General features: G+C 36.7%; 1 protein-coding gene and 2 pseudogenes across 5 annotated transcripts; 2 read left to right on the forward strand and 1 right to left on the reverse strand.

The window, feature by feature from the left end:
- Positions 1-23475: 23475 nt before the first annotated feature.
- APOOL (apolipoprotein O like) lies at positions 23476-108917 on the forward strand. Of its 5 annotated transcripts, none has more exons than XM_058714666.1 (9): positions 23476-23579; positions 34776-34880; positions 63875-63994; positions 65552-65606; positions 67081-67179; positions 78370-78461; positions 81694-81807; positions 82015-82132; positions 107396-108917. In XM_058714666.1, the coding sequence occupies exons 1-9, from the start codon at positions 23565-23567 to the stop codon at positions 107428-107430; spliced, it is 753 nt and encodes a 250-aa protein (XP_058570649.1). In that variant the 5' UTR covers positions 23476-23564; the 3' UTR covers positions 107431-108917. The 5 variants fall into 5 exon arrangements, with proteins under 5 accessions (XP_058570649.1, XP_058570646.1, XP_058570645.1 ...); XM_058714663.1 differs by lacking the exon at positions 107396-108917 and adding an exon at positions 95000-97029; XM_058714662.1 differs by lacking the exon at positions 107396-108917 and adding an exon at positions 96480-97029.
- LOC131503168 (vacuolar protein sorting-associated protein 72 homolog) lies at positions 44494-45490 on the reverse strand (annotated as a pseudogene).
- Positions 67364-67479, forward strand: LOC131503276 (U6 spliceosomal RNA; annotated as a pseudogene).
- Positions 108918-144179: the final 35262 nt, after the last annotated feature.

Consider the following 144179-nt stretch of genomic DNA (forward strand, 5'->3'; position numbering starts at 1 on the left):
GTTTATCTTTTTTCCTATGACATTGGTGGAAACACTAATAGGATTATGTAGATTAAGATATTTTCTGAGCATAATTATGTCATCTGCAAATATAGACATTGTTATTTCCACCTTGGAAATCTGTATGTTTTTATTCCATTTTCATACCTCGTTGTTCTGGTTAAAATGTCCAGAGTTAATTTGAATAGTGATGAGAGAGAGAACATGTTTAGCATTTTCCAAATTTTAGTGGGGAATCATTCAATCCTACATCATTAAGCATAATGTTTGCTGTAAATATTTTTCGCACATGCCTCTTATATAATTATATAGTTTTTTAGCTTCCTAATATATGGTCTACTTCATTGATTTTTAAATATTGAACTGGCCTTACATGTCTGGAATAGGCCCCATGGTTTATTTGCCATGGTATATAAGGTTTTAGTATATCAGAGCACTGATTCTATTTGCTAATATATTGTCCAATATTTTGGCACCTGTGTATATTAGGAATATTTGTGTGTAGTTTTATTCTTTGTACTTGCTTTGTCTAAATTGTATATCAGAGTAATATTTGCTTTATAGACTAAATTTAGAAGTGTTGCCTTACATTCTATTTTTTGAAAACATTGTGTAGAGCTGGTATTAATTCCTCTTTAAATGTTTGGTAGAATTTGCCAGTGAAACAATTTGAGACTAACATTATTTTTTTGTGAATTTTTAAATTACAAATTAAAAATTTCTTAATGGGTACAGAACTATTCAAATTACCTACTTTATTTTCAGTGATCTGTGGTATTTTGTGCTTTTTCATAAATTAGTGTGCTTCATCTAAGTTGTCAGGTTTATGTGTATAGAGTTGTTCATATTTCTTTCTATACTCTAGTGCTTCCAACTGTTTTGCAGTATATCTGATTTGCCATGTTATCTCCTGCTACTGAATACATGTACATGCTATTTCCTCCATCTTAAACGTTTCATTTATCCACCTACTTATCAACCCATCCATTTTCTTTACCTATTTTGCCTCCAATTTTCCTTCACCTTCAGATCCATTACTTCAAGGGTGCAGCTTCTCTGGTCTCATTACTTCTGATATATATATATATATATATATATATATATATATATATATACACAATTGTAGGTCAGGTTTACTGTTATATATTTTTATAGAACAGAGTAACTTTTCTTTACAGTGCTCATCTCAGTTTGTAATTACACAGATTTATATATATATAGTTAAAAAATAAATATGTTTCACTGAGTACCTTACACAAGTAATGAAACAATGACTATATTCTTCCAAGCCTTTGTATTACTATATTTAATGAAGTATGTAATAAAAAGTAAATGATAACTGGCTAATCATATAAAGTAAATGTAATTTAAATGAAACAGTAACCATTTTATCACTCTGATTTCTGATTATTGTGTCATGTAACATTTCACATTCCTTATCTGGATGCATGCCTTAAATGAAAAAACACATTTTCTTTGGTAAACTTGTTTTTAGGAGTTGCAAATTTTCAGTAATTTACAAAAAAGTAATTTACAAAAACAAGACAGTTCTGATTTATTTGAGTTCCTCCTGGATGTGAACTGAGTCTAGACAACTTAGCCAATGACAACTTTGTCATTCACTAACAAAATTTCAAATGTATTTTTAGATTGGTTTATTGTTGCTAAATTCAGTTAAAATCACTGTATAATGAATATAAGTGAATGTCTCTATGTAGCCCAGATTTACAAATGTTTTCCAGCAGCTGAAAATAACCTAAATCCTACTTTTGAAAGCAAGATCAAGTTCCTTATACCTAAAAAATAAACATATAGAGAGTTAGAAAGAGTAAACCTATAAAGGAACATTCAGGCTAGTTTCAATATTAATATATTTTCCTTACAATTAACTATCAATATTTCTTTTTTAAGCTGGCTGCTTGTCACACTCATCTTCCTAAAGAATCACTAAGAGGAAATGCCTCTATTTATGTATTAAGACTGAATCTTTTAACATAATATCAATATACTTAGTATATTGCTTGTTCAATGGGTAACCAATAAAGAGTGTCTATTTTGCAAAATATTTAGGGTATTTTATCTTCGGTGGACATTTGGCTTGTAACATACACTCTTAATGGTATCTACCACGTCAAATTCCTATTAAATACAGAGCTTGTTCTTGATTCCAATGAGAATGAAACAATGTAAATTTGGACATGTTGAATATAAAATAGCAGAATTAGGAAAATATTTCAATAGCTAAACATGAACTAAAAGAGGGAATTTAAAACACTAGTAATCTTGATGTCTAAGTCTGGGTCAAATATAAAAAGCATCAAAGTGTTACAAAATGAAAATAACATTTTGTCAAATTGCTACAACCTTCAATACCATTGTCTGATTCCTTCAAAATTAATCTCCAACCTATAAGCTACATATTGGCTGAAGGGAATCATCAGTAAGTTTTTATTATATATATTTTAATTATTTAAGGTTTATTTTTGAGAAAGAGCATGAGCGGGGCAGAGGCAGAGGGAAAGGGAGACACAGAATCAGAAGCAGACTCCAGGCTCTGAGCTCTCAACACAGAGCCCAATGTGGGGCTTGAACTCACAGACCGCGAGATCATGACCTGAGCCAAAGTTGGACACTTAAACATCTGAGCCACCCAAGTGCCCCTATTATATTTTAAAATAGACACATAAATGTTGTAAAATAGACACATAAATGTTGATACTACTGAGTATGAGAGATTAGGAGCCTATGTTTACAAGGACAGAGGTATTCAGATCTAGAAATCTCTGTAAACTCTGTACACTGCTAAAATATTGTACGGTTTGTTTACTAACTCTACCTGCCCCAAATAGTATACAAAATTAGTATCCAGAATATATTCACAAATAATACTATGCCCATTTGTTTTCAGGATTATGAGAAGTTTGTTTAACGAATGATCATTTGAATTTTGATCTATGGTTACTACTTTTTTTTTCTTTTATATTTATCTTTATTGGAGTTTATTACTCTCTGACATACTGGTGGTTTCCTTTTTTTTTCATTATATGAAATTTATTGTCAAATTGGTTTCCATACAACACCCAGTGGTCATCCCAAAAGGTGCCCTACTCAATACCCATCACCCACTGTCCCCTCACACCCACACCCCATCAACCCTCAGTTTGTTCTCAGTTTTTAAGAGTCTCTTATGCTTTGGCTGTCTCCCACTCTAACCTCTTTTATTTTTTCCCTTCCCCACCCCCCTGGGTTTCTGTTAAGTTTATCAGGATCCATGTAAGAGTGAAAACATATGGTATCTGTCTTTCTCTGTATGGCTTATTTCACTTAGCATCACACTCTCCAGTTCCATCCACGTTGCTACAAAGGGCCATATTTCATTCATTCTTTCTCATTCCCACATAGTACTCCATTGTGTATATAAACCACAATTTTTTTATCCATTCATCAGTTGATGGACATTTAGGCTCTTTCCATAATTTGGCTATGTTGAGACTGCTGCTATAAACATTTGGGTACAAGTGCCCCTATGCATCAGTACTCCTGTATCCCTTGGGTAAATTCCTAGCAGTGGTATTGCTGGGTCATAGGGTAGGACTATTTTTAATTTTCTGAGGAAACTCCACACTGTTTTCCAGAGTGGCTGCACCAGTTTGCATTCCCACCAACAGTGCAAGAGGGTTCCCCTTTCTCTACATCCTCTCCAGCATCTATAGTCTCCTGATATGTTCATTTTGGCCACTCTGACTGGCGTGAGGTGATATCTGAGTTTGGTTTTGATTTGTTTTTCCCTGATGAGGAGCAACGTTGAGCATATTTTCATGTGCCTGTTGGCCATCCGGATGTCTTCTTTAGAGAAGTGTCTATTCATGTTTTCTGCCCATTTCTTCACTGGGTTATTTGTTTTTTGGCTGTGGAGTTTGGTGAGCTCTTTATATGTTTTGGATACTAGCCCTTTGTCTGATATGTCATTTGCAAATATCTTTTCCCATTCCGTTGGTTGCCTTTTAGTTTTATTGGTTGTTTCCTTTGCTGTGCAGAAGATTTTATCTTCATAAGGTCCCAGTAGTTCATTTTTGCTTTTAATCCTCTTGCCTTTGGGGGTGTGTCAAGTAAGAAATTGCTGCAGCTGAGGTCAGAGAAGTCTTTTCCTGCTTTCTCTAGGGTTTCTCTTTTTCTAGGGTTTTGATGGTTTCCTGTCTCACATTCAGGTCCTTTATCCATTTTGAGTTTATTTTTGTGAATGGTGTGAGAAAGTGGTCTAGTTTCAACCTTCTGCATGTTGCTGTCCAGTTCTCCCAGCACCATTTGTTAGAGAGACTGTCTTTTTTCCATTGGATGTACTTTCCTGCTTTGTCAAAGATTAGTTGGCCATATGTTTGTGGGTCTAGTTCTGGGGTTTCTATTCTATTCCATTGGTCTATGTGTCTGTTTTTGTGCCAATACCATGCTGTCTTGATGATTACAGATTTGTAGTAGAGGCTAAAGTCTGGGATTGTGATGCCTCCTGCTTTGGTCTTCTTCTTCAATATTACTTTGGCTATTCGGGGACTTTTGTGGTTCCATATGAATTTTAGGATGGCTTGTTCTAGTTTCGAGAAGAATGCTGCTGCAATTTTGATTGGGATTGTATTGAAAGTGTAGATAGCTTTGGGTAGTATTGACATTTTGACAATATTTATTCTTCCAATCCATGAGCAGGGAATGTCTTTCCATTTCTTTATATCTTCTTCAGTTACCTTCATAAGCTTTCTATAGTTTTCAGCATACAGATCTTTTACATCTTTGGTTAGATTTATTCCTAGGTATTTTATGCTTCTTGGTGCAATTGTGAATGCGATCAGTTTCTTCATTTGTCTTTCTGTTGCTTCATTGTTAGTGTATAAGAATGCAACTGATTTCTGTACATTGATTTTGTATCCTGCAACTTAGCTAAATTCATGTATCAGTTCTGGCAGACTTTTGGTGGAGTCTTTCAGATTTTCCATGTATAATATCATGTCATCTGCAAAAAGTGAAAGCTTACCTTCATCTTTGCCAATTTTGATGCCTTTGATTTCCTTTTGTTTTCTGATTGTTGATGCTAGAACTTCCAACACTATGTTAAACAACAGCGGTGAGAGTGGACATCCCTGTCGTGTTCCTGATTTCAGGGAAAAAGCTCTCAGTTTTTCCCAATTGAGAATGATGTTAGCTGTGGGCTTGTCATAAATGGCTTTTATGATCTTTAAGTATGTTCCAGACTTCATTCTATGAAGCCAGTATTACTTTGATTCTTAAACCAGACAGAGACCCAGTAAAAAAAGACAGCTACAGGCCAATATCCCTGATGGATATGGATTCAAAAATTCTCAATAAGATACTAACAAATCGAATTCAACAGCATATAAAAAGAATTATCCACCATTATCAAGTGGGATTCATTCCTGGGATGCAGGGCTGGTTCAACATTCACAAATCAATCAACGTGATACATCACATTAATAAGAGAAAAGATAAGAACGATATGATCCTGTCAATCGATGCAGAAAAGGCCTTTGACAAAATTCAGTATCCTTTCTTAATAAAAACCTTCAAGAAAGTCAGGATACAAGGAAAATACCTAAAGAATTGTGGTCTGAAAGTATGCATGGTATAATTTCAATTCTTGTATACTTATGAAGGGCTGTTTTGTGACCCACTATGTGATCTATCTTGGATAATGTTCCATGTGCACGTTAGAGGAAAGTATATCTGTTGCATTGGGATGTAGAGTTCTAAATATATCTGTCAAGTCCATCTGATCCAATGTATCATTCAGCGCCCTTGTTTCTTTATTGATCCTGTGTCTAGATGATCTATCCATTTCTGTAAGTGGAGTGTTAAAGTCCCCTGCAATGACCACATTCTAATCAATAAGGTTGCTTATGTTTGTGAGTAATTGTTTTACATATTTGGGGGCTCCTTTATTCGGCGCATAGATATTTATAATTGTTAGCTCATCCTGATGGGTAGACCCTGTAATTATTATATAATGCCCTTCTTCATCTCTTGTTACAGACTTTAATTTACAGTCTAGTTTGTCTGATATAAGTATGGCTACTCCAGGTTTCTTTTGACTTCCAGTGTCATGATAAATAGTTCTCCATCCCGTGACTCTCAATCTGAAGATGTCATCTGGTCTAAAATGAGTCTCTTGTAGACAGCAAATAGATGGGTCTTGGTTTTTTTATCCATTCTGATACCCTATGTCTTTTGGTTGGTGCATTTAGTCCATTTACATTCAGTGTTATAGAAAGACATGGGTTTAGAGTCATCGTGATGTCTGTAGGTTTCATGCTTGTAGCGATGTCTCTGGTACTTTGTCTCACAGGATCCCCCTTAGGATCTCTTGTAGGGCTGGTTTAGTGGTGACAAATTCCTTCAGTTTTTGTTTGTTTGGTAAGACCTTTATGTCTCCTTCTATTCTAAATGACAGACTTGCTGGATAAAGGATTCTCAGCTGCATATTTTTTTCTGTTCATCACATTGAAGATTTCCTGCCATTCCTTTCTGGCCTGCCAAGTTTCAGTAGACAGATCCGTCACGAGTCTTATAGATCTCCCTTTATATGTTAGAACACGTTTCTCCCTAGATGCTTTCAGATTTTTCTCTTTATCCTTGTATTATGCCAGAGTCACTATGATATGTCGTGCAGAAGATCGATTCAAGTTACGTCTGAAGGGAGTTCTCTGTGCCTCTTGGATTTCAATGCCTTCTTCCTTCCCCAGATCTGGGGAGTTCTCAGCTATTATTTCTTCAAGTACACCTTCAGCACCTTTCCCTCTCTCTTCCTCCTCTGGAATACCAAATATGTGTAGATTATTTCTCTTTAGTGCATCACTTAGTTCTCTAATTTTGCCCTCATAATCCTGGATTTTTTTATCTCTTTTTTCTCAGCTTTTTCTTTTTCCATAATTTTATCTTCTAGTTCACCTACTGTCTCCTCTGCCTCTTCAATCTGAGCCGTGGTCCTCTTCATTTTATTTTGCAGCTCATTAATAGCAATTTTTAGCTCCTCCTGGCTGTTCCTTAGTCCCTTGATCTCTGTAGCAATACACTCTCTGCTGTCCTTTATACTGTTTTCAAGCCCAGCAATTAATTTAATGACTATTATTCTAAATTCACTTTCTGTTATATTGTTTAAATCATTTTTGATCAGTTCGTTAGCTGTTGTTATTTTCTGGAGGTTTTTTTTAGGGGAATTCTTCCGTTTTGTCATTTTGGATAGTCCTCGGAGTGGTGCGGAACTGAGGGGCAGTTTCCCTGTGCTGTCTTGAATAACTTGCGTTGGTGGGCGGGGCCACAGTCAGACCTAATGTCTGCCCTTAGCCCACCACTGGGGCCACAGTCAGACTGGTGTGTGCCTTCTCTTTCCCTCTTCTAGGGGCAGGATTCACTGTGGGGTGGAGTGGCCCATCTGGGCTACTTGCACACTGCCAGGCTTGTGGTGCTGGGGATCTGGCGTATTAGCTGGGATGGATCCGCAAGGTGCACAGGGGCAGGAGGGCCAGGCTCAGCTCGCTTTTCCTTCGGAGATCCGCTTCAGGAGGGGCCCTGCTGCACCGTGAGCGAGTCAGACCTGCCAGAGGGATGGATCCGCAGAAGCACAGCACTGGGTGTTTGTGTGGTGCAAACACGTTCCCTGGCAGGAACTGGTTCCCTTTGGGATTTTGGCTGGGGGATGGGTGAGGGAGATGGCGCTGGAGAGCGCCTTGGTTCCCCACCAAGCTGAGTTCTGTTGTCCGGGGCTCAACAACTCTCCCTCCCGTTGTCTTCCAGCCCTCCTGCTCTCTGAGCACAGCTGTTAGCTTATAACCTTCCAGATGTTAAGTCCAGCTTGCTGTCCGAACACACTCCATCCAGCCCCTCCACTTTTGCAAGCCAGACTTGGGGGCTCTGCTTTGCCCACGGGCTGAGCCTCCACCCCGGCTCCCTCCCTCCAGTCCGTGTATGGCGCACTGCCTCTCTGCCCTTCCTACCCTCTTCTGTGGGCCTCTCCTCTGTGCTTGGCTCTGGAGACCCCGTTCTGCTAGCCTTCTGGTGGTTTTCGGGGTTATTTAGGCAGGTGTAGGTGCAATCTAAGTGATCAGAAGGTCGCGCAGTGAGCCCAGCGTCCTCCTACACTGCCATCTTTCCCAGGTCTCATGGTTACTACTTTTAATCTTGTATTTTTTCAGAGATGAGACTCGATTAGTTTCTACCTCAGAAAGAAAAAAATGGAGAAATAATGTGAGAAATTATGTATATATTTCAACTGAAAACACAAAAGAAACTACATTGAAGGAACAATTCATCTTGTGAAATAATTCTGTGATGTGCACTATGATATGCTGATTTTAGGTAAGTGATTATGAACAATGCTTTCTGAACTCGTTGCTGCAGTGGTTGTAGATCAGAGTTCTGTTTTTATATATGGTCTTATCCATAATTAGTCTGTACATATTCCAAATACCTCCCTTATTGGTTTATTATACCTACCTTCTGATTTCTAATTCAAAATTTATCCCTTTTGTTTGAGATTTGTTTTTCAAGTAAATGCAAAAATACAGACTAAATGGATGATTAGATTTCTGTAAGTTATACTTAATTAAAGTAAGACTATATCATGAATACTCTAAGAGTACATTAAGGGAGTGGGAAGATGATGTTTACCAAGGAGTCAATGTTCCAGTGTTTAAATCCTAAATATACCATCATCATTTCCAATTTTACCAATAAAGTGTACCTATCAGAAAAATTTATTTTTTAAAAAAAATTTCTTTAGTAACATTTTGATCTTTACTTTGGTGATTTCTAACGTTGTTTCACCAATTTTCAAATATCATCTAACAACTGACTCAAATTTTGCTTTCATTCACTTCTCTTATGAAAGAATTCTCATAAATAATTAATTAATGTTTTTGGATTCATTTCATACAAAAGACAAATATTAAACTCCATGAGTTTATTATTAGCTGAAATCTTTAGGTAATTCACTGTGTGTTTTTTTTTTAAGAAAGAGAGAGAAAAAGCATGAGCGGGGGAGAGGGGAGGGGGGAGAGGGACAGAGGGAGAGAAAGAGGGAGAGAGGGACAGAGAGAGAGAGAGAGAAAGAGAGAGAAAGAGAGAGAGAGAGAGAGAGAGAGAGAGAGAGAATCTTAAGCAGGCTCCACACCCAGCTCGAAGCCTGACACAGGGCTAAATCCCATGACCCAGGATCGTGACCTGAGCCGAAATCAAAAGTTGGGCACTCAACCCACTGAGCCACCCAGGCTCCCCTAGGTAATCCACTTTTTAAATTGAAAGAACATAGAATTAAAATAAATATAGTCACTTTCTATTCAATTGTTTTAGATGGATTTGAAGATCCATAAATCTTTTTTAGGACTTTCTATTCAATTGTTTTAGATGGATTTGGAGTTCCATAAATCTTTTTTTATGTTAACCTGTTCACTTTTACATCTCAAAAATGAAGAGGCTTAGGAAGTTAGGCCAAAAAGCCTAAGGAATAAATTCAGTCAGCACTTAGAGCAGCATTTCAAAATCCAGCAATGAAATTATAAACTTAAACAAAGACACAAAAAAATGGTGATGAGAAAATTGGGACAGCAGCAACCAAAAGAATGAACCTGGACCACTTTCTTACACCATAGACAGAAATAAATTCAAAATGGATGAAAGACCTAAATATAAGACAGGAAATCATTAAAATCCTAGAGGAGAGCACAGGTAGTAACCTCTTTGACATTGGCTGTAGCAGCTTATTAGATATGTCTCCTGAGGCAAGGGGAAAAAACCAAAAATAAACTATTTGGGCTTCATCAAGATAAAAAGCTTCTGCAAAGCAAAGGAAACAACAAAACTAAAAGGCAACTGACAGAATGGGAGAAGATATTTGCAAATGACAAATCTTACAAAGGGTTAATATCAAAAATATATAAAGAACTTATATAACTCAACTCAATACCAAAAAGCAAATAATGCAGTTAAAAAACAGGCAGAAGACATGAATAGACATTTTTCCAAAGAAGACATATACATGGCTAACGTAGACACGTGAAAAGATGCTCTACATCACTCATCATCAGGGAAATACAAATCAAAACTTCAATGAGATGTCACCTCACACCTGTCATAATGGCTAACAATAGCAACACAGGAAACAACAGGTGTTGGTGAGGATGCAGGAAAAGGGAACCCTTTATTGTGGTAGTTATATGATTTTTATGCTTTGCTTTGTTGATGTGGTGTATCTCGTTGATTGATTTGTGAATATTGAACCATTCTTGCATTCCCAGGCTAAATCTCACTTGATCATGGTGAGTGATCATTTTAATGTATTCTTGGATGCAGTTGGCTAATATTTTGTTGGGGAGTTTTGCATCGATGTTCATCAGGGTTATTGGCCTGTAGCGAGTGTGTGCATGTGTGTGTGTGTGTGTGTGTGTGTGTGTGTGTGTGGTGTCTTTGTTTGGTTTTTGGTTTTGGTATGAAAGAAATGTTGGCCTTGTAGTACTTGAAAGCTTTCCTTCCTCTTCTATTTTTTGGAATAGTTTGAGGACAATAGGTTTCAACTTCAAATGGTTTATAGAATTCATTTGTGAATCCATCTGGTCCTGAACTTCTATTATTTGGTCATTTCTTGATTACTGATTTAATTTTGTCATTAAGTAGTAGGTGTGTTCAGATTTTCTATTTCTTCCTTATTCAGTTTTGGAAGATTGTATGCTTCTAGGAATTTATCCATTTCTTCTACTTTGTGCAAGTTGTTGGTATATAATTTTGCATCATAGTATTCTCTTATGATCCTTTGTATTTTTGCGGTGGGGGTTGTTACTTCTCTTTAGTTTCTGATTTTGCTTATCAGAGCCTTTAACCTTTTTCTTGATGAGTTTGGCTAAGGGTTTATCAATTTTGTTTATCTTTTCAAAGAACATGCTCTTAGTTTCACTGATTTGTTTCTATTTTGCCTTTATGCCATCTATTTCTGTTTAGATCTTTATTATTTTCTTCCTTCTGCTCACCTTGGGCTTTATTTCTTCTCTTCTAGTTTTTGGTTTTGTTTTTGTTTTTTTTTTTTTAGGTATAAGGCTAAATTGTTTATTTGATCTTTTTCTTGTTCCTTGAGATAGGTCTGTATTGCAATATATTTGCCTTTTAGAAATGGTTTTGTTGCATCCTAAAGATTTTGGACCATTGTGTTTCCATTTTCATTTTTTCTATGCATTTAAATTTTTTTTCTTTTATTGTTTTGTTGACTTATTAGTTGTTTAATATTATGTTATTTACCCTCCATGTGTTTGTGTTTTTTTCCAATTTTATTTTTCTTGTGGTAAATTTCCAGATTCATACCACTGTGGTCAGAAAAGGTGCATGGTGGGGCGCCTGGGTGGCTCAGTCGGTTGAGCGCCGACTTCGGCTCAGGTCACGATCTTGCGGTCCGTGAGTTCGAGCCCCGCATCAGGCCCCTGTGCTGACAGCTCAGAGCCCGGAGCCTGTTTCAATTCTGTGTCTCCCTCTCTCTGACCCTCCCCATTCATGCTCTGTCTCTCTCTGTCTCAAAAATAAATAAACGTTAAAAAAAAATTTTTAAAAGAAAAGGTGCATGGTATGATTTTAATCTTAGTTTACTGAGGCTTGTTTTGTTGCCTAGCATGTGATCTATTCTGGATAATGTGTTCCATGTGCACTTGAAAAGAATTTGTATATTGTCCTTTTTGATGGAATGTTCTGAATATATCTACTATATCCATCTGATTGAGTGTGCCATTCAATGACATCGTTTCTTTATTAATTTTTTGCCTAGGTGATCTATTGATTGATGTAAGTGGGATGTTAAAGTTCCCTACTATTCTATTGCCATAAATTTCTCTCTTTATGTTCTTTAATATTTGTTTTATGTAATTAAGTGCTCCAGTGTTGGGTGTGTAGATATTTACAATTGTTATATCTTCTTGTTGGATTGATCCTTTTACCATTATGTGCTGTCTTTTTTTGTCTTTTGTTACAGTATTTGTTTTACAGTCTATTTTGTCTGATATAAGTATTGCTACTCCAGTTTTTTTTTTTTTGCTTCTGTTTGCATGGTAAATGTTTTTTTATCCCTTCACATTCAGTCTGTATGTGTCTTTAGGTATGAAGTGTTTTGTAGGCAGCACATAAACGGATCTCAGGGGTTTTTGTTTGTCTGTTTTTTAATGCATTCTGCCATCCTATGTCTTTTGATTAGAGTATTTAGGCCTTTTACATTCAAAGCAATTAATGATAGATATGCACTTATTACTATTTTGTTACCTGTTTTCTGGTTGTTTTTGTAGTTCTTGTAGTTTATAATTTTATAGTTATTTTGTGATTTTTATTCCTTTCTTCTTCTCTTGCTCTCCTTTTTTGTGAACATTATGTTTGGCTTCCTTTCTCTTTATTTTCTGGGTATCTATTGTAAGTTTTGAGTTTGTGGTTATCATGAGGTTCTTAACATCCTAAGTATATAGCAGTTTATATTAAATTGATGGTCATTTAAGTTCAAGAACATTCTAAAATAAGAATTTTTTATTGTTTTTTCTCCTTCCTCCATGTTTTATGTATATGCTGTCATATTTCACATCTTTATATTCATAATTTTATTATGTATAATCATGTCCATTTCTTTTTTACTGAAAGAAGTTTCTTTACTGTTTCTTGTAATGCTGGTTTAGTGGTGATAAACTCCTTTAATATGTTTGGGAAACTCTCCTTCAAATCTGAATGATAACCTGCTGGGTAGAATATTCTTTTTTGTAGATTTTTTTTTGTTTTAGTACTTTGACTATATCATGGCACTCCCTTCTGGCTTGCAAGATTTCTGCTGAAAAATCAGGTGATAGCCTTATAAGTTTTCCCTTGTAGGTAACTTTTTGCTTCTCTCTTGCTGTTTAAAAAAATGTATGTTTATTTTTGAGACAGAGTGACAGACAGAGCATGAGTGGGGAAGGTGCAAAGAGAGAGGGAAACACAGAATAGAGAGCAGGCTCCAGGCTTTGAGCTGTCAGCACAGAGCCCAATGTGGGACTCAAACTCACGAACTGTGAGATCATGACCTGAGCCAAAGTCAGAGGCTTAACTGACTGAGCCACCTAGGCACCCCTCCTGTTGTTTTTACAATTCTCTCTTTATCTTTAATCTTTGACATTTATTTATTTATTTATTTATTTATTAATTAAAATTTTTAAATATTTATTTATTTTTTGTGAGAGAGAGAGAGAGAGACAGAACAAGAGTGGGGGAAGGGTAGGGAGATAGGGAGACACAGAATCGGAAACAAGTTCCAGGCTCTGAGTGGTTAGCACAGAGCCTGATGCGGGGCTTGAACTCATGAACCACAATATCATGAACTGAGCCAAAGTCGGTTGCTCAACCAACTGAGCCACCCAGATGCCCCTATTTATTTATTTTTTAAGTAGGCCTCAAGGCTAGCACAGGACTTGCACTCATGATCATGAAATCAAGACTTGATCTGATATCAAGAGTTGGGCACTTAACCAACTTAGCCACCCAGGTGCCTCTAACCTTTTACATTTTAAGTTTTATGTGTCATGGTGTGGCCCTTCCAGGATTCATCGTTTTGATAACTGTCTGCCCTTCTTGGACCTGGATGTCTATTTCCTTCCCAAGACTATGGTAGTTTTTATTTATTATTTCTTTAAATTAATTTCCTGCCCCTTTCTCTCTCTTTCGTCTTTTTCTGGGACCCCTCTAATGCAAATGTTTGTTCACTTGATCTTGTTCAAGAGACCCTTTAACCTATTTTCATTTTTTTTCTCTTTATGCTGTTCAGCTTGGGTGATTTCCATTACCCTGTCTTCTAGATCACTGATATGCTCTTCTGCATCTTCTAGTCTACTCTGTATTCCCTCTAGTGTGTTTTGTATTTCGGTTCTTGTACTCTTCAACTCTCTTTGGTTCTTTATTATATTTCCTGTCTCTTTATTGAAGGTTTCACTGAGTTTTTCCATTCTTCTCTTTAGCCCAGTGAGCATTTTCACAATCGTTTCATTAAATTCTTTTTTTAATGTTTATTTATTTATTTTGAGAGAGAGAGCAGGGAAGGGGCAAAGAGAGAGTGAGAGAATCTCAAGCATACTCTGTGCTGTCAGCAGAGAGCCTGATGTGGGGCTTGATCTCATGAACTGTGAGATCATGACCTGAGATGAAATCAAGAGTCAGACATTAACCAACCGAGCCACCCTGGCACCCCTCATTACATTAAATTCTTAATCAGGCATATTGCTTATCTCCATTTCATTTAGCTGTTTTCTCAGGTTTAGTCTTGTTCTTTCTTTTGAGCGTATCCCTCTGTCTCCCCATCTTGCTTGACTTTCTGTGTTTGTTTCTGTGAATTAGGCAGAACAACTACTTCATACAAACTTGAAAAAAAGGTCTAATGTATGATCATCTATGTAGATTGTGTGTAGTTGATGACTTTTGCTAACTAACTAGAGCTGTGGCTGGTGTGGGCTGGGGTCCTGGGGCTTTCCACACAGTTGGCACACTGCCAGAATAGTTAAGCTGAGGTGGATGCAGACCACTGTGTTCTTGGGGTTCTATGTGTTGAGGGCACCATGGCAGGACAGCTGAAGCTGAAATGGGTGCTAGCTGGGGTTCCCTGGGGCACTCTGCGTGGGGAGTGCCTTGGTGGTACAACTTGAGCCTGAGGTATTATGCTAGCTGGAAGGTCTCTTGAGTTCTCTGTGTTGAGGGTGCCTTAGCAGGATAGCTGAAATTAAACAGGATGCAAGCCAGGGAGACCCCGGGCTCTACACACAGAGGGCACCTTGGCAGGATAGCTGAATCTGAAGGTATCCCAGGACTCTCTGCACATATGGTACCCAGAAGAAGTGGCTGCAGGGGAGGCATGGTACAGGCCAGGAGTTCCTATGGTGTTCCATGCAGATGGTACCCTGGCAGACTACTAAAGCTATAATGGGAGTGGACCAGGGTGGTCCCTGGTCTCTTCATGCTAAATGTACCCTATCAGGGCAGCTGAAGCTGAACTGGGTGCAAGCTTGTATGTCCCAAGGTGATCAGTTCAGTGGGTGCTCTGGCTGGGCAACTGAAGCCAAGATTGGTGTGGGAAGGTATGTTCTGGGGTGCTGTACACAGTGGGTGCTCTATTGGGGAAGCTGAAATTGATACAGCTTTGGGCCAGGGGTTCCCAGAATGCTCCACATAGGGGGCATCCTGGCAAGGAAGCTGGATTTGAAGCAGACATTAACCAAGTTTCCAGAGCACTCTGAACTCAGGTTTCCCTAGAAAGCCATCTGAAGACAAAGTGGTGTAGGCCTGGAGTGTTCCACAGTGCTTTGTGCCTGTGTCACCTTGGCACAAAAGCTGGAGCTGTAGTGAGCACTAATCAGTGGTGATCTAGTGTGCACCGCCCTGTGGCCACTTTGGTGGGGACAGCTGGGGCTGGTGTGGGCTATGGGCCTGGGGCTCACTGATGTGGCAGGTCAGTTAGGGTGTGCAGACTGTACACTGGTCCGCGCTTTCAAGGTTGGAGGAAGTGCACATCATGTCCATCAGTCCATCCCACCTACAGAGCATTCCAGTTGCTCACCCAGCCATTTGGTGAAGGTCTAATGCTGGCTGTTTTATATGCTAGCTGCTGTTTTAAGCTGCAGCTTTTTAAAGAAAAAAAATGGGGGAAAAAAAGAAAATAGAAAAAAGAATAGAAAAAAAATTTGAAAAGAAGAAAACATGCAATTTTTGTGTGTGTGTGTGTGTGTGTGTCCTGGAGTGACAAAGGCTGGTGTGGGTTTGCAGACCCAGTGATGGAATCCAGGACCTTGCTCTGGTCTATGCTTTTAAGGTGGTGAGGGAACACAAACCTGCAGCTTTTCAGACCCTATGATGCAGAGAGCATTCCCATGACTCTTCTGCCTTTTGGCAGAATCCCAGTGTTGTTTCTTTTATATGCTAGTTGCTCTTTTAAACCAAGGCTCCTTTTCTATTCTCAGTCCCTCAGTACTATCCTTCCCAACTGTAGTTCACAGAATCCAGGGTGGGAGATTCATTTGTTACCATGTTTCCTTCTCTCTTCCTGTTCTCTTTTGCTGTTCTGTCTTTTGTCATGTAGAAGTTGTTTAGTCTGCCTTCAGTTCTTCAGGCGGAGCTGTTCTATAAATAAGTGTAATTTGGTGTGTTTCATGGAGGAAGTGAGTTCAGGGTCTTCCTATGTCACCATCTTGGACCAGAATTCTCTACCACAGCTTTTTTTATCCATTAATCTATCAATGGACACAGGTTGCTTCCTGTGTATGTAATGCTCAGTAAGCAAGAAGGTTCTTATATCTTTTTTAGTGTTTTCATTTTCTTTAGGTAAATACCCAGTAGTGGAATTATTGGATCATGTGATATTTGTATTTTTAATTTTTGAGGAAACTCCACACTGTTTTCTACAGTGCTGCACCAGTTTGTATTCCCACCACCAGTGCATGAAAGTTTCTTTTTCTCCATATCTTCCTATCATTTGCTATTTTTGTGTTTTTGATTTTAGCCATTCTGACAGGTGTAAGGTGATCGCTCATTGTGGTATTGATTTGCATTTCTCTGATGATTAGTAATGTTGAGCATCTTTTCATGTCTATCCAAATCCTTTGCCTATTTTTTTATCTATTTCTTTTTATGATATTGAATTATACAAGTTATTTATATATTTTGGATATTAACCCCTTATTGGATATATCATTTACAGATATCTTCTCCAATTTACTAGGTTGTATTTTTATTTTGTTGATGGTTTCCTTTGCTGTACAAGTGCTGTGTATTTTGGTGTAGTCCCAATAGTTTATTTTTGCTTTTGTTTCCCTTGCCTCAGGAGAGAAATATCTAGAAAAAGGTTGCTAAGGCTCATATCAAAGAGAGTGCTGCTTATGTTTTGTATTAGGAGTTTTATAATTTTAAGTCTCACATGCATGTCTTTAGTCCATTTTGAGTTTATTTTTGTGTATGATATAAGAAAGTGGTCCAATTTTATTCATTTGCATGTAGCTGTCCAGTTTTCCCAGCACCATTTACTGAAGAAACTGTCTTATCCCCATTGTATAGTCTTGCCTATTTTGTCATGGATTAATTGACCACATAAATCTAGATATGTTTCTGGGTTTTCTATTCTGTTCTATTCATTTATGTGTCTATTTTTGTGCCAGTACCATATTATTTTTATTATTATAGATTTGTAATGAAAACTGAAATTGTAGTACCTCCAGCTTTGTTTTTCTTTCTCAAGATTTCTTTGGCTATTCAGGGACTTTTGTGGCTGCATACAAATTTTAGTATTAATTTTTCTAGTTCTGTGAAAAATGCTGTTGGTATTTTGATAAGGACTGTGTAAAATCTGTAGTTCGGTTTTGGCAGTATGGACATTTTAACAATATTAATTTTTCCAATCAATGAGCATGGAATATCTTTCCATTTGTTTGTTTTGTCTTCAATTTTTTCATCAATGTTTTATAGTTTTCAGAGTACATGTTTTTCACCTCCTTGGTTAAGTTGATTCTTAGATATTTATTATTTTTGGTGCAATTGGTTTCTTAATTTCTCTTCCTGCCACCTCATTATTAAACAACTCTGTGGAAACATATGGTGAAAAACTGTGGTTTCCTACTAACAACTATGAAAGTGAGTGAGCCATCTTGGAAGTGGATCCTCCGACCTCAAACCTTCTGATAACTGCAGTTCCAACCGACATCTTGAGAAGAAACTCATGAGAGACCTGGAGGCAGAATAACATAGATAAGCCATTTTTGAATTCCTGAGCCACAGAAACTGTGAAATAGTGTTTGTTTTTTGTACTCTTAAATTTGGTGTAAATTGTTATGTAGCCATACACAGCTAATATAGACACCAAGACATAGAGATATTGACAAAACCAAAGAAAAGGTGTGGTTCCAAGAGCTTAAAGGATACTAATTGTTTCAATTTAAAATTTCAGAGGTAAAGTGGTTCTCATAGTGATAACAAATTCAAGAAATGAATAGGCTTAAGTGAAATAAGATTAAAAGCCATTGGAGATGAGTACCTCATGTGTCCAAAAGAATATCGAAGTTACCTGGGATGATCAAATAGCATTAGATAAAAGCCTGTATAGAATCTTAACATGTTGGTGCTGGAAGTGACATAGCATTTAAGACTTTTTTTTTTAAAGACCAATATCTTATTTTCCTTCAAGCTGCTTTTCATTACACAGAGCAGCTTTTTGTGCCAAAGCAATCAGTAACAATTGGAAAATCTACAATAATAAATAAAAAAAAATAAACAGTATTTAAATTATTTCTCATAAAAAAGAAAATTGAAGCTTTTTACATATGATCTGGCTCCTGCCTGACTTCTACTTTCTGCCTCACTCATGATCCTCTAGTAAATTTGTTCCCACCTCATTATTTTCACATTTATTGTTCCTTTCACCTGAATACTCACATATTCACATAAGTGAACCCTCTTGTTACTCAAGTCTCAGCTTAAGGGTCTGCTCCTTGAAGAAGTATTCTTTTCCTCCCAATATAGAGTAACTACCACCCCAACCCTTTCATCCTTTATGGTATTTATCACTACTTGAAATGATCTTGTTTCTTTTTTTGTTTTCTTGGTAAAAATTTACACTTAAGCTCCAACAGACCAAGGGTTGTGTCCTCACGTCTGTTTTGTTCATTGTTTCCTATCCAGCAAATAGAACAAAACAGGCTGTGGAGCCCCATGGGCAGGAATGGGAGTAGTCAGACCTGACTGCAGGCAATAAGGAAATAGATTATCTATAGAGAATTTAAAGCCAGTAGTAATACAAAGCAAAATCATTCTTCTTTTTATTATTACCATGTTCTAGAATTTCTAAGCAATGTCATTAATAAAATACTCCTGCCTTAGAAAATCTTTTTTTTTTTTTTGGTCTAAGTTCTAAACAAATCTCTTGGTCACTGTTAAGTTTTAATAACATATATGTAGACTTCAAATTAGCAAATTTTGACAACTTATCCTTTAACCAACATTGTATTCTCCATGAAAGTTAATTTGGAGAATTCCCAGTTATACAGTGTCCAAAAACATGCTGACTGAGCTACACAAATTCTTTTAGATAACAGATTCACAAAGTTTCCAAACTGTTGGATCTCACTGTGCATGTTGTATCTCTATCCCCTGTGGTACTATATATCCTTGCATTTTAATAGCTTAGAAAGGAACAATGATAGCACAGAGATTGAAAAAACAGAGAAACAGAACCTGGATTTCTTCAATTCTGCCATTTTAGGTGACCACCTGGTGTTTGTATTTGTGTTTAAAATTTTAAACATGAAACAGAGTGCAAACTTTGTAATATTTGTTTGGAAAAGTGTAACTTTTAATTTATCATGAACTATTTTACTGAATTTGAATTTTTCTGATGTGAAACTTTAGATGAGTTATTAATCAGACAGAAAAAAATATGTACAAAGAGACAGAATTAGCCTTGAGCACTAAAAAACACCAAGTCTTAAACTGTTCTTTGAAAATTGGGTCACAGAAATTGAGAAGAAAGTAATTTTCTATGCAACAATAGAATGTAAGGAAATGGACATTACATAGAAAATGATAGGAGAAATGACAGAAGATGCTTATCTGACATTACCAGAAGAAACCAGAGGGCAGTATCTGAATGTCTTGATAGTTTGCAGAAAGCACTGGATACTTGTTCTCAAGCAGTGGGGATCCAATGATGTCAAAGTTCCTTCTCATTAGTACATTTTTCACTGATTTCTACAGAAGAAGAACTTCTGAAGTTTTTACCTACTAGTTAGAAATGTATAATTAATTTCCTGATGAAGATAATTTAGTTGAAACTTTCAACTGTAGAAAATTTGTATGCCTCTGGATTTGATACTTAAGAAACAAAGACATGGGTGGCATTGTAATTCATGGAACTTTGTGAAATAGGATTATTATAATTCTCTTTCAAACTTAAAATGTTAAGACTTTTCTTTTTTTTAACATTTATTTATTTATTTTTGAGAGAGAGAGAGAGAGAGAGAGAGCGCGAGAGAGCGAACTAGTATGCGTGAGCATGCCAGCTGGGGAGCATGCCAGCGGGGGAGGGGCAGAGAGGGAGGGGCAGAGAGGGAGGGGGACACAGACTCCAAATCAGGCTCCAGGCTCTGAGCTGTCAGCACAAAGCCCACACAGGGCTCAGGGCTGGAACTCACAAACTGTGAGATCATGACTTGAGCTGAAGTCAGAGGCTTAACCGACTGAGCCACCCAGACACCCCAAATTTAAGACTTTTCTTATTTGTGTATATGTTGCTTAATATTAAATAAACCTTACTAATAAAAATTAGTAGAAAAGTGTTCATCTTTCAACTATTAACAAAAATAGATCAAAAGTCTACTTATACCATCTACTGAATATTTAAATTTTTTCAATGTTTATTTATTTTTGTTTTTTAAAATTTTTTTTTTTTCAACATTTTTAATTTATTTTTGGGACAGAGAGAGACAGAGCATGAACGGGGGAGGGGCAGAGAGAGAGGGAGACACAGAATCAGAAACAGGCTCCAGGCTCCGAGCCATCAGCCCAGAGCCTGACGCGGGGCTCGAACTCACAGACCGCGAGATCGTGACCTGGCTGAAGTCGGACGCTTAACCGACTGCGCCACCCAGGCGCCCCAATGTTTATTTATTTTTGAGAGAGAGACGGAGTGAGGAGCAGAGAGAGAGGGAGACACAGAATCCGAAGCAGACTCCAGGCTCCGAGCTATCAGCACAGAGCCTGAAGCAGGGCTCGAACTCAGGGACTGCAAGATTATGACATGAGCTGAAGTCAGACGCTTACCGACTGAGAACCCAGGCGCCCCAAGAATATTTAGAAATATTAAATTTTGATGAAGTTATTGACAAATAGGCAGATGTTAAAGCTCAAAAGTAAAAGTTGTAATATTTTTTGTTTATTATGCAGCAGACCAATATCTAGGTTTAAGTTCTTTCTCCTTTAAAAAATACATTAAAAAATTAAAAAAAAATACTTTAATGCAATTAGAAAACATTGATCCATTACTTTTTTCAGTGTCTTTTCTGGCCTTTATTACAAGTTTCATTTCATCATCATTTATTTTTTTAATATTTATTTATTATTGAGTACAGTTGCACACCTTTAGGTGTACATTGTTATATACACCTAACATTGTTAGGTTATATACATTGTTACACTCACCACAAGTATAGTACCATCTGTCACCATAAATGGTGACTATTAAATGGCTATTACAATACAATGACTATATTCCCTATGCTGTACCTTTTATTATCCTTATTTATTCTATAACTGGAAGTCTGTATCTTTCACTCCCCTTCACTCATTTTGCCCATCCCCTACTCCCACCCTTCTGGCAACCATCAATTTGTTCTCTGTATTAATAGGTCTGGTTCTGCTTTTGTTTATTCGTTTCTTTTGTTATTTAAATTCCACATATAAGTGAAATAATATGGTATTTGTCTTTCTGTAACTGACTTATTTTAGCTAGCATAATACCCTCTAAATCCATTCATGTTGTTGCAAATGGCAATATCTCATCCTTTTTTATGGCTGAATAGCCAAGATATGAAAGGAACTTAAGTGTCCATTGGTAGATGATAAAGAAGATGTGGTATATATTATACAATAAAATATTATTCGGTCATCACTTTTTCTTAAAATAATTTTTTTATGTAGAAGAGGAAGCCATTAAAAAATGATCTGCTTAAGGTGTCAGGGTGCCTGGGTGGCTAAGTTGGTTGAGCGTCCAATTTTGGCTCAGGTCATGATCTCATGGTTCAGTTCATGGGTTCAGGCCCTGTGTCATGCTGTGTGCTGATGGCTGAGAGCCTGGAGCCTGCTTTTGATTCTGTGTCTCTCTCTGTCCCTCCCCCACTTGTGCTCTGTCTCTGTCAAAAATAAATAAACGTTAAAAAAATTTTAAAACTATGATCTGCTTACAGTGTCAAATATGTTAGGTATGTTACTGATGTCAGGCATATAGTTTGCACTTAAATATTTGTTGAATGAATAAATGAATTAATATTAGGTATGTTGATGGTCAGATTATGAGCATCTTCTTTCCTTAGAATCACTCACTGGAGGCCTAGGGAAGATCTTGCTCCTGTTGAATATGTTGCACCTATCCACAGCATATTATCGTTATAGCACCAAAATGATCCTTTCAAAATCTAACTTAGATCATGGCACATCTTTGCTCAAAACCCTCCATTGACTTCCCCTCCTAATCAGAATCCAATCCAAAGTCTGTGTGGTGGCACAAAAAGCCCCTACTTAGTGTGTTATTTCACTCCTTTTCAACTTATCACACCAGCCACACTGGCCTTTCTTCATTGTTGTTCTTTCTACATGAAACACTCTTCCCTAAATTCCTTCAGGACTTTTCTCAAATGTCACCTTGTCGGAAAGCCTTTCCCTAACCTATTTAAACAAGTGAATTCTCTCCTTATCCCCATATTATTTTATTTTCCTTCATAGCAGTTGGCACTTTGTAACATTTATTTGTCTTTTCCTCTTGGAAACATAAGCTGTTTTGTTCTGTATTTTGAACAAGTGCCTGGCATATAGTAGGCTCATAGTGACATAGTCTTAGAATGAAATAACTTGATCATGTATTGCAGAAGTAGCATGTTCTTTTTGTGACTGATAAAGGAAATTTTCAACTTTTCATGTGTTTGTGGGTCCTGCTGCTGGGCTCCCAGGAAAGTATTCTGTAACGTTTACGAAGGTCAAAATGACTCTGCAAACTTCAAAGCATGGACTCTATTTCTGCCCCAAGCACATATTGTACATATGCTTCGCTAAAAAAAAAAAAAAAAAATACAAAAACAAAAACAAAAAAAACAAAAAACCAAAAAGGAGCATTCCAAACATAAAGATAAGAAAAAGAAAGAAAATCTCCCTGGTTCCCAAAAGATTAGTCATGCAGACTTGCACATATCAACAACATAAGATAAAGTCTTTAACCTTCTGAAATGTCTTTCCTCAGGATGATTTGTAACTATGGAAAAAAATATATATATACCTGCATCAAAAGTTCCTTCCCCGGAGCATTCTCTTCTTTGTGAAGAGTGTGTATAAAGGCAGCTGTTTTAATTTGGGCTTGAATACAACTCTTTTCCTTTCTCTTTACATTTTTAAGAAAGGTTTGTTCGATTTGCCTGGACCTGACTTATAGATATAAAGGCACCTGGACTTGGGTTTTAGATCCTTATTTAGACAAATCACAGACGCCTGAAATAACGAAAATAGTACAAACTTCTGCACCCAGCCAAATAGCTTTCAACTGGACTATGGAGGATATTCTGAAAGGCTTTATCAAGGATAGAAACAGTCAATCACAACGATGAACGGTTTTACTGGAAGACAGCTGACCAATGGTAGCAGCTTCCTAGAGCCGCATTGGAGGGTAGAGAAAGGGCGGAACCAGTAGAAGAGACGTAACCAGGCGGGGCTCGTGAGGGGAGCAGAGTTGAATTGTTTTGTCCCTCTCCGCCCACCATATGAAAACTTAGACGGAGAAGGTCACAGATATGGCGGCTGTCAGGGTAAGTTAAAAAACAAACCCTTTTGTAGTTTCTGGGTGCAGATATAGCTTGCTAGTAACTATAGAAGGGATCCTCCTAACTTCAGAAGGGAGCACCACAGCAAGAGGTGGGGTGGAGGTGGGGTTGTGAGAAATTTGGCAAGGTCAGGGAGTCTTAAACGTTAGAAACCTCAAAACAGCTACCTCTCCCCCTTGGATTTCCTCAGTCTGTGATAGTACTCTTTTCTCAAACTCCCGCGGTTAGCTGTTTATACGACGACACAGTGAAAGCTGGGAAACGGCTGGGTGAAAAAGGCTGGCCTGGCCACAAGTTGCAGCAAACTGACTTGAACAGAAAGAGAAAAGAAATTCAAGGCATTCGACTGGGCGCACAGGGCGGGGTCTCATGACCCTTTGAAAGACTTTGTTTAAACATTTGGGGGTGAAAAAGATCAGAATGGAGACGTCTCAAAGTCTTTCTGCAGTGCGCGGTGTTTGTATTCACTGTTGTTCCTCTCCAGGTTTGAATAATAAACCTGTTTCTTTTGAGTTGTGTAGTGGGAAAAGGTGCTTTTACTTAGGAATCTTTGTACCGGAAGTGACTCAGCTGGCTGCTAGCTGCAGTTCCCTAATTAGGTTTCAATAACAGTAGTAGACAAATGTCTACAGGTAGGTATCTGTAGCGGGTTTTAAGTGTAAAATGCACTGTTTGCAGAAGATACCAATATGAATAACTCAGTTCAGCCAAAGTTTAAAGTGAGTCAGTATCCGTCTTGATTCATCTTCCATTTCAACATTTCTCGTTCTCATAATTTATCTAAATTATCACAACATCTTTCCAACTGGACTTGCTGTCTCTAGCCAAGCTGTCATGGAATCCATTTTCCCTGAACTGCCAGACTTATGCTAAAATGTAAATCTGATTATACTCCTTTACTACTTAAAAGCCTTTATTGGCATTCAGTCATCTGTCCTCTGGAGTCAGGTTAAGACTCCTATGTCTGGAACACCCAACCCTGCCTTGGCTTTCCAGCTTCATCTTTTGTCTCTCAGGAAATCTTGTTAACATCTGTACTCCAAGCCTTTTCTCCTGCTCTTTCTCTGGACCTGATGAGAACCATCTTCATCTAGTTAGTTCCTATTCATAGTCCATTCATTCATGTAACAGATATTTGTGTACTAGCTCCTCATATACTAATATGTTTTCCAAGATCCTGTTCCCGATTTTCCCAGTCTAATTTAAATAACTCGTCTTTGTGCTTCCAGAGGATCTTAAGCATACTGTTGCCTTATGACTTAACTGCACTTCAAATAATATACTATTTACTTGCCTGTTATGCCCTCCTATAAGATGCTTGAGGACAGTATTTATGATACTAATTTTTGTATCCCGAGTACTGGTAGGACTTACATTAGGTACTCAGTAAAATCTACAGGAATAAATAAATGCCAGGCAATGAAGTAGTGTACTCTGTGATTCAGAGCAAGGGAAATACCTTGCCTCAGGAGAAGTACAAAGTGATCTGAGGGTTCAAAAGACAGAGCCCAAACCTGGTTGAAAGTAATAAAGACTTCATGGAGGAGATGCAGAGACAGAGGAATGGTCAATGGTAAAAAGCAAACCAGCATAGTGTGTTATCACTGAAGCCTAGAGGAGGGAGTTGAACAGTCTTTTTGTTTGGCCATTAATAAGTCACTGGAAGCCACCATTTATTAAGTGGTTACTATAAGACCAGGCACCATGCTAAAATACTTTATGTATGTTATTTCACTTAACTCTCAGGTCAACTTTATGTTGTAGTTATGATCACCATTTTACAAATGAAAAACTAAGGTTGAGAGAACTCAAGTAAACTGCCCCAAATCATAATGCATTCTCTTTATGAAAGGGTGTTGATTTTGGCTCAGGTCATGATCTCATGGTCCTGAGATTGAGCCCCACGTTGGGCTCCATGCTGGGCATCGCGCTGGGCATGGAGCCTGCTTAAGATTCTCTCCCTCTTCCTCTGCTCCTCCCCCACTCGTGCCCACTCTCTCTCAAAAAAAAAAAAAAGAATCTTTATATTCCCAGCACTTAGTGTAATGCCATATATTTTCTGACCTTTAGATGCCCATTTAAGTCTCACCTCCTTCAGGCCAGTGGACTGATAACCTGTTTCCCTTGACAGTGTCAGTAGTCTCTAGCAAGTAGAATAGAAATTTGTTATGTTAGCAATAGCACTGCTAGGAATTTACCCAAGGGATACAGGAGTGCTGATGCATGGGGGCACTTGTACCCCAATGTTTATAGCAGCACTTTCAACAATAGCCAAATTATGGAAAGAGTCTAAATGTCCATCAACTGATGAATGGATAAAGAAGTTGTGGTTTATATATACAATGGAATACTACTTGGCAATGAGAAAGAATGAAATAAGGCCTTTTGTAGCAACGTGGATGGAACTGGAGAGTGTTCTGCTAAGTGAAATAAGTCATACAGAGAAAGACAGATACCATATGTTTTCACTCTTATGTGGATCCTGATAAACTTAACAGGAGACCATGGGGGAGGGGAAGGGAAAAAAAAGGGAGGCAAACCATAAGAGACTCTTAAAAACTGAGAATAAACTGAGGGTTGATGGGGGGTGGGAGGGAGGGGAAAGTGGGTGATGGGCATTGAGGAGGGCACCTGTTGGGATGAGCACTGGGTGTTGTATGGAAACCAATTTGACAATAAATTTCATATATTGAAAAAAATAAAATAAAATGACATTTTAAACACCCAGTGCTCATCCCAACAGGTGCCCTCCTCAATACCCATCACCCACCCTCCCCTCCCTCCCACCCCCCATCAACCCTCAGTTTGTTCTCAGTTTTTGAGTCTCTTATGGTTTGGCTCCTTCCCTCTCTAACCTTTTTTTTTTTTTTTTCCTTCCCCTCTCCCATGGTCTTCTGGCAAGTTTTTCAGGATCCACATAAGAGTGAGAACATATGGTATCTGTCTTTCTCTGGATGGCTTATTTCACTTAGCATCACACTCTCCAGTTCCATCCACTTTGCTACAAAGGGCCATATTTCGTTCTTTCTCATTGCCATGTAGTACTCCATTGTGTATATAAACAATAATTTCTTTATCCATTCATCAGTTGATGGACATTTCGGCTCTTTCCATAATTTGGCTATTGTTGAGAGTGCTGCTATAAACATTGGGGTACAAGTGCCCCCATGCATCAGCATTCCTGTATCCCTTAGGTAAATTCCTAGCAGTGCTATTGTTGGGTCATAGGGTAGATCTATTTTTAATTTTTTGAGGAACCCCCACACTGTTTTCCAGAGTGGCTGCACCAGTTTGCATTCCCACCAACAGTGTAAGAGGGTTCCCGTTTCTCCCGATTCTCGCCAGCATCTGTGGTCTCCTGATTTGTTCATTTTAGCCACTCTGACTGGCGTGAGGTGGTATCTGAGTGTGGTTTTGATTTGTGTTTCCCTGATGAGGAGCGATGTTGAGCATATTTTCATGTGCCTTGTGCCTGTTGGCCATCTGGATGTCTTCTTTAGAGAAGTGTCTATTCATGTTTTCTGCCCATTTCTTCACTGGATTATTTTTCAGGTGTGGAGTTTGGTGAGCTCTTTATAGGTTTTGGATACTAGCCCTTTTTCCGATATGTCATTTGCAAATACCTTTTCCCATTCCATTGGTTGCCTTTTAGTTTTGTTGATTGTTTCCTTTGCAGTGCAGAAGCTTTATATCTTCATGAGGTCCCAATAGTTCATTTTTGCTTTTAATTCCCTTGCCTTTGGGGATATGTCAAGTAAGAAATTGCTGCGCCTGAGGTCAGAGAGGTTTTTTCCTGCTTTCTCCTCTAGGGTTTTGATGGTTTCCTGTCTCACATTCCTGTCCTTATCCATAAAATGACATTTTTTTAAAGAAAAGAGAGAAACCAAAAAACAGACTCTTAACTATAGAGAACAAACAGAGGGTTACTAGAGAGGAGGTAGGTAGGTGGATGGGTGAAATAGTGTAGGAGATTAAGAGTTCGCTTGATGAGAACTGAGAAATGGAATTGTTGAATCACTATTCTGTACACTTGAGACTAATACAACACTGTTAACTACACTGGAGTTAAAATAACATTTTTTAAATTTTTATTTTCTAAGTAAGCTCTACACCAAGGTGGGACTTGAACTCACCACGCCAAGATCAAGAGTCGTTTGGCACCTGGGTGGCTCAGTCAGTTAAATATCTGATTTCAGCTCAGGTCATGATCTCACGGTTCTTGGGTTTGAGCCCCACGTTGGGCTCTGTGCTGACAGCTCGGAGCCTGGAGCCTGCTTCAGATTTTGTGTCTTCCTCTCTCTGTGCCCCACCCCTGCTCGTGCTCTGTCTCTTAAAAATAAATAATCGTTAAAAATTTAAAAAAAGATCAAGAGTTGCATGCTGTACCAACTGAGCTAGCCAGGCACCCCCTAAAATAACTTATTTAAATACAAAAATAAAATGGCATTTTTATCATTTTCAAATATCTTCTCCCATTCAGTAGGTTGCCTTTTTGTTTTGTTGATAGTTTCCTTCACTCTGCAAAAACTATTTATTTTGTTGTAGTCCCAATAGTGTAAATTTGCTTTTGTTTCCCTTGCCTAAGGAGGCATCTAGAAAAATGTTTCTATGGCCAGTGTCAAAGAAATTACCACCTATGTTTTCTTCTAGGACTTTTATGGTTTCCAGTCTCACATTTAGATCTTTTATCCATTTTAGTTTGTGTATCGTGTAAGAAACTGGTCCAGTTTCGTTGGTTCGCATGTTGCTGTCCAGTTTTCCCAGCACCTTTTGTTGAAGACACAGTCTTTTCCCCCTTGTGTATTCTTGCTTCCTTTGTCATAAATTAACTGACCATTAAAGTGTGGGTTTATTTCTGGACTCTGTGCCATTGTTCTGTTCTATTGATCTATGTGTCTTTTTTTGTGTGCCAGTACCCTAGTGACTTCTTCTAAACCTAATTACCTGTCAAAGGCCCCACCTTATAATACCATCACATTAGGGGGTTGAGGCTTGGGGGATACGATCCATAATACCTTGTCTATTTTTAAATTTAAAAATCTTAACATTGGTCAAGTTTGACGTCATTGGTAACAAATATATTTTCTTGCAGAATGTCCCCAACCCACTTATTTCACTTTGGGACTATGCTTGATCATCATGTGTCCCCATAGTGTTGTTAGACTAGAGCTAATAAAACTGCTGTACAAGTATTTTGTATATCATTTTAGATAAATGCTGGATGATAGTGGGTAACTATCATAGAAAGCAGCCTTATATTTATAGTACAAGTAGAAGGCTTCATTATTTTTCCCAGGTGGTACTTTTTTTGTTTTTAACAAAAATGTCAGTTCAGGGCTGGAGGAAAAATAAGCACATTCATGATTTGACAGTTTTCATGTCAAATAGCCAACATATAGTGTCTACTAGATTTTGGATTTATCTGTAGACTTTTGATGACCATTAATACATTAAACCATGTTAGTATTTCATCAGCCTTCTGTTTCATAGTGTAACAAATTTTAGATTAAAGACCTGTTTGATATGTAAAGCTGGCTTATTCTAACTTTAAAGCTATGGAATAATACATAATAATGTGTAAACAGAGAGGTTATCTTTAGCATGCTAATTGTTATCCACTGTTCTAAGTTTTACCATTTCAGAAATGCGGTGATGATTTGTAGGCCAAATGAAAATCTAAATGGATACAGATGATATGATTACTTCGTATTCTAGTCCTTGGATCTTACATTTTTCCAGATATAGGTTATTTTGACCTAATGTTCTACTATCATTGAATTATACTAAAAAGTGTAGTTTGTACAAGGCTGGGGAAAAGTAGCTACAACACTGCTAAGATTTAATCATTGTCTTCAACTAAGATGCAGTCTGTGGAGTTCAAAATAGAGTGACAAAACAGATATAATTAGAGGGTAGGAAAGACTGCATGAAGAGTGTCATAACAAGTAGTTTTTCAGAATGGCCAGGATTTTAGTAGAGAGGGTATTACTGGGGGTAACGACGTGGAGACTGGCACCAGTTGAGTTTAGCTGCATCAAAGAATTCTTGAAGTAGAGTAGTGAACAAACGCAAGGTATTCCTAGTACCTAGCATTGTTTTGAGTAATCTTAGTTTAAAGAATGGGAAAAATGTAAATAAAATATATATAAAAGGTTTGTTTTTATCATTTTGTGAGACTATTCTCTGATTTATAGATGTAGATTGTCTTTCAGAACCATTCTTATATAAGGATAAAATCACTCATTTTCAAATTTTCCTCTTACTTTCTTCAAAGTGTAATGCCATTATATTTCTCTGCAGTAGCATAAACAACATCCAGTTCTTTATTCTTCTGTCTTTAGGTCAGCATAAATTGATGGATATAGAGTAAAGAATGGTATGTTGAAAAGCAGAAACCATGTAAATAATTTAATTTATTGTCAAATAAATTTGACACTTAACATGGTGTAAGTTTAAGGTGTACAGCGTGTAACTTTGATATGTTTATATATTGTAATATGATTGTCATTGTAGTGATATTTATCATATTACATGATTATAGTACAATATTATCTGTGTTCATTGTACTGTGCATTCAATGTGTCACTACTTATTACAAGCTTGTAATACCCATCAGTCTTATCTACCCCCATCCCCTGGTTGCTGCCATTTTATTGTTTTTTACAGGTTTGACTTTTTAGATTCCATATATAAGTGATTTCACACAGTATTTGTCTTTCTCTGACTTACTTCATTTAGCATAATGTACTCAAGGTCCATCAGTGTTGTTAACGAATAGTCGGATATCATTCTTTTTCAGGGCTGAGTAATATTCTGTTGTGTATATGTACCACATCCTTTTTCATATGTTCATTTGTTGATGAAAATTTCAGTTGTTTCCATATCTTGGCAATTGTAAATAATGCTGCAGTGAACATGGGAGTGCATATATCTCATTGAAATCATAGTCTCTTTTTTTTGATAGAATCATAAGACAAACCGAATGTTGGAGCTCTAAGGCAGTGCTGTCTAATAAACTTTCCTTGATGATGGAAATGTTCTATCTCTGGGCAGTCCAGTATGGTAGTCACTAGAGTCCTGTGTATCTTTTGAGGCCTTGAAATGTGGCTAGGGGGATGGAGGAACTGACTTCTCAACTTTATTTAATTTTAATTAATGGAAATATAAATTTAAATAGCATATGTGGATAGTGGCTACCATATTGGACAGTACCGTTTTAAGGGTCCTAAGATTTTTTGCTTAAGGTCTATCATTTTACACATAAGGAGACTTTGAGAGTTAGCATGACTAGCCAGAGATTATGTAGTTGTTTAAGAACAGAGCTGGGATTAAACACAGGTATCCTGATGCCAAAGTTGGTGGTATTACTAGATACGGAAAACTTTTTTTGAAAATTTTAAGTTTTCAGTTGCTAATCAAATGGTATTACTTTTACTCCCTTTATTGTGTTTAGTTACAATTACCCATTTCTCTTTTCTGCTTCCTCTCCTTCACATATACCTACACTAGCTCCATCAAAAAAAAAAAAAGTCTTGGGGCGCCTGGGTGGCGCAGTCGGTTAAGCGTCCGACTTCAGCCAGGTCACGATCTCGCGGTCCGTGAGTTCGAGCCCCGCATCAGGCTCTGGGCTGATGGCTCGGAGCCTGGAGCCTGTTTCCGATTCTGTGTCTCCCTCTCTCTCTGCCCCTCCCCCGTTCATGCTCTGTCTCTCTCTGTCCCAAAAATAAATAAAAAACGTTGAAAAAAAAAAAAAGTCTTAGGATGAAGTTCTCAAATTAATTTATTTAACTAGGAAATAAGTTTTCGTTGTATGTGATTTTAAATGACTTCTGCTTCTAAATTTTTGAAATTCTCTTTGTGGTCTCCATACTCAAGATGTTCAGTGTGGGTAAAGTGATTCTGGTCATATAATCTAGAGTATCATTTTAATATAAGGTAATTATTTGTTCATAACTTTCCTTGTGTTTTTAAGAGAAACAAAGTGGCAATATCTTATCTGTAGTAAATTATACACTTGGATATTATCACTGAACTTAAGAGTTTTGCATTGTCAAAATTAGGAGGAACTTTGGATGTTTTATAGTGCAGCCTCCTGTCACACATGGGCAATCTGACACACAGTGAAGGGCAATTTACTTGTAAAAGATGTCATGGTGAATTATTAGTAGAGCCCAGACTAGAAGCTAGCTTTTCCAATTCAAAGCCTGGTGTTCTTTCCACTAAATCACTGTTGCCTCTCCGATCTTCATAAGTGAACAAATTAAACAGCACTGCAGTGTACAAAGTTCTATTAAGCTGCTGATGGCTGTCCTAAATTTTGATGACTAATCTCAACTTTTCCCAGCTCATGAAATGCTGGAAGTAGACACACCAAGTTCTTGAGCCAAATATTTAAAAGCATTTTACATTTGCAATATTACAAGCACAATTGAATTTTTTTACAAGTGTTGATTTGAACGTCTGTCTGTCTGGCGGTTTGCATGGGTTACTTGTTGCATAGTTATATTCTAATATTCCATTGTTTACTGAGGCTTGTACCCACCCCCACAGTTGTCAAAAATATGGTTATTTTTTCTTTTGAGTGAAGTGGAAAAGCATAGTCATTTTTTGAACTATATTGGTCAAAGGCCAAATGTTGCAGGTTGGAATGGTGTGAGGCTGAGATATAATGCGGTCAGACTGGTGACTGGAGGAATGAAAGGTAGTATTTTATTTCAGTTTCCTGCAGTAGTGCAACTCTTCTAGCTTGCCACAGCATTTGTTGACATGATTAGACTGACATTTAAAATGTACTGGTGATGCTTCAAAGGTGACAGATGGACAGCCATAAACTTATGAATTTCCCAGACCCATGTGTTTGATGTTTAAATTTGCATGTGTAACGGAGGGATCACCAATGTCAGGAAACTAATCTCAGCAACAAGTATATATTGTTCCTCTGTTCCCAAGGAGTAAAACAGTCTACTTGGGGAGAATATACTAACACCAGTGACTGTAATAAGAAGCTAAGGAAAATTTTTGGGAATAATGGGAAATAAGACTACCTGTATAGATTACAGATAGATTATGGAGAGCCTGGAAAATACAGAATGGTTTTAAACAGTGTGCTAGGCAAAAGGGGGACAGCTTATTTTCTTGAGCAGAGTAGTAGTAGTCTGACTGACAAAAGAATTACTGTGTATCTGTGCTGTACAGTACACTGTTGAGCATGTGAAATGGGGCTAATATGACTAAGGAAATAAATTTAACATTTTACTTACTTTATTTTAATTTAAATAACCACACGTAGCTAATAGTTAGCATATTGTGCAGCGTAACTCTAAGAGCTTAAGTAACTTGTCCAGATTTAGATAGATCCACAACTGGAATTCAAAACCAGGCCTGTGTAACTCCTAAGCTCATGTTTTTTCCATTTTACCACACTGCCTCATAAATAAAAGGTGGATTGACCCTACCCTACTGAGTAGAAAATGTAGTAAATGCAAATTTATGTAGGCATTTTTCAAGATATATTAACTTTTTAGGCCACTAGTTTAGGCCACTAGACTCTGGAGCACTAGATCATAAGTATCAAACAATATGAACATATTTTATAGTTTATATAAAATAGTTCTATGTTACTGTATTATGCAAAGTAAGATAAATACACTCTGAGAAGATTTGGGTATTGAAAAATATTTAGGTATTAACTTACTTCAAAAGTGGTGTTTTTTTTTTTTGTATCTAAGGAATAAGGTCTAACCAGGTGTTTTAAAATAGTTTTTAAGTGTAAGAATTGACATTCTTTAATCACTTCAGATATATTAACAAGATTTGTCAGGTGCATGGGAGAGAGTATCATTGATTACATCAGCTTTAATATTTTTTTTGCTGAAAAATGACACAGATATGATGTAGAAATCTTATTTCATTAGTGGATACCAAGTGTAAAAAAAATCAAAAGTAATGTCGTTTGGGAAGGCAGGCCTAGATAAATTATTCTGTGATGCTGGCATATGTACCAAAGGGAAGCTTGAAGGGAAAGTAACAGTGAACAAATTTTTATCAGTTTTGAGTCTTCATTTTACCCTGTGTTTCTGGAGTCTCAATATAAATCAGAGTTATGCCTGGCTCAAACAAGAAGTTGCCTAACTAGTTTCAGTAGCTTCCCTTATTCTGCTCAGAAAATATTGAAAACTGTGTTAGAAATGAAGTTTAGACACTATCACTGTTGTCAGAGAACATGTAAAATTCTTTGGCTAGTATTTGTTCCAGTCCTTGTACAGTTTCACTTGTGTGTAATCAAAAGAGACCTCTTTCCTCTGGATGTCCTTTGTCAATTTCATCAAACCTCCTTTCCTATGTAAAACTTTAACAGTATTTGTTCCCTGGAAAGCTTTTCATTTGGCCTTGAACACGTAATCTTTAGGAATTATTTTGATGCCTGAATGAACACTGGAGCACTTTGTTCTAAGAGCCAGTGATTTTCCTGCATTCTTATTTCAAATCAAGCTATATCTGAAACAGAGGTCACTTTTGGCTTTAGATTAAGCACGAGACAGAGAAAGAGCAATGTGTTGAGAAGTTAGGAAAAAGGATTTGTAATGGTAAGAAATTACTTTTATAAATAATATAAGTTGTATTTCAAGATACAGCTTGAATCACCTAGTACTCCTTATCACCCTAGTCTTTTACTTTCTCCATAGAATTTATCATTTTGTAATATATCATTTATTTATTGTGTTCATTGCCTGTTTGTGCTCCACTAGAATGTCAGCTCCATAAGAGCAAGAATCTTTGTTGTTGTTTTTTTTTTTTTTACTGATAATATCCTAAGCATGGAGGGTGTGGTCTGATAGTATTTCCTGAGCATGGTCTGACACTTACTTGTAGACTGAATGAATACCATGATCTTTTCTAATTCATCACTCAAATTTTGTATTCACTTCTTAATAATTATTTTATTGATATATTCTACATGAAGTACACAGTTAAAAAATTAATAAAAATAATATTTTACCATCTAGTATGGTAAGAGAATTTTAGGAATTATATTCTAAAAATGTATGAAGCAATTTGGAGTGCTTGAGTTTTTACTACTTCAAATGAAACCCATTAGTGTTCTAGGATACCAAATTTATCAGGAAATGGAAGATGAGGAGCTTTTCAATTAAAAATATGTTTTTGATATATCTTTCTCAGATGGGAAAACTGATAACCATACCTGCAGCTCTGATGTGTGCATCTATAAGTGTACATGCAGCCAAAGAAGAAGAATTGAAAAAGCAGCTAGTAAAACCAGAGCAGGTAATTTGCCTACAAAAGTTTGTGAATTTTGTATAACATAAATATGCAAAAGCCATGAGTGTTTTTTTTGAGTTATATCCATTCATCAAAAATATATCTTTAATGAACATGTTAAGCACGTTTTAGAAGTTGAAAGAGGGGCACCTAGGTGGCTTAGTCAGTTAAGCATCTGACTTTGGCTCAGGTCATGATTTTGCAATTCATGAGTTCAAGCCCCACATCGGGCTCTGTGCTGACAGCTTGGAGTCCGGAGCCTGCTTCAGATTCTGTGTCTCCCTCTCTCTCTTCCCTTTGCCTGCTGACTCTCTCTTTCTCTCTCTCTCTCTCTCTCTCTCTCTCTCTCTCTCTCTTTCTCTCTCAAAAATAAATATACATTAAAAATATAAAAAAGAAGTTGAAAGAAATAGTTATAGGGTGTATCAAAATAAATACTGTATTTATTATATTTAAATCAAACATCTAGGAGGAGATTCAGATAGTGGAGGAGTAGGGTGACCCAGGCTTGCCTTGTCCTTTGAAAACAGCTAGATAAATATCAAATCATTCTGATCACCCAAGAAATAGATTGGAGGCCTGAGCGAACAAACTGCACAACTAGAGATAAGAAAAACTGCCACATTATGGAAGGTAGGAATTGCAGAGAGTTGATTTGGAGGATAAAAGAGCTGTGGGCATTGAGGAGGGGAGGGAGCCCTGATCATGACAGAGGAGTGAGAATGAGAGAGAATGTGAAGAGAGAGAGTGACAGAGAGAGAAAGAGTGAAAACATGCACAAATGATTGCATGACAAAAACCTCTTGCCAAAACCCACTGACTTGGAAAAGGAGAGAGGCTAAATACCGTAAGTTTTTGTAAGCAATGGAGTGCAGAGTCTGACGTTTTGGAGGTCTGTCCCATTGCCAGTGTCCTCTGGTGGGCTTAGCAGTGCTCTGGTGGGGAAGGAGGGCAAAAAACCAGGAGCAGGAAGGGTGGCCTGAAGATCCCCAGGGTTGCACAAGGAGAAGCACTTCCCGGGGCGCCTGGGTGGCGCAGTCGGTTAAGCGTCCGACTTCAGCCAGGTCACGATCTCGCGGTCTGTGAGTTCGAGCCCCGCGTCAGGCTCTGGGCTGATGGCTCGGAGCCTGGAGCCTGTTTCCGATTCTGTGTCTCCCTCTCTCTCTGCCCCTCCCCCGTTCATGCTCTGTCTCTCTCTGTCCCAAAAATAAATAAAAAGCGTTGAAAAAAAAAATTTTTTTTTAAAAATTTAAAAAAAGGAGAAGCACTTCCCTTTCTTGTAGTGCATTTGGGAGAGGTGGCATGGCCTCTCCAGGGACAAAAGCCATGGCAGGCACCATTGAGTGTCCCCATTCACTAACATAGAAACAGGGATGCCAGGTGAGTGTGGCAAGCCTTTGTGTGGGCTTCTTGCTTCTCTTTACTATAAACTCAGAGCTGCTATGCAGTCATGTGACTGTTTTCTGGGACAAGCTGATGTCCTGCCACAGTGCAGTGAGACCCTCCCCCAGAGGATCTGCACAGGTCTGTGTCACTAGGATCTCTTGGATTTGGAGTTTTGAAAACCAGCTGCATGCCTGAGATAAAACACAGGAGTGCCGTGCCAGCTTGCAGGCAGACAGCTCAGATGCAGGCAGGGTGAAGGCAGTGATCTGAGAGAAGCCTGGAATACAGGAGTGGTGATCATTTCCTCTTCTCTGAGGGCTTCCTCAGAGGTAAGGAAAAAGTGCAGGTAAATCTCTCCTAGGACAAGTCTGCCTGAGAATCTGGGCCCCATCCCCATCCCCAGACAACCAGCACAAACCCCTTGTGTGTACCAAATCTAGTGATCATAAAGTGCTACAAAGCTTAAGCCCTAGGGGAAATAGGATCTAACTTCCTTTGCTTTTATTAATCTTTCTGTATGGGATACAGAATAATTTATTTTATTTATTTAAAAAAATTAATTTAATTTTATTATTTTACCTTTTTTGGATCTAGCTTCTTTTAACAAGCAGACCAAAACACACCTAGGACATAGCTTCTTTTTTTAAAAATTTTTTAACGTTTTAATTTATTTTTCAGAGACGTAGACAGAGCACGAGTGGGGGAGGGGCAGAGAGAGAGGGAGGCATGGAACCCAAAGCAGGCTCCAGGCTCTGAGCCGTCAGCACAGAGCCCAATGATGGGGCTTGAATACAAGAACCATGAGACCATGACCTGAGCTGAAGTCGGATGTTTAACCAACTGAGCCACTCAGGTGTCCCTATAATAGGCTTTTTTAACAATCATACAAAAAAGCAGTGATCCAGACAAAAATGACAAGATGGAAGAATTCACCCCAAGAGAAAGAACAGGAAGTCACAGCCAGGTATTTAATCAATATAGATACAAGTAAGATGTCTGAACCAAACTTTAAAACAATAATCATAAGGACACTAGCTGGGATTGAAAAAATAATAGAAGACACTAGTGAATTCCTTACTGCAGAGATAAAAGAACTAAAAACTATTCAGGCTGAAATAAAAAATGCTGTAACCAAGATGCAAAGCCAAATATATGCAGACATTGAGGATGGATGAAGCAGAGGAACCAATAAGTGATATAGAAGATAAAATTATGGGAAGAAACTGAAGCCAAAATAAAGAGGGAAAGAAAGGTATTGGCTTACAAATATATATAGAACTCAATACCTCCTTAAAGCATAATAATATTTGTATCATAGGCATCTCAGAAGAAGAAAAAGAGAAAGGGGCAGAAGCTTTATTTGAGCAAATTTTGGCTGAAAACATCCCTAATCTGAGGAAGTAAACAGGCATCAAAATCCAAGATGCACAGAGAACTCTGATTAATTCAACAAAGCTGACTATCACCAAGATATATCATAGTCAAATTCACAAAATACATAGATAAGGAAAGGAAAGAATCCTGAAAGTAGCAAGGGGAAAAAGTCCTTAACCTACAAAGAAAGACATCAGGTTCCCAACATATCTTTGTAGAGAAACTTGGCAGGCCAGAAGGGAGTAGTATGATATATTCAGTGTGCTGAATGGGAAAAATATGCAGCCAAGAATACTTTATCCGGCAGGCTGCCATTCAGAATAGAAGCAGAGATAGAGTTTCCCAGACAAAAACAAAAGGAATTTGTGACCACTAAAAAAGTCCTGTAAGAAATATTAAAGGGGCTCTTTTGGTGGGGGGGATAAAAAACCAAAAGCAGCAACCACTACAAAAGAACAGAGAACATCGTCAGAAACACCAATTTCAGGTAACACAATGGCACTAAATTCATATCTATCAATAATTAATCTGAGTATAAATGGACTAAATGCTCTTATCAAAACACATAGAGTATCAGAACAGATATAAAAAAAAACGCAGGGGTGCCTGGGTGACTCGGTAGGTTAAGCGTTTGACTCTTGATTTCAGCTCAGGTCATGATCTCATGGTTTTGAGTTCGAGCCCTATGTTTGGCTTTTTGATGACAGCATGGAGCCTGCTTGGGATTCTCTCTGCCCCTCTCTCTGCCCTTCTCCCACACTTTCTCTCTCAAAAATAAATGAATATTAAAAAAAAAAGTCTTAAAAACCAAAAACACAACCCATGTATATGCTTCCTACAAGAGACTCATTTTAGACCTAAAAGCACCTACAGATTAACAGTGAGGGGATGGAGAAATATTTATCACACAATTGGACATCAAAACAAAGCCATGGTACCAATACTTAAATCAGACAAACTAGATTTTATTTTATTCTTTTATTATTTTTTAAAATGTCCATTTATTTTTGAGAGAGTATGAGTGGGGAAGGGGCAGAGAGAGGGATACACAGAATCTGAAGCAGGCTCCAGGCTCTGAGCTGTCAGCACTGAGCGTGACACATGGCTCGAACCCACGAACCATGAGATCATTACCTGAGCAGAAATTGGATGCTTAACCGACTGAGCCACCCAGGTGCCCCCAGACAAACTAGATTTTAAACTAAAGAGTGTAACAAGAGATGAAGAAGTACACTATATCATCATAAAAAGGAGTATCCGACAAGATCTAACAGTTCTAAATATAATGTCCCCAACATTGGAGCACATAAGTATATAAATAAATTAATAGCAAATATAAAGAAACTCAATAATACAGTAATAGTAGGGGACTTTGGCACCCTTATACATCAATGGACAGAACATCTAAGCAGAAAATCAACAAGGAAGGAATGGCTTTGAATGACATACTGGACTAGATGGATTTAATACATATATATTCATAACATTACATCCTAAAGCAGCAGAACGTACATTCTTTTCAAGTGCACATGGGATGTTCTCCAGAATAGATCACATACTGGGTCACAAATCAGCCCACAAAAAGTACAAAAAGATTGAAATAATACCATGCATATTTTCAGACCACAATGTTGTGAAACGTGAAGTCAACCACAAAAAAAATGTGGAAAGTCAACAGATACATAGAGATTAAATAACATCCTATTAATGAATGGGTTAACTGGGAAATTGAAGATGAAATAAAGATACATGGAAGCAAGTGAAAATGAAAACAACAGTCCAAAACATTTGGGATGCAGCAAAGGCAATCCTAAGAAGCAAGTATATTGCAATACAGGACTACCTTAAGAAACAAGAAAAGTCTCATATGAAATCTAACATTATACCTAAAGGAGCTAGAAAAGGTACATCAAATAAAGCCTAAAGCCAACAGAAGAGATACAATAAAGATTAGAGCACAAATAAATGGTATAGAAACAAAAACAGTAGAACAAATCAATGAAACCAAGAGCTGCTTCTTTGAAAGAATAAATAAAATTGATAAACCTTTAGCCAGACTTATGAAAAAGACAAGAGAAAGGACCCAAATAAAATCAGGAAGGAAAGAGGAGAGATCACAATAAACACCACAGAGGTACAAGTAATTATGAGGATATTATGAAAAATTATATGCCAACAAAGTGGGCAGCCCTGAAGAAATGGATAAATTCCTAGAAACATACAAACTACAAAAACTGAAGTTGGAAGAAATAGAAAATTTGAACAGATCCACAGCCAGGAAAGAAATCGAATCCATAATAAAAAATCTCCCAGCAGACAAAAGCCCAGGGCCAGATGGCTTCCCTGGGTAATTCTACCAGACATTTACGGAAGAGTTAATACCTGTTTTTGTCAACCTATTCCAAAAAATAGAAGGAAAATGTCAAAACTCATTCTATCCAGGTCAGCGTTACCCTGATTCCAAAATGAGACAAAGTCCCCGCTGAAAAGGAGATTTACAGGCTAATATCCCTGATGAACATGGATGCAGCATTTCTCAACAAGATACTATCAAATTGAATCCCAACAGTACATTAGAAGAATCATTCACCACGATCATCTGGGATTTATTCCTGGGCTACACAGTGTGATATACTGTATTAATAAAATAAAGGGTAAGAACCATATGATTCAATAGATGCAGAAAAAGTATTTGACAAAATACAGCATCCATTCTTGATAAAAACCCTCAACCAAGTAGATATAGATTGAACCTACCTCATCATCATAAAAGTTATATATGAAAGACCCACAGCTAATATCATCCCCAATGGGGAAAAACGGAGCTTTTCCTCTAAGGTCAGGAACAAGACATGGATGTCCACTCATTATTATTTAATATAGTACTGGAACTCTTAGCCTCAGCAATCAGACAACAAAAAGAAATTGCATCCAAATCAGCAAGGAAGAAGTCAAACTTTCACTGTTTGCAAATGATACGATACTCTATGTAGAAAACCTGAAATACTCCAAAAAATTGCCATCACTAACACATGAATTTAGCAAAGTTGCAGGAAAAGAAATCCACATACAGAAATATGGTGCATTTCTATTTACCAATAATGAAGCAGCAGAAAAAGAAATGAATAACCCCATTTACAGTTACAGTAAAAACAATAATAGACCTAGGAAAAAACATACTCAAAGTGGTAAAAGATCTGTACTCCGAAAACTATAGAATAGTTATGAAGGAAATTGAAGAGGACACACAGAAATGGTATACTTTCCATGCTCATGGATTAGAATAATAAACATTGTTAAAATGTCTATAATAACCAAAACAACTTAAACATTTCCTGCAACCCCTATCAAAATACACCAGAATTATTCTCAGAGCTAGAACAATCTTAAAATTTTCATGGAACCATAAAAGACTCAATAACCAAAACAGTCCTAAAAAAAAAAAGCAAAGCTGGAGACACCACAATTTCAGACATCAAGCTGAATTACAGAGCTGTAGTCATCAAGACAGTATGGTAGTGGCACAAAACTAGATATGTAGATCAATGGAACAGAATGGAAAACCCAGAAATGGACCCACATTTATATGGTCAACTAATCTTCGATAAAGCAGGAATGAATATCTGATGGAAAAGACAGTTTCTTCAACAAATGGTGTTGGGAAAACTGGGCATTGACACGCAGAAAATGACCACTTTCTTACACCATATACAAACATAAATTCTAAATGGATGAAAGACCTAAATGTGAGACAGGAAACCATCAAACTGATGAGATAACACAGGCAGCCACCTCTTTGACCTTGGCCAGAGCATCTTACTAAACATGTCAGTGGAGAAAAGGTAAACAAAAGTAGACATGAACTATTGGGATCTCGTCAAGATAAAAAGCTCCTTCACAGTGAAGTAAACAATCAACAAAACTAAAAGGCAGCCCATGGAATGGGGGAAGATGTTTGCAAATGACTTATCAGGTAAAGGGTTAGTATGCAAAATCTATAAAGTACTTATCAAACTCAACACCCAAAAAAACAATCCAGTGAAGAAATGTGCAAAAGACATGAATAGACACTTCTCCAAAGAAGACTTCCAGGTGGCTAACAGTCATATGAAAAGATCGTCATCATTCATCATCAGGGAAATACCAGTCAAAACCACAATAAGATACCACCTCACACCTTTCACAATGGCTAAAATTAACAACACGGGAAACGAGATGTTGGCAAGATTGTGGCAAATGGGGAACCCTCTTATACTGTGGTAGGAATTCATATTGGTTCAGCCACAGTATGGAATTTCCTCAAAAAGTTAAAACCTACCCTATGACCCAGAAATTGCACTACTAGGTATTTATCCAAAAGATACAAAAATACTAATTCATGGCAACATGCACCCTGATTTTAATAACATTATCAACAATAGCCAAACTATTGAAAGAGCCTAAGTGTCCATCGACTGATGACTGGATAAAGAAATTGTATATATATGATGGAATACTACTTAGCCATCAAAAGGAATGAAATTTTGCTATTTGCAAGTATATGGATAGAGCTAGAATGTATTATGCTGAGCAGTAATAAGTCCATCAGAGAAAGACAAATACCATATGATGTCACTCATATGTGGAATTTAGGAAACAAAATAGATCAATATGTAGCATGGGGGGAAAAGGGAGGGAAACAAACCATTTGACTGTTAATGATAGAGAACCAACTGAGGGTTGATGGAGGTAGGTGGGTGGGGTATGGGCTAAATGGGTGATGGGTATTAAGGAGGGCACTTTTTATGAAGAGCACTATGTGTTATATGTATGTTACAAATCACTAAATTCTACTCCTGCAACCAGTATTACACTGTATGTAAGTAATTAAGATTTAAATAAAAGTTGGAATAAAAATAAAGCATCTAAAATCCTAACTTCAATGGAAAAAAAAGTTACTAATTTTTCTTAATGAATAACAATGTACAGGGGCTTAGTAATTATAAGCAGTTTGATTTTTTTTCTCAACAAATTTATGTGAGCATACCTGATATTTGCAAACCTTTGTTTAAGAAATTCATTAAGATCTCAGTTTTGAAAGTGACCTTGGATATTTTCTAGTTTAGTCTTCTGTATGGTTCTGTAATCCCCTCTATGATAGGCACACAGAGTGGCCATTTATTTTTTACAATAATGAAACTCTGGATAAAAGAACCTAAGGCAGTCCATCCATTTTCTGGCAGCTCTCATTTTACCTAAGGTCTTTCCTTACGTCAAACACAAACCTGTCTCATAATAATTTCTATCCATTTGCTTTCCTGCTCTTCCGTTGGTGCTATACAGAAAAACTCTCATCCCTCTTCCATAAAACAACACTGCATATTTCAGTTATACTTTAACTAATTTTGCATACTGGATAAGTATATTATTAACTTTAATCCTCATATACCATAAATTGGAGTTCTTGTGTATAATGATCATTCTTTGCCAAAAATATGTAGCATAGTTAGTGTTTTCTAACAGATGTATTTTGACAACTATAGAATAGAGTCAGATTCTGACTTCTCTTGTTCTAGGTAATATATTTCTATTTATACTATCTAAGAACACATTCATTTTTATATTTATATTTAAGTCCCTACAGTCAACCTTGCTTATAATTTACCTTTAACCATGACATAGTGGAGTTGGAGTTCTCTAAAATTAATTCAACCTCTTTACATGGGCTACTGGTAAGCTATGTCTTTTTCCAATCTGTACTTATGCATGTAGACTAGGGACAATTATGCCAGTTTAACTTAAATCTTACTGATCCAGTCTATCATATTTAATTGTGGTTATTGATTTCTCCTTGCCATTGTACTTTTTTTTAAGGGGACCTTTCTCTTTTATTAGATTAAAAAACACAAATAAAACTGTCGTAGACTATGGGTCTAGAGTTCTCTCTTGTCTAGCAAAAGAGCAGGACGCAGGATTGAAAGTGAGAGATGGCTAATGTCTGGGAAAAGACAAGAGCCCCGAATAAGGGTCCTTGTCTCGTTTTTATTAGAATCAGAAGGCTTACAAACATGGCGATGGACATGCACAAAGGGACAATGAATCTGTGAACATTAACTTGTGGACTTGAGGGAAAGGGGTTCTTGAAGATATTCATGGTTAGATATTCAAATCCGGGCACCGGGCAGTTGGGAGGAAGGTTCTTTACAGCGGATATGAGGCAGCATCTCTGTTTATCTTAGCTAGCCTAGTGGATGAGACAGATAGGGGAAATAACATCAGGGTTAATAAGGCACCTTTTCTTTTGTTAACCATCTCTGCTCTGGGCTGCTTTGCCTGCAGTGCAGGGGTCCATAGTCTAATTACCAGTTTACCTAACCTGGCCCTATCCTCTTCTGAAAGCAGCTTTTCTGCTACAGTACTAAATTGGGGGTGCTTCCACCCTGAATATCTAATCTTGTTTACTTTATATACCTATATATTGGGCACCTTTGTGCCCGTTCCTATTTTAGGCCTTTGCGTCTCCCTCTCTATTCTGGGGGCTCTGCACCCCGTCACTGTTTTGGGGTGCCTTTGCACCGCCCTGTTCCTGGTGCCTTTGTGCCTCCCTATTCTCAGGTTGCCTTTGCACCCTCCTATTCTTGGGGTGCCAATCTAGTGTACCCAAACTTGTGTGTGAACATGTTATGACTTTGTATTTCTTTATGCCTTGTTAACCCATTGGTGTAAGTCCGGGGGATTCCTAAGCTTATCCCCCCAAAAAAACCAGGAGAACTTTGGGAAAAGCTCAGAGATGACAAAGGGGAGAAGCAGGGAGAGGAGAAGGAACATTAAGAGCCCCAAGTCAGGGCAGGAAAGAAGTTTCTAAGGACTAAACATCTCTTTATTTGACTATAATTTTCTGGTGGTAGGCTTGTGTCCCAGAGCCAGCCAGGGGCTTGGGATCTGGTGGGCCAGGGCCCAGTACTGAGGCAGTGGGTGACAGCCTTTGGGCAGTGCTCTACTACTTGATGATCTTGAAGGCTCAAGCAGTGGCACAGCTGATGTCTGTGACACGGTCCAGGTGCAGGGTTGGGTCATGGGTCACAGGGCAGACCTCCGGAACAGGGACCTTTGGGAGCTACCCTAGAGGACATCATTCCTTGAATGTATAATCACTAAAAGTGGTGAAGGTATGGGAGCAGCAAGCAGGAGGCATGATGGGTTCAGGGCTGTCATGGGTAGTCAGTGTAGAAGCGATGGGAGCAGTATCCAGTCCTTCCACATTCACATTCTCTTCTTTAGGACCTGGCTCCCCAACAAGTGGCACTGTCACCGAATGATAGGTGTTTATGGGCCTAGGGCACTTCCACTTCTTCTGTACTTGCTTTTTGCCAGCCTCGAGCTGTTCATATGTCTCCAGTGTACATAAGTTGAACTCCTCTGATCTTGTTCTCCCCTGTACCCAAAGGAATGTCTGTAATGTATGCTCACCTGTAGACTGATGCATGGAATTCTGTCAGAGCCATCTTCCTCTAGTTCTAGTGGCAGTAGTGCCTTGTCTTCTCAGGCCTTCTGAGAGCTACCAGCTGGAGTGCTGACCTTTCGAGTCCTCAGGCTCTTGAGAGGCTCCTTATTGCTTTGGTAACTATTCAGAGCTTCCTTCTTGGCTCTTCTGCTTCTCTATCCCTGAATGGTTCATCCCCTTCATTGATGTCAGAGTCCTAGTCCACCTAATCCTCTGTGTTTGACTGGTGCCCTTGATACTCATTATCTCCTTATTCCTGTGTGAAACCCCCATAAGTTGTCTGATAGAACCCCTCTTCCTCTCTTGTCTCTAGGATCGCAGAAAGCTGGTTCCCTGCCGTCTTCCTGGGGACCTGGCCCTTAGCCAAACTCATACTGCCTACTGAGACTGTGCTAATAGCAACCCCTCACCCAGTGCCCTGTTCACCATTGTACTTTTTATCTTTTCTAGTCTTAAGTCACCTCAGATTTATCTACATTCTTAGAGAAATATATGTAAGTTTGAATCTGAATTCTGACTCCACCACTGACTAGTTGGATGACATTGGAGAGAATTCTTAATGGTGGCATAAATAATTGGATATATGAATGTACCATTATCAAACTACAGTTTACATAATTTTTTGTAAACTTACCATATTTCCAGTTATTTTGCTATTATAATCAGTACTTTGATAAAATACCCTGTACACAAATCTTTATGTTCATCTATCAATATTTACTTAAAATAAATTTCTAGAAATGGAATTGTAGGCCAGAAAGCATAAAAAATATCAATATAGTGAGGTGCCTGGGTGGCTCAGTAGGTTAAGTGTCCGATTCTAGCTCAGATCATGATCTCATGGCTTGTGAGTTTGAGCCCCTCATCAGGCTCTGTGCTGTCAGCTCAGAGCCTGGAGCCTGTTTCAGATTCTGTGTCTCCCTCTCTCTCTACCCCTCCCCAACTCGTGCTCTGTCTCTTTCTCTCAAAAATGAATAAATGTTAAAAAAAATTAAAAAAATATATATCAATACAGTGCCAAATCGAAATGCATAAAGGTAGTACTCATTTAACCAAAAATATTTCCTGAATTCCTCTTGTATGTGTGTGAGGCATTGTTATAAGAGGCACTGTTATAAGCACCTGGTAATGTTTTATTAATTTTCATTAGCAGTCTAGGATAGATCCACTTCCCTACATACTTGTTAACTATTAGTGTTCTTTCTCTTTTTTATTAATCTTAGAGAGATGATGATTTTTTTAGCTTACTTTGACACTCATCTTTGAAAGCTGAAAATCTAGGTAGGAGGGTAAGTAGCATTTGTCCCAAATAGTTGAATTTACATATTACTTAATTTTCAAGTAACTTTGTGCTCTTTATCATAGAATACACAGAATTCCTTGGTATTTATTGTATTTTGCAATACATTTAAAATAGAATTTAATTGAATTACTTATCTAAGTTGGTTGCCAGCTAGGTACTAGAAAATATTCCCAAAGATGGGATCCAGTATTTGAAGAACTTGGAATTATGAAGGAATGAAAATGTGATTTGCATGCAATATTTCCAGGTAAAGTGAGTTTTGCCTCTTTATTTACAATAAAGCCTCTACTAAACCAAAACATTATGATTGAGGTGTTCTGGTTAATTGAATCTTCTGGTAAATTTGTGGTTAACTCGAAAATCCTTTTATAGTTCAATTCTTGTTGGTTAAACATCTTTTTAAAAAGTTTCAGTATACTCCTATCTTATTAAGTACCATCTGGTGAATATAATTAAATTTGTCTATTAGGAAACTGCAGAGCCAGGGGGTAATCATTTCTTTAAACCATGAAATTTGCATTATTCAGATCTGTAAAATGATACAACTGTGTTGTGTGTATACAATCAGCCATAGATATCATTGCATGTTACTTTATTAAATATTTCTGTGATATGAGTTTGACTTACTGTCATTGGCTTGTTTTTACCAAAAAAAATAACAGAGAAGAAATATTGATTTGAGGGTTCTAGTTACTTTGGTTCAATTTAATTTAAATGTGTTTTTTTTTTTGTGTGTGTGGCTTTATAGCTTACTTAATCTAATTAGAATTTCTGAGAGTACAAACAAGTTGTATTTATACAGTAAGTCCCATTGAAGCCCTATAGTAATCTATAGTAAGGCTTCTAATATATAGTAAGAATGTTCTTCCTTCAGTGGAAACAGAGTTCTCCCAGTAGAGTTGAAATTTTTTTTTCTCAACTTTATATCTGACAAATAGGAATTATATGTATGTATGTATACATATATATATGTATACACACACATATATATGTATATGCACATTTTCTTTTGTGTATGTTTGGAAAGGAAAACACTTAAGATCTACCCTCTTAACAAATTTCAAGTATACAATACAATATAGTTAACTATAGTCACCATACACTAACTATATTTCTAGAACTTATTCTTAATAACTGAAACTTTACTCTTTGGCAACCTCCACATTTCCTCCTCCACCCACCTCTGGTGACCACTATTCTGCTCTATGCTTCTGAGACTTTGTATTTGTTTGCTTGTTTGCATTTCAGTTCTAAGTGAGATTGATCTTGCTTTAGTTGGATTATTGGCATTTGTAATTTTTTTAATTCAAGTATAATTAACATACAGTATTATAGTTTTAGGTTTACAATATAGTGATTGAACAATTCTATACATTTCTCTGTACTCATCAAGATAAGTGTGTGCTTAATTCCCTTTATCTATTTCACCCATTACCCACCCTCGTTATTTCCCTGGCAACTACCAGTTTCTTCTCTGTATTTAAGAGTCTGGGTTACTTTTTTTGTTTTTAATTTAAATTTTAGTTAATGTACAGTACAATATTGGTGTATTGGTTTCAGGAGTAGAATTCAGTGATTGATCACTTACATACAAAACGCAGGGCTCATCACAAGTGCTCTCCTTAATACCCATCACCCATCTAGTCCATCTCCTACTCACCTCCTGCCATCAACCCTCAGTTTATTCTCTATCCTTAATAGGCTTTTTTGGTTTGTTTCCCTCTCTTACCTTTCTCCCCCTTTTCCCCAAATGTTCGTCTGTTTTGTTTCTTAAATTCCACATATCAGTGAAATCATATGGTATTTGTCTTTCTCTGATTGACTTATTCACTTAGCATAATACATTCTAGATCCATCCATGACATTGCAAATGGCAAGAGTTCATTCTTTTTGATGGCTGAGCAATATTCCATTCCTTATATATATACCACATCTGATTTATGCATTCACCAGTGAATGGACATTTGCACTTTCTCCATAGTTTGGCTATTGTTGATAATGCTGCCAATAAACATTGGGGTGCATGTACCTCTTCATATCTGTATTTTGTATCCTTTGGGTAAATACCTAATAATGCCATTGCTGGATCGTAGGGAAGTTCTGTTGTTAGGTTTTTGAGGAAACTCCATACTGTTATTTTGTTCTAGTACCATACTGTTTTGATCACCACAGCTTTGCAATATAGTTTCACATCCAGAATCGTGATGCCTCCAGCTTTTCTTTTTCAAGATTGCTTTGACTACTTATTTGCAGTCTTTTGTGGTTCCATATCAATTTTTGGATTGTTTCTTCTAGTTCTGTGAAAATGCTGGTGGTATTGTTATAGGGTTTGCATTAAACGTGTAGATTGCTTTGGCTAGTATAGACATTTTAACAACGTTTTTTCTTTAAAATAGGAGCATGGAATTTTTTCCAATTTCTGTCTTCTTCAGTTTCTTTCATAAGTTTTCTGAATACAGATGTTTTACCTCTTTGGATAGGTTTATTTCTAGGTCTGTTAATTGATTTTGGTACAATTGTAAATGGAAACATTCCTTTTTCTTCTGCTTTATTATTGGTGTACAGAATTGCCACAGATTTCTGTATGTTGATGTTATATCCCATGTCTTTGCTGAATTCATGCATTCTAGCAATTTTTTGGCAGAGTTTTTCAGGTTTTCTACATACAGTATAATGTCATCTGCAAGTAGTGGAAGTTTGACATGTTTCTTACTGATTTGGATGCTTTTTCTTTCTTTTTGTTTTTGATTCCTGAGGCTAAGCCTTCCTGTACTATGTTAAATAGTAATGGTGAGAGTAGACATCCCTTTCTTGTTCCTGAATGCTATGTTTTTCCCAATGACAATAATATTAGTTGTGGGTCTGTAGTATATGACTTTTATGATGCCGAGTTATGTTCCATCTACACCTACTTGGTTGAGGGTTTTTTATCAAGAATGGATGCTGTATTTTGTCAAATGCTTTTTCTTCACCTATTGAGAGGATCATATGGTTCTTACCCTTCCTTTTATTAATGTAGTGAATTATGTTGTTTGATTTGCAAAAACTGAAACTGCCCTGCAGCCCAGATATAAATCCCATTTGATTGTGGTGAATATAAATTTTTTTAATGTACTATCGGATTCAATTTACTGGAATCTTGTTGAGAATTTTTGCATTCATGTTCATCAGGGATATTGGCTTTTAATTCTTGTTTTTAGTGAGGTCTTTGTCTCATTTTGGAATCAAGGTAATGCTGACTTGATAGAATGAATTTGGACTTTTCCTTCCATTTCTATTTTTGGAACATTCTGAGAAGAACAAGTTTTAACTCTTCTTTTAACATGTGGTAGAATTCCCCTCAAAGCCATCTGGCCCTGGGCTTTTGTTTGTTGTGTGATTTTTGATTACTGACTCAGTTTCTTTGCTGCTTATGTTTTTGTTCAGGTTTTCTATTTCTTGTTTCAGTTTTGGTAGTTTGTATGTTTCTAGGAATTTGTCCATTTCTTACAGGTTGCCTGGATTCCCTTACAATTTTTCATAATACTCTCTTTTAATTGTTTGCATTTCTGTTGTGTTGGCTGTGATCACTCCTATTTCATTTGTAATTTTATTTATTGGGTCCTTTCTCTTTTCTTTTTGATAAGTTTGTCTAGGGGTTTATCAATTTTATTCTTTCAGAGAACCACCTCTTAGTTTTGATGGTTTGTTGTAGGTTTTTTTTTTAATTTGTTTCTATACTGTTTACTTGTGCTCTCTAATCTTTATTATTTACCTTCTTGTGATGGCTTTAGGCTTTATTTGCTTATCTTTTTCTAGCTCGTTTAGGTATAAGTTTAGGTCGTGAATTTGAATGTTATTTTCTTGATGTAGGCCTATATTGTTATATACTTCCCTCTTATGACCACATTTGCTGCATCCCAAAGGTTGCAGCCTGTTATGTTTTCATTCTCATTTGTCTCTAAGTTGTTTTTTTATATCGTCTTTGATTTCCTGGTTAACCCATTCATTCTTTACAAGAATTTCTTTAATCTCCATGTATGTATGGTCTTTTCTACATTTTTTCTTGTGGTTGACTTCAAGTGTCATAGCATTGTGGTCTGAAAATATACATGGTATTATTTCAGTCTTTTTCTACTTGTTGAAGGCTGATTTGTGACCCAGTATATGGTCTATTCTGGAGACTGTCACATGTGCATTTGAAGAGAATGTGTGTTCTAATGCTTTAGGATGAAATGTTCTGATTGTATATGTTAAATCCATCTAGTCCAGTGTGTCATTCGAAGCCATGGTTTCCTTGTTGGTTTTCTGCCTAGATGAGCTGTCCATTGATCTAAGTGGGGTGTTGAAATCCACTACTATGATTGTGTTATTATCAATGAGTTTCTTTATGTTTGTTATTTTTTTAATGTTTATTTACTGTGAGAGAGAGAGAGCGAGGGAGGGGCAGAGAGAGAGGGAGAGAGATAATTCCAAGTAGGCTCCTCGCTGTCAGTGCAGAGCCCAATGTGGGGCTTGATCTCATGAACTGTGAGATCATGCCCTGAGCCGAAATCAAAAGTTGGACGCTTAACTGACTGAGCCACACAGGTGTCCCAGTTTATGTTTGTTATTAATTTATATATATAGATATATGGGTGCTTTCAAGTTTGGGGCAGAAATATTTATGATTGTTTGATCTTCCTGTTGTATAATTCCCTTTATTATGACATAGTTCCATTATTTATCTCTTGTTATAGTCTTTGGTTTAAAATGTAGTTTTAAGTGTGGCTAGTTTGGCTATATTTTGATGTTTGTTAGCATGAGAGATGGTTTTTCATCCCATCACTTTTAATCTGTAAGTTTGTTTAGGTCTAAAATGAGTCTCTTACAGACAGCATATACATGTGTTTTTTTTTTTTTAAATCCATTTTGATATCCTATATCTTTTGATTGGAGCATTTAGTTCATTTAGATTCAGAGTGATTATGGATAGATAGGAATATAATGCTATTGTATTATTTGAGAAGTGGTTGGTTCTGGAAATTTTCTCTGTTCCTTTCTAGTCTTTGTTATTTTTGGTCTTTCTTTACCACTCAAAAGATTTCTTTCAGTATTTCCTGTAGGGCTGTTATAGTGGTCATGAATTCTTTTAGTTTTTGTTTGTCTGGGTACCTCTTTATGTCTCCTATTCTGAATGACAACCTTTTTGGTTATATTATTCTTGGCTGCAACTTTTTCCCCTTCAGCACAATATATATATATATATATATATATATATATATATATATATATATATATATATATATATATTATGCCACTGCCTTCTGGCCTGCCAGGTTTCTGTGGGGAGATCTGCTGCTAACCTGATGTGTCTTTCCTTGTAAGTTAGGGATTTCTTTTCCCTTGCTGCTTTCATGATTCTTACCTTATCTCTGTATTTTACAAATTTTACCTACAGTGTGTGTTGGTGTTGGCCAGCTTTTGTTTATTTTGATGGGAGTTCTTGTGCCTCCTGGATTCAGAGTTATGTTTCTTTCCCCTGATTAGGAAAGTTTTCAGGTATAATTTGGTCAAATAAACTTTCTGCCTTTTTTTCTCTCTCTTCTTCTTGTGGGACTCTTATAATGTGAACGTTATTATGCTTTATGGAGTCACTGATTTTCTTAAGTCTATTCATGATCCAATATTTTTCTTCCCCTCTTTTCAGCTTCATTTTTCCATAATTTCATTCTCTGTGTCACTTATTCCTCCATCTACTTCTTCCATCCTTGTTGTCATTACTCTCAGTTGGTTTTGCATCTCAGTGACAGCATATTTTATTTTGGCCTGGCTAGTTTTTAGGTCTGTCATCTTTTAGGTAATAGTCTCTATCCAGCCAGTATTCTTATGTTGTTTTAAATTCTGGTTTAGGCATATTACTTATATCTATTTTGATTACCACCAGGACCTCAACCTCTTCTTGTTCTTTCTTTTGGGATGAATTCCTCTGTCTTGGAATTTTGTCTAAGACTCTGTCTTTTGTGTGTTAGGAAAGTTTTTCTGGTCCTATTTCCACTACAACTGAACTTTGCAGCACTCTGTGGTCAGTGTACCTGTTGTGTGGGGGTTTTGTGCTGGTCTTCTGGAAGAGATACCTGCTACTGCTCTGGCTCTCAATCACACTTTCCCCAGTAAAAAGGCACCTGCACAGCACAGTGGTGTGGAGCTTGTTTTAAGAGGCTCAAACCTCCTCTGTGTGCTCTGTGCCGCTTGATAAAGTCTGTCCATGCTCATGTGAAGTTTGAAAAATGGCATCAGCCTGCCCTCTTACCTGGATAAAGGAGTTCACGTCTGCCACTGTGCAGGAATCCCTCACAGAAGAGTGAACAATCTCTCGTCTTGTGTCCCAGGTTTCTGTCAGATTACTACCTTTATCCTGTCCATGTCGAAGTTGTCTTGATTCCTAGCAGCCCAGTTCTCCTGTTTTATCTCAGGTGTGCAACTGTGTTTCAGAACTGCAAATTTTAGGGACCTGGCATGGCACAGATCCATGCTGATCCTCTGGGAGAGGCTCTTGCTGTGCTTTGGCTAGTACCAGTTTGTCCTAGAAAAGTAGTTGCATGACCACGCATGGGCTTGGATTGTATGGTAAAGCAAACATTTGACATCCAGGTAGCTGTTCTCAGCAGGTGTGTCTCTGTATGCTAATTAATCGGGCAGCTCATTGGCACCCACTGGCTCTTTTGTTTCCTGAGAGGCAGTGTCACCTCTTCCAAATGCACTGGGTGCAGAAAGTCTCTCCCAGTGTGATCCAGGGGATCCTCAGAACGGGTGATCATGAAGACTTCTAAAATTTTAGACTTTGAGCTCAGCTGCTTGTAAAAACTTGCAATAATCAGCCCTTCTCATTTCTCCAGTCAATGTTTTGGGGGAGGTGTTTTTCTTGTGCAGTCTCCTCAGTGCTACTTTATCTCTCTTCTCTTCTCTTCTCTCTCTCTCTCTCTCTCTCTCTCTCTCTCTCTCTCTCTCTCTCTCTCCCCCCGCCCCCGTCTCTCTCTTCTCTCTGTGATCAGGGCTCCCTCCCTTCTGCACTATCCATGATTGTTTTCTCCCTCACATCATGTCTCCACACCTCCTGCCTTCCACAGTGTTTTCTCTTTTCTCCCTCTAGATGTGCAGTTTGTTCCCTCAGTCCTCAGATAGTTTTCCTGGGTGTTCAGAATGACTTGATAATTATTTAGCTGTGTTTGAGGGACAAAGCACTGATAAGATCCTCCTACAACTCTGCCTTCTTTACTCTTTCCCTGAATTTTTTTTTTTGTAAAATTTTTTTAACGTTTATTTATTTTTGAGACAGAGACAGAGCATGAACAGGAGAGGAGCAGAGAGAGAGGGAGACACAGAATCTGAAACAGGCTCCAGGCTCTGAGCTGTCAGCACAGAGCCTGATGCGGGGCTCGAACTCACGGACCGTGAGATCATGACCTGAGCCGAAGTCAGACGCTTAACCGACGAGCCACCCAGGTGCCCCATGAATTTTTTTAAGCAAAATCTTCAGTAGAGAATCCAAAACATGCAAAATTAACATTATGATACATGACAAAATCTGTATGGCTCCAAAGGTTCTATTTTCCCACCATTTCAATTTTTTCTATGTAGCTGTCCAATTTTCCCAGCACCATTTACTGAAGAGACTTTCCTTTCCATATTGTATGTTCTTGCATCCTTTGACAGAAATTGACCACAAATGGATAGTTTTATTTCTTGACTCTATGCTGTTCTGTTGATCTGTGTGTCTGTTTTTTTTTAATGTTTATTTATTTTTGAGAGAGAGAGAGACAGAGTGTGAGCAGGGGAGGAGCAGAGAGAGAGAAAGACGGAGACACAGAATCTGAAGTAGGCTCCAGGCTCTGAGCTGTCAGCACAGAGACTGACATGGGGCTTGAACCCACGAACCACGAGATCATGACCTGAGCCAAAGTCGGATGCTTAACTGACTAAGCCACTCAGGCTCCCCTGTATGTCTGTTTTTATGCCAATATCATACTCTTTTCATTACTATAGCTTTGTAGTATAGTTTGAAATCAGGTATAGTGTGATACCTCAGGCTTTTTTCTTTGTCAAGATTGTTTTAGCTTCAGGGTCTTTGTCATTCCATATATATTTCAGGATTATTTCTTCTGTTTCTGTGGAAAATGCCACAGAATTAATACCATGGAATTTTTATAGGGATTGCATTGAATCTGTTAATTGCCTTGGGTTTTATAGTCATTTTTAACATTAACTCTTCCAGTCTAAGAGCATGAAATAGATTTACATTTTTTGTGTCTTCACTTTCTTTAATTAATGTCTTATAGTTTTCATTCTACTTATCTTTCACCTCCCTGGAGGAATTCATTCCTTGTCATTTTCCTTTTTTCATGCAATTGTGAATGGGACTGTTTCCTTGATTTCTCTTTTTGATAGTTATTAGTGTGTAGAAATGCAATAGATTCCTGTATGTTAATTTTGTATTCTTCAACTTTATCTAATTCATGCATTAGTTCTAACAAATTATTTTTTGTGGGTTCTTCAGGGTTTTCCATGCATAATATGCCGTGTGTATATGGCAGTTGTACTTCTTCCTTTCCAATTTGGATGCCTTCTATTTCTTTATCCTACCTAATTGATGTGACTAAGCATACAATACTATGTTGAATAAAAGCGGAGAGAGTGGGCATCCTCGTCTTATTCATTGTCTTAGGGGAAAAAGTTTTCAGTTCATCATTGAATAGCTCTGGGTTTGTCATATATGACTTTTGATATGTTGAAGTATGTTCCTCTTTACCCACATTGTTTACAGTTTTTGTCATAAATGGTTTTTTAATTTTGTCAAATGTTTCTCTACCTATTGAGATGATCATGTGGTTTTTATCTTTCATTTTGTTACCATGGTGTATCATGTTTGATTTGCAGATGTTGAATATCCTTGTGTCCCTGAAATAAATCACTTGATCATAATGTCTGATCTTTTTAGTTTACTGTTAAACTCAGTTTGCTAATATTTTGTTGAGGATTTTTGCATCTGTGTTCATCAGGGATATTGGCCTGTATTTATTTTCCAGCATCCTTGTCTAGTTTGGTAGCAGAGTAATACTGGCCTCATACAATGAGTTTGGAAGAGTTTCCTCATCTTCAATTCTTTGGAAGATTCTGAGGATGCATATTAAATCCTTTTTGAAGGTTTTGTAGTATTCATCAATGAAGCCATCTGGTGCGGGACTTTTGTGTTTTGGGAGTTTTTTGATTACTGACTCAATTATGTGTATTCATATTTCCTATTTCTTCATGATTCAGTCTTGGAAAATTGCATGTTTCTATAAATCTATTTATAGTTTCCAGTTTGTTGGCATATAACTAACTGTTCCCTGTAGTCTTATTTGATGCTTTATGTTTCTGTAGTACCGGTTGCAACTACTCCTTTATTTCTGATTTAATTTTGAAGCCCCTCCTCTTTTGTGTGTGTGTGTGTGTGTGTGTGCGTGTGCGCACACGTGTGTGTGTGTATGTGAGTCTAACTAAATGTTTATTGATTTTTTTTATCTTCTCAAGAAACTGGTTCCTAGTTTGATCTTTACCATTGTCTTTCTTGTCTCTTCATTTATTTCCACTTTGATCTTTATTATTTCCTTCCTTCTACTAACTTCAGGCTTTGTTCTTCTTTTTTATAGTTGCTTTGTGAAAAGTTATATTGTTTATTTGAGATTTTTCTTGTTTCTTGAGATAGGCCATAAACTTATGGCATGCAGCTTTTGCTGCATCCCATAGCTTTTGGTATGTCATGTTTCTATTTTCATTTGTTTCTATGTATTATTTTATTTATCTCATGATTTCTTCTATTACCCAGAAAATGTGTCCCAGTAGTTTTTCAGTAACATGCTGTTTCATCTCTATGTGTTTATAGTTTTTGTAGTTTTCTTATAGTTGATTTCTAGTTTCATACCATTGAGGTTTGAAAACAAGCTTGACAGGATTTCATTCTTGCATTTTTGAGACTTGTTTTGTGGCCTAACATGTGATCTATCCTTGAGAATATTCCATGTACACTTGAAAAGAGTGTGTATTCTGCAGCTGAGATGTTCTGTATATATCTATTAAGTCTGCCTCATCTAATGTGTCATTTAAGGTCAATGTTTCCTTGTCGATTTTCTATGTAAATGATATATTCATTGATATAAGTGTGGTATTAAAATCCCCTACTATTATTGTGTTGCTGTCCATTTCTCCTTTTAGGGCTTTTATTGTTTCCTTTCTATATTTTGGTGTTTTATGGCTCATGCATATATATTTATAAATGTTACGTCTTTCTGCTGGATTGACCCCTTTATTTTATATAGCACCCTTCTTTGTTTTTTTTTACAGTCTTTGTTTTAAAGTAATATTTTGTCTAATATGAGTGTAGCTACACTATCTTTTTGTTGTTTTTTTTTTCTATTTGCATGGAATACTTTTCCATCTCTTCACTATTAGTCTGTTTGTCTTTGCTTCTGAAGTGTGTCTTTTGTAGGTTGTATATAAATGTGTCCTGTATATTTATCCTTTTAGCCACTTTATGTCTTTTGATTGGAGAACTTAGTCCATTTACATTTAGAGTAATTATTGATAGTTATATACTTATTGACATTACATTAATTGTTTTCTGGCCATTTTTGTAGTTCTTCTCTGTTCTTTTCCTCTGTCTTCACTTGTGGTTTGATGACTTTCTTTAGTGATATGTTTGGTTTCCTTTCTCATCTTCTTTTATATGTTTACTATAACTTTTTTTGTGTGTGGTTACTGTGAGTTTCACATATATCATATATATAACTGTATTTTGAGTTGATAGCAACTTAAATTTGAACACATTCTAAAACTACATTTTTATTCCTCTTCCACATTTTACCTTTTTGATGTCATTTTATGTCTCTGAACGAATTATTATAGTTTTAGTTAATTTTACTGCTTTTGTCTTTTAACCTTTATTGCATTTTTATAAGTGACTGGTCCACTTCCTTTAATAGACATTTACCTTTCCTAATGGTATTTTTGTTTTATGTTTTATTTCTAGTAGTGTCATTTCTTTTCAGGTTAAAATAGTCTTTTTAAATATTTTTTTGTAAGTCTGGATTAATAGTGATGAACTCCTTTAGATTTTGCTTATTTGGAACTCTCTTTACTTCTGTTGTAAAGGATAATCTTGCCTCTATTCTTGGTTAGAAGTTTTTTCCTTTCAGGACTTTGAATATGTCATATCATTCCTTTTTGGCTTGCAGTGCCTGCTGAGAAATCTTCTGGTAGCCTTAGGGCTACCTTGTGTGTAGCAATTTGTTTTTCTCTTATTGCTTGGAAGATTCTGTCTTTAACTTTTGACATTTTAGTTATAATGTGTCTTGATATGTCTTTCTTTGGTTTCATCTTGTTTGGAACTTAATGCACTTCCAGGACCTACATGTCTATTTCTTTCCCCAGGTTAGGGAAGTTTTTAGCCATTATTTCATTAAATAATTTTGCTGTCCTTTTCTCTCTTTTTTTGTTACCCTATAATGCCAACATTATTTTGCTTGGTGATGTCCCAGAGGTCCCTTAAATTATCTCTTTTTTTTTTCCAATTCTTTTTTCTTTTTCCAGCTCTGTCTGGGTGAATTCCATTGCTGTGTATTCCAGACCACTGATCCATTTTGCTTCATCCAGTCTGCTGTTGAACCCCTGTTGTGTATTTTTCAGTTCGCTCACTATTTTTCAACTATGTGACTTCAGTTTGGTACTTTCTTATATTTTATGCATCTTTGTTGACATTCTCACTGTGTCTGTTCTGTTTGGTTCCTGAGTTTGATGAACATCTTTAGGACCATTACTTTGAATTCTTTATCAGGTAGATTACTTATCTTTGTATCATTAAGTTTCCCCACCCCCCACCCCGGCTAAGGTTTTATCTTGTTTCATTTGGAACATATTACTGTTTTTTTTTTCCATTTTGTTTGACTATGTTTCTGTTCATATGTATTAGGCAAAACAGTTGCCTCTCCTATCTTGAAGTGGTGGTCTTATGTAGTTGATGATACATACTTCTTATTCAACTTTGCCCTAGTGCTTGGTTGTCTCTCAAACGTTTGTGGTTGTTTAGTCTACCTGATGTATTCATAATGTGTTCCTATTGTGAGGGTGTACCAAGACTGTCATCATTACAAGTGGAGTAATCTTACTTAGCACCTAATTTCAGACTGATATCAGGAAGCAGCTTTGAAAGTATGTAAGTATTTACATTTTTGTAGTGCCACATTTATAATTTCTGCTGTCCTCCAGTTCATGAGATCTTGGTATGCCCTGGGTGATACTTGCAAAAATTAGGGTTCCAGATGAATATATAAGCTCCTTTCTGGGACATCTCAAAGTCAAAGGGGTGTACAAGGATGACATCTCCCTGTTGATGTTCCTGGGAATACCTCCTTAACCTCTAGATATATGGGAAACCTGAAGCCTGTCCCTAGACTAAAGCTCCAGGCTAAGCATATAGGACTTTTTCATAGGAAGACTGGGGTTGTGTTTCATTCTCTTGTCTGCAGCGCCCTGGGTTGGAGACCTGCTAAGGACTATCTTTCCAATTTTTACATTTCCATGGAACTCAGGGAAGCCAGCCTCCTTGGCCTCCAGGCCTAAGTCATCAAGGAGTATCTTCTTTGGGAACTGTGTATGCCCACTGGCTTTAGCTGGAGAGTGTAGGGGGTTGGGCATACTCACTGGTTTTAGAAAGGCAGCAGGGGAAATATTTTGTCTACCCATACCTTTGGGCTTCAAGAATTCAATGAGAGAATGCCTTGTCTGTAGGAGAATGCCGTGACTACTTGCACTTGCTAGCCCTAGCCAGGGAAAGGCAGAGTGTCACAAATGTCTGTGCTTAGTGACTTTAGCCAGGGAGTGGGAGAGTGCTGTGATTGTTTGTGCTAGCTTGCCCCAGCTAGAAGCAAGGTAGTGCTGCAACCGCTCATACTCTCTGCCTTCAGCAAGGCAGCAGGATAGTGCCTCAACCTTTCTTTCACTCTACCTGTATTACCAAGTCAGTGAGAGATTGCCATGTCTGAGTGTGCCCACCTGTGCTATCAGAGTAGGTGGAGAATATAAAATTAGTGTCTGTCAGCACCTCTGTCTTTGAGGAGATTTTCAACTGTCCCCTCCCTCTCCATCAGATGCTTTTAGGTAGGCAAATAATTCTCCTTTACATACAGTGTAGGTGCTTTCAAACTGCTGTTTTTTCACTGGATCTCAGTATGAGTGAAAGAAGCCCTTTAAACGGGTAGTCTCAGTTTCCTGTAGTGAATTGGGTCCCTTGGATGTTAATACCTTTGGTTTTCTAAGGTAGACTTTTCTGTGTGTGGCGCCATCTCTGAAGTGCAGATCCCAGGCATTGGGATGGTTGATGTGGGCCATCAATCCCTTGCTCCTCCAGAAGCAGTACTGGATTGTTAGATTCCTCCCTATTGTGTGTTGCCTTGCCAGGGAGCTGTGTTTTTGGTGAGACTGTATCTTTGTCTCACTTACTTGTCTCAGTGTGGTCTTTTTATGCTTTTTGTGGAGAAGTAGTTCATCTAGTTTTCAGATCTTTTTCAGAATGCCACGATGTTGCAGAAATCTTATTTATTTATTTTTTAAATCTTCTTTTGATCAACCAATAGCCGAGAGAGTAAGTTAAACCTATGATAGTGAATATGTCTGTTCTTGTTTCAGGTATTTTGAGGATATGTTAAAAGATGCATACAAGTTTAAGATTGTAATATTTCTAGTTATTTAAGCTTTTTGTCTTGATAGAGTCACTTTATATCTAATAATGGATTTTGTCTTAAAGTCTATCTTGTCTAATATTTTTAAAAATTTTGTCTAATATTAATATAGCTTATAGTACTTTTCTTTTGATTGCAACTTGTCCAGTATGCCCTGTTCCCCACATTTTAGATATATGGTGTCATATTTTACATCCTTTTATTCTGTGAATCCCTTGACTGCTTTTTTCAAATGTATTTGTTTTTACTGCTTTTGTATTTTTTACTTTTCATACTCTTACCTATGATATTTCCTTTCCACTCAAAGAGTCCTCTTCAGGGGCACCTGGGCAGCTCACCTGGTTAATCCTCCTCCAACTCTTGATTTTGGCTCAGGTCATAATCTCACGGTTTGTGAGATTGAGCCCCATGCCAGGCTCTGCACTGACAATGTGGAGCCTACTTGGGATTCTCTCTCCCTCTCTCAAAATAAATAAATAAACATTAAAGAGTCCTGTTTAATATTTCTTGTGGGACTAGTTTAGTGGTCATGAAATACTTTAGTTTTTGTTTGAGAAATTCTTTCTCTCTCCCTTATTCTGAATGATAGCTTTAGTTTTTGTTTGAGAAATTCTTTCTCTCTCCCTTACTCTGAATGATAACCTTGCTGAATGGAGTATTCTTGGCTGTGTATTTTTCCCTTTCTGCTCATTTCTTATATCATGCCACTCCCTTCTGGCCTGTAAAGTTTCTGCTGAATTATCTGCTGATAGCCTTATGGTGTTTCTCTTGTATACAAGTATCTTTTTTCTCTTGCAACCTTTAAAATTCTTTTTTTATCACAATTTTTTTTTTTGTCATTTTAATTACTGTGTGCCTTGGTGTGGACTTCCTTGGGTTGAATTTGTTAGGGGATGTCTGGATTGGGATATCTTGTTTCCTTCCACAAATTAGGGAAGTTTTCAGGTATTATTTTTTCAAAAAAACTTTTCTTCCCCCTTTTCTCTCTCTTATTCTGGAATCCAATTAATGTGAATGTTATTACTCTTGATGGAGTGACTGAGTTTCCTGTCTATTCTCATTTTGCACATTTTTTTCCTCACCTGCCCAGTTTGATTACTTTTCATTACTCTGTCTTCCAGGTCATTAATTCATTTTCCTGCCTTCTCTAGCCTGCTATTAATTCCATCAAGTTTATTTTTAATTTCATTCATCGTGTTCTACAACTATTATTGGTTCATTTTTATCTCTTTGTTAAGGGTCTCACTGATGTCCTCTACTTTTTCTCAAATCCAGTGCATATCTTTATGATCATTATTTCAAATTCTATATATAGCATATTACTTATATCCATTTCAGTTAGTTCTCTTGCTGTGGTTTGAGCCCGTTCTTTCCTTTGGGACATATTTCTCTGTCTCTTCATTTTGTCTAACTCTCTGTGCATTAGGAAACTCAGCTAGGTCTTATGCTCTTGAAAGTAGTGGGTGGGGTGCACACTTTTAACAAGGTGGCACTGGTCCTCTTCCACAGGGGGCATGTAGTTTGTTTGGATACTGGGGATGTCCAGGGCTGGTTCAAAAAGCACACGTGGGTAGGGGGTGTGAGGTTTTTTCCTTTAATGTTTGTTTATTTATTTTGAGAAAGAGAGCATGGGAGGGGGCCAGAGAGAGTGAGGGAGAGAAGGAGAATCCCAAGTAAACTCTGCACTATCAGCATAGAGCCTGATGTGGGCTCAAATCTCACAATCATGAGATCATGACCTGAGCTGAAAACAAGAGTTGGATGCTTAACTGACTGAGCCAGGTGACCTACCCCCTCCCCAGTTTTTGTATGTGAGGGGCTTAGTTTTAACGAGGTGTGCACATAGTCTCTGGTAGGTGATCAGTCATTGCCCCCTGGGACTGAGGCCTTGGAAAATGTGTGGATCAGGAGATGCATTGTTGGTGAGGTTAATGCTGGTCTTCTGGATAGGGAACCCAAAGCGTATGACTGGAATGGATGGATCTGCCAAATCACAGGGTGTGGGGCTTGGTATAAGAAAGTTATTTAGTGTTAGTGCTGCACTGGTTCCTTCAGGTGGCCTTGTGTTTATGCTGAGGGACAGGGGAGGGCAATGACACTTGCCAGCTCCTTTATTCCTGGAAGGGCCTCCCTGGGATCCCAGACTATCTGGGACTGCTCTGAGATGAGTAAATAATTCTCCTTGTTTGCCCCAGGTGTGTTTCAAACTGCTGCTTCCACTCTAGATCTCATCAGGCTGCTTATAGTGTTATCTCTTTAAGGGTGGGACTCAGCTTCCTAATGCCCTCTGGGGTCTTCCAGAGCTAAGACTGCTGATTTTTAAAATTCCAAGTTTTAAGTCCCTCTGGTTTTAAGAACTCACAAAATTTGACCCTTCTTGCTTTCAAAGCCAAATATTTTGGGGATTCTTCCCCCTGCCATCCATATGTGGGCTCCCCACTGTGATTGTTTCTTGCCAGAATTCTCTGCCCCTAGGTTCCCTCCTGACTCTGGATGCCCAGGGCTCTTTTAGCTCCCCACCAGGTCTCTGCCCTTCCTGTACTTTTTGTTGTGTTCTCTTCTCCACCTTTTGTCATGGAATTTGTTTTGCCAGTCTTTGCATTGTTTTCTGGGTTATTTACACTGATGTAAGTGTTACTTAGTTGTATCCACAGGGCCAGGTGAGCTTAGGGTCCCCTTACTCTGCCATCTCCCTCGCCTGCCAGTTGAGTTCTTTATTTTTTTAATTTCCAGTTCCAGAAGTTCTCTGTTTACATTAGCTTTGGTAATTTTTGTACTCTCTTCCTCTGAACCCATATTTCCTTCTTTTATTTCTTTAAAAACAACAATAAATGTGCTTGATATTACATGTTCCATTTATACATTCTTTGTGGATCTGAGTCTGTTCTTTGTTGTTTCTGCTAGCTCTTGTCCAGATACTTCCTTGTGTTTTCTAACTTTATTTACCTTCTTTGTTTCTTCTTCTTCTTCTTCTTCTTCTTCTTCTTCTTCTTCTTCTTCTTTAACATTATGGGCTCATATTTCTTGGAACTTTATCTGTTGTAATTCTTTCAAGTCTTGGTAGCTTCCTCCAGAGGGGAGAGATTTGTTTCTGCCAAGCATATTTGAGGGCTACCAGCTTAGAAGTACTTTAAATGTATTCTTGGTTTGAGATTTCTCCGATTACCCAGTTAGTTTAAAATGCTGCATGTTATATGAGCTCTCACTTGTGTTTGCCAATTCTTAGGAAATATATTTTTTTTCCTCTGTACTTGGTGCCCAGACTTTGATACAGTCAATTTTCCTAACAGTTATTTGCAGTGAACTGTTATTCTTAATTCACTTTTAAGTTGATGATATTATAACTTTGAGATGCCAGCTTTATAGGGTCCCTACTAAGATTGCCCACCTCAAGCTTTTTCTGGGTTTTGTTTCTTGATTCCATACTCCATGAGCCATCTGTTTTACAGCAAATGACAACAAGGTAAAAGCTGACTCTATTGTTTATCTCTGCATTTCAGTTTTTTGTTTTTTTTTTTTTAATTCTGGGTTTCTGAACAGTCTTTATAAACAGCTTACAGGATCATTCCTCCCATTTAAGACGGTTTTTAAGAATATTTTGTCAGCATTTTTAGTTGCTTTTAGGAGGAAGGTTCATGAGGATTTCTCTTCTGCCTTACTCCTGGAAAAGGATGTCCATCTATTTTATATTTTTAACATGAACTTTTTTTTTTGTCTCTAGCTCCCCATATATACCACACCACCTCTGCAGTCTAAATATGTTGAAGAGCAGCCTGGTCATTTACAAATGGGCTTTGCATCCATCCGCAAAACAACTGGTCATTATATTGGCTGGTGTAAGGTAAGTTAAGTTATAATAGTGGTTTAATGTTGGAGGTTTCTGATTTGTTCAGACACATGATTCTTATGTTGCATTTGGTATTGTCAGAAATTCTTCAGTGTTATTCATCAGGTGAATGGGCTAATGTAGAGGATCTAAGACTGCTTCATTCACATCTGTAGCGCTTTGTCACAGATGGCTAGAAGGCTGGACTTAGCTAGGAATGTTGACTGAAGCACCCATGTTTGCAGTCATCTGGTCAATAGGTATTATAACTTTGAAGGTGTAGTGTTCTCAAGAGACAGTCCTTTTTTTTTAAGCTTATTTACTTATTTTGAGAGAGAGAGAAAGAACACAAGTTGGGGAGGGGCAGAGAGAGAGGGAGAGAGAATCCCAAGCAGGTACCATGCTCAGTGTGGAGCCTGAAATGGGTCTCAATCTCACAACTATGAGATCAGTACGTGAGCTAAAATCAAGAGTTGGACGTTCAACAGACTGAGCCACCCAGGCGCCCCAAGAGACAGTCTTTAAAGAGAAGTAATTCAGTGGCATTTATGATCTGTGTTGGTTTGTACAGCTTGAAACCATGATGAACAGGATGAACCTCTACATGAAAATCTCTAAGACAAAGTTACTAATACCAAGATAACACAATAACAATGACTTATTTCTTTCTTGTCTAATGTAATTATTTCTGTGTGCTTTGAAAATATTTTTTGTTGTTTTTATTCCATGGTTTCATAGCAGCTAGTTTAGAGATGGAGACCATATATTTCAGTTGCGTTTCTGGTTTCTTCAATAGAGTAAAGCATGACTGTGGGTAATTACTATAGGTAAATCATTCTGTGCCTTCATTTTCCTTCTGATGTAACTGAAGTAGTACCTATTGCTCAGTAAATGAATGTAACTATATTTGTTGCATTAAAATAGTTAGAAACAGGTAAAAGGAAAAAATGAAGACTTTAATCCCTTCAGTGGATTTATATAATCTTGATTTGTAGAGAATTTATATTCCTCTATAAAAACAAACACTAGTCTATGTAGGATGATTTCTATCTTGAGATAAATGTCTAGGTTTTTTTCCCATTCTAATGCACACTAAAAAAAGGAGAAGACGAAGCACTTTATTTAGGCTTGTTGTTATTACTTTCTTCACAAACATTATGTTGTTGCTGCCATATCTTTATTAGTCAGATATTGCTAAGCTGAAATATACCTCTATCCTTGCTTTATTTAAATTTCATTCATTTTTTCTAAGCCTTTATAAAATAAAATGATAAACCTTTGTGTTTCTGCAATAAATTATCTGTGAGATGCTCTGACTGTAGGCATTACTTCACCTGTTTATATGAGGAAAATAGTAAATAAGTATTATTCATGTTAAATAGAATGAAAAGCAAGAAATGAAAAGAAGCTAAGTAAAACAAGTATTCTCATAGTGAATAAATGGGAAAGTTAGACTTAGATTTGGGTGTAGTGGTAACTCAACACTTAAATATATGGTCTCATGAGATGTGGACTATCTAATTGTCAACATCTTAAAAAATTCAGCTTTTTTTTTTTTTTCTTTTTGCCTAGGGTGTTTATGTCTTTGTGAAAAATGGGATAATGGATACAGTACAATTCGGAAAAGGTAGGTGAGTGAACCATCCATAATTAGAAATGTTCTGTTGTCTTTTTAAGTTGACAGATTTAAATGTGAGAAAAATAAACATGTTATGTTATTCATTATCATGTTTTATGAACTGAGAAAATACTCTGTATAGCACTTTATGATAATAGTAACAAAGTAATAGTACCAATCACTTATTAAGCAATTATTATATGCAAAGACACTATGATAAACATTGTACATAATTTATCTAATTTAATTTTTATAATAATTCTATGAGTGTTGGTATTATAATTATTCCCTTTTTACAGATAAGGAAACTGAGGTTTAGAAAGGTTAAGTTGGTTACCAAGGTCACATAGCTAGTAAATGGCAGCACCTAGACTGAAACTGAGGTCTGTTTTAGCTGCAAAGCCCATATTATATACTCAAAGCACAAATTAGCAGTATGTCTCCATTGTTATCAGTTAGTTTAAATAAGTGCTATTTGCTGTTAAAATATGTAGAATTTTGCTATCTATTCCTAAGAAACACTATACCCACTAGTCACTCTAGAATGTTTGAGCTAATGTTGGATAGCACTTGTATTTGACTCTTTAGTTTGATAATGGTATTTGGCAGTAGACATATCTTCCTAATATTCTTGGCCTCAGCCAGTTGTCAACATAAATGTGTATGGGAGACAGAAAGATCATTTTTAAATGTTTCCATTTAATGTGTTATCATTAGTTAAGTAATGTGTTATCATTACTTAAGTATGTGTTATCATTACTTAAGGTATGTTGGAATTCCAAACTATATTCCTCATTTGTCTTGAAGAATACGATTAAATAAGTGATTGGCATTAAATAATTGTGATAGAAGAATGTATTTTCTTGAGTTATATGGAAACAAATAATTTATGTATATAAAAAGCCAGGAAATCTAGACTTATGTCCACTCTTCATCTACTTTTGGTCTAGGGTCGCTTCTAATCCTGATCATTGGTTTTAACCAAGAGCAGTGGCCCCTCTGGGTATTGGGGAGTAGTGGCATGCAGGGTCTAGAAGTTACATGTATCCCTAGTTAGTTATTCAAAGTTCTCTAATAAAGTATTTCCATTCTTACTGGATCCTGCCACAGTTTGAACACATAATGCCAGAAGCATTTTGAATAAATGATAGGGATATAGTACATACACAATCAGGCATTTAGTTTACAGTAATTCACATTAAAGTGTATACTCGTGCATCATATTTAATTAAAGAGTAATAATTGCCTGTATTAAGAAAACGATTATCAAATCAGCTGTGAAAGGAAGATTTTATTTTGTAACAAGGACTATTTTAAATACCTTTTTAAATTGCTATTCAAATCATTCTTTTGTGTAGCTTTTCTGAAGTGTTTAAACCATCTGCTACTATGATAACAAATTTCTTTAGCTTTTCTGCATCATATATACAGTGCCTAGTTATAATAAGTCATTTATATTAATTTTTAACTTATTTCTTAAAAGATGCGTATGTCTATCTGAAGAATCCACCTAGAGATTTTCTTCCGAAAATTGGAGTGATTACAGTTTCAGGATTAGCAGGCTTGTTTTCAGCAAGAAAAGGTAGGGTTTAAAAAAATACATTTTCTCTTTTAATACCAATATATTGTGAATTTTGCTGTCATGGGAAAACCTCTTATGTTTTATTGAATATTGTTAGGATAGGCTACCGTGAAAAAATTTTAAGTGTATTTTACAGCATGTTTACTTTTATAAAGACTGTGTTTTTAAAAATATAGCTATTCCAGTGCTTACTTTAGCAACACATATGCTAAAATTGGAACGATACAGAGAAGACGGAGAAGACGAGCATGGCCCCTGCTCAAGGACGACATGCAAATTGGTGAAGCATTCCATATTAAAAAAAAAAAAAAAAAACTTGGAAAACAGTTTGAAAGTTTCTCTTGTAAAGTTAAACATGTACTTACCATGAGACCAAGTAATCCTACTGCTGGGTATTTACCCTGGAAAAATGAAAAATCTGTACATAAATGTTTATAGTAACTCTGTAACCAAACTCCAGTAACCAAAAACTGGAAACAACCTCAGTATCTTTCAGGAGTAAACTATATTTTAGCATATCTAAACAAAGAAATTATATTCACCAGTAAAAGGAGTAAACCATTGACACATGCAACAGTCTTGATGAATCTGACAATAAGAAGCCAGTCTAAAAAAGTTAACATATTGTATAATTCCATTTATATGACTTTCTCAAAAAGACAAAACTATAGTAACAAAAAAAAAGGGGTCAGTGGTTCCTAGGAGTTCGGAGTGGAAAGGTGTGACTATAATGTGATAGCATGAGATTTTCTTAAGAGTGAAAATAACTGTTCCATATCCTGATTATACTGGTGGTTATGTGACTATACATGTATTAAAATTGATAGAACTGTAGACGAAAAGTGTTGACTTTTCTGTATGATCATATCAAATACAATTTTAAAAATATAGCTATTCCTATTAAAATTGTAATTATAATTACAAATACAATTAATTATGATTATACTTTGTTTCTCATCTTTTTAAATATTTTTTAAATTTAAATAAGTTACCATACAGTGTAATAATTAGTTTCAGGTGTACAATATAGTGATTCAACTCTTCCATACAACACCCAGTGTTCATCACAAGTATACTCCTTAAACCCTATTCTGTTTAACCCATCCCTCTACTCACCTTCCCTCTGGTAACCATCAGTTTGTTCTCTATAATAGTTAAGAGTCTGTTTCTTGGTTTGCCTCTCTCTCTCTTTTTCCCTTTGCTCATTTGTTTTGATCCTTAAGTTCCACATATGAGTGAAATCATATGGTATTTGTCTTTCTGTGATTACTTCAGTTAACATAATACTCTCTAGTTCCATCCATGTCCTTTCAAATGGCAAGATTTCATGCTTTTTTATGGCTGAGTAATACTCCATTGTAAATATATACCATATCTTCTTTATCCATTCATCAGTTGATGGACACTTGGGCTGTTTCCATATTTTGGCTATTGTAGATAATACTGTTATAACATTGGGATGCATGTAAACCTATGAATTAGTATTTTTGTATTCCTTGGGTAAATTCCTAAAAGTGGAAATGCTGGACTTTGCATAGTTCTATTTTTAACTATTTAGGAAATTCCAAACTATTCTCCAAAAAGCTGCACCAATTTCCATTACTACCAACATTGCAGGATGGTTCCTCTTTCTGCACATCTTCACCAACACATCTTGTTTCTTATCTGTTAATTTTAGCAATTCTGACAGGCATTATAGTTTTGATTTGTATTTCCCTGACGATGAGTGATGTTGAGAATCTATTCAAGTGTCTCTTGGCCATCTGTATGTCTTCATTGGAAAAATGTCTATTCATGTCTTTTGCTCACTTTTTAATCAGATTGCTTTTTGAGTGTTGAGTTTTAGAAGTTCTTTATATAGTTTGGATACCAACCTTTTATCAGATAGGTCATTTGCAGATATTTTCTCCCATTCCATAGGTTGCCTTTTAGTTTTGTTGATTGTTTCTTTTGATGTGCAGAAGCTTTTTATTTTGATGAAGTCCCAATAGTTTATTTTTGCCTTTGTTTCCCTTGCCTCAGGAGACATATTGAGAAAGAAGTAGCTATGGCCAGTGTCAAAGAAGTTACAGCCTGTGTTGTCTGTCTTCTATGATTTTCATGGTTTCCTATCTCACATTTAGGTCTTTCATCCACTTAGAGGTTATTTTTGTATATGGTGTAAGAAAGTGGTCGAATTTCTTTTGCATTTGGCTGTCCAGTTTTCCCAACACCATTTGTTGAAGAGACAGTCTTTTCTTGTAGGTATTCTTTCCTTTTATGTCAAATATTAATTGATTATATAGTTGTAGGTTCATTTCTAGGTTTTCTGTTCTGTTCCATTGATCTATGTCCCTGTTTTTGTGCCAGTGCCACACTGTGTTGATCACTACAGCTTTGTAATATAACTTGATGTTTGGAATTGTGGGTCTTCAGGTTCGCTTTTTTTTTTTTTTTCAAGACTGCTTTGGCTATTCAAAGTCTCTTGTAGTTTGATGCAAATTTTTGGGTTTTTTGTTTTAGCTCTGTGAAAAATGCTGTTGGTATTTTGTCTTGTTTATTTTTTTGAGAGAGACAGAGACAGCATGAGCAGAAGAAAGGCAGAGAGAGAGAGGGAGAGAGACAATCCCAAGCAGGCTCCAAACAATCAGTGCAGAGCCCAACATGGGGCTCAAACTCATGAACCATGAGATCATGACCTGAGTTGACACCGAGAGTCAGACGCTTAACCGACTGATAACCACCGAAAGATTGCTTTGGATAGTATAGACAATTTAACAATATTTGTTCTTTGAGTCCATGAGCATGGGATATCTTTCCCTTTCCTCTGTCATCTTTAATTTCTTTCATCAGTGTTTTATAGTTTTCAGAGTATAGTTCTTTCACCTCTTGGTTAGATTTATTCCTAGGTATCTTGTTTTTGGTGCAATTGTAAATAGGACTGATTCCTTAATTTCTCTTTCTGCTGCATCATCATTGGTGTATAGAAATGCATTTCTATACATTGATTTTGTGTCTGCCATTTTACTGAAGTTATTACTCCAGTTTTTGGTGGAGTCTTTCACGTTTTCTATATATAGTATCATGTCATCTGTAAATAGTGAAAGTTTCACTTCTTCATTGCCGATTCAGATGGCTTTTTTTATTTTTGTCATCTCATTGTTGTGCGTAGGACTTCCAGTAAAATGTTCAATAACAGTGGTGAGAGTGGACATCCCCATCTCTTTCCTGACTGTCAAGGATAAGTTGTCAGTTTTTCTCATTTAGCATGTATTAGTCATGGGTTTTTAGTATATGGCCTTTATTATGTTGAGGTATGTTTCCTCTAACCCTACTTTGTTTAAGGTTTTTATTATGAATGGTTGTTGTACTTTGTCAAATGTTTTTCTCTGCATCTATTGAAAGGATCATATGGTTCTTATCCTTTCTTTTATTAATTTGGTATATCACAGTGATTGATTTTTGAATATTGATTCACCCTGTATCCAAGGAATAAATACCACTTGATCATAGTGAATGATTTATTTAATATATTTTTGGATTTGGTTTGCTGGTTTTTTATTGAGAATTTTTGCATCCATGTTTATCAGGAATTTTGGCCTATAGTTATCTTTTTTAGGAGGTCTTTATCTGGTATTGGTATTGGGGTGAAACTGTCCTGATAAAATGAATTTGGAAGTTTTCTTTCCTTTGCTATTTTTTGGAATAGTTTGTGAAGTATAGTTATTAACTGTTCTTTAAATGTTTGGCAGAATTGCCTGTGAAGCCATATGGCCCTGGACTTGTGTTTTTTCAGAGATTTTTGATTATTGATTCAATTTCTTTAGTGGTTTTTGGTCTGTTCAAGTTTTCTCCACCTTTCTTTTTCAGTTTTGTTAGTTCTAGGAATTCATCCATTTCTTCCCAGTTGCCAAATTTGTTGGCATAGAGTTTTTCATAATTTTCTCAAGATTTTTTGTATTTCTGTGGTGTTGGTTGTGATATCTCCTCTCATTTGTAATGTTACTTATTTGGATCTTTTTAGATAAGTTTAGCTAGAGTTTTATAAATTTTGTTAGTTATTTCAAAGAACCAGCTCCTGGTTTCATTGATCTGTTTTATTGTTTGTTTTTTTTATTTAGTTTCTATATCATTTATTTCTGCTCTAGTCTTTATAATTTCCTTCCTTATCCTAGCTTTAGGCTTTGCTTCTTGTTCTTTTTCTAGCTCCTTTAGGTGTAAGGTTAGGTTGCATATTTGAGATTTTTCTTACTTCTTGAGGTAGGCCTGTGTTGCTATATATTTTCTGTTAGGACTGCTTTTGCTGTGTCCCAAAGGTTTGGGACCATTATGTTTTCATTTATTTTTGAATTTCTTCTCTGATTTCTTGGTTGACTCATTCATTGTTTAGCAGCATGTTCAGCTTCCAGATATTTGTGGTTGTTCCAAATTTTTTCTTGTGGTTGATTTCTAATTTCTTAGTGTTGTGGTCAGAAGAGGTGCATGGAATGGTATCAGTCTTTCTGATATTCTTGAGGCCTGTTTAGTAACCTAACATGTGGTCTATTCTGGACAGTGTCCCATGTGCACTTGAAAACAGTGCATTCTGTTGCTTTAGGATGGAATATTCTGAATATATCTGTCAAGTCCATCTCTGTCATTCACAGTCATTGTTTCCTTATTGTTTTTCTGTTTAGATGATCTGTCCATTGATGTAATTGGGGTATCAAAGCCCCTACCTAATATTATCATGTTATAGTCAATTCTTTTATGTTACTACTTTGTGTATTTGGTTGCTTCCATGTTGAATGCATAATTTGCAATTATTATATCTCCTTGTTGGATTGTGCATTTATTATCATATAGTATCTTTCCTTGTCTCTTTTTACAGTCTTTGTTTTAAAGTCTTGTCCAATATAAATGTTGCTACTCTGGCTTTCTTTTGGCATCCTTTTGCATGGCAAAGTTTTCTCCATCTACTCATTTTCAATCTGCACGTGTCTTTGGGTCTAAGGTGAGACTGTTGTAGGCAGCATATAGATGGGTCTTCTTTTCTAATCCATTCTGATACCCTGTCTTTTGATTGGAGTGTTTATTCCCTTTACATTCAAAGTAATTATTGATAGATATGTATTTATTGCCATTTTATTACTTGTTTTGCCCTTGTTTCTGGAAATTTTCTCTTATCCTTTCTTGCCTTTGTCACTTTTGGCCTCCTTTACTATTTCAAAGAGTCCCCTTTACTATTTCTTGCAGGGCTGGTTTAGTGGTCATTAACTCCTTTAGTTTTTGTTTGTGTGGGAGACTTTTTATCTTTCCTATTCTGAGTGATAACCTTGCTGGATAGAGTATTTTTGGATACAGATTTTTCCCATTCAGTACTTTGAATATGTTATGTTATTCCCTTTTGGCTTGCAAGGTTTCTTTGAGAAATCTCCAGCTAGCCTTGTGAGTTTTTCCTGATAAGTTAAGGACTTCTTTTGCCTTGCTGCTTTTAAGATTCTTTTCTTTATCACCATATTTCACAAATTTAATTACAATAAGTCTTGGTATTGGCCTGCTTTTGTCAATTTTGGTGGGAGTTCTCTGTTCCTGGATCTGGATGTATGCTTCCTTTCCCAGACTGCATAAGTTTTAAGCTATTATTTCTTCAAAGAAATTTTCTGTCCCCTTTTCTCTCTTGTCATTTTTTGGTATTCATATAATACAAATGTTATTACATCTGATGGAGTCACTAAATTCCTTAAGTGTATTTTCGTGTTCCATAATTATTCTTTCTCTCTTTTCTTTAACTTCATTAATTTCCATTATTTCGTCTTCCAGGTCAGTAATTCGTTCCTCTACTTCTTCCAGCCTCTTGTTCATTGCATCAAGCCTGTTTCTTATCTCTTTTATTGCACCGTTTGTCTCCAGTTGGTTCCTTTGTAACTCTCTTATCTCTGTGATAAGGCTCTTACCTATGTGTTCTATTCTTATCTCAAGCCCATGAGTCTCCTTATGATCATTGCTTTAAATTCTCCATCAGACATGTTGCTTATATCTGTTTCTCTTAGATCTCTGGCCCTTGCCCTATCTCGTTCTTGCATTTGGGATCAATTACTCCATCTTTGCATTTTGTCTAAGTCTCTACCTTTATCTCTGTGTTAGAAAAGCCAGTCATATCTCCTGCTCCTGAGAAGTGGCCTTATGAAGAAGAGGTGCTGTAGTACCCAGGACCTGGCCCTTCAGAGGGTGTCTCTGGTATGTGCTACATGCACTCTGCTGTTGTGTTTTGGCTGCTGTATCCTTCAGGCCAGTCATCTACAAAGGCTCTCTTTGTCTGCTATGGGCAGTTTCCATCCCTGGCCTGAATATGGTGAGTTTAAATTAGATGTGCTCTGGTCTGCTTGTGAAATGAGACCTAGCACCACCTACACCAGAACTGAATCCCTGTAGAACTCTCTTGTTGGTAGATATAGTGTTGGTAGGGTTTTATGCTGGTCTTCTGGGTGAGGGTCCCACCATGGTGGGAATGAGGCAAGTGTGACTGAGAAGGACAGCCTTACCAGAACGCAGAGGGTAGGGCTTGGTGTATATAAATTAGGCAGGCAGTGTTGGCACTTCACTACTTCCTGTCAGTAGCTCTGTGTTTGTGCTGAGGGACAGGAGAGGGAAATGGTGCCAGACAGCTTTTTTCTTCCCAGAGTGGTATCTTTGTGAATGTTGCCTCTCAAGGATGCACTCCATTAAGAGCAAACAAGCTCCCCACTGTGTGCCCCAGGTGTACTTCCTATCACTGTTTCCACACTTTCTGCCCCTAGGTTATTTGCCCCCCTTCTCTCCAGGAGCAGGGCAGTGCCTGCCTTGCTGTATCACAGCCAAGTCCACTGACTTCTAAAACTGTGATAAGTTTTAAGTCCTACAGGTTGCAGAAACTCAAAAAATTAGCACTTCTCAATCTCCAAGCCAATGGCTTTGGGGAAGTCTCTTTTTCCATTTCCCTGTGTGTTTCCCTCTGTCTCGCCCTTCTCTATACCATGGCTCCCTCTTTTCTGCAGCAGCTAGGATCCGTTGCTCCCCTAAACCACATCTCTGCACTTCCTACCTTCTTTGATTTGGCCTCTTCTCTCCTTCTAATTGTAGAGGTTGTTCTGCCAGTCTTCATATCTATTTCTGGTTTATCTAGGATGATTTGATAGTTCTCTAGTTGTGTTTCTGGGATGAGGTGAGCCTAGAGTCCTCTTACTCTGCCACCATCATCCTCTACTCCCTTTTTACAAAAAATTTTAGAGTCTCTGGCTATTAAACAAAAAAAGACCTTGGGAATTTTATGTTAATGTAAAAATGTATACAAACCACTCAAACTTGTTTTCTCTGCTTTGTCATAACTATCCATATTCTGGGGACTATATTAAGTTTTGGAGACAGAGATACTGGTACCAGAAAAATATTTTTTTCTCTTATCTTCTCATCCTGACCAAGGTTGCTAGAACTGACATCAGCCACCTCAGAATTGAGTTTGTGAAACTAGATAACTCATCACTCTCATTCAGCACATGAGGCTTGATATGCCTAATATCTTTTGTCCCTCTTTTTACCATGTATCTCTGTCAACCTTGCCATTCCTTCTCACTCTACCACTTTTATTGAGGGTCCCCAAGACCACCCATGGGTTTGATGAATAAGTAGGAAGACTTAGAGGACTCAGTCTGTAATAATAGGCTTTATTACAGTGAGAAGTTATAAAGTAAAGTAAGCAGAGGGAAAAGACACATGGGGCAAAGCTTGTAAGAAACCAAGAACAGCCTTCCAGGAATCTTCTCCCTGTGGAGTCATATAAGATGTACTTAATTCTTCAACTAATGAATTGTGACAATATGTGTTAGATGTTGTCAGCCAAGGAAGCTCAGTAGAGAATGAGCAGTCAAGGTTATTACTAGTGGGTGATCACATAAGCACTATCTCTCTAGCATGTCCAGAATTCCAGACTCCCAGAAGGAAAGTAGTTTTTCAGCATAAACCATATTATTTCAACAAGCAGTTTAGGCACAGTGCATCATTCTTATCATTCAGAGAATATTTTCAAGTCCCCAGATGCCAGCCAAGGGCCAGCTTTGCAAGCAGACCTTTCTAACAATGGCAGTCTCAAGATACTATGTTAACTCTTTTCTGCACATTATTAAATAACTACCTTTCATAAGCATATGGTGAATTTCATATTTTCCCATCTTCAACCTTTGGGTGTGGAAATTCCTCTAAGTAGGCATTACTGCTTTTCCTCCTCATGCAAGCCCCGACTAAGCTTTTATGGTTCTCTGGTCAATAGCCATTTTGTTCACCTTCCATTTACATACCTCCACAACTCATTTGCCAGTGATTGTCCCCATACTAAATTACATGTGGTTTGAAGTCACAGCTCTGAACCAGTCTGAAATCTAATATCAGACACCTTATGGTTGGTTTGCCCAACTTTGGTCCCTAAAGTAGTCTCAACTCATGGTGCCTGGGTGGCTCAGTCAATTAAGTGTCTGACTTTTCATTTTGGCTCAGGTTATGATCTCAAGGTTGTGAGATTGAGCCCCGTTTTGGGCTCTGCAATGGACATGGAGCCTGCTTGAGATGCTCTCTTTCCTTCTACCATTTGTGCTGTCTCTCTCAAAAAAAAAAAAAAGGCAGTCTCAAGTATACCTAATCAGATACAAAACGTTTGTGAATTGAAAGAACATTCCAGCATTCTGACTTTAGCCCATATATCGCATCCCAGTAGACCTAACACTCTCCCTTATAGCTAATATTAATGGTTCCTGTTATCTCATTTTTAATTCTAACACTGTTGAGCAGCTTTTGCTTGGATACATATTATAAATTATTTATTAGGAAAAAAAATTGAAAACTCAGATCACTCTATATAGCAGTAAAACTCAAAGAAAAACGTACTACTCGATTCTCAGTATGAAACTCATAATCCACTTGCAAAAGAATATGTTCCTTAGGTCATTCACATTGTTGCTAAATGTCAGAACTAGAATAATCTAACCCAATGTTTTTCAAATTGCAGATCTCAACATATTATTAGTGAAATAAACATAGTGAATCTCAAGAGACATTTTATTGAAAAATTAGGGGAGAACAGCAAATATCAGTGTTCTGTACTTAGTATGGTAAATAATGTGAAATTTTTGTTTCCATGGAGTGTGTGTGTTTGTGTGTGTGTGTGTGTGTGTGTGTGTGTAAGATAGGCCATAGGTCAGGGAGTCTGGGTGGCTCAGTCAGTTAAGTGTCCCAGCTCTTGTTCTCAACTCAGGTCTTGACGTCAGGGTTATGAGTTCAAGCCCCATGTTGGGCTCGATGCTGGGCCTGGAGCCTACTTTAAGAAAAAAAAAAAGATAGGTCATAGCTCATAATGTAAAATTTATTCTTTAATTTGAGACGTGGTCAAAAAATGTATGAAAGCTATTGATTAGTCTAATCCCATTAGCTACAGAGAGAAGTCTAGAGAAGGAAAATCACTCAGTGATTTCATAGTACATAACTTGTTTAGTGACTGTGTCTAGAGCCTTTCCTACTTATGGGAGTAAGGCTATTTAATTCAAATGAAATTTATTTTCTAGTAGACTGGCCTTTCTTATCAAGTAAAGAGAAGTTTTTTTAATGTTTAAAATGATACATCAAGGAAAAAATGTCACTTTCCAAGGTTAGGAGCAGCATAATTAGGGGGATTTGGCTAAGTCAAGGAAACCTGCATTAAGAGATGTTAGGTCAGTAAAATCAAAAACCAAACTATGGATACAAGAATAATAGTGAGCAGGACGAGAGTAAAGGAGCAAGTTAAGACAGATTTTCTTCTAACTTAAGATATGTTTTAACAGATCTAGACCCTCTTTCACATTACCAGACAAAACAGTTTAAAACCAAAAGAAAGCTAAATTAGAGGTTGAAGTAGCCTACTTACCCACCTTTCCCAAGCTCAGTCTTATTTTTTTAAGCTTATTTATTTATTTTGAGAGAGAGAGTGAGCAGGGGAGGGGCAGAGTCAGAGAGGGAGAGAGAGAATCCCAAGAAGGCTCCATGCTGTCAGCGCAGAGCCCGATGTAGGGCTCAGTCTCACAAACTGAGATCGTGACCTGAGCTAAAATCAAGAGTTGGACCCTTAACTGACTGAGCCACCCAGCAGCCCTTCCTTAGCTCAGTCTTATAGACATGACTGTAGAAAGCTTTCTTACTATTAGGTAAGCCAGATGCAAAAATAGCTCGTTTTTATTTGCAAACCCTGCCAGTTATTTTTTTCTTTAGTCTTTACTGATATGCCAAATAGGCTGTTTCATTTTTAAAGTAAGGGTTGTAAGAGCTGTTTCAAAGAATAAAAGTACTTACCCAATTAGAAATCCCATCATCTAATTGCCCAAATCATATTTAAAGAGTCCAAGGTACCCATTCAAGCATTTAAGATACATATTGTTTTGAACCAATGGTCTGTTGGAACTAAGCTATGGTTTAGAGTGGTGGGTTTGAAACTATTCTACAGAACTTAGGGTTCCTTGAAAGTGTTTACAGGTGTTAGGGAGATAAGGGAAGAGCATGCAGGTAGGGCTTAATACTAAGCTTCCCTCCCCCAGGCTAACCAGAGTAGCTTCAACTTTGTAAGTTTTATATATGAAGTTCGTAGTGAGATTGTATTTTGAAGATATTTTAAAGGATTTTGCTGTTAAAAAAAAAGTTTGAAAATGTCTCCTGGATGCTTAGATTAGGAACTTTTTTGAAATGAGTTCAAAGTCCTTAGCTGATTAGTTAGTTGCATCTTTTGTCTTCTTAAGGACTTAATCAAAACAGGATATGTAAAGAGAGCCCATTTTACTTTAACATGGTGTCACAAGCATGGTAGTTGATCAATTCTCCATATTATGCCTTATGAGATACTTGAAACAAATGTGTTTACAACTTTGGGTTTCTTGGGATATGAAAAAAATACCTAGTTTTTAAAAAAAAGAAAATCATTAACCCCCTATGTGTAGTTAATTAACAATTTTAAATTGAGAACAATTTTCTAAAATTGGACATGACAACTAAGAGGTTTTATTTGATTTGTGATCCTTAAGGATATTTTAGCTACCATTTAATTGATATAATTATCTAAAGAGTAAATTAACATAGGATAATGACTTAAAGGGGAACAAAGAGAATATTAAAGTTATAAAAGTATCAAGTCTCTGCTAGCATCTGTTTGGAGTATAACAGTTTATTTGAAATTCATAGGTTCCAGGTTTAAGAAAATTGCTTATCCCCTGGGACTGGCTACTTTAGGAGCAACTGTTTGCTACCCAGTTCAGTCAATAATAATTGCAAAGGTAAGTTCTTTTTCTTTTTTCCTTTTTTTTTTTGGCTTGTTGTTTTATTTTCTTTATTTTTTATTGTTTAATTTATATCCAAGGTAGTTAGCATATAGTGCAGCATTGATTTCAGGAGTAGATTCCTTAATGCTCCTTACCCATTTAGACAATCCCCGCTCCCACAACCCCTCCAGCAACCCTCTGTTTGTTCTCTATATTTAAGAGTCTTTTATGTTGTGTCCCCCTCCCTGTTTTTATATTATTTTTGCTTCCCTTCCCCTTATGATCATCTGTTTTATATCTTAAAGTCCTCATATGAGTGAAGTCATATGATATTTCTTCTTAAGTGATACCTACATTTCAGTATTTGTTTAAACTCTTAATGTGACAGTATTTAAATGTCGTAAGTATCTGCAACATTCAATTTTCAGAGAAATATGGTTGGTATCAACTCTTATCTTGGCAAAATCACATTCACATTTGAGCATGGTAAATGCTATTCCTAATTATTTAGTCTCACAAATAAATAGGATGAATTTGTTTAAATATAATTCAACAATATAAATGCCACTTTGGGATTAAGTCCAGATACAGTGAATTCTGAATTATAATTTATGGGGAGAAATACTGCTCTGTTGTTGGGTTCTGTGAAATTCAATTTTTAATTAGAAAATTATACCTGCCGGCTGCTGTCAGTTCATCAGATTAACATGATGCAAAGAACAGTGAATTGATAGATAACAGAGGCTTCTGAGGTAAAAAAAAAAAAAAAAAAAAAAAAAAAAAACAAATTTATATACACAAACTCAATTTTTTTTTTTTTTAAATTTTTTTTTAACGTTTATTTATTTTTGAGACAGAGAGAGACAGAACATGAATGGGGGAGGGTCAGAGAGAGGGAGACACAGAATCTGAAACAGGCTCCAGGCTCTGAGCTGTCAGCACAGAGCCCGACGCGGGGCTTGAACTCACGGATCGCGAGATCATGACCTGAGCCGAAGTCGGCCGCTTAACCGACTGAGCCACCCAGGCGCCCCACACAAACTCAATTTTGATACCACCTGGAACTAAGTAACACTTGCCCTGAGTCCATATTATAGATGTTTTGTCATTTTCTTTTCAGCTTACCTACAAATCCAAACATTCTCTCAATGATTTGAACAGTTTGTGTCAGTATTTTACTTTTAATACATATTTAGATTCAGAAGGAGAGCTTTGGGTTGTGCAGTTTCCTCTTCTTTTGTTTCTTTCAATTAGCAACATTTAACATTTCCCCCTTACACTTGAAGTAGTATGTAGTGTTGCCAGAAGGACTTTCTGTACTTGTATTCTTGTTACTACATTTCTTTAATTATTGATGTAGGTGAAACTGTCTACTCAGTATTTTAGGGATGACAAAGATATAGTGCCCTTTGTAGTTTGTTATGTAATCAAGCTATACTCTGGAAAACAGTGCGGAGGTTCCTCAAAAAATTAAAAATAGATCTACGCTATGACCCAGCAATAGCACTATTAGGAATTTACCTGAGGGATACAGGAGTGCTGATGCATAGAAGCACTTGTACCCCAATGTTTATAGCAGCACTTTCAACAATAGCCAAATTATGGAAAGAGCCTAAATGTCCATCAACTGATGAATGGATAAAGAAATTGTGGTTTATATACACAATGGAATACTACATGGCAATAAGAAAGAATGAAATAGGGCCTTTTGTAGCAACGTGGATGGAACTGGAGAGTGTTCTGCTAAGTGAAATAAATCATACAGAGGAAGACAGATACCATATGTTTTCACTCTTAGGTGGATCCTGAGAAACTTAACAGAAACCCATGGGGGAGGGGAAGAAAAAAAAAGTTAGAGAGGGAGGGAGACAAACCATAAGAGACTTTTAAAAACTGAGAACAATCTGAGGGTTGATGGGGGTGGGCAGGAGGGGAGGGTGGGTGATGGGCATTGAGGAGGGCACCTGTTGGGATGAGCACTGGGTGTTGTATGGAAACCAATTTAACAATACATTTCATATTAAAAAATAAATAAATCATAATTGAGATTGTAGTGTATATCTGTTCTCTCATCTCTTCACTACAGTAATTCATCATGGAAACCCATGTCGGTGCATATAAATCTCCCTCATCTTTTTTGGTAGCTCTATCTATACGTCTCAACATTCCATTTGTCTTAAAATTGTGTGTGTACCTAATGCACATATAAGAGGAAAAACTCAGGAAGAATATGCACACAACTGTGAACAAATGTTACATTGGGGGGAGGAAGAGGATTTTCTTTATATTAGTTGACTGATTTACTTTTCTTAAGTGTAGGTAATACTTAGCAAAAAAAATCTAAGCAAGAAAGTCACAGTTCTAAAAAGTTTTATAAGTTTATGTTTATATAAAGTGTAATCCTGGAAATCTCCCAAAACCTCTTTAAATCTTTAAAAATCAATAGCTATTGAAATTACTTTAACCATAAGGAACAAAAGGATGGGGAAACAATAGAAGGAATCAGAAGATTTTTAAAGGGAAAAAGATATGAAGGAAAGTAACAGCAGCCTCTTCTTCAGTGTGTTTGTAGTTCATTTTTAACTTTATGTTTCTATCAGAAGAGTATTATTCTCTGGAGAAATACATTAGTGCTTTTTATTTATGACAGGAGAAAGCACCATAAACATTTGAACAAAAACATTAATTTCATAGCATCTTAAAATCTTATTTTCTCAGTCAACTGTTTATTATCTCAAAACTATCTTTCCTGCTTCTGTTAAGACATAGTTTTAAATTCACATGTTACAGTGTGAATGCAAACTATACATTTTAAAGTATTTTTCTAAGAGCAGTTTTAGGTTCATAACAAAATTAAGGGGGAGGAAAGAGATTTCCTATACACACCCTGTTCCCACACGTGCTTAGTATCTTCCATTATCAGCATACCCCACTAGAGTGGTACATTTTTTGCAGTTGATAAGCCTACATTGACTGACACATATCACCCAAAGTCCACAGTTGACATTAGGATTCACTCTTGGTGATGTAGTAACTATACATTTTTTAGATTTTTACATGAAGCAAATAATTTTTCATGTAAGATTTAGAAAATGGGGCTTTGTGTTATATGATCTAGAGATTTAAATCTGTGACATTGATTCTGTCCTGAGTGTTCACATAAAATACCTGACATAATTTTTTTTAATACTTGTTATTTTACCTTTTAAAAATATAACTTATTTCACTCACTTCTTGTTTTAATTAGGTAACTGGGAAAAAGGCATATACTACAAGCCAGCAAATTTATGAAGCAGTTAAATCATTGTGGACAAAAAACAACAAAAAAGAGTCACTCCCTAAACCTAAAGAAAGAACTAAGGTAGAGTTTAAATGAATCAAAAAGGTAGACATTGAGTTTTCTTGGTTGGGGTGGCAGATTGGCTTATAATGGGAGTCCTGGACAAAGTTCAAGGGTAGAATGAAAGATGAAGAAACATAATATCATTGCATGCTGTACATTTTTAGTATTTTTTATTGTTTTAGCAATATGATTTACTTATGAAGGAAAAATCTTTTTGTTAAACAGATAGAAAACTCTGGTGAAATAGAAATATCTGCAAAAACAACTCACAACCTGAAATTTTCAGTGCCTTTGTCAACAGAACTCATCTTTGAAACAAAGACAGAATCGGAATCTACCTCAGGTTTGTTGGAAATAATTCAATTTTGTTTTCCTTCTTTTCTTAAATAATTTTATAGTATTGTTAGTAGTAGTTTGAACTTATTTTTGTGCTTTCTTCATAAATGTTTTTTCCTATAACAGGAAAAACATAGTAGTCCTATATATAGGACTACATATATATACATATATATATGTATATGTATATATGTATATGTATATATGTGTATATATATGTATATGTATATACATGTATATATGTATATACATATACAAATACATATATATATATATATATATAGTCCTATATATATATATATGTTTCCTATAACATAGTAGTCTATATATCTTTTTAGATAATGAGATACTTGGGTACTTGGGACTCTAATTGCCACATAGTTCATAATACCAATCTTTGCATATGGAAATATAGAGTAGCACTGGTGGGTTGGATGAGTGAAGCATTTAAATCACTCTATAAATGTGAGCTTTGTGATGAGGTGGAGGAAAATGTGCCTCCTAATTACATATGCACCTAATGTAGAAGATTCCAATTTATAGATTATGAGTCAAATCTACATAAAAGAAATATTAGCTTTCCATTTCTTACGCTGTGTACCCTTATCATTCTTAGTTTCCACCATCACTTTTATTTACTTTAGATACCAGGAGAACATTCAGCATGAAATAGTGAAATAACACCAATTATAATACTAAGAACTTTTTAATATTAGATGCTGGCAATTAATACTTTGTAGGGCCACATAGTGACAATTATACTTTCTAGGCAAATACTACCATGGTTTTATTGCAATCATTAAAAAGGCAACAGAGTGTTTAATACCATTTGAGGAGTGTATTCACATAAACTCACTAGTTCCTGGGTTGCAAAAGATTGTCTCTCTGTACAATGTGAATGCTCATTGTTTTATTGCAAAGGAAGCAGGACCAACTCAGAGATAAGGCAGTAGGAAGTAATGATAATATGTGCCCTGATCACCTACTGTGGTGTAAAGAGCTATAAATAAAATATGTTATTCTCACCCAAAAGCAAAACAAAACAAAAAACTCTTGTGTACATGTAATTATGACCATTTCATGATGAACAGATTCAGACTTAGGAAGCTTAAGTAACTTCTCCAAAATCCTATAGCTTATGAGTAGTAGAGTTGTATTTATAGCCTGGAGCTTCCTAACACCAAAGTCCAAACTCTTTCTATTGTGTATAGATTATCTCATTTAAAACCAGATTTAGTCTCTGATTTCAACTGTCTCCTCTATGTTAATCTTTATAAAAGCTGTCACTGAGTAACAAGCCTGATAAGAGTTTTACTGTTTTATTATGTCACCTCTCAATTCCAATCTGATGATTTACAGTATTTATTTTTGTTATTATTTAATTTCAATTTCAGTATAGTTAACAAACACTGTATTAGTGTCAGGTGTACAATATATTGATTCAACACTTCTATACAACACCTTATGCTCATCACAAGTGTGCTCCTTAATCCCCATAAACTATTCATGCATCCCCCCCACCTAGCTCCCCTTTGGTAACCATCAGTTTGTTCTCAGTAGTTAAAAGTCTGTTAGTTGGCGTGTCCCTCTTTCTCTCTCTTCTTTTTTCTCTTGGTTATTTGTTTTGTTTTTAATTTCTATATATTGAAATCATATGATACTTGTTTCTTAACTTCTACATATGAGTGAAATCATATGGTATTTGTCTTTCTCTGATTGACTTATTTTGCTTAGCATTATACTTTTTATCCGTGTTGTTGCAAATTGCAAGATTTCATTCTTTCTCATGGTTAAATAATACTCCCATTGTATGCACACATACACCACATCTTTCTCCATTCATCCATCAATGGACACATGGGCTGCTTCCATATCTTGGCTATTGTAAATAATGCTGCTAGAAACATAGGGGTGCATGTATCGCTTTGAATTAGTGTTTTTGTATCCTTTGGATAAATACCCACTAGTACAATTGCTGAATCATAGGGTAATTCTATTTTTAACTTTTTGAAGAACCTCTATACTGTTTTCCAGAGTTGCTGACCCAGTTTGCATTCCCACCAAGAGTGTAAGAGGGTTCCCTTTTCTCCACATCCTTGCCAACACCTATTGTTTCTTGTGTTGTTGAATTTAGCCATTCTGACAGGTGTGAGGTAATATCTTATTGTAGTCTTGATTTACATTTCCCTAATAATCAGTGAAGTTTACCATCTTTTCATGTGTCTGTTGGCCATCTCTATGTCTTCTTTGGAAAAATGTCTATACATGTCTTCTGCCTAGTTTTTATTGGATTATTAGGTTTGGGGGCATTGCATTTTGTAAACTCTTTAAATATTTTGTATACTAACCTGTTTTCAGATATGTCATTTGCAAATATCGTCTCCCATTCCATACATGGCCTTTTGGTTTTGTTGATTGTTTCCTTTGCTGTACAGAAGCTTTTATTTTGATATAGTCCCTATAGTTTATTTTTTTTACTTTGTTTTCCATTGCCTCGGGAGACATATCTAGAAAGAAGTTGCTACAGGCAATGTTGAAGTTATTGCCTGTGTTCTCCCCCAGAATTTTGATGGTTTCAGGTCTAACATTTAGGTCTTTTAATACATTTTGAATTTATTTTTTGTGTATGATGTAAGAAAGTGGTCCCGTTTCATTGTTTTGTATGTGGCTGTCCAATTTTCCCAACACCATTTGTTGAAGAGACATTCTTTTCCCATTGGATATTCTTTGCTGCTTTGTCAAAGTTTAATTGACCACACAGTTGTCAGTTCACTTCTGTGTTTTCTATTCTGTTCATTTTTATCAATGTGTCTATTTTTGTGCCAGTACCATACTGTTTTGATCACTACAGTGTAGTAATGTAACTTAAAGTCAGGAATTGTAATGCTTAGAACTTTGCTTTTCATTTTCCAGGTTGCTTTGGCACTTTGGGGTTTTTTGTGGTTCCATAGAAATTTTAGAACTGTTTGGTCTAGCTTTGTGAAAAGTGCTGGTGGTGTTTTGATAGGGATTGCATTAAATGTGTAGATTGCTCTACGTAGATATTTTAAGAGTATTTGTTCTTCTGATCCATGGCATGGAGTGTCTTTCCATTTCTTGGAGTCCTCTTCAATTTCTTTCATCAGTGTTAATAGTTTTCTGAGTAAAGGTCTTTCACCTCTGGTTAGGTTTATTCCTAAGTATCTTACTGTTTATGGTTCAGTTGTAAGTGGTATTGATTCCATAATTTCTTTCTCCTGCTTCAGTCTTTTTTAAAAGTTTTTTTTTAATGTTTATTTTTGAGAGAGAGAGACAGAGCATGAGCAGGGGAAAGGTAGAAAGAGGGGGAGACACAGAATCCAAAGCAGGCTACAGTCTCCGTACTGTCAGCACAAAACCCGACTTGGGACTTGAACTCGGGAATGGAGAGATCATGACCTGAGCTGAAGTTGGACTCTTAACTGACTGAGCCACCCAGGCACCCCTCTTCTGCTTTATTCTTGGTGTATAGAAATGCAACAGATTTCTGCATGTTGATTTTGTATCCTGCGACTTTAATGAATTCATTAATAAGTTCTAGCATTTTTTTGGTCGAGTCTTCAGGGTTTTTTTTTTTTAATTTTATGTTTTATTTATTTTTGAGAGCAAGAGAGACAGAGCACGAACAGGGAGGGGCAGAGAGAGAGAGGGAGACAGAGAATCTGTAGCAGGCTCCAGGCTCCGAGCTGTCAGCACAGAGCCCGACATGGGGCTCAAACTCACAGACTACAAGATCATGACCTGAGCCGAAGTCAGATGCTTAACTGACTGAGCCACCCAGGCGCCCCTCTAGGGTTTTCTGTATATAGTATCATGTCATCTGCAGAGATTGCAAGTTTTACTTATTCCATGCCAATTTGGATGCCTTTTATTTCTTTTTGTTTTCTGATTGCTATAGCTAACACTTCCAGTACTATGTTGAATAAAACCGAGGGTTGACATCCTTGTGTTATTTCTGCCCATAGGGGAACAGCTCTGTTTTTTCCTCATGGAATATGGTATTATTAGCTATGGGTTTTTCATATATGGCCTTTATTATGTTGATGTATGTTCCCTCTAAATCTACTTTGCTAAGGGTTTTCATCATGAATGGAAGTACTTTGTCAAATGCTTTTTCTGCATCTATTCAGTTCAAAATTTCTATTTCTTCCTGTTTCATCTTTGGTAGTTTATATATTTCTAGGAATTTATCCATTTCCTCTAGGTTTTCCAATTTGTTGGCATATAATTTTTCATAATATTCTCTTATAATTGTATTTCTGTAGTGTTAGCTTTATTTCTCCTCTCTCATTTATGATTTGATTTATTGGACTCCTTTCCCTTTTTTTCTTGATAAGTCTGGCCGTACATTCATCAAGTTTATCAGGTTTTTCAAAGTACCAGCTCCTGGTTTCATTGACCTGTTGTATTTTTAATTTCCATATCATTTTTTTCTGCTTTAATCTTTATTATTTCCTCCTTTTTGTTGTTTTTAGGTTTTGTTTTTTCATTCTTTTCCTAGTTCCTTTAGGTGTAAGGTTAGGCTGGTCATTTGATATTTTTCTTGCTTCTAGAGATAGCCTGTATTGCTGTATACTTCTGTCTTAGAACCACTTTTGCTGGTCCCAAAGGTTTTGAATTGTGTTTTTATTTTAATGTTTCCATGTATTTTTTTCTATCTTCTTTTATTTCCTGGTGAACCATTTATTGTTTAGTAGCATGTTCTTTAACTAAACTCCATGTGTTTGTGGTCTTTCCAGATTTTTTCTCATGGTTGACTTCTAGTTTCATAGCATTGTGGTCAGAGGAGATGTATGGTATGCTTTAATCTTGTTCACTTTATTGAAGCTTGTTTTGTGACTTCATATGTGATCTCTTCTGGGGAATGGTGCATGTGCACTTGAAAAGAATGTGTTTTCTGCTACTTTAGGATGAAATTTTTTGAATATATCTGTTAAATTCATCTGGTCCAGTGTGTCATTCAAAGCAATTGTTTCCTTGTTGATTTTCTGTTTTAGATGCTCTATTGATGTAAGTAGGGTGTGTTAACATCCCCTATTATAATTGTATTATTATCTTTTAGTTTCCTTTATGTTTTTTATTAACTGTTTTATCTATTTGGGTGCTTTCATGTTGGGTGCATAAATATTTAAAATTGTTCTGTCTTCTCATTGCAATGTCCCCTTTATGGTTATATAGTACCCTTCTTTGACTTTTGTTACAGTCTTTGTTTTAAAGTCTGTTTTGTCCAATCTAAATTTGTTTGACATCCATTTGCATGATAGATGTTTCTCCATCCCCTCACTTTGAATCTGCAGGTGTCTTCAGGTCAAAAATGAGTCTCTTCTAGGCAGTACATAGATGGATCTTGTTACTTTTTTTTGTTTTGTTTTTTAATCCTTTGACACCCCATGTCTCTTGATTGGAACTTTTATATCATTTACATCCAAAGTAATTATTGATAAATATGTATTTATTGCCAATATATTACCTGTTTTGTGGTTGTTTTGGGAGATTTCTTCTGATCTTTTCTTTTCCTTCTCTCTTCCATGGTTTGCTGGTTTTCCTTGGTGATATATTTGGATTTCTCTTTTTTCATTGTGTATCTATTACTGGTTTTTGATGTATCATTACATTAAATTTGTATATAACATCTTTGGCTTAAGATGTCTATAGTAACTGATGGTCATTTAAGTTTGTACCCATTCTTTTTTTTTTTTAGAGAGAGAGAATGAATGAACAGGGGAGGGGGTAGAGAGAATCTCAAGCAGGCTCCACACTCAGCGTGGAACCCAAAGAGGGGCTTGATCCCACAACCCTGGGATCATGACTTGAGCCAAAATCAAGAGTCGGACACTCAACCAACTGAGCTACCCAGGCGCCCCTGAACCCATTCTAAATTCCTCTCTTCTCCGTGTTTTAGGTATATGGTTTCATATTTTATATCCTTACATTTTGTGAGTTCCTTGACCGATTTTTACAGAAAAAAATCATTGTTCCTGCTTTTGTGTTTCCTACTTGTATACTGTCAATTTTGGTCTTTCCTTTCCACTCTAAGAGCTCCCTTTAGTATTTCTTTCAGGGCTGGTTTAGTGGACACAAACTCGTTTAGTTTTTGTTTATCTGGTAAACTCTTTATCTCTTTTTGTATTCTTAAAGCCTTGCTGAGTACAGTATTATTGGCTGCAGATTTTTCCCATTAAGCACTTTGAATATATCATGCCACTCCCTTCTGGCTTGCAAAGTTCATGCTGAAAAATCTCTAGGTAGCCTTATGGGGTTTCCCTTGTATGTAACTGTCTACTTTTGTCTTTCCACTTTAAAATTTTTTTTCTTTACCACTATATTTTGTCATTTATAGTATGTCTTAGTGTGGATCTGCTTTTATTTATTTTGTTGCAGATTCTCTGTGCCTATTAGATCTCTTTCCTCCCCAGATTAAGGAACTTTTTAGCTATTATCTCTTCAAATACATCTTCTGTTCCCCTTTTTCTCTCTTCTTCCTCTGGTATTCCTATAATGTGAATATTCTTCCTCTGGTATTCCTGTAATGTGAATAATATTACTGTTGATGGAGTCACTGAGTGCTCTAAGTCTATTCTCATTTTGTATAATTCTTTTTTCTTTCTTTTTTTCAAGTTGATTACTTTCCATTATTCTGTCTTCTAGGTCATTAATTCATTCCTCTTTTTACAGCATAGTGTTAATTCCATCAAGTGTGTTTCTCATTTTGTTTATTGAACCATATATCTATATTCTATTATTCCTGTTTTAAGGAATCTCTGTTTTAAGAGTCTCATTGATGCCTTCCACTCTCCTCAATTCCAATGAGTGTCTTTATGATCATTTATTTCAATTCTTTATTAGACATGTTACTTATATCTGTTTCACTTAGCTCTCTGGTTGTCATCTTGTATTGTTCTTTCATTGAGGACAAAACCCCCTGTCTTCTCATTTTGTCTAAGGTTCTGTGCCTGCTTCTGTGTGTTAGAAAAGTCAGCTACATCTTCTGTTCTTGGGGGTAATGGCCTTATGAAGATGTCTTGTAGTGCCCTCTAGTATTGTGTTCCCTGTTCTCCAGGGCCTGGTGTTTCCAGGAGTGTCCTGCCTGTGCTCTATTACTATGTCCTGGCCACTTTATCCTTTAGGACAGTTGTCTGCAGAGGCTCTATTTGCCTGTTGTGGGCAGTGTTTGGTCCCTGGTCTGAATGTGGCGAGTTTTAACTCGGTGTGCTCTGGTGTACTTGTGAAATGTGACCTATCACCACCACTGCCAGAACTGAGGTCCTGCAAATCTCCCGGGTTGGGAGACATAGTTGGGTAGGGGTTGGGGCTGGTCTTCTGGGGGAGAGGGCCCTCTGCTCTGGGACTGAGGCAAGTATGCCTAGGAGGGGTACTTCCATCAGGTGTGGGGGCATAGCTTGATATAAGTAAGTTAGGTAGTGAGTGTGGGGGACGTGCTGGTTTCTGCATTTGGCTCTGTGCATGTTGAGGGGCCAGGGTTTGGGGAGTTGGTGTCTGTCAGTTCCTTTGTTTCTGGAGGAGTCTTTCTGTGAATGCTGCCTCTCTTGGACGGGCTCTGAGATGAGCAAATAACCACTGCACTGTGTACCCCAGGTATTCTTCAGATTGTTGTTTCCACACTGTATGTCCACAAGCTGTTTGCTTTGCCTTTTCTCCAAGAGCAGCTCCAATGCTTCCAGGCTCTCCTTGAGCCAAGCCCACTGACCTTTAGGACTCAGGCTTTAAACCACACTGATTGGAAGCACTCCTAAAATTTGGGCCCTCTCACTTTCCAAGACAATTTGCTATGGGGATTCAGTTTCACTGTGCACTCCTCTGTGTGTTTGTCTGTCACCCTTCTCTGAGACTGCAACAACCTGCCCACTGTAGTGGTCACCATCTATTTTTCTTCTAAACCTCATCTCCACACTATTTACTTTCTTTAGTGTGGTCTTCTCTCTACCTTTAGTTGTGGAGTTTGTTCTTCCAGTCTTCTTGTCGATTTCTGTGGCATTTAGGATTACTTGACAGTTATCTAGTTGTATTCATGGGTTAAGGTAGGCCTAGAATCCTTCTACTCTGCCACCATCTTCTCTGTTTCAGGATGGTTTGCAGTTTTAGACTCTTTCTTTTTTTTCTTTTTAATTTTTTTAACGTTTATTTATTTTTGAGACAGAGCGAGACAGAGCATGAACAGGGGAGGGGCAGAGAGAGAGGGAGACACAGAATCTGAAACAGGCTCCAGGCTCTGAACTGTCAGCACAGTGGGGCTTGACGTGGGGCTCGAACTCACAGACCTGAGCCGAAGTCGGACGCTTAACTGACCAAGCCACCCAGGCACCCCTAGACTCTTTCTGATAATCCACAGATGATCATATTCCCGCAAGTATATAATATATCCCGTCAGCTTTCTAAACACCTGTCAATTTCAGAGTATCTTTGTAGAGATGATACACATTACACCTTAACAGTGGCACTGAACCATCCCTAGTCAATGTTTTTTCTTCACACATCTGGATTCTGGAACATTTTACCCACTTGTAATGGATAATGTATATGAAAATCATTCAAAGTTCACATGTAGAGGAGCAAGATTTGCCAGTACTATTCATCCTTATTCCTTATCATGTATCATTCAGAGTTGATTATACAGAATACTTTTTGGGTTCATCATTTTGACATTTCACATGCAATCTTAAAGGTCCAAGACATGGAATACAGTAGTAATTAGGAGCACAGATTTAAGAATAAGACCTGGATCTGAATCCTAGATCCAACATTTGCTAGTTCTGTTACCTGTGGCAAATTATCAAATATCTCAAGCCTGTCCCTTCATCCATAAATGGGAGATAATAATAGTGTTTTTCTCACATAGTTGTGAGGATTAAATGAGATGTTGCATGTAAAGCACAAAGCACAATGTCAACCACATGCTAAGGTCTCAATGTGTTAGAAAATATCATTATCATTTGCCTAGAGTAATTAGCCATTTTGCTGATAAACAAGATTATTTCCATTGAGCAAAGTTTGGGAGCACATTATTTAGCTAGAGAGCCTAGTCATAGCTGCTACTTACCACCGTACAGACTATGTTGGGTATACTATCCAATTATATGTTGTGGCTCTGAATATGAGTTCATTTGTTCTCTGTCATCCATATACATTTATAATAAAAATTATGTTATTTTAGGAATAACAAATTAGGAAATTTGGTTACATGGACCTCTGAAATCTGATGAAAGCAGAATGAAATCTCTCTCATTCTCACAAGATTAATGTCCCTCTAAACCAGAGGTTGGCTGACTGTGGCCTTTGTGCTAAATCTGGCTCACCATCTATTTTTGTACCTTCCACAAGCCAAGAATAGTTTCTACATGGTTTAAATGGTTGAAAAAAATAAAAACATTGTAAATAAATAAAAAATACATTTTTTGAAAAGAGAACATATGAAATGTAAGTCTTAATGTCTGTAAATAAAGTTTTATTGGAATACAGGTCCACTCGTTCATTTATATATTGACTGTGGCTGCTTTCATACTACAATTGCAGAATTGAGCAAAGGAGACCTTACGGTTTACAAAATCAAGATATTTACTCCGGCCCATTGCTGAAAAATATTGCTGATACTACTTGTAGAAGGATGAGGTGTGCCATAAATACACGACTCATCTCCCCCTCATAATATTTGCCAGATTTTCTATGGGACAAGAGACTAAATAGCTAAGCTCCAAACATCTGAAGGGCAAAACCATATTTCCTAGTCTTTTATAGCAAGGGAGACAGAAACTCATCAGGCTCTCTATCAGCACCTTTGGAGTGCTATACCGGAAGAAAAGAGAGGAACCAGAGGTTGAGTGACTCTTATTAACTGCAACTCAGCTCAGTGTCTGGATTAAGATGATAAGTACCTTACCCTTCCTTAAGAGGAAAAGGGTCACTTCTCTGGTAGAAGATACCATGCTTTCTATGTCCACCATATAAACAAACAAAATATTAGTCATGCAAAGAAGTAGGAAGATGTGACTGACAAAAAATGACAGCAAACCCACAGGTGATCTAAATATTGAAGTTAGCAGACAAGGACTTTAACTGTGATTAATATGTTAAATAGAAAACAAGAACAAAATAGATGAAAAAATGGAGATTTTCACAGGAATTGGAATCTATTTAAAAAATCAAGCAGATATTCTAGAAGTGAAAAATATAGTACCTGAAGCTAAGGACTCATTGGATGGATTTAAGAGCCAACTGTGTAAAAGAGGACAGAAGTAATGAACTCAGATACAATTCAATAGAATATAGCTAAAGTGAAGCAAAGAGAGAAAAAAGAATGAAAGGAATAGAACAAAGGGTGAGAAAGTAACTTGCAGTGACTAGTATATTTAAGTATTTCAATTACTGATGAGCCGAATGCTGAATATGATCTCAAATTTATACAAAAGAAACAAAAATTGAATTTTTAACAATCTTAATTTCACTCAGGAATTTATTAGTGATCTGTCCCACTTTTTGGTACCTAACTGCTTGAAATATAAATGAGATAATATGTGAACTAAATTATCAGTGAATAGATAACACCTAAGGGCTTTTTAAGGCACTAATTTATTTTTATTTTATAACTTTAAATATCTTTACTTTTTCCTATTTGTTGTAATGCCAGCTCTTTTTTTAAAATGTTATCTTATTATTTGAGAAAGAGAGAGTATGAGCAGGAGAGGGGCAGAGAGGGGGGTGAGTAGAGAATCCTGAGCAGGCTCTGCAGGGTGAGCCCACAGAGCCTGATGTGAGACTTGAACCCACAAAACTGTGAGATCATGACCTGAAATCAAGAGTCAGACACTCAACCAACTGAGCCACCCAGGTGCCCCACACCAGCTCTTTTTTTTTTTTAAAGTTTTATTTAAATTCCAGTTAGTTAACATGCAATGTAATAGTAGTTTCAGGTGTAGCATATAGTAATTCGATGCTTCCATATAACACCTGTGCTCATCACAACATGATACCACCAGCTTTTAAAAAAGTCTTCTAAAAAACTTTATGTATAAAAACAACTTTTTATGAAGGATTAAAAATATGATAGATTGCAAAGAAAAGGGTTAGGGGATTGAGATTTAAGAAGAGTTTTATGACTGCTAATCCTTTGGGAAGACAGGGAGCCCTTGATCAGCTCAAGGGGTGAAGAAATTTCTAAAGCAAAAGATGTAATCCTTAATTATTCAGAAAAGCAGATGAATCTTTTTTAAAAGGCAGAAAACAAGTGACCTATATTAAGTGGTTCTAAACCAGAGGGATCCATGTTACAATTACTGAAGTTGTTTTTTTTTTGTTTGTTTGTTTTTCCTAAAATTCACTCTAAGAATTATAAATTAGAACCTCCAGAGGTTAGGCAGGTGGATTGTAGGAAAAGCTCCAAAGGCATTTCTCTATGCATATTTCTTGCCTGACATAAGGTATGGATAAATTAAAATTTTGAAACTTTTCAACAGATTTTGAGAGAGAGAGATCCAAATGCAAAGGGGCCTTTCAAACTTGGGTGAGCTGAAGCTTTGGCTAGACTGTAGACAAGAATATATATTAAGGGGGGGCGCCTGGGTGGCGCAGTCGGTTAAGCCTCCGACTTCAGCCAGGTCACGATCTCGCGGTCCGTGAGTTCGAGCCCCGCGTCAGGCTCTGGGCTGATGGCTCGGAGCCTGGAGCCTGTTTCCGATTCTGTGTCTCCCTCTCTCTCTGCCCCTCCCCCGTTCATGCTTTGTCTCTCTCTGTCCCAAAAATAAATAAAAAACGTTGAAAAAAAAAAAAGAATATATATTAAGGAAGTAAGTAGAAGTGTTAGAGAACTTAGTCAACTGATGGGCATTGTTAAGCAAATTAGGCACATTCAGACTTATATAAAATAATTATTTGTCATACGCTTACTATATTATGTCTGATAAGAAGAAAACTCTCTTAATACACTTTTCACTCATACTGAGCAAAGGCTGCGGTTAAAGATACAACGAGAAGGGAGCAGGCAGAACCAGTTTTTTAACCTTTTTCGTGTGTTATGGACCCCTTCTCAGAATAATGCTTTCAAATGGATAAAACAAAATATATGGTAATATATGAGCTCCCTTAAAGTTATTTAACAACAGTATCTAACATTATAATAAAAGCCATAGTTTTAAAGTTGTGCTAAGTACAAATATTTCAAGATATTTGCAACTGCAGCATGATATGAAAATATTTATGATTTCTATTAGTGACAGAATCTAAGGTCATGCTAATACTGTTGTGGTTTGTTGCCTTCATTCATTATTGAAGAAAATGTTCATTTTCAGTCGGAGGTTAATGAAAATAAAGACAAATTTCCTACATTTAAATTCATAGGTTCATGAACTTTATCCACAGACCTCCAAAGGGACCCCATGTTAAGAATTTCTATCCAAAAAAAAATTACTATCCTATGGAGAACTGTATTAGTGTATGGATAGTGATTACTTATGATTTTTTTAATATATGTGGTGAAGTTATATATAGATATATCACACTTTATGAAATAGAAAGTTTCTTAAGAGATAGGCATAAATGATTGTATGTAAATCTATTTGTCCCCTTTGTTTTTATCATAAAACTATAAATTAAATTCCTCTATGGGAAAAAGATATGTTTCCCAAATGTAACAAAATTATTTTAAAATAAATCATTTTGAAAAACATTTAAAATAAAAACAAGTTTCTGAAAAAAATTAAAATCTTATAAAGTAAATATAAAAATAGTTGTTTCTTGTCTACTTGCCATGCCCAGGTTGTTATATGCAGAACTTTGTATGTATTATTATACTGAATATTAAAAATAATTGTGTGACATTGTTACTACTCTAGCCCCCTTTTTACAGGAGCCACGGTTGTTGTGTTGGAGAGTCAAACTAACCTGGATTCATTCTTGGCTCCACTTATCAACTAAGTGAGATTAGTCAATTTTCTTGATCTCTCTGAATTAAAATTTCCTTATCTGTAAAACAAGGATAATATAAAAATATCATCTGTCTCATGGTGGTAATATGAGATAATGAATGAAAATAATGTAGTATCTTGTCTGGAACAATATCCGCTTATCAAGATCATTATTGATCCACATATTGCCAACTCCGGTACATTTTCAATCGCCATCTTATGCAGTCCATCAGTAATTTTTAACACAGAAGATTACTCCCTCCTCGTTGAAAGAATCTCTTCACTTGGCTTGTCGGATACCACTTGCTCTTGAGTCTCTCACTTCACTTGACTGGTTGTTCCTTCTCAGCCTTCTCTCATACATTCTCCTAATTTTATTTAACTCAAAAAATTGGAGTATCCACAGGGCGCATTCATCAAAGGACCTCTTCTCTGATGCTCTAGATAATCTCATAGTCCTGTAATTTGAATGTCGTATATAAATTAGTACTATAAAATTTATAAAGCAGCCAAGGCCTCTCCTGAGCTGTAGAGACTCAGATTTCCAACAGATTACTCAACATTTGTACTCAGATATCTAGTTAGCAATACAAATTTAACACATCCAAAACTTGGCACTTCACTTGCCTTTCCCATGCTTCTCCCACATTTTTCCCTATCTCTGTAAATGTCAACTCCATCCTTCTAGTTTCTCAAGTTAGAGTCTCTCTCACATAGCATGTTCAAACCTCTTGGGAAATTCTGTCCATTCCACCTTTAGAAGTTACCCAGAATCCAATCCCTTTTCACCACCTCCACAGCTACTGGTCTGCCCGCTTCCACCCTTATTTCCCTATAGTCTCTTCTCCCCACAGACAAGAGTGATCTTTTAAAAAATACAACATCATGTCACTGCTCTGCTCAAAATTGTCCATCTAGCATTAAAATAAAAGAGAAACACTACAGCCCTGTGTGGCTTAGATTTCTGTTGTTTTCTGATCATATCTTCTATCATTCTCACTGTACCCACAATCACCACATCTTACCTAGTCTGTTCCAGCCATATTGACCATGTTGTGTTTCCTCAGACATGCATCAGGTCCCTTATACTTGCAAGGTATCTTCCTCCAATATCTACAGGGCTCACACCCTCACTCACCTCCTTCAGTTCTTTGCTCAGTTATCACCTAACTAGAAGGCCACCCTGTTTAAAATTGCAAATCACTCAAGCACTCTATATGCCCCTCCCTGTTTCATTTTTTGCATAGCATTTACTATCATCTGATATATCTTTTACTTAATTTATTATCTCTCTTGCCCAACTTAAATGTTAGGTCGATGTTGACAGAGATTTTTCTTTTATTCATTGCTGCATTCCCAGTACCAACAATAAATCTGTGAAATGAATGACTAATTTTTTTTTTCATTTTAATACTTTATCAGGTGCTACACAGTTTATGCCTGACCCCAAGCTCATGGATCACGGGCAGTCCCATCCAGAAGATATAGATATGTACAGCACTAGAAGCTGAAATAGTCTGCATAGAGAACTACAAGATGTGTGAAGTTGAAAATAATGATGAAAAAATCATGTAAAGGGTAACTGTGATACATAGAATATAACCTAAACCAAGTTTTTCCCATACATCTTCTAATGTAATGTACAGTTTGACTAATCACATAAGTGATTAAAACACAAACTGAATTCAATTCAAACAATATTAAATGATTGACGAAGAGGCAGAAGTAGAAGTATTGGGATGCATTTAATGATTTTTAGTGGTGTTTAATAGACTAAAAAACACTGATGAGACTAAAATCTGAGCAAATATGCATGTGGGCACATAAATATTTATACAGATACACATATATATTTGTTTTACCTTTTTGAAACTAATGTCAGCTAAATTAGAATATTGTGTGGAAGGATGTGTTCCCCACTTTTTCATTTACCAGAGCTGGAATAAAATATTCATATTTTATGACACTTGGATTTGGCTTCGTCTCTTTGTTTTATTAATGTTAACTCCTCTTAAATGTACAAAAACACCTCTATTTAAGAAGACCATATTCTACAAGAGACCCCAGTGCTGCTTACCAATCTTACTGGCTCCTTAGGTGGTTTCCTATTCTGTTCTTCAGGAGAGGTACTACAAACCTTTTATTCTCAAGTCTCCTGTACCCACCAAAGATGACTGTCTCCTATTACATACAGGGAAAAAAATTAGCTATTAGACATGACCATTTTCAACTTCTTCTCCACTACCTTCAAGACTTACCTTTTTTTCACCCATATACCCCCCTCATTAAGGCTAATATTTATTTGTGTTCCTGATCTCATTCTTTCCCATGTTTTCCAGTACCATATTCCATCCTGTTTAATCTTCAGTCTTTGGTTTCTCTTTTCATTTGTTTCTTTTCCTCAGTCTCTAAATAGCTTCAGATAGTCTTTGTCCAAAAACAACAGTAAAATTAAAAGTTTATTTATTTATTTTGGGAAAGAGCATGCGGGGTGGGGCAGAGAGGGAGAAAGGGAAAGAGAATCCCAAGCAGGTTCCACACTTTTAGCGTGGAACTCAGTGAGGCACTCGAACTTAGAAACCATGAGATCATGACGTGAGCTGAAATCAAGAATCAGACATCCAACCAACTGAGCCACCCAAGCGCTCCAACAAAAACCTTTCTTTGACCCTGCCTCTACTTCTCAAGCTATCTTTCCTTTCTCTTTTCTATGATTTTCATACTTCATAAAAAAATAATTAGTGTCACTTTCTTACTTCTTCACTTTTGATTCCATACTAACTTGTGATCCCTGGCCTCTATACCTATTTGAATTTTCTGGAATTATTGACTCTTGAACACTCCCTCCTTGAAACTCACTCCTCCCTTTTCTGTTATTCCTGCTTATCTTGTCATTCTTCATCCTTCTCTTGCTCTGAATCCCGTAAATGCTGTGGTTCTTCAGGTTGCATTCCTAGTCATCGTTTCTCATTTTATGTGATCTCTCATTTTCATTCAACATACTTCACTGGCTTCAGCCACCATTTATATTTCCTTACCATTTATATTTCCAGCTCCCATATTTCTCTAGAGCCATAGACCTATTTTCTAGTTATTTATTATTGCATCTACCTTACATTCCATATATATCCCCAATGTGAATATGCTTAAAACTAAATTGTCTCTACATCTCTCTTATTTATATGTTTTTCAAATCCACTCTGCATTCTCTACTCTTCTCTAATCCTTGCTCCCGTTCAAGTTTTCATCATCACCTTCCTGGATTGTTACAATAGCCCTCCATCTGCCCTTCATCAGTCTTGCTTTCTGTCACTTGAGAATGTGTTCTGTTTGCAGGTAGCAGTAAACCCGTTAACAGTAGCTTAAATAAGAGTCTATTTCAAGTATGGAATTAGTACAGAGTTAGTTCAGTAGCTTATTAGTGACATCAAGGACCTAAACATTTTCTCTTTCCACTCTGCTCTTTAGTATGTCATTTTGTCACCTTATATTCATAAAATGGCTGTTGTTTCTCTGGGGAGCACCTACACATTCAAAATAGGAAGAAAAATTAGGATAAATGTACTAGATGATTCTGACCCTCTATTATCAGAAAAGTAAATGTTTTCTTTGAACTCCTCTCAGAATTCTTGTCTATATCTTGACCAAAACTCGTCATGTGGCCACACTTAGCTCAAGGAAAATTGGCAAATCATACTTTTTTTCTGTGGTGAGGAAGGCAAGGAGTAAGGGATATGGAATGGGTGTTGAGTTTCAGTTAACATATAGTGTCTGCTACCCTATTCTTCTAACTCATCAGTCATAATATTATGACATAGTTGTCTTCCTAACAACCATTAGGGTTAGTTGTCTCTAAAATCTTCAGGAACTCATCATTGCCTATACACTCAAATCAAGACCCCAAGCATGACATACAAGGCCCTTCATTTATGATCCCAGTTCAACTTTAATCCTATCTTCCCTTTCCTCTCTCACCTTACTGCTAATCTATATTTTATCTATAATGCTGTATCTATATCGCTTGCTTCTTGAACATGCTTTGTTATTTTAAGTTTTTTCTGCCTATGCTGGTGTTTCCTCTTAGAATTTTTTTTTGTCTCATATTGTTCCATATTCCAACTTCGTATTCATCCTTCAGACCTTGTTCCAGTGTCACCTTTCTCAATCCTCCAAGGTAGGATTTAAATGCTCTCTATTCTACATACCTTTATAGAAATGGTGTTTATAGCTGTGCCAACCCATCCAATTTATTATAAAACTAAAACTAGTTTAGTATTTTTTCACAGACAAGATACCTTATAGGTAGGACTGACTTATCGTGTAACTTTTATGCCCATGAAATAGCTATTACATAGTAAGAAGTCACATGTTTTATGCTGATTGCAACACAGGATGTGAAAGTAATTATAATTCTATCAAAATGCTTATATTCTACTAGAAAAGAAAGAAACGTATGTATATACGTATATACAGTGTTATATATAGTTTTTTCCCTAATATAAATACAACCAAAGAGCTATAAATGCTCAGAGATAAAATGTTGTTTTGAGATGATGTTAAGGAGGTAGTGGTACTTGAACTGCTCAAGGTGGGGAAATAGTTCACTTACAAGTTTTCATAAGTAAGCTCCTCAAAATTTAGCTTCAGTATTTTAAATGAATTTTTTGTACCTTAGATCGGTTTATAATCAAATCAATCCATATTTCATCAAATCTAAGACACAGTATTTACCTTTTTTCTTAAAATGATGCAAGTTGATCATTATACTTATCCCAATTTCAGCTGTGTTAAAGATGTGAAAATACAAGCATCTTAAATTTAGTGAGATATGGTAGGTAAAAAATATCCTAATGCTAAGTATAAAGTGATTTTTTAAAAGTGATTCTTGATTTATCTGCTCTTTTGGATCATCAGCTCTGTTACCGGTCATTAGTATATTAGTTTGGATAAAGAAAGGAAAGTTGACTGTATCTGCCAAATCTGTTTCATAGTAAAAGATCTGCTCAAACCAGAGTTTGATCACTTGCTGTATTGTACAACACTCAAAGCCAAACTGCTGTTGGACTCAGGTGATATTCAACTGTTGGAGCACATGTTGGGACTAGTTGAAATGAGTCATCTTTCTCTCTTCTTTTGCCATATCCATGAATTCTTGTCTGTTAAACCTGAACAGATGCCACCCCTCCTCAGAGGAAAGATCTAAAGCTCCTCGATGAGTGTAGTAGTCAATAGAAGCCTGGTTCCAAATGACAACAAGAAAGTGCATGCAGTTACATTGGCTTCTGATAGCTATCTGTTTAAAAACAAATAGAGGTTTAAAAACAAATAGAGATTATTTTTACTTGAAAGCATAATCTTCATTAACACATTTATTTAAGGTCAATTTGCAAGTTACTGTGTCTGTATAATACCCAAATAATAATACAATAGTTACCCTTGAAATTCTCTAAAGCTATAAGAATAAAAAAGCCTTGTTGAGTTTTAAAAAGTCCAGAAGTAATTTGCAAAGTCTACTCATTGTTTTTTCTATAAATCCTATTCAGTTTTTTTCTTTATTCTACAGAAAAAGTTTCTAAAAGTTTCATATGCATTTCCAAAGGACAAAAGGACCTTGTTTTTATACTATGCTTTTTTTTTATTAAAGTATAATTAACATACAATATTATATTAGTTTCAGGTGTACCATATAATGAGTCAAGAATTCTGTTTCTCAGTGCTCATCAAGTGTACTGTTAAATCCTCTTTTATTTCACACATCCTTCCCACCCACCTCCCCTTTGAGAACCACCAGTTTGTTCTCTGTATTTAAGAGTGTTGTTTTCTTTGGCTTTTTTCTTTATTCATTAGTTTTGTTTCTTAAATTACACATATGAGTGAAGTTATAAAGTATTTCTCTTTCTCTGACTTATTTCACTCAGTTATGTCCTCTAGGTACATTCATGTTGTTGCAAATCATCCTTTGTGGCTCAGTAATATTTCATTGTGTGTTTATGTATATGTATGTGTATATATACATACCACACTTTCTTATCCATTCATATGTTGATGGACATATAGGTTGCTTCCATAGGTTGGCTACTGTAAATAATGCTACAGTAAACATAGGGGTGCATATATGTTTTTGAATCAATATTCTCATTTTCCTTGGATACTCAGTAGAGGAATTATGGTATATGGTAATTTCTTTTTTAAATTTTTTGTGTAGCGTTCATTTTATTTTTTATTTTATTTTTCTAACATGAGATTTATTTTTTTGACTTTAATAATCATATTTTATTTTTTATTTTATTATTTTTTTAATATGAAATTTATTGTCAAATTGGTTTCCATACAACACACAGTGCTCATCCCAACAGGTGCCCTACTCAATACCCATCACTCACCCTCCCCTCCTTCCCACCCCCCATCAACCCTCAGGTTGTTCTCAGTTTTTAAGAACCTCTTATGTTTTGGCTCCCTCCCTCTCTAACCTCTTTTTTTTTTCCCCTTCCCCTCTCACATGGTCTTCTGGTAAGTTTCTCAGGATCCACATAAGAGTGAAAACATATGGTATCTGTCTTTCTCTGTATGACTTATTTCACTTAGCAGAACACTCTCCAGTTCCATCCATGTTGCTACAAAAGGCCATATTTCATTTTTTCTCATTGCCACATAGTATTCCATTGTCTATATAAACCACAGTTTCTTTATCCATTCATCAGTTGATGGACATTTAGGCTCTTTCCATAATTTGGCTATTGTTGAAAGTGCTGCTATAAACATTGGGGTACAAGTGCCCCTATGCATCAGCACTCCTGTATCCCTTGGGCAAATTCCTAGCAGTGCTATTGCTGGGTCATAGGGTAGATCTATTTTTAATTTTCTGAGGGACCTCCACACTTTTCCATAGTGGCTGGACCAGTTTGCATTCCCACCAGCAGTGCAAGAAGGTTGCCCTTTCTCCACATCCTCTCCAGCAGGGATAGTCTCCTGATTTGTTCATTTTGGCCACTCTGGCGTGAGGTGGTATCTGAGTGTGGTTTTGATTTGTATTTCCTTGATGAGGGGAGATGTTCAGCATCTTTTCATGCGCCTGTTGGCCATCTGGATGTCTCCTTTAGAGAAGTGTCTATTCGTGTCTTCTCCCCTTTTCTTCACTGGATTATTTGTTTTTCGGGTGTGGAGTTTGGTGAGTTCTTTATAGATTTTGGATACTAGCCCTTTGTCTGATATGTCATTTGCAAATATCTTTTCCCATCCCGTTGGTTGCCTTTTAGTTTTGTTGATTGTTTCCTTTGCAGTGCAGAAGCATTTTATCTTCATGAAGTCCCAATAGTTCATTTTTGCTTTTAATTCCCTTGCCTTTGGAGATGTGACAAGTAAGAAATTGCTGTGGCTGAGGTCAGAGAGGTTTTTTCCTGCTTTCTCCTCTAGGGTTTTGATGGTTTCCTGTCTCACATTCAGGTGCGTCATCCATTTTGAGTTTATTTTTGTGAATGGTGTAAGAAAGTGATCTAGTTTCATTCTGATGCATGTTGCTGTCTAGTTCTCCCAGCACCATTTTTTAAAGAGACTGTCTTTTTTCCATTGGATATTCTTTCCTGCTTTGTCAAAGATTAGTTGGCCATACTTTTGTGGGTCCAATTCTGGAGTCTGTATTCCATTCCATTGGTCTATGTGTCTGGTTTTTATGCCAATACCATGCTGTCTTGATGATTATAGACTTGTAGTAGAGGCTAAAGTCTGGGATTGTGATGCCTCCCGCTTCGGTCTTCTTTTTCAATATTTGTGTATTTGGGGTCTTTTGTGGTTCCATACAAATTTTAGGATTGCTTGTTCTAGCTTCGAGAAGAATGCTGGTGCAATTGTGATTGGGATTGTATTGAATGTGTAGATAGCTTTGGGTAGTATTATCATTTTAACAATATTTATTCCTCCAATCCATGAGCATGGAATGTTTTTCCATTTCTTTGTATCTTCTTCAATTTCCTTCATAAGCTTTCTATAGTTTTCAGCATACAGATCTTTTACATCTTTGGTTAGGTTTATTCGTAGGTATTTTATGATTCTTGGTGCAGTTTTGAATGGGATAAGTTTCTTTATTTGTCTGTTGCTTCATTATTAATGTATAAGAATACAACTAATATATGTACATTAATTTTGTGTCCTGGAACTATGTTGAATTCATGTATCAGTTCTAGCAGACTTTTGGTGGAGTCTTCTGGGTTTTCCATGTATAATATCATGTCATCTGCAAAAAGTGAAAGCTTGACTTCATCTTTGCCAATTTTGATGCCTTTGATTTCCTTTTGTTGTCTGATTGTTGATGCTAAAAATTCCAACACTATGTTAAACAACAGCGGTGAGAGTGGACATCCCTGTTGTGTTCCTGATCTCAGGGGGAAAGCTCTCAGTTTTTCCCCATTGAGGATGGTATTAGCTGTGAGCTTTTCATAAATGGCTTTTATGATGTTTAAGTATGTTCCTTCTATACCGACTTTCTTGAGGATTTTCATCAAGAAAGGAGTTGAATTTTGTCAAAGGCGTTTTCTGCATCAATTGAGAGGATCATATGATTCTTATCTTTTCCTTTATTAATGTGATGTATCACATTGATTGACTTGCGAATGGTGAACAAGCCCTGCGGCCCAGGAATGAATCCCACTTGTTCAAGGTGAATAATTCTTTTTATATGCTGTTGAATTCAATTTGCTAGTATCTTATTGAGAATTTTTGCATCCATATTCATCAGGGATATTGGACTGCAGTTCTCTTTTTTTGCTGGGTCTCTGTCTGGTTTAGGAATCAAAGTAATGCTGGCTTCATAGAATGAATCTGGAAGTTTTCCTTCCCTTTCTATTTTTTGGAACAGCTTGAGAAGGATAGGTATTATCTCTGCTTTAAATGTCTGGTAGAATTCCCCATGGAAGCCATCTGGTCAAGGACTCTTATTTGTTGGTATATTTTTGGTAACTGATTCAATTTCTTTACTCATTATGGGTGTATTCAAATTTTCTATTTCTTCCCATTTGAGTTTTAGTAGGTGTGGGTGTCTAGGAAATTGTTCATTTGTTCCAGGTTGTCCTGTTTGTTGGCATATTTTTTCATAGTATTCTCTGAGAATAGCTTGTGTTTCTGAGGTATTGGTTGTGATAAATCCATTTTCATTCATTATTTTATCTACTTGGGTCCTCTCTCCTTCCTTTTTGAGAAGTCTGGTTAGGGTTTTATCAATTTTGTTTATTTAAAAAAAAACAACTCTTGGTTTCATTGATCTGTTCTACTGGGTTTTTTTTTTGATTCTGTATTGTTTATTTCTGCTCTGATTTTTATTATTTCTCTTCTGCTGGGTTTGGGGTGTTTTTGCTATTCTGCTTCTAGTTCCTTTAGGTGTGCTGTTAGACTTTATATTGGGGATTTTTCTTGTTTCTTGAGATAAGCCTGGATTGCAATGTATTTTCCTCTCAGGACTGCCTTTGCTGTATCCCAAATGGTTTGGATTGTTGTGTTTTCATTTTCATTTGTTTCCATATATTTTTTTAATTTCTTCTTTAATTGCCTAGTTGACCCATTCATTCTTAGAATGTATATTCTGCTGCTTTAGGATGAAAAGTTCTAAATATATCTGTCAAACTTATCTGGTCCAGTGTATCATTTAGGGCCCTTGTTTCTTTATGGATTTTCTGCCTAGATGGTCTGTCCATTGTTGTAAGTGGAGTATTCAAGTCCCCTGCAATTACCACATTCTTTCCAATAAGGTTGCTTATGTTTGTGATTAATTGTTTTTATATTTGGTTGCTTCCATATTTGGTACATAAACATTTATAATTGTTAGCTCTTCTTGATAGATAGACCCCATAATTATTATATAATGCCCTTCTTCATCTCTTTTTACAGCCTATAGTTAAAATGTAGTTTGTCTGATATAAGTATGGCTAATCCAGCTTTCTTTTGAATTCCAGTAGCATGACAGGTTGGTCTCCACCCCCTCACTTTCAATCTGAAGGTGTTTTCAGGTCCAACATGGGTCTCTTGTAGACAGCAATTAAATGGGTCTTGTTTTTTTGGTTTTTTTTTTGTTTTTTTTTTTTTAATCCCTTCTGATACCCTATGTTTTGATTGGATATTTTAGTACACTTAAATTCAGTGTTACTATTGAAAGTTACGGGTGTAGTGTCATTATGTTATCTGTAGGCTTCACACTTGTAGTGATGTCTCTGGTACTTTGCGCTCCTTGCAACACTCACAGAGTCCTCCTTAGGATCTTTTGTAGGACTGGTTTAGTGGTGATTAACTCCTTCAGTTTTTGTTTGTTTGGGAAGACCTTTATCTCTCCTTCTTTTCTGAATGACAGGCTTGCTGGATAAAGGATTCTTGGCTGCATATTTTTCCTATTCATCACATTGAAAATTTCCTACCACTCCTTTCTGTCCTGCCAAGTTTCAGTAGATAGGTCTGCTACTACCATTATGTGTCTACCCTTGTAGGATAAGGCCTGTTGGTCCTTAGCTGCTTTCAGAATTCTCCCTTTATCTTTGTTTTTTCTAGTTTCACTATGATATGTCATGCAGAACGATTCAAGTTATGTCTTGAAGTGAGTTCTCTGTGCCTCCTGGATTTCAATGTCTGTTTCATTCCTCAGATTGGGGGAAGTTCTCAGCTATTATTTCTTCAAGTACATCTTCAGCCCCCTTCTCTCTCTTCTTCTGGAATTCCTATGATATGGATATTGTTCCATTTGATTGCATCACTTAGTTCTCTAATTCTCCCCTCATGATCCTGGATTTTTTAATCTTTTTCTCAGGTTCCTCTTTTTCCATAATTTAATTTTCTAATCCACCTATCCCCCCTCTGTCTCTTCAATCCGTGCTGTGGCTGCCTCCATTTTATTTTGAATCTCATTTAGAGCATTTTTTTAAATTCATCATGTCTATTTTTTAGTTCCTTGATCTCTGCAGTAATAGATTTTCTGCTGTCTTCTATGCCTTTTTCAAGCCCAGCAAATAATCTTATGAATGTTATTCTAAATTTTTGTTCAGTTATATTCCTTATATCTGTTTTGATCAATTCTTTAGGTGTCACTTTTTCCTGGAATTTCTTTTGAGAAGAATTCTTCCGTTTCATCATTTTGGCTAGTTTTCTGTCCCTTATGAGTTTTAAAAGCTTTTTATGTGTCTGCACATGTATTAAAGGGCAGGGGCATCACACACTGTCCAGGGCCTGGCCCTCAGGAGGTGTTTTTTTTGAGAGTTACTTGCTCTCTGTTGTTGTGACTGGTTATTTTATTTCTCTACTTGTAGTGATGTTTTGGACCCTCTATGAGGTGTGCTTTGATTTGTTTCTTTTTTTTTTTTAATCTTTTTTCAATGTTTTTTATTTATTTTTGGGACAGAGAGAGACAGAGCATGAACGGGGAAGGGGCAGAGAGAGAGGGAGACACACAGAATTGGAAACAGGCTCCAGGCTCCGAGCCATGAGCCTAGAGCCTGACGCGGGGCTCAAACTCACAGACCGCGAGATCGTGACCTGGCTGAAGTCGGACACTTAACCGACTGTGCCACCCAGGCACCCCATGTTTCTTGAAGTATCTCTGAAAAGGAAAACAAACAGACAAATAGGAAACAGAGACACGTAAACACAGAGACAAATAAAGCAAACGGACACACACACACACACACCAGTCCAAAAACAACACAAAACAAAACAAAAACAAAAACAAGAGACAAAAAACAAAAAACAAAAAAACCACAAACACCAGCTATAAGTAAAGAACAGGGTGGAGGCAGTGCTGATGGAAGAGCACATATAAAGAGAGAAATTATAGGGGCAGGGATTTGTCTTCAGTCCTTCACAAAAATAGCCCATGATGGCTTTAAATTTTGTTTATGTCACATCCTCCCCATCCTACATCACTTTAGCCTGCATTAGTATAGCATATTCTCATTTGGTTTCCCTAGCTTCAAGCTTTACCCCTCTAGTCTACCCTTTCCCATGTATCCATATTATTCATTATTTTATTTTATTTTTTAATTTAATTTCATTTTTTAAATGTTTATTTATTTTTGAGAGAGAGAGAGGGTGGGGGAGAGAGAAGAAAGAGAAAATCCCATGCAGGCTTTGCACTGTGTGGAGCTCAGCATGGGGCTTGAATGCAGGAACCATGAGATCATGACCTCAGTGAAATCAAGAGTCAGACACTCAACCGACCGAGCACCCAGGAACCCCACATTATTTTATTTTTTATTCACACATACAGCATTAGGTACTTGGAATTGTTCTGAACATTATGAACATATTAATTTACTTAATACTCCCAATAATCCTATTATGTATGTAATATTGTTATCCTCGTTTTACAGGTGAAGATCCTGAGGGCACAGAAGAGGTTAAGTAACTTGCCCAACCAAGGTCACACATTTAGTAAATGGTACACTGAGAGTTAAATTTAGGTAGCCTAGTGCCAAAGTCTATGTTTTTAACCACTATTCTATACTGCTACTCTCAGTATGATGGTGAGACACTCTCCTGCTACTCCAGCCTTACTGATCTTTTCTGTGAATTCCTTCAGCACTTGTAAACTATGCTTCTTTATACTTTATACTTGCTTTTTATGTGATTGCTTTATGCTTACTAATTAGACTACTTAATCAGGGTGTAAAATTCTCTCAAGGAGCTGCAGCTACCTTGTATCTGAGTTCTGTAGCCCTCAGAACACCTAGAACAGGGCGAGATACCTAATAAGTGGCCCAAGACTTAATCAAACCTCAACAGGCTGATATATCCAATGATAAACTCCCTTTAATGATAAGTTTTACCCTGCTGTTTTGATCAAACCAGTATATACTATTATAGGTAACTTATTCACCATAGTTAAAATGACTCATGAATCAACTTTCAAAGTTATTTTGAAACATTGGAAAATTGACTCAGTGAGTATTTTAATTTATCAATTCAACTTCCCCAAAGTCTGCCATTTTAAAATTCTTTAGTATTTTACAAAATGGAGAGGATAACCTTTTTTTTAAAAAGCTAACTTAATCTTTGTAAGTAACTTAGTGATTCAGATTCCTATATAGTTTAGTATGATTTAGTGTGTGATTTAGAGCCAAAAGACTTGAATCCTAGTCCCAGCTCTAAATCGTTACTAGTTATATAATTTTGAGAGGTTGTTTAATCTCTCTCTGAGTCATGCCCCCCCCCCCCCGCCCGACCTTACCCCATCCCTGCTTTCTGATCTATAAATTTGGGGTATTATTTGCCTTACCTCAAAGATGATTTTGAGGATCAAAGAAGACAATGCACCTGAAAGTATTTTTTTAATGTTTATTTTTTGAGAGAGAGATAGAGTATGGGAGGGTCAGAGAGAGACAGAGAGACAGAATCTTAGACTCCAGGTTCTGAGCTGTCAGCTCAGAGTCTGACATGGGGCTCAAACCCACAGACCATGAGATCATGACCTCAGCCAAAGTCAGACGCTTAACCAACTGAGCCACCCAGGCGCCCCTGAAATTATTTTTTAACCTCTAATTCAGTATACAAATGTAGATTTTGTTATTATTCATAGCATAACGTCTGAGAATGGAGAAATATTAGTTAGAATTTAGATTAGCCCCTAATCTAAACTGTGTGATCTGGGTGAAGGCATTAACCTCTCTGAACCTCATCTTCTCCATTTATAAAATGAACAATGATTTTAATTTCCTCCATATCCTGATGGAAAATAACAAAAAATCTCATACTAAAAAAATATGAACTGTTACTGAATTTTTTCAACCCAAATGATTACCATGGCATGAAGTAAGTTATTTCATATAATTGCCTTGTATAGGCACTTAGTGGTTATATAATTCTTTTGCCTGAATAAAGTATTTTAATTCCTCCTGCTTTCTATAATTATGAATTATGATAGAGTAAATGCTATATGTATATTATATAGAAAAGAGTATATTTCTCTTTTTGCATTATTAAAATAATAAACTGAAAGAAAAACATATTTTAGGGAGCTCTTGAAGTAAATGAAGCAATTTTGCACAAAGAGCAGAATATTTCTTCTGTGCTCAGAATTAAAGCTCCAAAAGTATATGACTCCAATTAATGAGTATTCTAATCCAGTAATAATAACATAAAAATTCTACAAATATATATGTTTATCTGTACACACATACATACATACTTTTAAGCTTCCTACTGTTGGGAGACTTCAAAACAGGAGTCTTGAAGAAACACTAAAAGAAAGAAAAATACAGAAAGAAAGAAAGAGAAAGAAAGAAAGAAAGAAAGAAAGAAAAGAAAGAAAAAGAGGGAAGGAAGGAAAGGAAGGAAAGAAGGTAGGAAGGAAGAAAAAGACGGAAGGAAAATGTTTGGCTCATGAAAAATGGAAGATAATGTAGAAGTTTGGAGATTAGATTGAAGAAAGGAGAAAAACATTCAGTTAGGCATTCATTCATAAAATATTTTTCCATCACCTACTATGTGCCAAGCAGATATGTCAGTCTCTGAGAAGATAATAGATGAATAAGATAAATCTCTGCTCTCAAAGGTTTCGTTATTATTGGAAAGACAGACCTATAGATAAATGATGTAGGTAGATGAAGAAGAAAAAGAAGAAGAAGAAGGAGGAGGAGGAGGAAGAGGAGGAGAGGAGAAGGAGATAGATGATAGATAGATAGATAGATAGATAGATGTATATAGATAGATAATATAAATAAAATCAATGTAAGTCCTGTGCAGAGAAACCCAAAGGAGCAGCCAAAAGAACATGTCTCAAATTGAGGAATCAAGTAAAGTTTTTTGGAGGAGGTGACAGCCTGAGCTGAGTTATAAGTGAGAAATAAGAGTTATTTATAATAAAGGAGGGTGGGGTATATTTCAGGTAGTGCAAAAAGCTTTTATGAAAGTCTAGAAATAACAAAAAGCAAGTAAGATTCCATAGAATTGCAACTTGTTCAATGTGAGTGTGAGGGAATGAGTAGTAATAGATGAAGATGAAGTGGTAGGCAGGAGCCAGATCTTTATAAAAACCTTGGTATTACTTTGCTAAGGACTTTGACTTTATCCTGAAGGGATTGAGAGCCATCAAAGGATCTTAAGCAGATCAGTGTTATGAGTTTTATGTTTCAGAGATAAAGCTAATGAAAGGGGCAAGGAACCAAAACCAGTGGAGAGACTGTTACTTTAATCTACACTTGAAAAAAAATGAAGTTCTGAAATAAAGCTGTGGATATACAGAAGAAAAGGGACACATTCAATAAGTACTTAGGGGTAGAAGTGAGAGGACTTTATTACTGACTACATGTGAGGATGGGGGAGATAGTAGGATATAGGAAGATACCGAGGTTTGGAGCTTTAGTGAGTAGATGGATGAGAATGCAGTTTAATGAAACATAGCATACAGAGAGAGGAAGGAGCAGGCAAAGAGGCAAAATTATGACTTCAGTTTTGTCAAATTTGAGGTCTTTTTGAATTTTCCAAGCAGAGATGTTCAGTTACCAGTTGGACATGTGGGCTGGAAATAGATTTAGGCCTACTTTTAGAGAGTTGGTAATTGGGGACAGTGAGGTTAATCAACAGAGTACAAACAGTTAGAAGATCAGAGCCCCATTGATAGAGTACTAAGAAGTACCAATGTATATGGACTAAATAGAAGAGCAGCACCTGAAGACTGAAAATAATTGTCTATAGAGATATGAAAGAAGAGAGATAATGATGTCACAGAAGCCAAGGGAGCAGAGAGTTTCCAGTGTCAAATGCTGAAGAGGAGGTAAAGACTGAAAAGTACCCACTGGGTTTAGCAACAAGTAGGTTATATATAATTGTATTGAGTACAGTTTCAATTTCAGTGAAATGAAATCAAATTGTATTAGGCTGAGGAGTGGAAAAGAAAAGTGAAGGAGTAAAAGCAATGAATGAATATTACTCTTCCAACTAGCTGTGCTATGAAGAAGAGACAAATGGTGATAACTGAAGTCACAATGAGCTTGATGGAGGTCTCGCTCTCCCTTTCTCTTTCTCTCCCTCCTTCCTTCCCACTCCCACTCCCTCCCCTCATCCTCCTTCCGTCCCTCCCTCTCTCTCTCTCAAAATAATTATGTTTACATGCTGATAAGAAGGAGCCAACATAAAAGAAGAGGCTTAAGATTCAGGAGAATGGAGGGGCACCTGGGTGGCTCAGTCGGTTAGGCGTCCCACTTTGGCTCAGGTCATGATTTCACAGTTTGTGAGTTCGAGCCCCACATCGGGCTCTGTGCTAACAGCTCAGAGCCTGGAGCCTGCTTCAGATTCTGTGTCTCCCTCTCTCTCTGCTCTTCCCCCGCTCATGCTCTGTCTCTCTCTCTCCTTCAAAAATAAATAAAAACATTAAAAAAAAAGATTCAGGAGAAAGGGGATAATCAAAGAAGAGGGACTGTAAGGAAGCTGAAGAGGAGGGGAGGATGGGATTTGTTAAGAATGGTAAATACCTCTTCTACTGAGATGGGAATGAAGGAGTTAATGATGGAAGCTAATGTTGAGAAGTTTATATGTGAAGGTTCAATGACAAGAATCAGGAAACTAAAGAGTTATCACATCATAACCTCAATTTTACCCTGTGAACATTGTATTTAGGGTGATGAAAGCCTGGAATAGTAGCTGAAGGTAATGTTTAAAGGAGATGATTAGGGTTAAGAAGAATTCCTGGTTTGTCTGATGTTAAAGGCCATGAACTTGTCATTCTCTTCACTTCTACTTATTCTTATATCCCATTTCCAATCCATCAGGAAATTCTGTCAGCTTCATATTCAATATATATCCTGAATCCAACCAATTTTCTCTATCTCCACTGCCACCACCTTAATGTGAGCCATCAGCATCTCTGTCTTTGATTATTGTAATAGTGTTCTCTCCTCCTCCCCAACCCTGGCTTCTTTCAAAGATTCTCTTTGTCTTTGATTTTCTGCGGTTTCAATCTGATATACCTAGGTGTTGAGTTTTGGTATTCATCTTGCTTAGCGTTCTCTGAGATTCCCAATCTGTGCCTTGGTGTCTGTCATTAATTTTGGAAAATTCTTAGCCATTATTACTTCAAATATTTCTTGTGCTCCTTTATTTCTTCTCCTTCTGGTATTTCCATTACAAGTATGTTATACCTTTTGTAGTTGTTCCATAGTTCTTGGGTATTATATTGATTGGGTTTTTTTTTTTTCATTCTTTTTTCTCTTTGCATTTCAGTTTGGGAAGTTTCTACTGACATTTTCCAGCTTAGATTTTTTTCCTCAACCAGTCTGCTAGTAAGCCCATTAAAGGTATTCTTCATTTCTGTTATAGTGTTTTGGTATGTAACATTTCACTTTGACGCTGTCTTGGGGTGTCCATCTTTCTGCTTGCATTACCCATCTATTCTGGCATGTTGTCTACTTTTTCCATTTGAAGCTTTAGCATATTCATCATGATTATTTTAAATTCTCAATCTGATAAGTCCAAAATTTCTTCCCTGATTCTGGCTTTGATGCTTGGTTTGTCTTTTCAGACTTCCCTCCCATCCCTGCCTTTTAGCATGCCTTATACAGTACTTGTTTTCTTTTTTTATTTATTCTTTACAGTACTTGTTTTAAACCAAACATGATGTGTCAGGTAGAAGGAACCAAGATAGATAGACATTTAGTGTGAGTTATTATCTTTATCTAGAGCTGAGCTGTATTTACTGTTTACTGGAGTTGTGTCAGTGGCTAAAATGTTCTCTAGTCTACTTGTCCACCCCAGCCCCATTGTGCTTGGATTTTCCTAGAGATCCTTAAATAGAGTCTTTGTCTAAGAGCTCTCTTTATTATAATCCACTGTTGCTATATCACTGTCTTGTTGATGTGGCAGTAAGGTACTGGGGATGGAAGCATTCTATAATCTTGTAAGTAATCTCATTGATAGTGGGCCTGAGTCCTTGGGCTTTAAACTTCAGAAGCATTTGTTAGCCTTTTTTTTTACACTTTATATCTGGAAAAGGAAGACTGGAAGAGGATGGAGTTGTCTAACTGACCCTCCTGTAAGTTAGGTAAGGCTTTGATAAAGTAGTTTCCCTTGAGGGCGGGTCTTTGTTATTGAGAACGGAAACTCTGGGCATGTCAAAGTGGTTGTTTTCTTCCGATAATATTTCAATATGGTTGCTTTTCTCTCTTCCTACCCAAAACATGTGGGATTTTCTTCTGATCCTCACCAGGAGAACCTGATTGGGGCTCCTAAAGATAAAATTAATGAAAGTATGCCATACCCTCAAGACTGGGCCCCAGAAGTTTTAAACTCTCAAGCTGTTTCATGTTAAGCCTCCAGCAATTCTTCAATTGCCATTTAAGTGTCCCTACCAGTTACTGGCTCCAGTAACTTCTGTTTCAGGTAAACTAATCTGGACCATTATTCTCTATGTTCACCTGTCTCCATTTTTGGGGGTGGTGACTTGCTCTGTAACCTCAGTTCTCTGATGTGTCTAAAGAAATATCACTGATCTTCAGTTTGTGTGGCTTTTCCTTGCTGCAAGGATGAGAGTGATGACTTTCAAGCTCTTCACACGTTGGTGTTGAAATCAGAAGACTGTAATGTTCTACTATCCTTCTGCTTCTACTTTTCCCCTTGCAGCATTTTCTCCACACAGTAGCCAGTGTGATCCTTTTAAAACATAAGTCAGTATAATGTCACCTGTTCCCCTTGCCCAGAATGCCCTTCAGCTAGAAATCCATGAAACTCCCTCCCTCAATTCCCTCAAGTCTTTGCCCTGCCCAAATATCACTTGCTTTCATGAAGCTTACCTTCCAATTGAGGGAGACAAAAATAACCAACAAAAAAAAAAGTGTAAAGAATGTCAGATGGTTTTAAATGTTATGCAGAAAAATAAAGCAGGGCAGGATATTTGGGATTGTGAAGGTGATGCAAATTTAAAGTAGGGTGGCCAGGGAAGATCTCACTTAAAAGTTGACATTTTCTCAGAAACTAGAAAGAGGGAAAGAGTAAGACATTTGAATATCTGGAATTGGAGCATTCCTGTCTGAGGAAGGAACAAGTACATAGTCCCAGAGAATAAGAGTGCCTAACATTCTGGGATAACACTAAGGAGGTTAGTGTCATGGTTTAAATTTCAATAAGCAGGGAGACAATTAAGGGATATGGTTAGATTATGTAGTGTCTTTAAGCTATAAGACTGGAAGGAACTGATTAAAGGGGACATATCAGAAGGTGGTTTGGGAAATAAGTCTGAGACATCTATTATATACAACCAAGTTGAAATGTCAGGTAGGTTATTGGATATATGAGTCTGGAGTTTAAAGTAGTTTGGAGTTGGGGCACCTGGGTGGCTCAGTCGGTTGAGCGTCCGACTTCGGCTCAGGTCACGATCTCACGGTCCGTGAGTTGGAGCCCCGCGTCGGGCTCTGGGCTGATGGCCCAGAGCCTGGAGCCTGCTTCCGATTCTGTGTCTCCCTCTCTCTCTGCCCCTCCCTCATTCATGCTTTGTCTCTCTCTGTCTCAAAAATAAATAAACGTTAAAAAAAAATTTTAAGTAGTTTGGAGTGAAGATAGACATGTCAAAATCATTAGTCTGGGACGAGATGAGATCAACAAAATGTAACAGAGAAGATAAGAGGTTTAGATTTAAGCCATGGCACTCCGTGGCTTAGAAATTAAACAGGGAAGCAGAGATGTCTGTGAAAGAGTGGCCAGTAAGAGGAAAAGAGAGGACTATCCCAGAACCCAAGTGAAGAGAGTGTTTCAAGAAATAGAGAGTGAGCAACTCTGTCAAAAAGGTAATTTCAGGTGATCAGGTAATTTGTATTCCAAAATGGAACACTTCTGAGAGTGAAAGAGAATGCTATTAATAATCATGTACAGAGAACAGGAAAAAGCTAAGACTATCCTGGGCAACCTGGGACACATGGTCGTCAAGATAGGTCATGTATGATGAGGACTGAGAATTAGCCATTGGATTTAGCATTATAGTGATCATTGTTGAGCATGACAAGAGCAGTTTTAGTGGAATGCTGAAAAGAAAGTTTGAAATTGATTCAAGACTGAATGTGGAATAATTGGAGATAATAAGCCTAGACATCTCCTTTGAGAAGTTTTGCTACTAATGGGAGTAAAAGAAAATAGGTGGAAGAAGGTGTGGGGTCAAGGAATTTTTCATTCATTTTGGAGATGCATAACATGAAAGCGTGTTTGTTAATGGGAATGATCCGATGGAGAACGAAAAATTCTAATGCAAAAGAGAGAAGGAAGAAATATTGAGCAAAATCCTTAAGTAGGCAAGAAGAGGTAAGAACCAACGTACAAGTTATTATCATTAAAAGTGTTATTGTTACTCATTTTTATTTTTCAATACACAATGCTCTTTGGGTTGCATGATTCACATGAATCTGTTTCTACTCTTCCATGCAGAAGTTTTTAACCCTTTGCTAACCACCATTATAACCAGTCTTGCCCTTTGATAAATCATAATTTGGAAATCAGAAATGAGACTTAATTCTACCAAAGAATAAGAGTCCTCAGTGCATGGGATGATTTTTTTTTAAAGAGGAACCTAGCATTTGTGATAATACCTAATACTTTAATAGCATCCGCTATGTGCCAAGCACTGTTCCAAATACTTTCCATATATCAACTCATTTCATTATCACAATAACCCAATGAGGTAGATGCCACTGTTACTCCCGTTTTACAAATGAGGAAACTGAGATACACAGTGAATAAGTGGGGGGAGCCAAGTCATGCACCCAACTGTTGGGCTCTGGAATCTATGCACTTAACCCGCCCCCCCACCACAATATTTTCCCTGTCATCTGAATAAGAATTCATTCAAGGCCTTGGTGATTACCTCAAAGTTTATTGAGATTAGTTTAGTCTCCAAAGAAAAGTAAGCAAGCTAAGTTCCTTATTACAGTGTCTTGGCCCATCCTCATAAATCTCAGAAATTCTTATCAGATTAATCTCACTTTCTTATGGCTCATTTTTTATAGATTTGCCTTTGTCGATAAACATGTAAAGAAAAGTCAAATATGCCTTTCTGAAAGTTAAAGGATCTGACTTTAACTTACATTAAACTTATATTATTTCTATGAGAAACACCAACTCCCCTTTATAAAATAATTTTTGTTGAAGTATTGTATTCATAAAAATACATAAATCATAAGTGCATAGGTAGGTAAACTTCTGCAAAGTGAGCACACCCATGTAACTAGTACCTACATCAAGAACCAGAACATTATCTGCACCCCAAGATTCCCCTATTGCCAACTCTTAGTCATTACTCTTCCAAAGGTACCTACTATTAAGTTTATATGTCTTTTAAATGTTTTATTTATTTTTAAGAGAAAGAGAGACAGAGCACAAGTGGGGTGGGGGTGCAGAGAGGGAGACAGAATCCGAAGCAGACTCCAGGCTCTGAGCTGTTAGCACAGAGCCTGACATGGGGCTCAAACTCTCGCACTGTGAGATCATGACCTGAGCTGAAGTCAGTCACTTAACCGACTGAGCCACCCAGGTGCCCCAGGTTTATATGTTTTTGAACATAATGCAACCCAGTTTAAAAATATAAGCATACTCCCATTAACAATCTATTTCTTGCCTGATTTTGATGTTCTTTCCACTCATTCAAAGATGTAAGCTAAAATTACATCCTATTCACCTAAATGGCCATGATTTTGTTCTTATAATTTGTTATTTGAATTGCATTTGTCATAAAATTATAATTACAATAATAGCTGTCACTTATCAAGTACCTCTTACATGCCAAATAAGTGCTGTGTTACTTTTTTGATCCTCATAACCTTGAACTATTATTATCATCCCTTCTTTCCAAAAGAGGAAACTAAGGCTCAAAAGGTTAGTTAACTTTCCCAAGAGCATACAGTTAGCAAGTGTTAGAACTGAGGTAAATTTTTTTGTTCTTTTGAAATAGTATATTTGACCATATCTAGCTCAATTTGATATACCCCAATTATATAGATGAGCTCTTGTTATTGTAAGATTTCCTTTACTGAATTATTTATGCATACTTTACTAAAATCTGATTATACTTTAATTGCACTTCACACTAAATTCCCCTTATACAATTATTTCAAAATTTAGGATCCATTGTTAGCCTTCTTGGATTTAATTGCATCCTGTTTCATGCATCAGATTAACAGGTTTGTAAGCATTACATAATATTTACCTTATGTCCCCAGAATTCTTTAAAAAAGCCACTGTAGTTGATCCATAGTATTGTTTGTTTTCATTAACATGGTGTATCAGAATACTTTTGGCTACAACTAATAGAACATCCAACTAAACGTCATTTAAACAGTAGAGGTTTTTTTAAACTCCTATAATAAGAAGTTGGAGGTTAGGCAAACGTAGGCTTGATTCAGTAGTTCAGTGAGGTCATTAAGGACCTAGGATTTTTTTCCCATGTTTTCACTCTGTAGCCTCCATTGTGTTAGGATAGCTCTACTCATGGTTACAAGATGATTGGAGCCATTCTAAGCCTCACATCCTGATACAGCCATATGCAAAGCAGGGAGAAAGAAGACTACAAAGGAAAGCAACCTTTTTTTTTTCTTTTTACCAAGGAGGAAATTTTTCTGAAAAGCTCCACAGACTTCTCTTTATGTCCCATTGGTTAGAATTGTGCCACATGGCCATACCTAGTTGCAAGGTTGGCTGAGATAGCAATAACTGGCCATTTCAGCCTCTTTTGGGGGGAAGAAAGGCCTTTGGATACATAAAAGAAGGTATTTGTTGGGCTAGGGAGGACCAATTTGTTGTTGGAATTGCAACTACCATTGCGTGCCTAACATAGATAATTTATAACTTAATGTCTTCAAAAAGATAGAGATGAAGAAGGGAGGTACATATTAACTACACCCACAGTAAATTGGTTATGTTAGCTGAAATGTTCCCTTCTCACAAGTTGTCTTCCACTATGCTTCTGCAGTCTCACCATATGGCAGGACTTTCTAGATGGTCCGCAGTGAATTTGTTCCATATTGGCTAAAAGTGTCAGGAAAATAGATTTTGATTCAATAGAAGAAAGAATATTTCTAATAGAGCTGGCTGCTTCCAGAGCACCTCAGTTAACCTGTTACCAGACTGTTCAAGCAGAGCATTTTAGTGACAATATTAATCTATAAATTCCAAACAAACAAACAAAAACAACTGAGATTCATTGCTTTAATTGCCAGAAAGAAGGAGTGGAGAACAAATAATGGAGAAAAACGAAGCAGGAAATAGTACATAAAATGCACTTGCCAATGGGTAGGGAAAATAGTAAATTTTGAGATATACAGCAGATACAAGGTTAACAACTTATCAAAATGACCTGGATGGAAAATATGTAGTATGTAATATTAGCAGAATATGAACTGACATCCTGACAATGTGGGCTTGAAGGGAGAGGAAGAGAAAGAGACAAAGAGAAAATATGAAGATGAAACAATCCTAATGAATGCCTGATGTCTCAGCTGCATTACATCTGTGTCTTTTACTCTGCCTAATACTTCCTTGTCTTTTCTTTATTTTCTCTTCCTGGAAGCTCTCCTTACTTCTGTTTCTCTCTGCCCTCTTCCACTTCCTTTTTTTTTTTCTTACTCTTTCTTTATTTTTTCTCCTTGTTAGTGATACCCAGTGATTATTGCTTAGTAATCTTAGTGGATCTAAGGTCAGAGATCTCTGATTTTGACAAAGTTGAACACTACATTTGTAGCAATATATTAACATAAAGTGGGGTTTTTTTGGTAGATAATAAAACATTATGAATCCCAGTACAAAGATGAATAGTTCTTGTAAGTAACAAATAACTAACTAAACTCAAACAGCATACAATTGATAGATAAGTCATTTGTGTTCTATATAGACCATAGATATGGGAAACCAACAAGTGTACAACCAAAAAATTAACTAGTAACTTACACAGGCTGGAAAAAAAGTTCAAAATCCATGCTCATTTATCTCCCGTTATAAACTATTCACAATCTCTGTTTACTGATCACCTCTCATAATTACAGTAGTCTCTAAGTGCAAATGTTAGGACTGCTTCTGTTTCTGCCTTACTTTCACAATTGTGGATAACATGTTTATATTGGCTAGAATTATGTTCATCTCCCACTGTTTTCTGACTGTACATTGTGCACAATGCAAGGAAATTTTAAATAGCTTTATTTCTATTGGTTGAATATGTGAAGAATTAGATTTTAACTAGAGAGGAAATCAAGGCTGCAGTATGTAGCCTAAGAATCTATACAATATTCCAAGCAGAGGTTCTGTTGTTAAAAATTCACAAACCTGAAAGTATCTGGTCTTTTAAAAAATGTTTATTTGTAAAAGGAATAAATAATTGTTTTCACCTGAAGTTAACATGTGTGTCTCTGATCTTTGAAATAAATGTAAAAAATTCTGTGGACTACCAACAAAAATCTTGTGTCAATATTAGAGATTGTTTTAGGCTACTTATATTTAACACTTTGTCATAATACATAAAGGTTGTACTTTATTTTTCAGGAAAATTTTTACTCTGCAATATGTTCAATACAAATGTACATAATGTGATAAAAAACATGTGAACCCCCATAAAAGGAAATAGATATCCAAATAAATATATAACCATATCTGTCTATAAAACATAGCCTAAAAATTAAAAAAAAAAAAATAAAACATAGCCTAAAATCTTTGGCAAGCCAAGAAGTACAATTCTTTTTTAAAACATCTGTTGAAAGCAGATATGACTTAAATTTCTCTTTAAGTAGCACCATTTGATCCACTAATTCTGGTGAAGGATTTTTGCTCTGTTGGATAGTTAGATGGTCAGTGGAGCATTTTGGTCAAGTGAAGTTGTTTCCATAATCAAATATTAGGGTGGAACTGTTTCAAAGCACTGTGTTGTGTTTTCACTAAAAATTCCATTATATCCTCTGATGTCACTCTTTTCTTTTAGAAATACGTTTATGTAGCAAAATCAGTGTTTCATATTTTATGTTAGGAAAAAATATGATCTCCAAAGGGCAGTTTTCCTTTCAATTCTATCAGCCTGATCTTATCAGAGACATTTTCTTTTCTTACCTACCACTTCTAAGATATTCAGAGGTCTGGAACTCAGGAAACTTTAAATTTCACTCTATAGAATCTCTTCTTTATGTTTACACTGGCAGATGGTCAAAACAGTTATTCCTTTCTTGGAATTACATTTTCTATGCATGTTTCTATGGGTCCTGTGACTCCTAATATTTTCCTACTCACTACTTTTCAAACTGTAGAAAGCTTTTTCTCAGTCCAGATTGCTGGAAGGAATAATGCAATTATACCATTGGCAGAATGATTCTCCAGGGTGGTCTTAGAAATATCAAAAAATCATTGTTAGGGCTGAGGTGACTGCTACCCTCAGTAGCCCACTAGTACTAATCTCTTTCTCAATCAGAGCACTTTGAGAGTGAAAAAAAGAAGTATTAATAATTATTCAAAGACAACAGACATAAACTGGAACTGTCTTAGCAAACCAGAACATATGTTGACCCTATCTTTGGATATATTGTTTTGTCTTCCCTTAGCTGGGGATGATACTCAAATTTAGTCCAAAATAACTTTATTTTAAATATTTGATCTTTGGGCCATAATGCTGTATACTGACTGTCAATTTTAAGTCATGTTATGAAAATCATCAGGTACAAAATAATAGAATGAAATCATGTCTGTTGCTTATCTTGATTTTAGAGACTAGTACTTGAAAACATGATATTTGAACATTCAAAGTTATTTTCACTTTCATATTTTAAGATTCCTTAACATACTTTTTCTAACATGTAAAACTTTTCACATATGTATTAACCAAGGTTGAAATATTTTGTTCTATACTGTTGAGGGATTTTGAATGTGGTTATTTACAACCAATTGTACATCTGTTACTGACTTTTATGATTGTCTACGAACTATAACAGATTTCTGTCCAGAGTATATTGTTTATATATGCAAAGATGGAGAGCCTTTTTGCAAATAAGTAGTTATACATGGTGTAAAAATAGAGTAAGCACAATATACTGTAAGTAATAATTCACTTTGTTTTTATTGTTTGCTATATTCAATGATGCAATATTTATTTTAAAATAATATTTTAATTAGAAATGGCTCCTAACATATAAAGTGATTATTGTAGACTCCCTAAAACATTTTAATCTATTTCAAAAACAATATAATTTAAAACATTAACTAAGCCAATTTATATTAACTTAGATTAGCATCATTTAAAACTGCTTTCCTCAGACACAATTTTTACAGATAAGTTACATAATTCATAAATAAACTGTTTTACTGTTCTAATGGAGAAGAAAAATTTCAGCTGTGCCTCATGTTATGCAATAACAATATTCCTGATATGTGAATAAAGATGCTTTACAAGTCAAGAAGTATTTGAAATGCACTGTAACTTCCCTTTTTTTGTTTCCAAGGTTTTTTTTTTTATAAAAGAGTGTGTTCTTTGATTAATAGTTAATATTTTTCTTTTAAAAGTTATGTATTTTTCCTACTTTGTTCTGACCGTAAAAGTGAGAGTAGTTGGGTCAAAAGTGTGAAGATCTAGGAAAACAGATAACATAAGAAAAAGTGCATATGTGAGAGAAAGAGAAGATAGGTAGGGAGGGAGAAATACTGAAAGGTTTTCCAGGACCCATGCTGAACTTTGAAAACTGACAGTAAGAAAACCAGGTGTAGGGAGAGGGACCTGTATGGGCAAAGGCATTGAGGTTTCAAAGAATTTTGTGCTTGTAGAAATGAGAATAGTTTGCACAAAACACTCTGGACATTCTAAATGACAGTATTTATAGTTCCTCAAGGGCGCTATTTTCTCTGTCACCTTTGGATATTCATATATACTACAACTTCTATTCTTTTTTTTTTCCCACCTCCCGTCCTTTCACCATGGCTCTTCTTCCCTTGACAAATTCCTACTTAACATTCAAGACTAAGCTCCATGATATTGCTAACATAGCAGTTACACCACTATACTGAAATTTCTTTGAAGGTAGGGTATATATTTCCTTTTTAAGAGCACCACAAAAACAATAATTTAGTCTCATTTATCTCCAGCACCTAGCACAAAGGCTGTCATATGGCAAGTGTGCTGCAATGATTTGTTGAATAAATCATTCAACGGGAGTGGTTAATAGTGCAAAGTATTGGAAGAATATTGAAGAAGAAAAGTGGTTTTAAAAAGCAATTGAATTTAGTTAGCATTTATTGTTGATGATAACCTTTGAAATAGTATTCAAATATTGAGATGAAAATATAAGCCAGATTGCAAAATTATACCCAATGAATGAAAAGTAAATATAATACAGCAATAAAGAAACAGAGATGTCATTTGATAATTTTAATGTTATTTGTAAACTCATAGTTGGAAGAATTCTTGAGGCATCTAATCAACATTTTGGCTAAAAGCTAATTACCCTTTCCTTATTTTCCTAACCCTTATAATTATTTGATTCGTTTGTTTTACGAGTCTTTACAAATTTTAACTGCCACATGGCACTGACATTATGCGTATTTTGAAATATTTTTCCATCAGGTTGATTAAAGCAAGTTATTTCAACTTGTTTTACTTGTGGATTTCAATGTGGATCAATAACTGCTCCGGATTTTGTGTGCCTTTCTAGTCATTCACAGCAACTCCATCCATCTATCTATCTATCGATCCTATATCTAATCTATATCTATATATCTGTGCAATTCTTTGAATGTCTACCTGATGAGAAGAGATCATCTTTACTACTAAATATAGTTATCATCACAAAATTTGGAACAGTTATTTTGACACTGTTAATCAGAGGTAAGGACTAACAAATCAGAAGTGAACATACTAAACTAATTGATGTAATCATTATTTTTAAGTTATTAAAATATTTTAATAGCATTGCTGAAATTATCTGATTCACATACTGCCATTCACATACTACAGGCAGATCACACACACACACACACACACATTCCAAATGTTTCATTTAAATAATGAACCAAAGCCAAATTAAAAATATGTTTAAAGATAACTTAATAAAATTGGTGAAAGTAAGAACACATAACTGATATATACCTCTAAAAATTTCACTTATGTTTTATTTCAAATATTTTACATTATTGCAAATAGAATAAAGGTTATTTAAAATAATTTCAGATTTTTATAAAAATTCAAGTGAATTGGACCCCTTCATCATTATCAAAATGAGCAACAGGAACTAGCTAAGATGGTGGAATGGTATGAAGACCCTAGACTTGCCTCATCCCTCAAACACAGCTAGATAAATATTAAATCATTCTGAATACCCAAGAAATCAATTTGAGGACTGACAGAACTAACTGCATAACTAGAGGGAGAGGAGGCCACATCATGGAAGGTAGGAGGTACAGAGATATGGTTTGGGGGAGAAACAGATCCCAGGTGCTGTGGAAGGGAGGGAGCCCTGGTCTCAGAGTGAGGTAAAAGAGAGAGAGAAGAGAGATAAGTGCACAGGGTATTACACAAGGAAAACACTTCCCAAAAGCCATTGACTGGGAAAATGAGAGGGGATGATTTTTGTGAGTTTTTACAACCAGCAGGACTCAAAGATGGGAGTTTTAGAGGTCTGTGGTATGACTGGTGTGGAGACCTGAGGAGGTCTGTGGAGGAGGCCAGATAGCCTGGGGGCAAATGGCACTGAGGATCCTCTGGGATGCACTGGGAGAGATGGTTCCCCCTTCTTGGAGCACATTGGGAGAGGTGACATTTCTTCTCAAGGTACAAAGGAGCCAGCCAACACCATTTCCCTCCCCTGCCCCTCAGCATAGGAACAGAGACATGTGCTGTGGGTGGCTAACCTGGACACTTGTTGCTGTGCTTTACTCCAAATGCCACTCTTCTGTTCTTTGGTTTGACTGCCCTTTTGGGTCAAATCTGCATCAGTCCCAGCATGACGAGACCCAACCCAGAGTTGCAGTGCAGGCCCCTGCCATGCTAGGCTTTTAAATTTTGGAGATTTAAAATTCAGCTGACTTCCCTGGGATAGAGCCCAAGGTGCACTGCACTGCCAGGTGGGAAGATTTCCCAGAAACAGACAGGAAGAAGACAGTGAGCTGAGGGATGCCTGGGACACAGGAGGAAGATTATTTGCTCTTCTGGCAAGGCTTCCCACATAGCAGCAGTCATGAACTCCATCTCTGAGGACTAGGGAACTGGCTGGCACCATTTCCTTTCCCCACCCCTGAACAAAAACTAAATTAGGCAGCACAGGGCAAACAGTTGTGGCCTAAACCACTTACACCAAGCCCCACACCTCTGCACTGTGCTGGTGCTGCTTTTCTAGGTCAAGTGTGCCTGAGAACCAGTGAAACAGGCCCTTCCCTCAGAAGACCAGCACAAACCCCCCCACACGCACCACATCTACTTACCATAAAGTTCTGCAAACTTCAAATCTAGTGGAAATAGCATCAGTTCTCTTTTAACAAGCAGGCCAGAATACACCTAGTTAAAATGAACCAAATTCTGGCCAAGGTTCAAACAATCCCCACCACAGGAAAGGAGAAACTTGGCAGAGGATTGACCTGAGGGAAACAGCAGCCAAAATAGAGCAACAGAGTGCACACAGCATACACCAAAGACACTTCCTAAAGCACCAGGCCCTGGACAGCATATGACTTCTCCATAAAGCCATTACATTCAAGACAAAGAAACACAACAGACTTTCCTAACACAAAGAAGACAGAAACCTAGGGACAAAATGCCAAGTGGTGGAATTCATCCCAAAAGAAAGAACAAGAAAAGGTCACAGCCAAAGATCTAATTGAAGCAAATTTAAGTAATAGCAACATTCAAAAGGATATTTGCTGGGCTTGAGAAAAGTATGGAAGATATTAGGGAGACTCTTAATGCATCAATACAAGAGTTAAAAAACAGAAAAGACTAATGCAAGAAAGGAGAATTGAAACAGATTAACCATAAGGGAGGAATAATCAGAGGAATGAAAAGTGATACAGAAGATAAAATAATGGGAAATAATGAAACTGAAAAGAAGAGGGAAAGAAAAATATTAGATCATAATGTAGACTTACAAAACTCAGTGACTTCGTAAAACATAATAACATTCATTTCAGAGGAGTCCCAGAAGAAGAGGAGAAGAAGGGGGTAGAAGGTTTATTTGAGGACATAAATAAAGCAGGAGAAGGAAAATAATAAAGACTAGACCAGAAATAAATTATATAGAAACAAACATTAAAAAAAAAAAAACAGTAGAGCAGATCAACGAAACTAAGGGCTGATTCTTCAAAATAATAAAATTGATAAACCCATAACCAAACTTATCAAAAAAAGAGAAAGGATCCAAATAAATAAATAAAATCACAATAAAATGGAATATATCACAATCAACACCTCATAAATACAATTATAAAAGAATATTATGAAAAATTATATACCCAAAGCTGGGCAATCTGGAAGAAATGGATAAATTCCTAGAAACATACAAGCTACCAAAACTGAAACAGGAAGAAATAGAACATTTGAACATACCCATAGCCAGCAAAGAAATTAAAATAATAATAAAAATCTCCCAAAAACAAAAGTCCAGGGGTTCCCAGGGGAATTCCACCAGACATTTAAAGAAGAATTAATATCTATTCTTCTGAAACTGTTCCAAAAAAAGGAAATGGAATGGAAACTTCCAAACTCATTCTATGAGGCCAGCATCATCTTGATTCCAAAACCAAAGATTCCACTAAAAAGGAGAATTACAGGCCAATATCCCTTTAAACATGGATGCAGTAATTCTCAACAAGATATTAGCAAATCGATCCAACAGTATATTAAAAGAATCACTCACCACAATCAAGTGGGATATGTCCTGGGCTGCAGGGTGGTTCCAAATCAATCAACATGATACACCACATTAATAAAAGAAAGGATTAGAGCCATCGATCCTATCAATAGATGTAGAAAAAGCATTAGACAAAAAACAGCATCTTTCATGATAAAAGCCCTCAAGAAAGTAGGAATAGAAGGAATATACCTCAACATCATAAAGGCCATATAAGAATGACACACAGTTAATATCATCCTCAATGGGGAAAAACAGAACTTTTCCTCTATGATCAGGATCAAGACAGAGATGTCCACTCACAACACTGTTATTTAACATACTACGGTAAGTCTTAGCCTCAGGAATTAGCCAATAAAAACAAATAAAATGCATCCAAGTAGCAAGGAAGAAGTCACATTTTCACTATTCACAGACTACCCGATACTATAGGTAGAAAATCTGAAAGGCTACACCAAAAAAATTGATAGAACTGATACATAAATTCAACAATGCCACAGGATACAAAATCTATATACAGAAATTTGTTGCATTTCTTTGTTGTTGTTGTTGTTGCAATTCTACATCTCTTTTGTTATTGTTGTTGTTGCAATTCTATTTACAATAATGATGCAGCAGAAAGAGAAATCAAAGAATTGATCCAATTTACAGTTGCACCAAAAACCCATATCGTACCTAGGAATAAACTTAACCAAAGAGGTAAAATTATTTGTACTCTGAAAACTATAGAACACTTATGAAAGAAATTGAAGATGACACACAAAAAAACATTCCATACTCAAGGATTGGATGAACAAAATATTCTTAAAATGTGTATACTACCCAGTGAAGTCTACATGTTTAATACAATCCCTATGAAAATTCCACCAGCATTTTTCACAAAGTTAGAAAAAAACAATACTAAAAATTGTATGGAGCCACAAAAGACTCCAAATAGCTAAAGCAACCTTGAAAAACAACAAAAAAAGCAAACCTGCAGGCATCACAATTCTGGACTTCAAATGATAAACAAAGGTGGAGTGATTAAGACAGTTTGGTACTAGCACAGAAACAGACAAATAGATCAGTGGAACAGAATGGGGAACCCAGAAATGGACACACAAATGTATGGCCATCCAATCTTCAACAAAACAGGAAAGAATATCCAATGGGAAAAAGACAGTCTTTTCAAAAAACGGTGTTAGGAAAATTGGTCAGCAACATACAAAAGAATGAAAGTGTACCATTTTCGTACACCATACCCCCAGATAAATTAAAAATGAATGAAAGACCTAAATGTGAGACAGGAAGTCACGAAAATCCTATAGGATAGCACAGGTAGTAACCTCTTTTGACATCAGCCATACAACTTCTTACTAGTTACATTCCCTGAGGAAATGGGAACAAAACCAAAAATAAACTATTGAGACTTCATCAAGATAAAAAGCTGCACAGTGAAGGAAACAATCACCAAAATTAAAAGGCAACCTATGGTATTGGAGAAGATATTTGCAAATGACATATCTGATAAAGGGTTAGTATCCAAATCCATAAAGAACTTATCAAACTCAACACCTGAAAACCAAATAATTAAGTTAAGAAATGGACATAAGACATAAACAGACATTTACCAAAGACATCCAGATGGCTAACAGGCACATGAAAAGATGTTCAACATCATTCAGCATCAGGGAAATGCAAATCAAAACCACAATGAGATACCACCTCATATCTGTCAGAATGGCTAAAATGGAGAACACAGGAAACAACGGATGTTGGTGTGCATGTGGAGACAGTGGAACCTTATTACACTGTTAGTGGGAATGCAAACTGGTACAACCACTCTAGAAAACAATATGGAATTTTCTTGAAAAGTTCAAAATAGAGCTATCCTACAACCCAGGATTTTCACTACTAGGTATTTACCCAAAGGATAAAAAAATTCTGATCTGAAGGGGCAAATGCACCCCAATGTTTATAACAGTACTATCAACAATAGCCAAATTATGGAAAGAGCCCAAATGTCCATCGACTGAGGAATGGATAAAGATGTGGTATATATATGCAATGGAATATTTCTTGATGTTCAAAAAGAATGAAATCTTGCCATTTGATACAATATGGATGGAGCTAGAGAGCATTATGCTAAGCAAAATAAGTTAGTCAGAAAAAAACAAATACATGGTTTTATTCATATGTGGAATTTAAGAAACAAAACACATGAACATAGGAAAGGGAAGAAAAAATACGATAAAACAGAGAGGAAGACAAACCATAAGAGATTCTTAAATACAGAGAACAAACTGAGAGTTGCTGGAGGGGAGGTGGGGGATGGGCTAAATGGGTGAGGGACATTACAGAGGGAACCATATGGGATGAGCACTGGGTGTTACATGTAAGGGATGAATCACTGGGTTTTACTCCTGAAACCAATACTAAACTTTATGTTAACTAATTTGAATTTAAATAAATAGATTTTTAAAAATAAATAATAAAAAGTACACATAGAAAAAATATGAGTTTGAAGGGTTACATGCACCACAATGTTTATAGAAAATATTATCAACAGCATGCATGTTTTGGACAGAGCCCAAATGTCCAGTGACTGATGAATAGACAAAGAAGAAGGGGTATATATGTACAATGGAATATTACTCAGCCATAAAAAAGAATGAAACCTTGCCATTTGCAATGACATGAATGGAGCTAGAGTGTATTATGCTAAATGAAACAGATCGGTAGGAGAAAGAGAATTACCATATGATTTCACTTATATGTGGAATTTTAGACGTGAAACAGGGTACTTCCCGTGTCTCTCAAAGAAAGGCTGAAGCCAAAGGACTTTGAACCCCAAGAACCTGGGAGGAAAAGAGACTGAATCTACCAGGAAGAAAATGAGACAACTTGAGAAATGATAGGGGGGTGATGGTGAACTGGGGGAGATAAAATGGGTTAAGTAGTCTCTCCTTCTGTGGAGAGACAAAGGGAAGAGAAAAAGCAGCTGGGTAAGTGTAGGACTCTATCTGGACAATAGAAAAACTTTGGACTGGGACTGAGAGGGATCCTATCTCTAACTGTGGGGCTTTCTTCAGACTGGGGCCGGTTCCCTGTTCGCACACCTGGAGAGGATGGGAGCCAGCCCTGGTTTTGGTGGTAGATCAGGATCCCAGTCTGTAGTAGAAGAAAGTGGTCCCCTTCCTGGGGGGGCTGCACGATAGCGCAAAGCCTGCTTGTGTTCGCTACCCCTGGGCTCAGTGGCTGGGTAGAGGGTGCAGGCCAGAGTAAGAGAAAGCGGCCCCTTCCCTGGAGTGTTGTAGGACAGAACACTGCATCTGCCACCCCGTGGCTCAGTGGCTGGTTTGAGGGCGCAGTCCACAGTAGGAGACCGCGGTCCTCTCCTTGGAGTGCGGTGGGACAGAACAAAGCCTGCCTGTGTCTGCCACCCCCGGGTAGGCAGTGAGGTCAGCGGCACAGTCTGCAGCAGGAAGAGGTGGTCCTCCCTGAAGTGCATGGGCACAGAGAAAGCCAGCTGGGACCACATATTGAGCTGCACAGAGAGGCACTTCCTCAATACCAGAGCACCCGGAGTGGGACTTTGAATCCTAGTCAAGTGCTGGGCCAGGGGAGTCAATGGAGTGAGAAGGACCGCCCCATCTGCACCCATGGCACAGTGAGGACAGCTCAAAAGGACTCCACCGGGTTGTGGAGAAGAGACTGGGGGATCGCCATTTCCCCCACCACCACCAAGGCGGGGCCTCAGGGATCAGTCCCAGGGGCCCATAGTGGAGGTGGGACCAGCCTAAAACAAACTATGCCACTCTGTGCCAGGTAACTGTTTCTGCTGGAGCCAGATAGATGCTGTGCAACCTGAGACCTCCATCATCCAGAGCAGTGATAGCCTGGATTTGTTCCAGGAAAATTTTTGTTATTTAGATATATCTTCTCTTCCTATCTCTTCCATCCTCTAGGCTGAATACTCTGGTTGTTGGTTTGCCTAAGCAGACATATTTAATCCATTCCCTTGATACAGGTTCTACATTACTTCTGTACTTTCCTTTCTCTCTCTCTCTCTGGAATAATCAAGCCATATAGTTTCTTGGTCTGTATAACTTTATCTTCATTTTTTCCCCTCTTTCCTTTGTTAGTTTCCTTTCTTTCTCTGGATTAACCCATTTAGCCTCCCTACCCAGTCAGTGTTTATTTTCTCTTTGTCCTTGCCCCTGTAATTTCTCTCTTTATATGTGCTCTTCCATCAGCTCCACCTCCACCCTGTTTACTTATAGCCTGTGTTTCTGTTGTTTTTTGTTGGTTAGTTTTTTGTTTTTCGTTTTTTGATTTTGCTTTCAGACTGTTTATGTGTGTGTATGTGTTTGTTTGTCCGTTTGTTTACTTGTGTGTTTGCATGTTTCCTATTTGTTTGCCTGTTTGTTTTCCTTTCCAGGGCTACTTCAATGAACAAATCAAAGCACACCTTGTGGAGGGTCCAAAACATCACTACGAGTAGAGAAATAAAATAACCAAAGTCACAACAACAGACAGCAAGTAACACTCTCCAAAATACAACTCCTGAGGTCCAGGCCCTGGACAGTGTATAAACCCCTTTAATATAGCAGTGCTTGCAGGTGCAGAGCACATAACAAGTTTTATAACTCATAAGGGACAGAAAATAGAGCCAATATGATGAAATGGAAGAATTCCCCTCAAAAGAAACTCCAGGAAAAAGTGACAGCTAAGGAATTGATCAAAACAGATATAAACAATATAACTGACCAAGAATTTAGAATAATAGTCATAAGATTAATCCCTGGACTTGAAAAAGGCATAGAAAACAGCAGAAACTCTATTACTGCAGAGATCAAGGAACTAAGATATAGTCGTGATGAATTAAAAAATGCTAAAAGTGAGGTGCAAAATAAAATGGAGGTGGCCACAATGTGGATTGAAGAGGCAGAGGGGAGAATAGGTGAATTAGAAGATTACATTATGGAAAAAGAGGAAGCTGAGAAAAAGAGAGTATGAGGGGAGAATTAGAGAGTATGAGGGGAGAATTAGAGAACTAAGTGATGCAACCAAATGGAACAGTATCTGTATCATAGGAATTCCAGAAGAAGAAGAAGAGAGAGAAAGGTGCTAAAGGTGTACTTGAACAAAACATAGCTGAGAACTTCCCCAATCTGGGGAAGGAAGCTGACATTGAAATACAAGAGGCACAGAAAACTCCCTTCAGACGTAACTTGAATCAATCTTCTGCACAACGTATCAGTGAAACTGGCAAAATACAAGGATAAAGATAATTCTGAAAGCAGCTAAGGATAAACGGGCCTTAACACACAAAGGTAGAAACGTAAGGATAGTAGCAGACATATCTACTAAAACTTGGCAGGAGAGAAAGGAATGGCAAAAATTCTTCAATGTGACGAATAGGAAAAATATGTAGCCAAGAATCCTTTGTCCGACAAGCCTGTCATTCAGAATAGGAGAGATAAAGGTTTTCCCAAACAAACAAAAACTGAAGGAATCTATCACCATTAAACCAGCCCTACAAGAGATCCTAAGGGGGATTCTGTGAGTGAAATATTGCAAGGACCACAAAGTACCAGAGACATCACTACAAGCATGAAACCTACAGACATCACAATGACTCTAAACCCATATCTTTCTATAATAACACTGAATGTAAATGGACTAAATGCTCCAACCAAAAGACATAGGGTATCAGAATGGATAAAAAATCAAGACCCATTATTTGCTGTCTACAAGAGACTCATTTTAGACCTGAGGACACCTTCAGATTGAAAGTGAGGGGATGGAGAACTATCTATCATGCTACTGGAAGTCAAAAGAAAGCTGGAGTAGCCATACTTATATGAGACAAACTAGACTTTAAATTAAAGGCTGTAACAAGAGATGAAGAAGGGCATTATATAATAATTACAGGGTCTATCCATCAGGAAGAGCTAACAATTATAAATGTCTATGGACCGAATACGAGAGCCCCCAAATATATAAAACAATCACAAACATAAGCAACCTTATTGATAAGAATGTGGTATTTACAGGAGACTTTAATACTTCACTTACAACAATAGATAATCTAGACCAGAATCAGTAAAAAAAAAACAATGGCCTTGAATGATACATTTGACCAGATGGACTTGACAGATATATTTAGAACTCTATATCCATAAACAGCAGAACATACTTTCTTCTTGAGTATACATGGAACATTCTCCAAGATAGATCACATACTGGGTCACAAAACAACCCTCAATAAATATAAAAGAATTGAGATCCTATCATGCACACTTTCAGACCACAATGCTATGAAACTTGAAATCAACCACAGGAAAAGGTCTGGAAAATGTCCAAAAGCATGGAGGTTAAAGAACATCTTACTAAGGAATGATTGGGTCAACCAGGCAATTAGAGAAAAAATGAAGATACATGGAAAAAAATGAAAATGAAAACACAACAATCCAAATCCTTTGGGATGCAGCAAAGGCAGTCATAAGAGGAAAACACATAGTAATCCAGGCCTATCTCAAGAAACAAGAAAAATCCCAAATACAAAATCTAACAGCACACCTAAAGGAAATAGAAGCAGAACAGCAAAGACACCCCAAACCCAGCAGAAGAAGAGAAATAATAAAGATCAAAGCAGAAATAAATGGTATAGAATCCAAAAAAGACTCACTAGAACAGATCAAGGAAACCAAGAGTTGTTTTTTTTTTTTGAGAAAATAAACAAAAATGACACCCCTAGCCAGACTTCTCAAAAAGAAAAGGGAGAGGATCCAAATAGACAAAATCAGGAATGAAAATGGTTTTATTACAATAAACCCCTCAGAAATATAGCAATTATCAGGGAATAGTATGAAAAATTATATGCCAACAAACTGGACAACATGGAAGAAATGGACAAATTCCTAAGTACCCACACACTATCAAAACTCAAATGGGAAGAAATAAAAAAGTTGAGCATACCCATAACTAGTGAAGAAATTGAATCAGTCATCTAAAATCTCCCAACAAATAAGAGCCCTGGGCCAGATGGCTTCCCTGGGAAATTCTACCAGACATTTAGGGCAGAGTTAATACCTATCCTTCTCAAGCTGTTCCAAAAAATAGAAAGGGAAGGAAAACGTCCAGACTCATTCTATGAAGCCAGAATTACTTTGATTCCCAAACCAGACAGAGACACAGCAAAAAAAGAGAACTACAGGCCAATATCCCTGATGAATATGGATGCAAAAATTCTCAAAAAGATACTAGCAAATCGAATTCAACAGCATATAAAAGGTAATATTCATCATGATCAAGTGGGATTCATTCCTGGGCTTCAGGGCTGGTTCAATATTCACAAATCAATCAATGTGATACATCATATTAATAAAAAAAAGAACCATATGATCCTGTCAATCGATGCAGAAAAAGCATATGACAAAACACAGCATTGTTTCTTGATGAAAACCCTCAAGAAAGTCAGGATAGAAGGAACATACTTAAACTTCATAGAAGCAACTTATGAAAATCCCACAGCTAATATCACCCTCAATGGGGAGAAACTGAGAGCTTCCCCCCTGATATCAGGAACATGACCTGGATGTCCACTCTCACCACTGTTGTTTAACATAGTATTGGAAATCCTAGCATCAGCAATGAGACAACAAAATGAAATAAAAGCATCAAAATTGCAAAGAAGATGTCAAACTTTCATTTTTTGCAGATTACATGATGATCTAAATGGAACACCCGACAGATTCCACCAAAGTCTGCTAGCACTGATACATGAATTCAGCAAAGTCACAGGGTACAAAATTAATGTACAGATATCGGTTGCATTTTTAATCACAAATAATGAAGCAACAGAAAGAGAAATGAAGAAACTGATCCTATTCACAATTTCACCAAGAAACATAAAATACCTAGGAATAAACCTAACCAAAGATGTAAAAGATCTGTATGCTGAAAACTATAGAAAGCTTATGAAGGAAATTGAAGAAGATACAAAGAAATGGAAAAACATTCCATGCTCATGGATTGGAAGAATAAATATTGTTAAAATGTCAATATTATCCAAAGCAATCTACACATTCAATACAATCCCAATCAAAATTGCACCAGCATTCTTCTCAAAGCTAGAACAAGCAATCCTAAAATTGATATGGAACCACAAGAGACCCCGAATAGCTAAAGTAATATGGAAAGAGAAGGCCAAAGCAGGAGACATCACAATCCCAGACTTAAGCCTCTACTACAAAGCTGTAATCATCAAGACAGTATGGTATTGGCACAAAAACATATGCATAGACCAACAGAATAGAATAGACCCCAGCATTGGACCCACAAATGTATGGCCAACTAATCTTTGACAAAGCAGGAAAGAATATCCAATGGAAAAAAGCCAGTCTCTTTAACAAATGGTGCTGGGAGAATTGGACAGCAACATGCAGAAAAATGAAACTAGGCCACTTTCTTACACCATTCACAAAAATAAACTCAAAATGGATGAAGCACCTGAATGCGAGACAGGAAACCATCAAAACCCTAGAGGAGAAAGCAGGAAAAGCCTCTCTGACCTCAGCCACAGCAATTTCTTACTTGACATATCTCCAAAGACAAGGGAAGCAAAAGCAAAAATGAACTATTGGGACCTCATGAAGATAAAAAGCTTATGCACTGCAAAGGAAACAATCAACAAAACTAAAAGGCAACTGATGGAATGGGGAAAGATATTTGCAAATGACATGTTGGATAAAGGGCCACTATCTAAAATCTATAAAGAACTCACCAAACTCCACACCCAAAAAACAAATAATCCAGTGAAGAAATGGGCAGCAAACATGAATATACACTTTTCCAAAGAAGACATCCAGATGGCCAACAGACACATGAAAAGATGCTCAATGTCACTCATCACCAGGGAAATACAAATCAAAACTACAATGAGATATCACCTCACACCAGTCAGAGTGGTTGAAATGAACAAATGCTGGCGAGGATGTGGAGAAACGGGAACCCTCTTGCACTGTTGTTGGGAATGCAAATTGGTGCAGCCGCTCTGGAAAACAGTGTGGAAGTTCCTCAAAAAATTTAAAAAAAATCTACCCTATGACCCAGCAATAGCACTGCTAGGAATTTACCCAAGGGATACAAGAGTACGGATGCATAGGAGCACTTGTACCCCAATGTTTATAGCAGCACTTTCAACAATAGCCAAACTATGGGAAGAGCCTAAATGTCTATAAACTGATGAATGGATTAACAAGATGTGGTTTATATATACAATGGAATACTACTTGGCAATGAGAGAGAATGAAATCTGGCCATTTGCAGCAACGTGGATGGAACTGGAGGGTATTATGCTAAGTGAAATAAGTCAGGCAGAGTAAGACAGATACCATATGTTTTCACTCATATGTGGATCTTGAGAAACTTAACAGAAGACCATGGGGGAGGGGAAGGGGGGAAATAAGTTACAAATAGGGAGGGAGGCAAACCATAGGAGAGTCTCAAGGACTGAGAACAAACTAAAGGGAGATGGAGTGTTGGGTAGAGGGGAAAGTGGGTGATAGGCAGGGATGAGGGCACTTGTTGGGATGAGCACTGGGTGTTGTATGGAAACCAATTTGACAATAAATTATATTTAAAAAAATAAATAAAGTTCTGTTTGATTAGGAAAAGAAACAAGAAATGAAACAGATGAATATAGGGGACGAAAAAAGAGACAGAGATAAACCTTAAAACAGACTCTTAATTATAGAGAACAAACAGGTTTACTACAGGTGAGGTGGGAGGGGGGATGGTTAAATTAATAATGTGTATTATGGAGGGCACTTGTGATGAACGCTGTGTGTTGTATGTAAGTCATGAATCACTAAATTCTCTTCCTGAAACTAATATTGCGTTCTATTTTAGCTAAATAGAATTTAAATAAAATCTTGGAACTACAAATAAAAATGAGCATCAGTACTACAATAGATCTAATACAGGAATCAAATCTTTTTTGTGTTGTTTTACTGTATTGAAGTGTACCTGATATGCAAATATTGTACACATTGCACACATTTAATGTGTACATCTTGATGAGTCTGAACATTTGAATACATCAGTGTTATGCATAACCATCACCAGTGATGCCATCATCATAACCAATGCACTAAGCATATCCATTACCTCCAAAATTTTCCTTGTGGTATTTTTATTTCCTTTATTTATTTTTATTTTTGTTTTTTTTAAATTTTTTTTAACGTTTATTTATTTTTTTTGAGACAGAGAGAAACTGAGCATGAACAGGGGAGGGTCAGAGAGAAAGAGAGACACAGAATCTGAAACAGGCTCCAGGCTCTGAGCTGTCAGCACAGAGCCCGACACAGGGCTCAAACTCACGGAGTGCGAGATCATGACCTGAGCCAAAGTCGGACACCTTGAGCCACCCAGACTCCCCTCCTTTATTTATTTTTTAAATTAAAAAAATTTTATACATTTATTTATTTTTGAGAGACAGAGTGAGAGTGAGAACGGGGGTGGGGCAGAGAGAGAAGAAGACACAGAATCCGAAGCAGGCTCCAGGCTGTGATCAATCATTCAGCACAGAGCCGGACGTTGGGCTCGAACCCACGAACGGTGAGATAATGACCTAAGCCGAAGTCGGACACTTAACAAACTGAGCCTCCCAGGCGTCCCTGTTTTTTTTTTTTAACATTATATCTGTCCTCTTGATATATTTTTAAGCTCACAATTTGTATTGTTAAAAATTTTTTAACGTTTATTTATTTTTGAGAGAGAGAAATACAGACAGAGTATGAGCAGGGGAGAGGCAGGGAGAGGGAGACACAGAACTCGAACCAGGTTCCAGGCTTTGAGCTGTCAGCACAGAACCCGACGCCGGGCTCAAACTCACAGACCACGAGATCATGACCGGAGCTGAAGTTGGAGGCTTAACTGACTGAGCCACCCAGGTGTTCCACAATTTTGTATTTTTAACTATAGGTACTGTTTACAACCTATGCATTTGTGTGTGTGTGTGTGTGTCTGTGTGTGTGTGTGTGTGTGTGTGAGAGAGAGAGAGAGAGAGAGAGAGAGAGAGAGAGAGAGAGATCTGCCTGCAGGGTATATAAAATTAATTATGCATAACAAAAACTTTATACCCATTGAAAAACAATTTCCCATTTCTTCCTTCCCTCCAGCTCTTGACTACCTTCATTCTATACTCTACTTCTGTGAGTTTGACTATTTTTATTTGAAAAAGTTAATATATCTCTCAACAATGTTCACATTTCTCACATACTTACTAGTTATTAAGGAAAAATGTAAACTATATTTTAAATGTATTGTTATATAAAGGTTTTATTTCCCATTGATAAAGGGAAAAAATTACATACTTCCCTAGATGAGAATTAAATAAGATAAAATATTTAAAATTCCTCACATAGTAACTGGCTCAGAGAGGTGCTCCAAAAAGTTAGTTAATTTCTTTTCCTTAACTTCTATGATGTTAAACCCAGTGGTCAACTCTCAGTCTTCATTTTACTTAACCCATCAGCAACATTTAACACAGTTGATCACTCTCTCTCTCCTCCTTGAATTTTCACTTGGCTTTCAGGATATCCCTATCTTCTGTTTTTATTTTTTGTTTCTGCCTCACTGTTCACTTCTCAATTACCTTTGTTATTTTGTCTCTTATCCCTGCCTACTTAATGTTGGAGTGTCCTACAGCTTACATAGTCCTTTATATTCCTTATCTATACCTCTCTCTTTGGTGATCTCATCTAGTCTCATGTCTTTAAATATCATACAAGCCAGAAAAAATCATACCTCCAGACTCTGAGACATACTCAACACCTCCACTTGGATGTCTAATACCCATTTCAAAATCAGCAGATACAAAAGTGAACCCTTCAACTCCCATCACCACCACCCCAAACAAGTTCTTTCTACAGTCTTTTCCATATCAGTTCATGGCAACTCCACCCTTTCATTTGTTTAGGCCAAAAACCTTAAAGTTATCCTTCAGTCCTCATTTTCTTGAACATTCTACTTCCTGTCCACCATGAAATTCTGTTTCTGTCACCTGCTAGACCATAAGACCTGGCCTTTACCTGTTTGTATTCATTAACCTTTGTCTTACATTTTCCCCTAAGCTCTTCTTTCTGGCTTTCTTCTTAACTCAGCCAAATGAAACCTGAAACCGTCCCGCAGGTGGTGTTGACTACCCTGACAAAATCCCCCACCAGGGCAGACCACCCAGACCATTTGAGCTAAACCTAACTCATGCCTACACAGATGGACCATGGAGTGACTTCTGGAATGACATACAATTACCTTTACTTCTTTTTAATATTAACATCACTGCCCAAGGAGGAGCTTCAGCCTCATTTACATAACACATAATGTATGTATAGGCATGTTTCCTTAAGGCCCTTGTGCCACCTATGCCTGCCTCTACATAGGATGATAAGACTTCCCTATCTAGATATTTATCCTAACCATAAACAAAAGGAACTCATTCACCCTCTCTTGGGAAGTCACAACTTTGAAAGCCTTTCCCTGTGTTCTCCTTATTTGCTGCAAATAAAAGTTTCCTTATGTGACAACTCAATCTGGTGAAGTTTCTGATTCACCAAGGAGTGAATTCACATTGGTTTGGTTACGGTTCTGCTTTTAAAAAGATAAACAGAAATCAACCATTTTTTTTTCCCTCACCTTCATTGTTATTCTGCTTTAAACTATTCTGGTCATCTCTTGCCTAGATTACTGAACAGCTTTGTGATCTTTTCCCCTGCTTCTACCTTTGTCCCCTATAGTCTACTTTCAATACAGTGGAAAACGGAATGATACTTTTCAAACAACCTAGATCATGTCACTCCTCTTCTCCAAACCCTATAATTGTTCCTTATTTCACTCAGTGTAAAAGTCAAAGTTTTTATGATGACCTATAAGGTCTTTTGTGATCTCCTTCTCTTTTTGGCCTTCTTTCTACCATAATACCCCAACTCACTGGATCCATTACACTGATTTTTTTGTGTTCCTCAAACATGCAGGTGCACCCCCTCTTGCTTTAGAGCCTTTATGCTTGCTGTTCCTACTGCTTAGAATGCTCTTTTCCCAAAATATACTATGGTTAACTCTCTCGGCCTCCTTCAACCTTTCTTCAAATGTTACCTTCTCAATAAGGCCTACTCTTTACAACCCTATTATATCGCTGCAATCTGTCCCACTATCCTGCCACCTATGTTGCTTGTTAATCCCTCTTACCCTCCTCTACTTTTAATTTTTTTTCCTCAGCACTTATAATTTTAATAATTTTATTTTTTTTTAAATTTTTTTTTCAACGTTTTTTATTTATTTTTGGGACAGAGAGAGACAGACAAAGCATGAACGGGGGAGGGGCAGAGAGAGGGAGACACAGAATCGGAAACAGGCTCCAGGCTCCGAGCCATCAGCCCAGAGCCCGACGCGGGGCTCGAACTCACGGACCGCGAGATCGTGACCTGGCTGAAGTCGGATGCTTAACCGACTGCGCCACCCAGGCGCCCCTAATTTTAATAATTTTAGATAACTTACTAATTATGTTTATTTTATTGTCTTTCTCTGTTACATTTTTACCTACTTGAGGATGTGGATCTTTGTTTTATTTACTGGTCTATCCCAAATACCTGGAACAGTACCTGATGCATAGTAGGTACCCAACGTTATTGAATAAATGAATGAAGTGTTACTGTTTAATAGATACTTTCTTTTTTTCTTGAGTTTATTTATTTTGAGAACAAGAGAGAAGGGAGAGCAGGGGAAGGTCATAGAATCCCAAGCAGGCTCCATGCTGTCAGCACAGAGCCTGACACAGGGCTCTATCCCATGAACTGTGAGATCATTACCTGAGCCAAAATCAAGAGTTGGACACTTAACCAACTGAGCCCCCAGGCACCCCAATATACTTCCTTTTTGATTCATTCCTAAGATAAACAATAAAGTCTTGCAAAAGTCTTTTTTCCAAGAAGAAATCCATGAGGAGTGAAAAGACATTTTTCAAATATATTTTGACCTTAAAGAATGACATTGTTACATATTATAAACCATGTCTTATTGAGTAGATTACTACCTATTTGAAGCTGGTAATTCATTTTATTATAGAATCATAGACTATAAGAAATATAAAATATTATAGTAACAATGTAATCAATTCCTTCATGTCATGCATGACAGGACTCTTTAATATGTTGGAACAATGAAAATCAACAGTAACTTAGGATCTGACATTTACTTTTCAACTGGGTAATCTTTTATCAATTCTACAGAAAATAATGAAACAGTCTCTAAAACACTACATGAACTAACCTCACCATTAGTCACTCCCATGGAGGTTGGTGAGAAGTGATTATTCCTCTCCACAAAGCCATAGACATTTCTATGCGGGTGTATGCTATGCCAGTATAGTCTATGCACCAGAGAACCACATATAGGTTATTTGGCAGAGTGTGAAGGCTCTATGAAAACACTAGAAGTTCATATATGAGTCATTTACTTCTATAAAATAGAGAGAAATCTGTAGTCATGGGAAAGATGGGGCAGGTAGATTTTGCTGGCAGTCGATTCTCACCTTGTCATGTTTCTTGTATTTGATGCAAAGTGACAGAGTCAGTCTATTAACCTGTATTCATCACTGTAGGAGTGGGTGGGGAGACATTCCCAGCCTACAATTACAGTCAGGACCTGTTAACTAGCCTGCTTCAAACTTTTTTTTTTTTATATATATAGCACTGATAGAACTAAAGTAGTCAGAGTGAATAAGTGTATGAATGGTGCCTAAAGTGTGAACAATTTTAAAAGCAGTCTTAAGACAGACATTCTGGATGAACTTTTTTTGATTCTAACTAAATGCCACATCTTTATTAGCTAATAGTTGGGAAATCTTGACAGCCTTTTGCGTGCTGACCCAATGTTAAAATCTGTAGGTTTTAGAGTTTTTTCTCCAGTGGAAAATGGGATAACATAAAACTTTTCAGGGTCTTAACAGGAAAATTCATGGTTTAGTAACAAGCAAAGGTTTGATTCATTCAGGAGAGAATTTTTTTTTAATTTGTGAGATTTTTCTATTTCTTTTTTTAAAATTATTTTTAGAAAGAGAGCACGTGAGCAGGCTGGGAAGAAGAGCAGAGAGAGAGAGAGAGAGAGAGAGAGAGAATCTTAAGCAAGCTCCATGTTCAGTGCAGAGTGCAATGCAGTGCAGAGTACAATCCCACGACCCTGAGATCATGACCTGAGCCAAAATCAAGAGTCAGACACTTAACTGACTGAGCCACCCAGGCACCTCAGAAAATCAGATAATGTTAAGTAAAACAATTTTAACATGGAAAGCATAAAATAAATGGTAATTATTATTTCTTTCTCTCAGGTACATATGACAATAGAGTCTTAAGATGGGAGCACTCATTTATAGTGTTGAAAATGAGTTCATTGAAAAAGTGATTTAAGAACAGTTAAATAAATGCTCTATTCTATGTTTTGTTTGTTTGTTTTTTATTTAATGTGCCATAGAACAGAGGAGTTTATCTGGACTCCCACCTAAGCCTAATTCTGTATATGCTTTTGATTCTACTATGAGAACTTCTTAATCTGATCAAGGCCTGGTAAACACTGAAACTCATTTGTCAGATAAACTAAGTTTACATAAGACACCGAAGAGATAAATACCTTGGAGAAACAAAAGGAATCTTGGGATATTAAAGAAGTAGTCAGAAACAACAAAATGAAGTGTTATCAGAAGATCAAATTGCACAAATATTGGATGGTTGATGACAGGTTATTTGTCAGTAGAGTACAGGACAGGCCTGGGGGAAATTACACTTGGAGTGTTCTCTGCTTCTTCTCACCATCATTTGTTTCCAGGTAAAATAAAGTTGAAACACATATCAAAGGCAGCTTTAACAAAAATTAAAATACATAAAAAAGGGGAAAGAAGTCACTAAAAGAGGGCCAGAAACATATGATAAGAGGACAAGGATTTGAGCCATGTAGTGTTTTGTTTTGTTTTGTTTTGTTTTTGTTTGTTTGTACTGGATAAAAATATCCTGTCATCTAGTAATATGATCTCAGTAACAAAGATCCTATAAAACAGAAGGCTTGTGGGGATCTCTTCAATTCACTGTACTTTAGGAAGCTCTGAATACAGAATAAGGTGTGGGTGTCATACCTGAACACAAGTATCAGAAGCAGCAGCAATACTTTTATTGTTTTATATCAAACAAATTATTAGTAAGATACCACAAAGTCATTTTTCTGTTTTGGTATATTAAGTCCTAGAATATGCCTAGTTATTATCTCTACATTTTATGGAAGACCTACCCTGAGATTAAAGAGCTCCAGCCTCAGCATAATTTTACTTATGTTTCTGATATGGTAACTTATCAATAATATCAAGGCCAGTTAAAACAAACTCATAAAGGATTAATATAAAAAGCTGATTAAGTGTTGATGAATGAAAGATAGTGGTCAGATATTTTCTACCTGAAGTCAGAACAATTAAATATTGGGACTTATTACAATATGAAGGGTTTATGCGTGTGTGTGTGATATTTATATATATCTATATTTTATATTATATATGTATATATAATATTTTTCAAAAAAGAAAATTAAGGTACTCTGCATAAATATACTATGGTGAATAATGTTGATGTTTCCAAAAGGCTAACTCTAAGGCTGTCATATCACCTTAGTTGTCAGTTTTTCCCTTGAAGTTACCAATTGTTTTGTAGATGAATTCTAAAGCTTAGAGAACCAAGCAGGGAGGAAGTGTTTGTTCTTTTTTAAAGATTCACTTATTCTTAGGGGCACTTGGAAGCCTCAGTCCCTTAAATGCCAACTTCGACTCAGGTCATGATCTTGCTGTTTGTGAGTTCAAGCCCTCTGTCTGGCTCTGTGCTGACAGCTCAGAGACTGGAGCCTGCTTCAGATTCTGTGCCTCCCTCTCTCTCTTCCCCTTTATTGCTTGTTCTCTCTCTCTCTCAAAAATAAAAAAAATGAACATTAAAAAAATTAAAGATTCACTTATTCTTAGCCTCCCCAAGTTATTTCTGCCACCGACTTACTTTTCAAACCTACTCAAAGTTCTCATCCTCTCTCCTCTCATCATCCCTTTCTTAATGCTATACAAGCTCTAATAATGGATACAATTCAGAAGGAAAATCAACTATAATGCCCACCATTTAGACTATCTTTAATAAATGTTATTCTTCCTTTCCCTAGTCCTAATCTTCCTACGGCTAAATGTCTGTTTTAGTTCCTGTTACATCTTTCTTAATACTTCTACTGCAGACACTTTCTCTTCAGTGTTGTGACCATTTCCTAAACTTCCCTTTACTTGGAGACACCACAAGTGAGCCACCATGTCTGATATTCCTGATTATTTTTCAAAGTCTGGGGGAATTAGGAAGCATAAATGGATTACAGGTTAACAATTTAATAGAGGACTGGGAAATTTTCCAGCTGAGTTAAACTATTTAGAAAGGTGTCCAGATTACTGTGCTCTGAATGTACATTTAAAATATTGACTTTGACATGTGATTACTTCTTAGAAGCTAAGGCCCAGGTCAGGTTTCCACAGACTTGAATAATGTTTTTCTATGCAGATTCATCATTGTTTTCTTTATTTAGTTAGTTCACACACTGAACCAGGAATTAATAAGCAGACCCTGAGTTCATTCTTGAATTGTCAACACTAATTTTTTCTAATTGACTTAACAATTAGATTAGATTTGAACAAGTAGAGGTAAGACTACATATTGGCTACCTCTTCTTCACCCTACCCCCACCCTTACTTTTACATTTAGCAAAGTAGCTTGTGACTTTCAAAGTTGTTACAATTCTACCATGAGGATATAATCAGAAATCTCAATATATTCTATGAATCTCTGGCAGGAAGGTGTATTACATAGTGTAGCCCTGTGAGAAGAATTCACCATTACCTTTGTTGTTTATTTTTGGTTGTTGTTCTGTTCATAAATATGTTTTTAAAATTTACCCGCCTCGAAAAACAAGCTTATATGACATCATTTGGCTCTTTCCACAGGATATAGCATGGTTGAATTACTTTCACCTGGTGAAAATTTGCAACAACTATATCAGGGGGAAAGACACCTTACATTTGTTAGAGACCCAGGTAATGGACATAGTTTGAAGAGCATATAAATGAATACTGATATGGCTTAAAGAGCATATAATAAACCATATAATAGGGGCAATAAATACTCATAAATGGTCACTGAAAAAGAAGGATACTGGTTGTTTTTTTAAATTACAGTATAGTTAATATACAGTGTTATGTTAGTTTCAGGTGTACAATATAGTG

Source organism: Neofelis nebulosa, chromosome X, assembly GCF_028018385.1.
Source record: "Neofelis nebulosa isolate mNeoNeb1 chromosome X, mNeoNeb1.pri, whole genome shotgun sequence".
In the NCBI taxonomy this organism is placed as follows: domain Eukaryota; kingdom Metazoa; phylum Chordata; class Mammalia; order Carnivora; family Felidae; genus Neofelis; species Neofelis nebulosa.

What these genes read in the sequence shown, in the direction of transcription:
- APOOL (XM_058714662.1), top strand. An exon ending in AGCTAGTAAAACCAGAGCAG is followed by an intron (nt 34,881 to 63,874) that starts GTAATTTGCCTA and finishes TTTTGTCTCTAG; the next exon opens with CTCCCCATATATACCACACC. An exon ending in AGTCAATAATAATTGCAAAG is followed by an intron (nt 78,462 to 81,693) that starts GTAAGTTCTTTT and finishes TGTTTTAATTAG; the next exon opens with GTAACTGGGAAAAAGGCATA.